This window comes from Neofelis nebulosa, chromosome 13, assembly GCF_028018385.1.
Source record: "Neofelis nebulosa isolate mNeoNeb1 chromosome 13, mNeoNeb1.pri, whole genome shotgun sequence".
Classification (NCBI taxonomy): Eukaryota; Metazoa; Chordata; class Mammalia; order Carnivora; family Felidae; genus Neofelis; species Neofelis nebulosa.
In genome coordinates this window covers 24,061,043-24,204,563 of record NC_080794.1, presented here as the reverse complement: position 1 = coordinate 24,204,563, position 143,521 = coordinate 24,061,043, and the positions used below count along the sequence as shown (strand labels likewise).

Below are 143,521 nucleotides of genomic sequence, written 5' to 3'. Positions count from 1 at the left end.
ATTGTCATCCTCATTCTTCTTCAATGCCTGCACAACTACTGCTAAATATTTCTGCACAGGAAAGAGAGGAATCTGTGCAATGTGACTTAGAGGACACTGTAACTTCTTTTAAGGTAGTTCTTTTTTTTAAATTTTTTTTAACGTTCATTCATCTTTAGAGACAGAGAGAGATACAGCATTAGCAGGGAAGGGGCAGAGAGAGAAGGAGACATAAGCTCTGAGCTATCAGCACAAGGCCCAACACAGGGCTCGAACTCACAGATGGCGAGATCATGATTTGAACCCGTCAGACACAAAACTCACTGAGCCGCCCATATGCACCCCCCCAAGGTAGTTCTGAAGCCACAGCAGGCCTGGCAAGGGAGCCAGAACTACAATCTCATGTAATGCACCTACTAAATGATTGGACAGGTACTCATTTCATTTACTTTCTTTTTCAAATTATATTTTTTTTGTTGTTTCTTAGATTTCAAAAGGTTAATACAAATAGTTAATTAGTCTCAGGGACCAAATATTACCCAGTGTGCATTTTGGCAGGCACACGTTTCAATCCCCTTCACGTGTTGCAAAAACTACCCAACCAACCACCTTCCCTCTAGTACTATCAAACTGTTCTAATACTAGGGTCTGTTACTTGATAGTCTATTGCTCTCCTCTCGCTTTCTCTCTCTTTCTCTTTCTGTCTCGCTCTCTTCTCACTCTCTCTTATTTCCGGTGATTCTTTGCTTCTAACCCATAAATAATTACATTATTGCAAAGTACTTCTATATTTCTGACAAAATTCATTATCAAAATTGTTAAATTCATCAAACTATTACAAGTTGAAACGTTACACTCTTCACTGGGCTGCATAATATATATCCTACAGGCTCACCCAGGAATAAAACAAACCCTTATGGCACCCATAAAAGACCTATATGGATGCTCAGTGGGAAGAAGGTGCAAGCTACCAGGGACATTCGGCCAGCCTGGCCTTACACCCCTGCAGATACTCATCAACTCCTGCCCACCCTAGGGCTGGAACAGCACGCCAGCTGGCCTTTCCCTCCCATCTGCCCCACCTGGCTCAAATCCAACCCGGAAACCTCATCTTGCCCAGAGAACATCACCAGCCCAAGCCCACTACCTTAGCTGCGTCCTGTGAATGGCCAGAGATCTGGGGATGAGGGCTTCGAGGGAGAGAACAGGTCCAAGACCCAAGGAACACAGGTCTGTGGCAGACTCTGAGTCTGGGGTGTGCATGCACTTACCGCCCCTCCTGGGTCCAAGTATCCATCCATCCAGCCCCCAAACTCCAGCCCACAGTCCCCAACACCCAACCTCCGACACCTGGGTGTAGCGCACTACCCTCCATGCAGGTGCTAGGGGTGTGTCAGGGAACATGCAAAACAGGGATGGGGATAGAAGCCCGTGCAGTGGGATTTGGCCCAGGGATGACAGCGGAGTGGGGAGTGGCCCCCTGTGACATATGGTGGGGTGTGTGATCCAGACCAGACGGCTGGGCAGGCCTGGGAGGGGCCGAGAAAGCAGTGACTGGGGTGTGCTTGGCCCCAGGAGCACTGCACCCTGGGAAGTAAGACAGTGAGGAAGGGGCGCAGGCGGGCACCAAAGCAGAGGTGAAAGAGGACAAAGGTAAAAGGCAAAAGCCTACAGCACGCTTTGTTCCCTCAAGGGCTCCCATCCAAGTACTAACAAAGCCCAAAACTGCTTAGGTTCTGATAACAATAGAGATCTGGCACATTCAGGGAAGTATGGCATAAGACACAAGAGGCTGCCACTGGGTGCCGCAAGAGCCTTCTCCACGCCCCTGAAACCCAGTACGTGCAGCTCTTCACCCGTGCACCTGCCTGCCTGCCTCCCTGCCACTGTGCTGGCCAGCCTGCCTCCCACCGACTTCCTCTGCTGGCACCAAGTGGGTGGCAGAGGCCGCGCAACAGGCCCCTGGCAACCCGGGGTGGCGAAAGCCCTGGCTGTCTCTGAAACTGGTACTCTTGCAGGCTGCTGCGGCTTGGTCCCACGTCCACTCCGCCTTCATCCCATAACTCACCGCACTGCATGGCACTGCACCTCACAGCAACTCAGCAAACCACACCACCCCACTCCACCACACCCCACACAACCCCACACCACACCAAAGCACAGCACACCACACCATGCCCCGCTGCTCATGTGAAATGTGTGGGAGCGAGCAGGAGCGTCCTCCCGGGCAGGCCTTAGGGACCCCCGGATTCTCAGGGCCTCCTCTCCACCCTAAGGAAGCCCCCCACCTGGCCTATCCCTCCCTTCAGCCCCATCTGGCTTAAACGCAAACTGGAGGCCCAAGCATCCCCAGAGAATATCACCAGCCAAAGCCCGCTGCCCTAGATGGGCCTTGTGAATTGCCAGGGGCTCTGGGGATGAGGGCTCCGAGAGAGGGAAGAGGTCCAGGAATCATGCAGCCCAGGCCTGTGGGATAGTTGGAGTCTGTGTCCCTCACGCCCCTTCTTTGTCCTCAGATCCATGCACCCCAGCCCCCACTGTCCAGCCCCCAGCCCCTGGACCCTGGACCCAGGAACCTGGACTTTGGAAACAAGTCCCACCTGCACTCCGAGCGGTGTAGGTGGTATGTCAGGAAAGGTGCAAAGCTAGGGTGTGGATTCAAGCCCGTGCAGTGGGATTTGGCGTGGTTTTGCGAGTGGGGGGCAGGGAGCGGGCCCCTTGTGAGGTGAGCTGGGGTGTGCAAGGCAGGCCAGGCCACTGGGCTGAACAGGGAGGGGCTGAGGGAGCCCTGGTTGGTTTGAGATTGGCCCCAGGAGCGCAGCTCCCTGGTCAGGGAGGGAGGGGACCTGGGCTGGAGCCAAAGGAGAGGTGAAGGAGGTCAAAAGCAAAAAGCAAAGCCTACAGCACCCAGTATTCCCAGATGGTCTCACATCAAAGTACTAACCAGGCCCGAAAGTCCTTAGCTTCCGAGACAAAACGAACAGGCGCATTCAGGATACTATTTCCCTAAAGGCTATCCGATTCCGCTTGGCGCCTGAAGAGAATGGCCCTTGACTCCCAAGCCCAGCGCGTGTCCCACAACACCCGTGAAGCTGTCTGCCAGCCTTCCTGTCAGCTGGACGGACTGCCTCCTGCCGCGTTCCTCCGTGGGCACCGAGAACCAGGAGTGGGTGAGAGGGCAGGAGGCGCAGCGAGACGCCAGACTCGGACTCCGCCACACGCCTGGGCTCCCTGGGTCCTGGACCTCTCCCCTCCTTCGAGCCCTCATCCCCAGGGCCCCTGGCATTTCGCGAGGCGCAGCTAGGGCAGCGGGCTCGGGCTGGTGATGTTCTCTGGGGGCGCTGGGGCCCCCGGGGTGGCTGGGCGCCAGGTGGGGCAGAGGGCAGGGAAAGGCCGGGTGGCTGGCTGCGCTCGCCCTGGGGCTGGGGAGGAGGCGCTGAGACCCCGGCGGGGCGGGCCCAGAAGGCAAGGCCGGCCGGATGCCCCACGCTCGCTTCCACCCTCTTGCCAGGGAGCAGCCCGACGTGGTGCGGTGCGTGCGGTGCGGTGCCGTGCGGTACTGTGCGGGATGGAAGCGGAGGCGGGCGTGGGGGCAGGCCGGGAGGAGCCTGCAAGAGTCCCGGGATGGGAGAACGCCGGGGTTTGCGCCACAGCGCGTTGCCAGGGTCCTCTTGCGCAGCCTCCGCCACCCGCCCGGGCCGCGGCGGAGGGCGGCGGCAGGCAGGCAGGGGCGTGCATGGGTGAAGCGCGGCACCCGCTGGGCTTGGGACGCGTGGAGCAGGCTCTTGAGGCGCCCGGCAGCAGCCGCCGGCGTCTCTGGCGTCTACGGCCATTCCACCCTGAACGCGCCCGATCTCGTCTGATCTCGTAAGCTAAGCAGGGTCGGGCCTGGTTAGTACTTGGATGGGAGACCGCCTGGGAATACCGGGTGCTGTAGGCTTTTTTGCCTTTGGCCTTTGGCCTCCTTGACCTCTCCTTGGGCGCGCGCCGCCCCTCCCCCCTCCGTCCCTGTATCCCTCTCTCCCCTGGGAGCGCGGCCCCTGAGGCCAAACACACCCCAGCCACTGCTCCCTCAGCTCCTCGCGCAACAGCAAAGCGGCCTGGCCTGTCCCGGCCCCGCCCCGCCCCACCCCGCCCCCCGAGCTTGCACACCCCACGGCACTTCACAAGGGGCACGCTCCCCGCTCCCGGCACCCGGCCAGATCCCACTGCACCCGCTGGAAGCCACGCCCCAGCTTCGCACCATTCCTGACACACCACCCACACCGGCACCCGGCACCGGCACCCGCACGGAGGGCGGGGGGTGGGGGGGGGGTGGGGGGTGCGGTGAGGGCGGGACCCGGGGCTGGCGCAGGGGACTGGAGGGTGGGGGCTGGGTGGGTGGATAGGAGAAGCCAGGAGCGAGCGGGCGGACCGGGCAGCGAGACCCCAGACCTTGTCTCCGCCACAAGCCTGGGCTCCCTGGGTCCTGGACCTCTCCCCTCCCTCGAGCCCTCATCCCCAGGGCCCCTGGCATTTCGCGAGGCGCAGCTAGGGCAGCGGCCTCGGGCTGGTGATGTTCTCTGGGGGCGCTGGGGCCCCCGGGGTGGCTGGGCGCCAGGTGGGGCAGAGGGCAGGGAAAGGCCGGGTGGCTGGCTGCGCTCGCCCTGGGGCTGGGGAGGAGGCGCTGAGACCCCGGCGGGGCGGGCCCAGAAGGCAAGGCCGGCCGGATGCCCCACGCTCGCTTCCACCCTCTTGCCAGGGAGCAGCCGGACGTGGTGCGGTGGGGTGTGGTGCGGTGCCGTGCGGTACTGTGCGGGATGCAAGCGGAGGCGGGCGTGGGGCCAGGCAGGGAGCAGCCTGCAAGAGTCCCGGGATGGGAGAACGCCTGGGCTTGCGCCACAGCGCGTTGCCAGAGTCCTCTTGCTCGGCCTCCGCCACCCGCCCGGTGCCTGAGGCGGCAGGCAGGCAGGTGCGTGCATGGGTGAAGCGCGGCACCCGCTGGGCTTGGGACGCGTGGAGCAGTCTCTTGAGGCGCCCGGCAGCGGCCGCCGGCGTCTATGGCCATTCCACCCTGAACGCGCCCCGTCTCGTCTGATCTCGGAAGCTAAGCAGGGTCGTGCCGGGTTAGTACTTGGATGGGAGACCGCCCGGGAATACCGGGTGCTGTAGGCTTTCTTGCCTTTGGCCTTTGGCCTCCTTGACCTCTCCTTGGGCGCGCGCCGCCCCTCCCCCCTCCCCCCTCCGTCCCTGTATCCCTCTCTCCCCTGGGAGCGCGGCTCCCGGGGCCAAACACACCCCAGCCACTGCTCCCTCAGCCCCTCGCACAACAGCAAAGCGGCCTGGCCTGGCCCGGCCCCGCCACGCCCCCCGAGCTTGCACACCCCACGGCACTTCACAAGGGGCACGCTCCCCGCTCCCCGCACCCGGCCAGATCCCACTGCACCCGCTGGAAGCCACGCCCCAGTTTCGCACCATTCTTGACACACCACCCACACCGACACCCGGCACCCGCACGGAGGGCGGGGGGTGGGGGGTGCGGTGAGGGCGGGACCCGGGGCTGGCGCAGGGGACCGGAGGGTGGGGGCTGGGTGGGTGGATAGGAGAAGCCAGGATCGAGCGGGCGGCTGGGGCAGCGAGACCCCAGACTCGGACTCCGCCACACGCCTGTGCTCCCTGGGTCCTGGACCTCTCCCCTCCCTCGAGCCCTCATCCCCAGTGCCCCTGGCATTTCGCGAGGCGCAGCTAGGGCAGCGGGCTCGGGCTGGTGATGTTCTCTGGGGGCGCTGGGGCCCCCGGGGTGGCTGGGCGCCAGGTGGGGCAGAGGGCTCTGGCTGGTGATGTTCTCTGGGGGCGCTGGGGCCCCCGGGGTGGCTGGGCGCCAGGTGGGGCAGAGGGCAGGGAAAGGCCGGGTGGCTGGCTGCGCTCGCCCTGGGGCTGGGGAGGAGGCGCTGAGACCCCGGCGGGGCGGGCCGGGAAGGCACGGCCGGCCGGATTTCCCACGCTCGCTTCCACCCTCTTGCCAGGGAGCAGCCCGACGTGGTGCGGTGCGGTGCGGTGCCGTGCGGTACTGTGCGGGATGCAAGCGGAGGCGCGCGTGGGGCCAGGCCGGGAGGAGCCTGCAAGAGTCCCGGGATGGGAGAACGCCTGGGCTTGCGCCACAGCGCGTTGCCAGAGTCCTCTTGCGCGGCCTCCGCCACCCGCCCGGTGCCTGAGGCGGCAGGCAGGCAGTTGCGTGCATGGGTGAAGCGCGGCACCCGCTGGGCTTGGGACGCGTGGAGCAGTCTCTTGAGGCGCCTGGCGGCGGCCGCCGGCGTCTATGGCCATTCCACCCTGAACGCGCCCCATCTCGTCTGATCTCGGAAGCTAAGCAGGGTCGTGCCTGGTTAGTACTTGGATGGGAGACCGCCTGGGAATACCGGGTGCTGTAGTCTCTCTTGCCTTTGGCCTTTGGCCTCCTTGACCTCTCCTTGGGCGCGCCCCGCCCCTCCCCCCTCCCGCCTCCGTCCCTGTATCCCTCTCTCCCCTGGGAGCGCGGCTCCCGGGGCCAAACACACCCCAGCCACTGCTCCCTCAGCCCCTCGCGCAACAGCAAAGCGGCCTGGCCTGGCCCGGCCCCGCCCCGCCCCGCCCCGCCCCCCCGAGCTTGCACACCCCACGGCACTGCACAAGGGGCACGCTCCCCGCTCCCCGCACCCGGCCAGAACCCACTGCACCGGCTGGAAGCCACGCCCCAGGTTCGTACCATTCCTGACACACCACCCACACAGGCACCCGGCACCCGGCACCCGCACGGAGGGCGGGGGGTGGGGGGTGCGGTGAGGGCGGGACCCGGGGCTGGCGCAGGGGACTGGAGGGTGGGGGCTGGGTGGGTGGATAGGAGAAGCCAGGAGCGAGTGGGCGGGTGGGGCAGCAAGACCCCAGACTTGGACTCCGCCACACCCCTGGGCTCCCTGGGTCCTGGACCTCTCCCCTCCCTCGAGCCCTCATCCCCAGTGCCCCTGGCATTTCGCGAGGCGCAGCTAGGGCAGCGGGCTCGGGCTGGTGATGTTCTTTGGGGGCGCTGGGGCCCCCTGGGTGGCTGGGCACCAGGTGGGGCAGACGGGAGGGAAAGGTCTTCTCCCACGCACGCGCCGGCCTGCCTACCTGCCTGCCTGCCTGCCTGCCAGCCTGCCTTCCAGCCTGCCTGCCTGCCTGTCGCCTCCCTCCGCCGCGGGCCCCGGGGTGGGTGGCGGAGGCCCCTCAAGAGGACCCTGGCAACGCGCTGTGACGCAAGCTCCGGCGTTCTCTGATCCCGGGACTCTTGCAGGCTGCTCCCGGCTTGGCCCCACGCCCGCCTCCGCTTCCATCCTGCACCGCACCGCAAAGCACCGCACCGCACCACACCACCCTGGGCTGCTCACTGGGAAGAGGGTGGAAGCGTGCATGGGGTGTCTGGTCGGCCGTGCCTACTGGCCTGCCCAGTCGGGTGCTCAGAGCGTCCTCTCCAGCCCTAGAGCGAGCGCAGCCAGCTGCCCGGCCTTTCCCTCCTGCCTGCCCACCTGGTTCAAACCCACCCCGGAGCCCCAACGCCCCCAGAGAACATCATCAGGGGTGATGTGGGTGCTGTTTAAGGGAAGGTGCAGAGCTGGGGTGTGGATTCTAGCGGGTGCAGTTGGATTTGGCCTGGTGTGGGGAGCGGGGAGTTGGCCCCTTGACAGGTGCCCTGGTGTGTGCAAGGCAGGCCAGGCAGCTGGGCTAAACTGGGAGGGGCTGAGGGAGCCCTGGCTGGGTTGATTTTGGCCCCAGGAGCGCCTCTCCTGCTCAGGGAGGGAGGGGGTGTGGGCTGGCACCAGGAAGAGTTCAAGGATGTCAAAGGCAAAAAGGAAAAGCCTACAGCACCCTGTAATGCCAGAGGGTCTCCCATCCAAGTACTAACCAGGCCCGACCCTGCATAGCTTCCAACACAAGAGGAGATCCGGCTTTTTCAGGATAGTTTGTCCCCAAAAGCTACCCGCTGCCGCTGGGCGCCTATGGAGGCTGGTCCTCGTCTTCCAAACCCAGCGGGTGCCTCCTTCACCCGTGAACCTGCCTTCCAGCCTGCCTGTCTTCTTGACTGCCTGCCTCCTGCTGCCATCCTCCTAGGGCCCCGGGTCGGTGGTGAGGGCCGCGCAACAGGCCCCTGGCACCCCGGAGTGGCGCAAGCCCTGGCGCTCTCTGATCCCGGTACTCTTGCAGGCTGCTCCGGCTTGCTCCCACGCCAACCTCCCCCTCCATCCCACAGGTCACGGCACCGCATGCCACCGCACATCGCAGCATCTCTGCACACCACAGCACACCACACCACCCCTCACCACACCACACCACACCACACCACACCACACCACACCACACAGCACCACACCACAGCAAACCACACCAAAGAAAAGCACACCACACCAAGTCCCGCTGCTCACTGCAAAATGGGTGGGAGCGAGCAGCAGCAACCGCCAGGCCAGGCCTTAGTGGCCCCCCAGATTCTTAGCACCTCCTCCCCACCCTCGGGCAGCCCCCCCACCTGGCCATTCCCTCCCGTCTGCCGCCACCTGGCTCAAACGCAAACCGGAGCCCCCAGAGTCCCCAGACAACATCACCACACAACGCCCGCTCCCCTAGCTGGGTCTTGTGAATTGCCAGGGGCTCAGGGGTTGAGGGCTCCGAGGGAGGGAAGAGGCCCAGGACCCAGGCAGCCCAGGCCTGTGGCATAGTCGGAGTGTGGTGTCTCTGTGTCCCTCCCGCCCCTTCTTTGTCCTCGCATCCACGCACCCCAGCCCCCACCCTGCAGCCCCAGGCCCCAGCCCCCACCCTCCAGGCCCCAGGCCCCAGCCCCCGGATCCCTGACCCCGGAACCGGTCCCGCCTGCCCTCAGTGCGGGTGTAGGTGGTGTGTCAGGGAAGGTGCAAAGCTGGGCTGTGGCTTCAAGCCCATGCAGTGGGATTTGGCGGGATGCGGGGAGAGGGGAGCGTGCCCCTTGCCAAGTGCGGTGGGGTGTCTGGGCCCCTGGGGGGGTGGGGCGGGTCAGGGCGGAGCCAGGCCCTGCCAGGCCGCTTTGGTGGCCCGGGAGGGGCTGAGGGAGCAGTGGCTGGGGTGTGTTTGGCCCCAGGAGCCCAGCTCCCTGGGGAGAGAAGGACACGGGGGGGGGGGGGGGGGGGCAGATGGGCGCCAAAAGAGAGGTCAAGGAGGCCAAAGGCCAAAGGCCAAAAAGCCTACAGCACCCGGTGTTCCCAGGCGGTCTCCCATCCAAGTGCTAACCAGGCCCGACCCTGCTTAGCTGCGGAGAGAAGACTGGGTCGGGCGCGTTCAGGGTGGTATGGCCGAAGACGCCAGCGGCTGCCGCTGGGCGCTTCAAGAGATTGCTCCACGCGTCCCAAGCCCAGCGGGTGCCGCGCTTCTCCCACGCACGCGCCGGCCTGCCTACCTGCCTGCCTGCCTGCCTGCCAGCCTGCCTGCCAGCCTTCCTGCCTGCCTGCCTGCTGCCTCCCTCCGCCGCGGGCCCCGGGGCGGGTGGCGGGGGCCGCGCAAGAGGACCCTGGCAACGCGCTGTGGCGCAAGCCCCGGCGTTCTCCGATCCCGGGACTCTTGCAGGCTGCTCCCGGCTTGGCCCCACGCCCGCCTCCGCTTCCATCCCGTACTGCACCGCACCGCACCTCGCAGCCCCGCACCACACCGCACTGCACCACACCACGTTGGGCTGCTCACTGGGAAGAGGGTGGAAGCAAGCGTGGGGCATCAGGCCGGTCGTGCCTTCCGGGTCCGCCCCGCCGAGTTCTCAGCGCCTCCTCCCCAGCCCTAGGGCGAGCGCAGCCAGCCATGGGGGCCGTTCCCTCCCGTCTGCCCCACCTGGTGCAAACCCACCCCGGGGCCCCCAGAGCCCCCAGAGAACATCACCACTGTTCTTCATCACCACTGGTGCTTCACTGGTTCATTAATTTGCCATCTAACGAATTCTAGTGTGAACAGTTCACAACCGGTTACTAAGTTTTCATTGGAAAGTAAGGTTCTAAACGTTAAAATTCTGCTAAGTGTACTTAAGATGGATGGAAATAAGGAAAGCAGCTCGGTATGTTGGACAATAGGAGGTATGTAAGAAAGATTCAAAGAACGGAAATCTCTATTTCGTGGAGGGTAAAGGAAAGTAACTTGTGCTGTCTTAGATGGGTTGTTTGGAGAGAAATGACTTGGGACAATATCTGAAGGAAAGGAATGTTGTTGTAGTTTCATGAAGGGAAATCGTTGGAAAGGAATTTTATGGGTGGTAAGGATGGACTAAGGTTGCCATGGATGGATTTTACATCTACACTGGTATAAGATAATAATCCTGCTTTCCTCTCTTTTGGAAAGACCATGGTTTCTTGGATTGTTGATCTGGTCTTGATAAGATATGTACACAACATTTTGTTCTTTTGTTGGTTTTTTCCTTTCTCTTTTGTCTGCCAGGAAAACCAAATCTTTAGGTACGGTCTTTGTCAAGCCTTTGATTACTTAAAGTGAAAACTTCTCAACGGTAAAGGAACTAGGTTTTGCTAACAACTATATAATTTTCCATACTTGCCTTTGGAGTCTCTTCTTGCCATGTGGGTTAAATCAATAGTTTAAAGTTTAACATTTGTAATAATCTGGAATCCTATTTACAATGTGCTCCATCACTTCCTAAAGCTTGAACAAACTTTCCCAAGATTTCAATGGTAAATGAAGTCTTTTGGCCAAGTAGGCCTTTTTATGTGGCAGGAATGCTAAGTTACTTGGAGAAGCATTGTCAAGCAATGGTAACCTTAGATACTGTTGCTTGGGTTAATGCTGTAACTGCTCAAAGGTATATGCAGTTCCTAAAGTTTTAATTTGTTCTGCTCTAAGGTCCTCCCTTGATATTCTTTGTATCAAAGTGTTATGTGCCACAGAAATAACCCAATTCTCTTGTCAATTGCGTCAACCTGAAGTCTCATCAGATCTTTAACAATGTCCATTTCTGAGATTTTATCACTTGGAATTGTTCTTATTCTCTCACAGAACATATTTCATCTTCTAGGAGATTCACAAAAAAAGGACTTTTACGACAAATGCAGGTATTTTAGATCTTTCAGGTTCCTACTAAAAAAGGTAAGAAGTCAAATAATTGTCAATTAGCTACTGGTTACAAAATATTCAAATTTAATGTTTGGAATGTTTATTTTTGAGAGACAGAGAGAGAGAGACAGAGAGAGACAGAGAGAGAGAGAGGAGAGAAAGAGTCTGGAAGGGGCAGAGAGAGACTGAGGGAGAGAGAATGTGAAGCAGGCTCCAGGCTCTGAGCTTTCAGCACAGAACACGACATGGGGCTGGAACTCAGGAACCCTGAGATGGTGACCTGAGCCAACGTTGGAAGCTTAACCCACTGAGCCACCCAGGCACCCCAGGAAATTCTATATTATCTGCCATCTCCTTCTCGACTTTGTTCCCCACATCACTATGGAGACGAGGGTGAAGTTGGGGCACCAGGAAACTGAGTAGATAAGTTTCTGGAGATTAGGCTGTTGATAACATTGCCTTTTTCTTGTAATTTACTAAGATATTGAGTGGGGTAGGGGCAGAAAGAGGGAGACAGAGGAACCAAAGCAGGCTTTGTGAGGGAAAAAATCTATAATAAGATGGCCAACAGGACTGATGAGGAATTCCAGTCCTAGTCAGAAGACTACTCTCCTGGATTTCCTTCCCACCCTGCTTGCCACAGTCACCAAATTACTACTAATGAGGGTGCGGAAGTAACAGACTAAACTGTCCCATCTGTTTATGCTCTGGGCTCAGATCTCTGGAGAAGATCTGTGGGCCCAGCGGTGGAAAATAAACCTCCTTCCTTCCAAGATCTCTGAGTGCTGTGTGGTTCTTCTGCTGGGTGATCCAGACCAGTTTCCCTAACATGAGGTTCCCTGACCGGGAAAGCCAACCATGCTAGCCCATTGTTGCCACCAGTTTGGGAAAATGGCCAGGCGGTGACAGAACGAGGAATCGCAAGGGAGAAGGCATGAACTGCCTGAATTTTGGCAGTCTCCTGGTTGGTCACTTAGGGATGGCCCCGCTCCACCATTCCCGCCGGACCCGAGGAGACTTGGCAATGGAGGATCTGGACACCACGTCGGATATAGGTAAGGCTAGGGACCCAATTCTGTCCTGTCCTGCCCACACATAGTGGTAGAAGGGGGACCTGATCACTCCCCAGAGGCTTCAGAGGTCTCTCGGTTTTGGGGCTCCAATTCCATCCAGCCCACCCATAGTGGTGGAAGGGGGACCTGATCACTCCCCAGAAACCTCAGTGGTCTCATCTGTAGACATTCTGTGGGAGGGAATGTCATAACCTCTGGTGTGTATGTGACTGTGAGTGTGCGACTCGGTCTGGCCTGCCTGCTGAGTTCCAGTCTGTGGCTCAATAGGCGGGCACGCTTAAGGTCCCCAGAAGCCCACGGAGTCTGAGTGGGCCCGTCTGCGATTCCATGGTGAATGGCATACAACCTATGGTGGCATCAGAATAGTTTCCAATCCGAAATCACAAAGCCGAGACTGCCACGGCTAAGCGTCACCTAAGTTCCTTCAGAACGTGGCCAGACAGGCATCTGACTGGTCTCCTCATTAGAGAGAGCACTCCTATCCCTCTGTTTGTCTTTGTGACTCCGCCTCACAGGAACATTATGGGGTTGGGACAGAGCAAACCCACAGTTCTTGAAACTAAGAGTGAGACTTTTGAGCAGGGTTTTCGGGAGACTGTGGAATTAAGATTACCCCCGGTAAGTTAAGGACCCTATGTGAGTTAGAATGGCCCACTTTTGGTGTAGTATGGCTCTCACAGGGAACCTTGGATGTCCCGACCGTCTGCTGCAACTGGCATGTTGTCACCAGTGACCCAGGTTACCCTGATCAGTTCCCGTATAGGTCCCGACCTCTACAATTCTTGTTGGTGAACCAGAGGAAGAACCACACTTGCCCCCACCGTACGAACCTCCCGGTTCCCGATACTCTGCCACCTTTGGCCTCCCCACAACGTCAGGGCTTGCCAGATTCTCTCTCCCCGGGAACCAGTGGGCAGAATGCGCCCTCTGCCAGGTGCACGTGTTCTCTGGGTGCCGGTCCACTGCCACCGGTACCGAGAGGCTCTCCTCTAGGGGGATTTGAGCAGTGGGGGAGAAGCCCATGAATATGCCCAGTCCAAGGGGAATCCCCAGGGGATTATTATGAGAGACTATGCGAGGCTTACACCCCGCTTGACCCTGAGGAAACGAGGGCCACAACCAAAGGATTAGGAAGGTTCAGCCCCCAAAGGGGGGGGGGGTGGCAAAACCTCCTTAGCCAAAGAACAACGTGCCTGCTGCAAGGAGAAAGGACATTAAAGTAGAAATATATTCAGATTGAGGGGAACCAGGCTCGCTTCTTCTTGGCCCCAAAGAGCCCACGGTCAAAATAAAAGTAGGAGGCCAAACTATGACTTCTATGTGAATTCAGGAGCCACAGTACACCATGAAGCGGCCTTCCCGAATTCAGGACTGCCTTCCCCAGTGTATGGGCTGAGGACAATCCCCCACCCCAGACTTGCCCACAGCCGGGCCCCCGTCATTGTAGCCAAGAAATCAGGCATTCTGGTTGAATGCCAATCACCCTGGCAAACCCCACTCTTGCCAGTCAGGAAGCCGAGAGGAGGGTACTGACGAGTTCAAGTCTTGCACTCGGTGGTCCCTAACCCGTACACACTCCTCAGCCTGTTCCCTGTCTCTGCCAGCTGGTTTACCTGCCTAGACTGAAAGGATGCCTTCTTTTGCCTCTGTTTGGCCCCCCGAGCCAACCCTTGTTTATCTTCAAGTGGACCGAACCAGACACAGGGCATCAGATGCAACTGACTTAGATGCGCCTCCCACAGGGGATTTAAAATAGCCTGCACTCTTTGGGGAGGTAGTGGCCAGGAGCCTCATCAGCTTCCCACGGGAGGCCACATGCTGCACCCTTCTTCAGTGTGTGGAGGATTTCCTCTTTGCCAACAATACCCAAGAGAATTGTTCAGAGGACACAAGGGCCCTCCTCCACCTCCTGTCAGACTCGGGATATCACGGAAAACTCAGGTTCTCATGGAAAAAGAGCACTAGGGCAGGAAAAAGAAGAAGAAGGAGAAGGAGAAGGAGAAGGAGAAGGAGAAGGAGGAGGAGGAGGAGGAGGAGGAGGAGGAGGAGGAGGAGAAGAAGAAGAAGAAGAAGAAGAAGAAGGTAATCACTTCCCTACCCTAGCCCCAAACTAAGAGGGGGCTATGAGAGTTCCTGGGAGCTTCAGGATTCTACCAAATCTGGATTCCCAGATTCTCAGCAATAGCAAGACCCCTCTATAATCTCTTGGTAGGGCCAGATCGAGAGTTCCCTGGCTGGACAGAGGCCAAAGCTGCCTTCCCAGACATAAACGCTGTCTGGGGGCAGGCATCAGCCCTTGGCCTGCCGAATATAGAAAACCCTTTTAAACTGACTTTCAGAAGAGATAAAAGTGGTACAACCACTTTCTTCTTTGCCCCCTGTCCCTTGCTCCTGCATTTTCCTACATCAACAGCTACAGCCAATGGTGTGGATGCCTCTCCGCCCACAGGCACACCATGTGATGGATGACTGAGAGCTTGATTCATTCTGTGAAGTCGTATCTCATTACCTGCTTGGGTCAGAGAGATGTATGTTTCAGAAGTCCCAAGGAGGAGGCTGAGACTGTGCCCTAAGGTGACTCTTTATTTATTTATTTATTTATTTATTTATTTATTTATTTATTTTTTAATATATGAAATTTACTGTCAAATTGGTTTCCATACAACACCCAGTGCTCATCCCAAAAGGTGCCCTCCTCAATACCCATCACCCACCCTGCCCTCCCTCCCACCCCCCATCAACCCTCAGTTTGTTCTCAGTTTTTAACAGTCTCTTATGCTTTGGCTCTCTCCCACTCTAACCTCTTTTTTTTTTTTTCCCTTCCCCTCCCCCATGGGTTTCTGTTACGTTTCTCAGGATCCACATAAGAGTGAAACCATATGGTATCTGTCTTTCTCTGTATGGCTTATTTCACTTAGCTTCACACTCTCCAGTTCCATCCACGTTGCTACAAAAGGCCATATTTCATTTTTTCTGATTGCCACGTAGTATTCCATTGTGTATATAAACCACAATTTCTTTATCCATTCATCAGTTGATGGACATTTAGGCTCTTTCCATCATTTGGCTATTGTTGAGAGTGCTGCTATAAACATTGGGGTACAAGTGCCCCTATGCATCAGTACTCCTGTATCCCTTGGATAAATTCCTAGCAGTGCTATTGCTGGGTCATAGGGTAGGTCTATTTTTAATTTTCTGAGGAACCTCCACACTGCTTTCCAGAGCGGCTGCACCAATTTGCATTCCCACCAACAGTGCAAGAGGGTTCCCGTCTCTCCACATCCTCTCCAGCATCTATAGTCTCCTGATTTCTTCATTTTGGCCACTCTGACTGGCGTGAGGTGATATCTGAGTGTGGTTTTGATTTGTATTTCCCTGATGAGGAGCGACGTTGAACATCTTTTCATGTGCCTGTTGGCCATCCGGATGTCTTCTTTAGAGAAGTGTCTATTCATGTTTTCTGCCCATTTCTTCACTGGGTTATTTGTTTTTCGGGTGTGGAGTTTGATGAGCTCTTTATAGATTTTGGATACTAGCCCTTTGTCCGATGTGTCATTTGCAAATATCTTTTCCCATTCCGTTGGTTGCCTTTTAGTTTTGTTGGTTGTTTCCTTTGCTGTGCAGAAGCTTTTTATCTTCATAAGGTCCCAGTAATTCATTTTTGCTTTGAATTCCCTTGCCTTTGGGGATGTGCCGAGTAAAAGATTGCTACGGCTGAGGTCAGAGAGGTCTTTTCCTGCTTTCTCCTCTAAGGTTTTGATGGTTTCCTGTCTCACATTCAGGTCCTTTATCCATTTTGAGTTTATTTTTGTGAATGGTGTGAGAAAGTGGTCTAGTTTCAACCTTCTGCATGTTGCTGTCCAGTTCTCCCAGCACCATTTGTTAAAGAGACTGTCTTTTTTCCATTGGATGTTCTTTCCTGCTTTGTCAAAAATGAGTTGGCCATACGTTTGTGGGTCTAGTTCTGGGGTTTCTATTCGATTCCATTGGTCTATGTGTCTGTTTTTATGCCAATACCATGCTGTCTTGATGATGACAGCTTTGTAGTAGAGGCTAAAGTCTGGGATTGTGATGCCTCCTGCTTTGGTCTTCTTCTTCAAAATTACTTTGGCTATTCGGGGCCTTTTGTGGTTCCATATGAATTTTAGGATTGCTTGTTCTAGTTTCAAGAAGAATGCTGGTGCAATTTTGATTGGGATTGCATTGAATGTGTAGATAGCTTTGGGTAGTATTGACATTTTGACAATATTTATTCTTCCAATCCATGAGCAGGGAATGTCTTTCCATTTCTTTATATCTTCTTCAATTACCTGCATAAGCTTTCTATAGTTTTCAGCATACAGATCTTTTACATCTTTGGTTAGATTTATTCCTAGGTATTTTATGCTTCTTGGTGCAATTGTGAATGGGATCAGTTTCTTTATTTGTCTTTCTGTTGCTTCATTGTTAGTGTATAAGAATGCAACTGATTTCTGTACATTGATTTTGTATCCTGCAACTTTGCTGAATTCATGTATCAGTTCTAGCAGACTTTTGGTGGAGTCTATCGGATTTTCCATGTATAATATCATGTCATCTGCAAAAAGCGAAAGCTTGACTTCATCTTTGCCAATTTTGATGCCTTTGATTTCCTTTTGTTGTCTGATTGCTGATGCTAGAACTTCCAGCACTATATTAAACAACAGCGGTGAGAGTGGGCATCCCTGTCGTGTTCCTGATCTCAGGGAAAAAGCTCTCAGTTTTTCCCCATTGAGGATGATGTTAGCTGTGGGCTTTTCATAAATGGCTTTGATGATCTTTAAGTATGTTCCTTCCATCCCGACTTTCTCAAGGGTTTTTATTAAGAAAGGGTGCTGGATTTTGTCAAAGGCCTTTTCTGCATCGATTGACAGGATCATATGGTTCTTCTCTTTTTTTTTGTTAATGTGATGTATCACGTTGATCGATTTGCGAATGTTGAACCAGCCCTGCATCCCAGGAATGAATCCCACTTGATCATGGTGAATAATTCTTTTTATATGCTGTTGAATTCGATTTGCTAGTATCTTATTGAGAATTTTTGCATCCATATTCATCAGGGATATTGGCCTGTAGTTCTCTTTTTTTACTGGGTCTCTGTCTGGTTTAGGAATCAAAGTAATACTGGCTTCATACAATGAGTCTGGAAGTTTTCCTTCCCTTTCTATTTCTTGGAATAGCTTGAGAAGGATAGGTATTATCTCTGCTTTAAACGTCTGGTAGAACTCCCCTGGGAAGCCATCTGGTCCTGGACTCTTATTTGTTGGGAGATTTTTGATAACCGATTCAATTTCTTCACTGGTTATGGGTCTGTTCAAGCTTTCTATTTCCTCCTGATTGAGTTTTGGAAGAGTGTGGGTGTTTAGGAATTTGTCCATTTCTTCAAGGTTGTCCAATTTGTTGGCATATAATTTTTCATAGTATTCCCTGATAATTGTTTGTATCTCTGAGGGATTGGTTGTAATAATTCCATTTTCATTCATGATTTTATCTATTTGGGTCATCTCCCTTTTCTTTTTGAGAAGCCTGGCTAGAGGTTTGTCAATTTTGTTTATTTTTTCAAAAAACCAACTCTTGGTTTCGTTGATCTGCTCTACAGTTTTTTTAGTTTCTATATTGTTTATTTCTGCTCTGATCTTTATGATTTCTCTTCTGCTGGGTTTAGGCTGCCTTTGCTGTTCTGCTTCTATTTCCTTTAGGTGTGCTGTTAGATTTTGTATTTGGGATTTTTCTTGTTTCTTGAGATAGGCCTGGATTGCGATGTATTTTCCTCTCAGGACTGCCTTCGCTGCGTCCCAAAGAGTTTGGATTGTTGTATTTTCATTTTCGTTTGTTTCCATATATTTGTTAATTTCTTCTCGAATTGCCTGGTTGACCCACTCATTCGTTAGTAGGGTGTTCTTTAACCTCCATGCTTTTGGAGGTTTTCCAGACTTTTTCCTGTGGTTGATTTCAAGCTTCATAGCATTGTGGTCTGAAAGTATGCATGGTATAATTTCAATTCTTGTAAACTTATGAAGGGCTGTTTTGTGACCCAGTATATGATCTATCTTGGAGAATGTTCCATGTGCACTCGAGAAGAAAGTATATTCTGTTGCTTTGGGATGCAGAGTTCTAAATATATCTGTCAAGTCCATCTGATCCAATGTATCATTCAGGGCCCTTGTTTCTTTATTGACCATGTGTCTAGATGATCTATCCATTTCTGTAAGTGGTGTGTTAAAGTCCCCTGCAATGACCACATTCTTATCAATAAGGTTGCTTATGTTTATGAGTAACTGTTTTATATATCTGGGGGCTCCGGTATTTGGCGCATAGACATTTATAATTGTTAGCTCTTCCTGATGGATAGACCCTGTAATTATTATATAATGCCCTTCTTCATCTCTTGTTACAGCCTTTAATTTAAAGTCTAGTTTGTCTGATATAAGTATGGCTACTCCAGCTTTCTTTTGGCTTCCAGTAGCATGATAAATAGTTCTCCATCCCCTCACTCTCAATCTAAAGGTGTCCTCAGATCTCAAATGAGTCTCTTGTAGACAGCAAATAGATGGGTCTTGTTTTTTTATCCATTCTGATACCCTATGTCTTTTGGTTGGCGCATTTAATCCATTTACATTCAGTGTTATTATAGAAAGATACGGGTTTAGAGTCATTGTGATGTCTGTATGTTTTATGCTTGTAGTGATGTCTCTGGTACTTTGTCTCACAGGATCCCCCTTAGGATCTCTTGTAGGGCTGGTTTCATGGTGACAAATTCCTTCAGTTTTTGTTTGTTTGGGAAGACCTTTATCTCTCCTTCTATTCTAAATGACAGACTTGCTGGATAAAGGATTCTCGGCTGCATATTTTTTCTGTTTAGCACACTGAAGATATCGTGCCAAGCCTTTCTGGCCTGCCAAGTTTCAAAGGAGAGATCAGTCACGAGTCTTATAGGTCTCCCTTTATATGTGAGGGCACGTTTATCCCTTGCTGCTTTCAGAATTTTCTCTTTATCCTTGTATTTTGCCAGTTTCACTATGATATGTCGTGCAGAAGATCGATTCAAGTTACGTCTGAAGGGAGTTCTCTGTGCCTCTTGGATTTCAATGCCTTTTTCCTTCCCCAGTTCAGGGAAGTTCTCAGCTATAATTTCTTCAAGTACCCCTTCAGCACCTTTCCCTCTCTCTTCCTCCTCTGGGATACCAATTATGCGTATATTATTTCTTTTTAGTGTATCACTTAGTTCTCTAATTTTCCCCTCATACTCCTGGATTTTTTTATCTCTCTTTCTTTCAGCTTCCTCTTTCTCCATAACTTTATCTTCTAGTTCACCTATTCTCTCCTCTGCCTCTTCAATCCGAGCCGTGGTGGTTTCCATTTTGTTTTGCATTTTGTTTAAAGCGTTTTTCAGCTCCTCGTGACTGTTCCTTAGTCCCTTGATCTCTGTAGCAAGAGATTCTCTGCTGTCCTGTATACTGTTTTCAAGCCCAGCGATTAATTTTATGACTATTATTCTAAATTCACTTTCTGTTATATTATTTAAGTCCTTTTTGATCAGTTCATTAGCTGTTGTTATTTCCTGGAGATTCTTCTGAGGGGAATTCTTCCGTTTGGTCATTTTGGATAGTCCCTGGAGCGGTGAGGACTTGCAGGGCACTTCCCCCGTGCTGTGGTGTGTAACTGGAGTTGGTGGGCGGGGCCGCAGTCCGACCTGATGTCTGCCCCCAGCCCACCGCTGGGGCCACAGTCAGACTGGTGAGTGCCTTCTCTTCCCCTCTCCTAGGGGCGGGATTCACTGTGGGGTGGCGTGGCCCGTCTGGGCTACTTGCACACTGCCAGGCTTGTGGTGCTGGGGATCTGGCGTATTAGCTGGGGTGGGTAGGCAAGGTGCACGGGGGCGGGAGGGGCAGGCTTAGCTCGCTTCTCCTTAGGTGATCCACTTCAGGAGGGGCCCTGTGGCAGCGGGAGGGAGTCAGATCTGCTGCCGGAGGTTTGGCTCCGCAGAAGCACAGAGTTGGGTGTTTGCGCGGAGCGAGCAAGTTCCCTGGCAGGAACTGGTTCTCTTTGGGATTTTGGCTGGGGGATGGGCGGGGGAGATGGCGCTGGCGAGCGCCTTTGTTCCCCGCCCAGCTGAGCTCTGCCGTCCGTCCGGGGGCTCAGCAGCTCTCCCTCCCTTTGTCCTCCAGCCTTCCCGCTTTCTGAGCAGAGCTGTTAACTTATGACCTCCCAGACGCTAAGTCGCGCTTGCTGTCAGAACACAGTCCGTCCGGCCCCTCCGCTTTTGCCAGCCCGACTCGGGGGCTCTGCTTGGCTGGCGAGCCGCCCCTCCGCCCCGGCTCCCTCCCGCCAGTCCGTGGAGCGCGCACCGCCTCGCCGCCCTTCCTACCCTCTTCCGCGGGCCTCTCGTCTGTGCTTGGCTCCGGAGACTCCGTTCTGCTAATCCTCTGGCGGTTTTCTGGGTTTTAGGCAGGTGTAGGTGGAATCTAAGTGATTAGCAGGACGCGCGGTGAGCCCAGCGTCCTCTTACGCCGCCATCTTCCGGAACTCACCCTAAGGTGACTCTTGATGACACAGTGGATTTATGCTTTGGTGTTCATTTAAGAGAGCTTTGTTGTGACTCAGCCTGGGAGAGGTGGCAGGTCTCAGCCCTGGGTGAAAAAAAAAGAAAAACAAAGGAAGGCCGCAGAGGCCCAGGGACTCTCACCGATTGCTGCCAATGTCTGCAGAGCCAGAACTGGGCTCATCCTGGGGGAGGAGGAGAGTTGATAGACAGTTGTGTAGTAGGTTGGTGGGGGGGCTTGCTGCTCTCAGATTCTAGGTGATGAGGTCGATGTACCACTGGGCATCCTTGAGGGCCCCTTGCCAGCAGGTTTTGGCTGGCTACAGACTGTTTCAGTGTAGAATCTCTTTGTGCATGAGAAGAAACTCTCATGCTTCTCCAACTCTCGGCTAGCACAGTACCGGGGACTCCTCTGTGAGAATCCACTGGTCACTCTTAAAACAGTGCAGATGCAGAACCCTGCAACTTTCCTACTTTCTGAGGAAGGGAAACCAGTTCATGACTGTTCTGAAGTGGCCAAGAAAATATTTGCAAGCTGCTCAGATCTGCGTGAGCAGGCTGGACAGAACCCAGACCTCACCTGGTTCAGTGATGGTAGAAGTTTCATCACAGAGGGCAGGGCGTTCAAAAGGCAGGGTACGCAGTGACATGCCTTAATCTGAGCCCTCACCATTCGCAAGGACAAGAGACTCAACCAACTCCCAGTACACCTTTGCTACTGTACACACACCAAGAGAAAGCAACCTACAAAGGAAAGGGCCTTGCTGAGGCAGGGAAGAAAGCTCCTCGAGGCTGTCTGGCTTCCCAAAGGAGTTACAGTTCTACATTGCAAAGGACACCAGAATGGAGACAACATTACAGCACAAGGAAATCGTCTGGCCGACAGAGCCGCTAAGAAAGCAGCTAATAAGGAGGTGCTGGACATGATGATTGGGGATGGACTCGAGGTAATGGTCACAGCCGTGTTCATCCTGCTGGAATGCAGACTGGGAATGAGTTCAGGAATCCCCAGCTCCGGATGGCCCCAGGTATTATGGACCCTGGCATCCAGATGGAGGCGCCAACACTGCCACAGGAGGAGCACCCACCCGTGGTGCTTGAAGCTGACTTGATGAGGGTGATCCGAATAACTCCCACCTGCCCCCCAAGGTGCTCTACATGCTCAAGAATGTCCGGGTGCTGGGCCGCATCGAGAAGCTGCTCTTCCTGGAGCTCTGCTGACACGTGTTCTTCCAGCAGCTCAGCCAGGGTGACTACGTCTACTGTCCAGGCCAGACGGATGCCAGTATCTACGTGGTGCAGGATGGGCTTCTGGAGCCCTTTCGGTCGGGGCCTGATGGGAAGGAATGTGTGTGAAGGAAATGGTCCCGGGGACAGCATCAACAGCCTCCTGAGCATCTTGGACGTCATCACCAGCCACCAGCACCCCCAGGGCACTATGTCTGCCCAGGTGGCCTGAGACTTCAACGTGCTGCCACCGCCGGTGGAGGCTTTCTCTGCCATGTCCACCAAGTACCCCGAGAGCTTGGTGCAGGTGGGGCAGATCATCCTGGTGAGGTTACAGTGGGAAACCTTTCTGGCACTTCACAACCATCTGGGTCTGACCAATGAGCTCTTCAGCCACGGGATCCAGCCCCTGCGCCTCTTCCCTGGCCCTGGCCTCCTGGACCGAACCGACCCTGTGCATGGCTCCAAGCAGGTGGTCAGTGCCTCAGCTATCGAGGAGCCAAGGGAGAATCATGGCCAGCATGACCTCACTGGAGCCCTACTACCTGAACTTGCAGGGGAGCCAGTGACCACTCCCTCCTCAACAGCCATGTCTTTCCCCATCATGCCAAAGCTGGCAACATCATCACCCGCCAAGGTGACCAGGATGTAAGACTGCACTTTGTGCTGTGGGGCTGCCTGCACGTCTACACCTCCTCTCACCAGGGGACTTGCCTGGTGTCAAAGACTACAGAAGGCCCTCTCAATAGACAGTAGACAGGGCCACTTACGGGTATCACTCCATGGGGCCACCCCTCCAGAGTCAAGAGGGCCAATCCTGAGGAGCCCCCGACTTGGAAGACTGACCCAAGTCCGACGAACCCACTCAGAGTGACCTTTCGGAGAATCCTACATTCTTAGGATCTTCAGCCCTGCTCCAGCCACACCCCGGAAGCTGGCTGGTCTGTGCATGGCAGAAGCTCAAAGAATCGCCAGTCTGATAACATCAGTAGACTGTGTTACTCCTTGCCATCGGGTTGGCAGAGGTTGCCCCAGAAAGCTGGGGAAATAGAGAGATGTTCCCATCTGCACTCACTTTCCTCTTATGGATAGGACATTTTGTTGGTATTGATTTCCTTGAATCTGGGCCCCATTTGTAAGTATGGGGTACACTGAATGGAAGACTCTGGGAGATTTAAAAGGTTACTCTTTGGGTATGCTAGTTTGCCTGCCAGTAAGGAGGTGGCCAATGCCACTTTAGGAAGTGTTTACACTGACGTATGTGCCTCAAGCTTCGGAAAAAAGAGATTAAATGATTTTCAGGATAAAAGTTGATGCTTAGAATAATGCTCAGCCTTAAGGCCTAGGCTAAATGATCTGTGTTACTACCCATCTGCCGAGGGTCAGGAATAGCCACGGGGAAAGGACTGGCATAGGAGTCACAGGCGCTTCTGTGGGACTAACCAGTGGCCGACTCCTTAGCGTCATTACAGAGAAAACTAAGATCCGTGGCAGGAGTTGCCCTCTAAAACAGATGGGCACTTGGCCTCCTCACTGCCGATAAAGGGGACACCTGCATCTTCCTTGGGGAAAAAAAATGCTGTTATTTTGTAAATCAGTCAGGAATAGTCACAACCAAAGTCAGGGAACTAAGAAATGGAACCAGCCCGTAAAAAATGAAGATGATGCCCTCTAATAGAGACTAGGTCTGTCTAAAGGGGCATCCAAAGGTGTAATGTTAGGGAACAATCTCTGAGAAGAGGGCCAACAGGACTGATAAGGGAATTCTAGTCCTAGTCTGAAGACTACCCTCCCGGGATTTCCTTCCTACCCTGCTTGCCACAGGCACCAAATTACTACTCGTGAGAGGTGCTGAAGTAACCGAGGACGATACATTGTCCCCTCTATTGATGCTCTGGCCTCAGATCTCTGGAGAATGATCTCCTCTGGGCCCACCGGTGTAAAATAAACCTTCCTTCCAAGATCTCTGAGTGCCGCTTTCTTCTTCTGCCAGGTGATCCAGACCAGTTTCCCTAACAAGACAATTGGCTCTCATCATCATAGTTCTTAATCCAGGAAATGAATGAGGGAGAAGCCCACACATACAGGTAGAGTAGCCAGAGTGTATAGGGAGAAAAAAAGAGAGAGGGTTAGAGTCCCTATATTAGGGATGGCCTGTGTAAAATACACTGCACTATTTCAGGGCATTGATTGACTGCCAATGACTGGAAGCTGGCCTTGCTGCCTTGGTTGGGAATACTGCCCTGTAGCCGACGGTCATTCCAAAGACACCACAATAGCAGTATCAAAGCCCTATGTGCCTTAGAAGACACTGTCACTTCCTCCAAGGTAGCTCTCAACACACTGGAGGCATGGCAAGAGTGTCATAACTAAGTTCTCATGTAATTCACCTAGTCAATGAGTGCAGAGGTCCTCATTTAATTTTCTTCCTTGTTCACAGTGTCTTTTCTTGTTTTGTTTCTAAATTCCAGTTAGTTTATATGAAGAATTATATTACTTTCCGGTCTACTATTCCATAGATCACTCTGCGCTCATTATGACAAGGACACTGCTTCCACCGCATCACCGATTTCACCACCCCCCAGTGCTATCCACCACCCCTCTGATACTATGAGATTGTTCTCTAATCTTAAGAGTCTGTTTCTTGATTGTCTGTTCTTTCACTCTCTCTCTCTCTCTTTTTCCATTTGCTTGTTTGTTACTTCAACATATGAGGAAAATTATTGCATGGTGTTTGCCTTTTTCTGATTCACTTATTTCACTTAACATCATACTCTGTACCTCCATCCGTCTCCTATATAGATACAGATATATAGATAGGTAGATATATATATATATATATATATATATATATATATATATGTGTGTGTGTGTGCGTGTATGTATATATATATGGGTATGTATATAAGGGGATATATATTGATATATGGATAAATATATATGTATATATATTGATATATGGATATAGTTTTATAGATATCTATTTACATATATTGACATGAACATATACAGATGGATATACATTCATGTATATAGATAGATATAGACACAGATACAGATACATATCCATACACACACACACATACACACACAACCCAAAAGAAGGAATGGATCCTTTCCATTTGCAAGGACATGTTTGAAGTAGATAGTATGATGCTAACTGACATAACTGTCAGAGAAAGACAAATACCATGCAATAATTTCACTCCTATATGGAATTGAAGAAACAAAAAGCAAAGGAAAAAAGTTAAGGGATGAAGCAAAACTCTATTAGGACTTGCTGCCACGGACTTTTGAGAAATTCACTATGGAAAACCGTCTCTCCCCACAACAGGAACAATACATTTGTATTTTACAGACATTGGAAAATTTGGGCAACACTATTGTCAATCAGAAAGCACTCCTTACATTATTAATGATTACCCAGCAACACTGCCCTTGGTTCCCCACACAAGGAACTTGTGGTCTTAACAATTGGGAACAAGTAGGGAAAACATTTAAAGCTGGGCATTCTGAGGGGGTAACATTCCCCCTGAGGTCATCCTCGCTTGGTCCACTGTTGACACTGCCCCTCTCCCCTTGAGTTCAGAGGATGTCTATACAGATGTCAAATTAGCCCGAATAGAGGAAAGAACTGAGCTTTTGGACAGTCAGCCTGTGCCTTTGGTGCCTTTACAGACAAGAGATACTCTCCCTCCCTCCAAAGGGTGGGAGGATGTGGAGCCTCTAAAAACCTCACCGACCAGTTCTGACAAAGTCCTCGCCCCCATGCAAAAGAGAACACACGAAGGAACCCCATAAGGCTGGTCAATTCCAGCTGTTTCCGTCGTCAAGCAACATGGGCAATAGGTCCGTGAAGGCCTGCTCTTTCTGATAGGAAAAGAATGGCAACAATCGGTTCAGCTGCATGTCCATCACAGCCCTTTTACCACGGGCACTTTTAAAAAATACTCATGCTACTTACTCCACGTGGCCCGGACTGGGGCTCTCTCATGAGCCTCATTTTGACTCCAGCCCAGTGTGCCGTCTGTGCCCACGAGGTTCAGGCAGCTTGTGTGGTTCCTGCCCTACAGACCTTTGATGCTGCTATTGCCGTGTCTTTCGAATGACTGTCTGCCACAGAACAGTCTAGCCAACCAAGGCAGCAAGCCCAGCTTCCACTCATTGTCAGAAACAATGCAGTGAAATGGTGTGGTGTATTTTACACAGGCGGTTTCTACTCCTACATGCCACGTCGGGGAGAGAGTCTGAACAGCACTGAAGAAGATCCAAGACAAGGCCCTGATCAGCAGGGTGCACGGCGGGCAGAGGGGCATGGGTAGCAGTCAGGGGATGCGCACTCCAGGGCCAAGTCCACCGCCTCACGACAGACGGGCAGGCCAGTGACAGGAAGTGTCCCGCGGGAGCACCAGCAGCTTCCCTGGGCAAATGCCGAGCTGGTGGTGTTTCCAGTCGTGGGGTTTAATTCATCTTTTAAAGATCTCTGGGTTTTTAATTCCTACGTGAGCTCTCTATTGTTAACGGTTGGCAATGATTTTCAAAATCTGAAACGTGCACGGGCACCTGGGTGGCTCATTTGGTGAAGCATCAGACTCCTGGTTTCACTCAAGTCATGATCTCGTGGCTCGCGAGTTTAAGCACCACGTCAGGCTCTGCACTGACAGTGTGGAGCCTCCTTGGAAATCTCTCTCTCCCTCTGTCTGCCGCTTCCCAGTTTATTATAAATAAATAAATAAATGCATGAATACACACATGCATACGTACATAAATGAATAAATAAACAAATAAACCAATAAAATCACACAAAACTTTAAATGTGCATGGACTCCTGGTGGCTCAGTTGTGCGAGCTATTGACTTGTGATATAGGGGTTGTATGTTTGAGCAGCACACTGTGTTTACGGATGACTTCAAAAAGATAAAATCTTTATGAACATTTTTAACATGCACGTGAAGTAAAACATTGCAAAAGAGCCAACAATCTGCAGCCTCTGCGGGAGGGTACTGCGTCTCTAACACACCCCGCATGCACACATCAGTGTATAACTGATGCCTGGCAGGGGTTTTAACGAGGGACAGGAAAACCAGCAGGGCCTGCAAGGATAATCTGGCAGCATCCACCAAAATTTTACATTCCACCTTCCGTGACCCGGCAGTTCCTTTTCTAGGAATTTACGCTTCTTAATAATCACTAATGTCTATGACACAAGAGAACAAGGTTTTTAACTTCAAAAACTGCATAGCGCCTGGATCCCATGGTCCAGAGAAGAAGGAAGTAGCTTGGGAGACTTGGGCCCTTCACGGGACTGGGGTTGAGCTGGCATCCGAAGGACGACAATCCCCCTAAACCCATGGAAGGGACAGGAGTGCTCTCACAAGTTCAGGTAAAAAGGCTGTGTGTGTAATGTGGGCCTGTCTCCCCGGGTCCTGTTCTGGGGACGCAGCAGGCGTCCCACACGACGGGGCCCCAAGCGGTGAGGACGTGCTGCCACAGGCTGACCTTTCTGTGACTCGTGTCTCTCGGTCATGCCCTGGAAATTGAAGTCCACGACACTCTTGTCCATGTGGTTTGCCTTCAGGCTGTACTTGATGCCAAAGTCACTCGAGTAATTTGAGGGGACAGGACAGGGGTCGGGGACAAAGACCGACGATGGACTGGTCTCTTGTCAATCACTCACGACAGCAACATTCCGGAATTAGGAGTCACCAGGACATGACGCACACGTATGAAAACACCACCCACGGTCACACACCAGTGAGCCGGCCTCGGCCTACAACTTGTGCACTGGGCAGCGAGGACCCCAAGCCTGTGACGGGCACCTGCTCCTGGGGCAGAAAAGAGCCGCGTTCCCACTCGGGAAAGTAACCCTTTGGAAGCTACACACTTACCATCCCTTTCCAAAGGGACAGGAAATGTCCACACCTGGCCACAGCACCCGCGCCCTGGCTCATCTGATGACAAGCAAGAGGAGGAAGTAACCGGCTTGCTCAAGACACATCAGGTCCTCTGAGAGGGTGACACTCTTTCATTGGTAAAAAAGGTTCTACGACATGGGCACAACTGAAAGGTCAGCCAATGACATATTAGAGCACCCGTGTCCAGTAAAAGTGAACCATCATTAATTGAAAGGCTTGGGTTTACATTGTTGGGGGGAAAGATAGCTCTTCACTGACCAGGCCCCAGAGCCGACTGTCCAGGGAACACTGCTCAGAAAAACAGCTTCCGTGGCGGTGACACAGGACCCACACACCCGGAGAGCACAGTCTTCCCCAGAGGAGACACCGCACTCCCCAGGAAACCAATTCCGGGGACACTGGCCTCTCCCCCCGCTCGACTGACCTCAGGCCTTACCTTTCTGAGAGGTGTGTTTCTCAGTTTTCCCCTGGTATTCAAAGCCCACATCAGAGTGCAATTACCACAAGAAGGGAAACACGTTTTTAGAGGTCTCCAAAACAGGTCATCTGATCCCAGAATGCATGTGAACGGTGTGAAACCGCAAACCGTATTGTTTTTGACCTCTACCTTCCTAAGCCATGGGCAGGACTACCTCACACCCAAAGCTCTGGGGATGGAAACTTTCGGCCAGGAAACATTCTGCAACGCCCAGTAGGCAGTGCAGGTGGACTGGTAGCCACCCGCAGGCCCTGCACGGCAAGTTGTGCTCGTGGACTTCAGCCCCCCAATGCCAACCCTCGGTGACCCCCTCCTGCCACAAGCACACCTGCTTTTCCATGAGCTCTTCCAAGAACAATTCTATCCTCAGTAACGACAACGGGCATGGTGGGGGGGCATCTGCGCACACGGCCCTAGGATACCGTGTGGATTCTGCGCAGGGATTTCTGTCACCCCATTTTACAAGCAAGTAACGCAGAATCGCAGCTGGCATGTAGTAAAGCCTGAATGCAGACAGAGGGTTAACTCCTAAACCCAACTACTGTGATGTAAAACAGGGTATACACGGCCCTCAGTCAGAGACTGAGAGACTGAGGCCCAGAGGCGCCAGGACACGGGGCCTTAGCCCTGGAAACAGGCACGTGTGCGGCACTCTGCCATGTCTGTCCTGAACACCACCGGGTCACAGTGATACCCATGCAGGGAGCCAGGCTAGAAATGGTCCCCACGGGCACGATCTTAGGCAGTGGAAAGCTGTCTGTCCCTGGCCTATCTGATCTGTAGATACCAATGTGGGGGATTTCTACAGGAAACAGTGTTCTTCTTCTCACTTCTTAACCTGACACATCATCTGAGTCAGGGACTGGGGCGGGGGGCTTCTAGAAGCTCTGCAACTGGACGGCCACCCCACAGGCCTGAGTCGAGGTGCTATCTCGAGAGGCCCAGTGCATACCCTGCTCTAGAGGGAGGGACTCCATCACCTGCACTCTGGTTCCCATGACACCTCACTCACCTGGTCAACTCTGTCCACCTGGACACCAAACTTGCCTCCAATGCCCCTGATGGACTGGACCTGGGACGAGTGCTTGGAGAGCTTCGACTGATACTCGTGGCCGACAGCTGACTGAAACAGGTCACAGAGCAAAGGTGTCAGCTGCCGGGCATAGCAGCTGTATCACACACCCCCGGGCATGGTCCTCGGGGAACAGGCCCCACCTTTGTCCACACCAGGGCTCCTCCTGGGAACAGGCTCTGTGTGCAAGCTGGTGGAGGAGGCATCCCTGAAGCCACCCAAGACCCTACTAGGTGGGGATTGTGATCTGAGGGGCGTGGGGAAAGGGCCACGAGGCCGGGACCCTCCACAGCCGAGTCTGACACCTGGCACCCACAGATGGCGATACAATCACTAGCTCTGTAAAGCGAGGAACTTGCCCACCGTGTGGCGTAGGAATGAGGACCAGAGATTTACGGCGACAGGTGGAGACAGACTCACGCTCTTGGTGACACCATGCACTCCACCACTCTACACAGAAACTGCAATTGCAACGCCTGCTCTATCCACATACAGGGTCTGCCACGCAGGAAAGTCTAGGCTTCCCGCCACTCTGGCCTCGGCGAAGTCGGCCACCCATAGCCTCCGTGCCACACCGGGCACCACAGCACTTTGTGAACAAAGCTTCTGGAATGCAGCCTGCACCAAGCATTTATATACAAGCCCGTTTCTGAGATCTGCCCACCAAGTTCAGTAAATGCCAGATGTCCCACATCCTCCAAAGCTGAAAATATGGACTACCGAGGTCCCAGGGAGCCCCCGGCCCTGCCTGGCCTCCCAGCACCAGGCTCTGTCCCCAGTGTGGACGGCCCAGACGTGTGACCCAGTGCCGGCATCTGAACCTTCCCTCTTACTGCCTGGGACACGGTGCATAGACACCCCTCCACCTGGTCTCTTCAGGGCCATACAAGATACCTGGGTCAGGAGGAGCTGGGGTGAAGAGGAAATCAGGAGGCCCTTCTCAGCACAGTTCAAGGAAGAGAGCGGCGAGGTTTATTCCAAACTTTGGAGCCACGCCACTCTCTCCCCTCCATGGCTCTGCTCTGATGTCCATCCTGCCTGGAGACCTGAGGCACACTGGACTCCCACAGCCTCCAAGCTTCCACTCAAAAGTGCTGACAAAGCTCCCCTGGAGGACAGCCTGTGGAAGGGACTCCCCAGCACAAAACTTAGCAGAAAGAAGTTGTAAGAGAGCTTTTCTAAGAGTACTGCCAGAGATGCAGAGTGGCAATTTTTCCAAGTTTTTTCTTTAATCAAAACAGGTTGATCCAACTGAGAAAATCATGCCTATAACTAGGCATCAGCACCAGGGAGGGCGTGGTCTGGAAGCCTAGTTTCATGGTCCAGGCAGGGGGTTGGCCCAAGGCCAGGAAGGAGCCCAGGAGCGAGAGCAGGAATGAGGTCCACCTCACTGGCTCACCCGCAGACAAGGGCAGGATGCCAGACAACACTGCAGACTGGGGCCTAGCGGTTGCCACACCTGCCCAGGCCACAGTCGTGCAAACACGTGCCTGCCTGAGCAGAGTTTTCCTCTCCAAGACTCCATCACATTCTCCTCAAATCTTAACACAGGGATCTCAGGGCTCTTTCCAACTCAGAGAGGACAGGTTACAAAGAACTTCAGAGTTACGTGTTTTTGAGTTTGATTTTTTTATCTTTATTTTTTATTTTGAGTTAGACAAAGGCACAGTATTTCAGGGAGTGCAGAGATATTGAGAGAGAGAGAATCCCTAGGAGGCTCTGCACTGACAGGAGACAGCCCGATGCAGTGCTCAAACCCAGGAACCGTGAGATCATGACCTGAGCCGAAACCGGGAGTCAGACACATAATAGACTGAGCCACCTAGATTTCTGACAAGTTGGTCCAATCTGGAAGAGCTGGAAGCCAAGCTTGCCTACAGGTGCAGGGAGGCACGGAGAGAGGGGCTGTGAGCCCATGGCAGCACCCCACCAAATTCATCTGTAAGGGCAGTCTCCCCACTATACCAGGTGTAGACACCTGGCCATTTCCGTCAGCTGTCTGGGTACCATCACCGCAGCGGCTGGTAACTCATGAGATATCGCTGAGCGCCTGCACGGTGCCAGGCCAGGCACGAGGTAAGGAGGACAGGTCCCAGCCCCAGAGAGCCTCCACGGAAATACAGTAATGTCCAGGGTGAGTGAAGGACCACAGGCAGAAGACACGGGGGAAAGGCAGCTGCAGACAGGCTGGCGGGAAGGAAGGCTCCTCAGGGAAGCTTCGGGGCCCAGTAAGGACAGAGCTCAAGGTGTTGAGAGGACAACAGAAGCAGAGAAGCCAGCAGTGACAGCTTTGCTGTTACTGCCATCAAGCTTCTCCTTGATAGATTCATTGTTTGCCCCAATGTGTCATTTTGCCAACCCAGAGCTAGAGCCCCAACAGACCATGAATTTCTCTCCGTTTCAAATCCCTACAACCCAATGGGCACAGGCTTTGTTTCAGGAAGGAAAGGCCTCTACCTGTTTCACTGTCCCAAGCACACGGGGGTGATGGGTTATCTGTACTGCAAAAGGCAACCAGGCAACTTTGTAGAATCCAAAGATGATTCCACTCTCCACTCTGCCTGTCTAGATATCTCCAGGAATGACAGTCACACCAGGAAACGTCCCTGTCTGTTTCCTGTAGCTCACTCTTTGTCCAACCCCAGCGTAGGCAAATTCCAGACCTGGTGTGCGGTGCCCCTAGGACGCCCCAAATATCTGCTCTGTGTGAACACAGTTCAGTGTGGCTCACTGTGACCCAGTGGTGCAGTTCTGCACTTGGCTCAACACAGAGTCCGATCTGAGCAGCATCTGGAATTACAAGGGACAGGTTAGAATTATAGACCAGAAATTCCATATCAGCTGATGGCTTCCCTTCTATGCACAACAGAGGCAGACATCTCTTGGGTCCGAATAAGAGACACTGCTCAAACTGGGAAATTCACATCCACAGGGAGGTCTGCAGAATGTATATAGGTACCTCGCTGGAGAAACATGTAACACCACCCCGCTACACCTGAGTCTCTTGCATGGGGCGTGGAATAGACCGGACGAGCTCCGGGTGTCTCAGGACAGAGGATGCAAAGTGCCACCAAAGGCTGATATGTGCAGTCAACCATGCTGAGCCCTATAGCTGGATGGCAGAGGAGGCTCGCCCACTGTCCTCAGTGAGTGCTCTCTCCCGGACTCACGGGAAGTGACTACACAGAGGGCCAGGTCATCAATGCCTGAAGGACAGCAAAGCACCTGCTGGCTGAAGCCTCACCCCCGCACTGAAGGACAGCCCTAGATCTGGTTCTGGCACCAGCTGGCTGAAGGCTCGCCAGCGCCAAGAAGCAGAGTCTCTGATCTGGTTCTGGTCTACAGACTGGCACAGATTAGGCTCGTGGTGAACCGGGGGCAGCAGTGACACCAACACCCACACTCAAGATGCTTCTGGGCTTCTGTCCTCCACCCAGAGCCCCCCCACCGCCCCCAAGTAAGGCCTTCTGCCACATTGCCCACACCCCGGCACACATGAGAATCCTAAAAGAGCTTCTAAAACGCAGGAACACTTCATGAGAAAGGTCAGTCAACAGAGGAGGATCTCACCTTCAGCGCATGGACTCAAAGCTCTTCTGCAAGAAGTCTGAGCCCCTACTTCACCAACTCTGTGCCCGCAGTGAACCGGCATATGCTGCCAACACCGACCTTGTCCATCCAGTCCTGCCACATGCCGAACTTCCTGCCGTAACTATGAGAGGCTTTTGTTCCTCTTTCAGGCTCTTTTCCTTGAGGGTCTGGTGTTCTTAAAACTCATTCTCTCTCAACTTGTGTATGCTTGAAGGGAAGGAGGGGAAGGGAAAGGAAGGGAAGGGAAGGGAAGGGAAGGGAAAGAACTAGGAATTGTGGGAGGGCGTTGGTGCCTTCTAAGATGACAAGTGAGGTCACCTGGTGGGATCTCTACACCCCTAGGCCCCAATCTTCCACACCCCCAGTCCCTGCCTTTGCCAGTCTCCCCTTAGTCTGCCAGGCCCATCTTGTCAGTAGGGCTCAGAGTCAAGTTTACAGGGAAAACAGAAACTAATGTGCTCCGGGCCAGTGAGTCATCCCAAATCCAACAGTAGGTGTACAAAACTTGGAATTTTTTATATTCATATGGTGAAAAGGTTCTCTTTCATCAGGTAGCGGGATTAGGAGAAGCACTTTGCAAGCCTCAGCTCATAGCAGAGGTGGAAAGCAAGTCAACAATCCCACATCGCAGAGACTCTGAGGACGCTAGTCAAAGACAGTGAGGTAAAATGTTTAGACAGCATCTCTTTACTTGAAGTACTACTGGGTTTACATATTCTTACATACTCGAAGGTGACATAAGAGACTATCAGAATTTATCATCTAAAGCCCCTTTCTACATTTAACACCGGGAATAGTGAAGCAGATCACAAGCTGTAGTCAAAATATGGCAGGTCAGGAAGCCTTTAGAGCTGTCACAATCAAGGGACCACAAAATGGTACAAAGGCCACTCCACAGGGCTGTCCAGGGGTCACCACGTCCACACATCTGGATGACAATCCCAGAGTATATCGAAAAAGCAAACCGGCCCTGGCCACTGCCCAGTGTCCTTGGGATTTGTGATGGGGGTAGAACCAGCTCCAACACCTGGAATGGCCACAGGGTGCCCACAACTGTCCCAGGGGTTCTCCCAACATCCAGCATGTTTCAAAGCCACGGGAACAGAAACGACGATGAGAGCAATGGTGACTTCACCGGCTCGGGAGTCGGCTCTCAGGGCCTCGACATCCTCACGTGGCTTCTGTGGAAGGTGTGGGCTCAGCAAGTCAGGGAGGAACCTACACTTGTGTCTAAAATACCCACACGACAGACTTCACCCTCTTTTGGGAATGATTTCCTGGCTCTGCCTCAGCCAAGAACAGCTTCATTTTCCTGAAAGATATTGGGGCCAAGGAAGTCGAGCACCGCAGGTGACCAAACAGATCAGAGGGATGGTCCCTCACAGTAGGGACGGGAAGGTCCAATCGGAAGCCGGTGAAGCCTAAAGAAAACTCTGAGCACAGTTTCAAGATTCCTTTTACCTACACTTCCTGACTAGGAAACACCACCGGGAGAAGTGGCAGCGTAAGGCCATGCCGCGTCAGGTGCAGGGCCCGCTCTCCCACGGGACAATCCCTCGGCTCTCCTATTTGGGGCTTTTCATGAGAATATGGGACTTAGAAAACAGCTCCCTAGTATATCCCACGCAAAGTGACAGAGCAGGAAAATTAGAGTCGTGGAGGGGAGTTTAAGGTCGAAAGTATTCAAAGACATGGTGTGTGGCAGGAACACCCACTAGCAGAGAGCATAGGTGACCAAGTCCCCTGATGAAATCTCTGCTCTTGAAGACAAGATGCTAGAATCATCAATACAGGAACTGTTTGTGATGGGAGATTCTAAGCCCCCACGTACCTACGCGAACACATGTATAGAAGCACAGGGTCACGTTTTGTGGGAACATCAGCTCCCAAGACAGACCAACTCGTGCCAGTGTGGGTTCACAGGAAAGCTGTGTCCCCCTGGTCTGTGTCTCTGCCTTTCAAAAGACCAATTTCACACCAGCATTAAGATAGTCTCTTCCTTGGTGTGCTCATGGTGCCCAGAAACTTTCACGGTCTTGGCCCCCATCTCTGCTCCTTTCCACTTACATCATTCAGAAAAGTGTAGTCAATGAGGAGTGAAGCCCACACAGGGGATTGTAAGAAACACAAAACCCAAATGAAAACAAGAGGAAAATCACCTTTGGGAAAAGGGAGACAGAAGGACACTGGTGACTCATAGCACAAAATAGGGTCAGTCTCCCATGGATCTCATCAGCAACCCCTCTTCCTGGGGAATGGGCATGGTGTGGCCTTCCTAAGATTCCACATCTGAAAGAGCAGGGCCCGGGGTCAGGGACACCTGGGAGAACAGCTCTCAGAGGCCACAACAAGCTCTCTGGCCACAGTGTGACAGCTCTAAGCTTGGGGATGCTGGGCAGCTGGGCCACCAAATGCACACCCACAGCCCCGTGGGTTTAAAAATTAACACAAATAAAAATGAAAATAAGATGTTGGAGACTAAGACAACGTTAGCCCTCTATTTTTGCAATGTGACGATGCCTTACTCACTGCTTTAATTACAAGTGAAAATTTTTTTTATTTTTGTTAACTTTATTTTGAGACAGAACACATGTGTGAGTGGGGGAGGGGAGAGAGAGAATCCCAAGCAGGGTCTGTGCTGTCAGCCCAGGGCTCGAGGCGGGCCTCAAACCCATAAACCATGAGATCGTGACCTGAGCCGAGGTCAAGAGTCAGAAGCTCAACCAACTGAGCCACCCAGGCTACCCTAATTAAAAAATTTTAAATTAATGGACATTATTTTATTCTCCTGAAAAAGTTTACAAATAGCTTTTACTTAATATTCTGAGAGCATCCTGGCCTGAAAACCAGAGCCATGGCCCTGAAGCACGGAGTCTAGGCTGTGGGCTTCTCCTCAGCACCAGTAGTGAAAGGTCTGTTCGCCTCCTCTAAGGATGGCTGGCCGGACGCACTGAAAACAATCCAAGCAAGCGGGACGGCAGCCAGTGATTGCGCAGGAGAGGCTGACCTACCCTCTAACTGCTGGATGTGCTCTGGTGTGTGTGCCCCGAAAACCTGTGGGCGGCCACCATGCCCATGCTCACAGCGGATGGAGGCCTTGGAAGCGGCAGAGTGGGACACAGGCCTCCCTGCATCTGGCCCTCACCACAGCCCAGCCTGGCTGGCATCCTGGCGTCCAGGCCTGATGCTGCTTCCTCTCATGTGTGGGCAGGATGGTTTGCTCCTGCATCACTGTCTCCCACGCACGTCCTGGTGCCTTTCCAGAGTGGTTCCTGTCTCAGGGGTCCCTGAAAGTGCCTTCTACCAAAGCAGAGAACACTCACACCCACCAGGCACGTGCACGCTCGTGGCTAGAAGAGGCCCACTCGAGTGAGAAGATCAACCGGCAGTAATCCTGATGCACGCCAGAGGTCCTCTTGACAATTTTCCATCTTCTGCTTTCTGCATGGACAGTCTAGGGCCTGTCGTGTGACCCGAGAGTTCTCTTCCCCGTGGGAGGGTTGGGCCCGTTCTCCCCACCCTGATGCCTCCGGAGTAGGAACAGGCAGAGCAAGCCTTCTCCAGAAACAGGTGGACTGGGGAGGTGGTCCCATCTATGTCCAAATCTCTGGAACCTGTGCATGTGACTTTATTTGGAAAAGCAGTCTTTGTAAGTGCAGCTACGTGGAGGACCTGGAGACCACTCTGGACTCCCTGGGGAGGGGGCTGGGGAGTACACGGATGAATGTTCTTAAAAGAGTCAGGTAAGATACACCAAGAAGGGACAGGGCACGGGGCCCAGGAAGCACCGAAGCTGGGCAGGATGGAGCCTCCCTGCTCCCGCTGAAATCTGCCCACACACCGACCGGGTGGTGTGGACACAGAGCTGGCCTCAAGTCAGGACGGGGAAAGGTGCCGCAGAAGACAAGGAGGAGAATCAGAAGAATCCATGCCACTTCTTCCCACCGAGGACTCAAGCGACAGGGGGGTAAGAGAAAGCAGAACGTCAGAGATGTTGAGAAACACCATCAAGTGAAGCCACATTATCAGGAAGGTGGCAACAACCCCTCTCGGGCATGCACCTGCTGCCCCTCTGCAGAGGCCATGGGGACAGACCCCCTCCCGGTACCGCGGAGCACCCACCTGGGAGGTGGCAGGACTCGGCCAGCAAAAGGCGAGGAGGACAGTGTGAAGTCACAATTGCATTCAGAACACTCAACATGACACACAAGAAAGGACCTTAAGGGCAGCAGTGATGAGGGTAGAGTGGCCTCAAGGAGGAGTGTGGAGGGGTAGGAGAGTCAAGGGTATTCGGTGGGACCTGGCGTGTCTGTGGAAAGGCCTGCAAGCCCCGGAACATTCAGTATGGGGCGAGCACAGCCAAGGATGGCTAACGCGTGTTCTCAGAGAGGCCACACCCCTCGACATCTGCTCGGTGCTTGGTCTGTTTCTCAATTGACATTTCTTTTTTCAGCATCATTGGATTCACCAAATCAAGTTTTAATAAACCATGTGCAACCTAATATACCTATGGGGAATTGGTCTGTTTCCAGAAACTCTCAGATACCTAACGCTTGCCCAGCTTTGGTGGGTAAAAAACAGAATCTTAGATGTAAAACGCAGGGAAGCACTTTGTTGTTCCAAACCTCACACTTAACATTAAGGACTAGGAAGTGCAGAAACTAAAGATCAGCCAGCAAAGGTTCTCAACAGGAAGACATAGAATGACCTAACTATACCCTGACAGAAAGGAGAAGGGAAGTCTTACTCCACAGAAAGAAACTATGTGTCCTTCACAGTTAATAAACGATCGGCCCTGGTGGGAGAGACAGTACAGGAAGAGGAAATCCCAGCGATTGTCAACTGTGCCCTCCACACAAGGCCCACGGGTCAGGGCGTCCATCCCTTGAGCCAATGGCCATAAGCTCTCTGTGGCGGGGAGGGAAGGAACCATCCCAGAGTCGCCTGAGCTATGAGGGATCTTGTGCCACAGCCTCCTGAAGTGGCCTCGTGAGGGCTGCTTCGGAATCTGTGTCTTCTCCTGTCTCTGCCCCTCCCATGCTCATGCTCTGTCTCTCTGTCTCTCAATAATAAATAAACATAAAAAACGTAAGGAAAATCTACAAATGGGGAATGAGGTCCACTCTTTAAACTTGTTTACAAACAAATGTAAAAAGTTGATTTCCATAAGAACACTAAAACCTTTATTAGAGTTGCACTACATTATTTCCAGGGTCTCGCGTCTTCCTCCTGGGTGCACACCCAGCACCCTGCCCCGCGGTGGGAGCCCAGTGCTTCCTGATTGGTCTTCTGAGATTTGTGGTGCCAGGGAGCCCAGGGTGGGCGTGGGGCAGGGGTGGGGGGAGGACAGGCCCAGGTCCCCCCCCGCCCAGGCTTGCCGCGGCCTCAGCTCCCAGGTTCTGCGGGTCACTCCAGGCAAGCTGCCCAGGCCCCCAGGACTAGGCTCTGATAGAGCCAACGCACTGAGGACACCCACGATGCCTAGCTGTAGTAGGTGGAAGAGCACACTAATATTCAAGCAGATAAGCAGAAGTTAGGAGTCATCATAGATCATTGAAGTCTGAGCGCGCCACAGCCTTGTTACATACGAAGTCGGCCATTCTCCACCATTGCTCACATTCCAGTCAAAGAGCCTCCCGTGGCGCCGTCGCCGAGGGGCTGGGGCAGGTCAGCATGTCACGGACCGACGACCAGCTGCATCTTCTTTGGCTGCATAGCGGACAGAGAGGAAGTGACCCAGAAGTCTGCAGGGAGAGTCTCTGCTGACCCAGCAGCTAAGTCACAAATGTCCTTGGGTCTACACTGTTTTCTCCAAGAAGGTGCCTTCCTAAAGTTTTGTCATCCTCCAGAAATCAAGACTGATTGGAAATTAAAAAACAAAAGTGTATACTAAAGTTACCAGCCCTTTAAAATGACCTCGCTCTGCAATTTTGTTTACAGGTATTTACCCACATTCCTGACAGCCATCGGGCCCCCTGCCCAGAAGGCAGTCCCAGGGGGTAAAGGGAGACAGGGCCACACTTGTGCCAGGACCCTGACCGGGCACAAGTCAGCAGAGTCCTGGGCTGCCTGGGCCTGCTCCACTGTCTATGTGAAATCACCTTCCTGCCATAGAAGATACTTCCTTTTCGCTTTCCAAATAGTCTTTAATCTGAAGACTGTGCCACACGCTGGGACAGTCCCACAGCACCCTTTCCCTTGCCCTGTTCTCCTCACATTCATGTGTTCGTTCTTATGGCAATATGACAGTCTTAAGTAGTGGTGTGGGAGTAAATCAGTTCTGGTTTTGTAGAAGGAGAATGCAACGTTTTGTGTCTTTTCAAATAAATAACTGAAACATTCCTCCAGAGCACAGGGCCCTGGGTTGCAGTGAGATATCCGGCTACCCCCAAAACACAACTTACAGGCTCTATTCCCAGGCTGCAGGCAACGTGTTAGGATGTCAAAAATATTTCTGAAGACTATCAGTGTCAAATACCAAAAATGAAAGAAACCAAACTCCTCATATCTGTGAAACTATTGGTTTCTCAATAGTTAATTGGTTTGTGTATTTATTTTTTATAGTTTTTTTTCATTTTTGAAAGAGACAGAAACAGCAAGAGTGGAGCAGGGGCAGAGAGAGAGGGGGAGAGAGAATCCTAAGCAAACTCCCCACTGTCAGCACTGCGTCCAATGCGAGGCTCAAATTCACCAAGTGTGAGAACATGACCTGTGCCAAAACCAAGACTCAGATGCTTCACTAACTGAGCCACCCAGTTGCCCCTGTTTTTAGAGTTTGAGAGAGAGAGGGAGAGAGGGAGAGAGAGAGAGAGAGAGAGAGAGAGAGACAAAGAGAGACAGAGAGAGAGAACAAGTGTGTATGAGGAGAAAGGGGCAGAGAGAAAGGAGGAAGACGACCCAAAGCAGGCTCCACGCAGAAAGCAGCCAACCCACACTTTTTGTTACCTCTGAACTTACAAAAATACACATTTCGGGGAGCACTGGGGTGGGAGAACCAGAAGGCACTACCACGAATCTTAGTGTTTTCATTACAGAAAGTATAAGGATGCGAACGAAAACACATCAGCAACATCTAAGGGACAGAATTTTTCCCAGCATGGTTCCAGGAGCAAAAGGTCTACTTTCAGTATCAAATTGCATACAGCCAGGTGGCAACTATCCAAGTTAGTGTAAAACACTTTTATACACTTCAAACATAGGGACATTCAAATCAGACCACTATTAAACAGTTTCTACAAATTTCCATTCCCAGGAACCAAAAGCCTGAGGGTTCCTACGGAATTGTGAGCAGTAACAGAAATAACGGCATTTCACCTGAACTACAACTGACAGCGTGACGGTCATGATCCTTATTATGAGTTCTGGGAAGGAGACTACATTGAGGCAGACAGAAAGAGAAACCAACGGACAAGTCCGGGGACTGAAGGGGAAACAGCCTCTAGCGGGAAGGTGCCCTGTGGGCCCAGTGTGGACGTGAGGCACCCCACTCCAGACCTCGTAGGCACTCGGGGCACCGAAGAGTGGCCACATGCGTTGCCTGCTGTCCAGTATCGCAGAGCCCACTGAGTTCTTCCCCGCCTCAAGGCCCCGTACCGTCATCCCACCATCTCCAATGTCCCCACTTGGCCCACCTCCTGCTCCACCCTGCTAGACTGCAAACCACCTCTTCTGTTGAAGAGGGCTCACTTTTATTTTTCAGTTGTCGGATCACTGGGATGTGGTCTCAACCTGCCTCCTTCATCCACTTAATTCAGCTCTGGGACACGCTCAACCCACATGCAACCTGCTCTGCAGTGGAAAGTCCCAGTGAGATATGCCCGCACCACTCCTGTGGGCCCCCATCCCGGGCATCACAGTGCCTCAGCTGCTTGGTAGGAAACAAAACCCACTGCTGTTACTCGTTGTCAGAATCAAGACCAGTTCAAAATAAGAGGTACTGAATAGATTGCAAAGGTCAGAGTCTATTTAGGAGAAACTCAAAAACTACAGGGGAAGGAAAAAGGAGGGCAACCTAGTGAGTACTCCAGAGAGACCACCAGATGAATGACAGTTTCTGAATGCTGCTGACCATGTCCTCACAGGGGCTGCAGTTACACATAATGAGATGGAGCTTCTGTGATCATAGTATCTCGTGGATATTTAGATGCAGACACTCTTAAAAGCCACGAGACTGCAGTGCTCCCACTGTTCCCATTTACAAGTGATTAAAAGGAAGCACAGGAATGCTACTACGTAGCTTCCCCAGAGCCCCAAACTCATCTGTGCAGGAGCCAGGCTCAGAGTCAAGTGCTCTGGGGTCACGCCCTCCCTGCACAACTTCTCAAGGTGGACTGGGAATCCTCGGGGGTCCTTTCCAGATTTCATACATGCTCTACGTCCTCCAGGAACCATACTTTAATACGGGCCTCAGGTTCACTGTGGAGGAGATATAACCTATTTGCAGCGATATAGAACACTGAACAAACAACCACTGCTTCAAAAGCAGGTACAGCTGAGAACTGCTCAGCAAGATGACAAATAACACAATGCTTATTTTTTAAAATTTACTGTGTTTATCAGTTTGTCCACCCAATTTGCTGAGTCCCAGGGCACCCTGGGAAGGGTTTTCAACCTCCAATTCAGCGGCTGTGGGGAAGCAGAGTGATGAAATGGGAGGCGGGGGGTGTCAACAGCCACGTGAGGTCTCCCGAAAGGGGGAGGGGTCTGCAGGTCGAGTGACTGCGGATCTAGAGGAACGATGCCAGTAAGACCTCCCGCATGCGAGAGCCACGCAAGGGACACCAACCTGTTCAGGCGGTCTTGTCACTAGCGTGGCCGGGGTGGACCTTTTATTTCTTGCCTAGCAAGCAGCACACTGAAGACTGATGACCTTCTTTTTGGGGGCATCGTACAGCGAGTCCTGGTTACTGCTAATGCTGCTGAGGTTGCTCAAGGGGCCATCCTGAGAGCCTATCGATCTGGGTGACGCACGGAGAGCATCTTCCACGTGTGCTCGGCACAGGACACACCGCCCCACGCGAGTGAGAAGCACAGGCCGGCAGCTGCTGGGGAGGGCTGCCCCCAGGGAGCTGACACTCTCTCCCTCCCAAGCAGATCTGGACTCTAAGTGCCCTGGGTCGAGAACGCTCGGCAGCCCTTACAGGCCATGACCCGGGAGCACAGAGCACACGCACAACCAGAGCCAGCCCAGGACACGGTGCCAGTAACAGAGCGGCTGCACCACAGTGGTTCGTATGTGCTGGGTTTGTTACCAGAACGGACCGTGAGCACGGCGTGGGACGAGCTCAGATGGCACGCACTCCACACCTGAGGGCACAACACCACCTACCCACCAGGCCTCGGTAGGGGAGAGCCCAGGGAGGACAGATTCCACCATACATACAGATGGGGAGGCAGCCGCCAGGCCCTGGAATAACGTTCCGTTCTGCAGCTACTTCTACCAAACTCCAAATGTTCAAAAAATGTAGGAGAGGAAGGACACAGTGGGCAAAGACCGAATCAAACACCCCACGTTTGACTTGAAGACAGCGAGGCCTTTTCAACCGCCTCTCGCTTCATGCACATCTCGTCGTAACATGGTGTTCATTACTTGTGAAATGATGACATCCTTCCGCGCGTTGTCTAGATCTTCCTCCACCTTGGCCACGAGAGTGGAGAGGGCAGCTAGGCACTCCTTCATCTGGCTCTGCACCTTTGAAAGCCAGAAAGGGAAGCAACATGTGATGGCCCCCACTGCTGGTCTTCATGTGTTTTTTTTTTAAAAAAAACAAGGGGTAAAAAGGAAACCCCCTCCATTCAAATCATGTGATGATGTCTGGAGCCGACCTCTTTGCATGTGGCCCCTGATTCTTCTTCGAAGAAACTATACCACTCCAGTGCCACACATAACTGCTCTCTCACCTGAAACCAAAGGGATTGAGTTTGTACGCAGAGGTGTTTCATTAATCCTTACTGTAAAGCCACCCTAAGGTCCCCTTCGCTTTAAATAACATGACAGAATGCTGGTAAGGTCTTTCACGGATGCTCATGTTCACAAACTTGCTTGTTAACAGCTTTCAATTTGACATTGGAGACAAATCTTCCCCGAAATAAATTACATTATGCAATTTGTACCAGCAAATCGATACACACAACATTTCTACCAACCACTGCTTTTTAACCAAACAGACCCGTCTTCTTACAAGAATTCAAGAAGCTTAAAAGGAAACTCCAGTCACACAAACACGCAATGTATGCCTGATAACACACAGCATGTGCACAAGTCGAGAACCGCCGTGGCTAGGCACACTGTTTCATCCTCCGTTTTGTCGTTCTCCATAATGGAGTTCAAGACCTTAAGCACCTCCGCCTCACTGGACACGCCGGGCTGAGTCTTCGCCTGTCGCCATATGACTGTTTTCCGAAGCGATCTCTAGTGCCTGGAGACGAGGAATTCCAAATGTTCCAGCAGCAGCTGGCGGGAGAGGCAAAAGGAAAAGCGTGTTTCAAGAACACCTTCAATTCCGGGCCTCAAGTTCACCAAATGCGAAACCGAGTCTGAATCCCTTCAGTTCAGTCCCCAGTTAGGGAGCTGCCCCCACGAATGTGTTAAGAGAGGCTTACTTCTCCACACAGATCAAACGAGGTCTGAGAACAATGGGTCCCAGCCAACTCCATGGGGACATGTGGACAAGAGGAGTGAATGGTGTCGTGTGTTTAAAGACACTGGCAGTGCACCTACTGACCCTGGTGTTGTTTCTCTCCGCCTTCAGTTCGATGACCTCTTCCTGTGTCTGCAAGAGCTGCTCCTACAGCTGGTGAGCTCCGCAGTGAGTGCTGTACACTCCAGGGGTCGGAGAGGGGACAAAAGTGGAGAGTCACAGGGGGTCATGAGCCAGAGCACACCAGGCCTCCGTGGCTGTCCAGAGTCCACTCACCCCAGTCCACTCACCCACCAACCTCAAGTAGCAACACACACAAGTCCCCTCCTCACCACCCACAGGAATCCGGGGATTTTCGGAGGGACCGACACTCAAGGGGACAGACATTTTCAGGTGCCTGGCAGGTCTGTGACTCAGGAACCCTGCTGACTCGGGAGCAACAGGCCGAGAAGGCTGCTGCCCATCCCCAGCCTCTGGCCTCGTCTGGCAAGCAGGCTTGTGGAGCGGCAGCGGGGAAAGGCTGATGGTACTCAAAGGCTGCCGTCGTAGCCTGAACACCTGGCTCGATAAAAGTCAACCATACCAAACGGGCTTTTCAAAAATGATGGTAGGACTCGACGAAAGGGAGAGTTTACGGCTTATTTCCTTAGTCAAGCAGGAAATATTATGGAGGAAGGGTTTCTGAGGAGAGTGATGCCAGGGCCCACCACCCCGCGTGGGGTTTCTCTCCCGCCAATACCCAGCACCCACCCAGGACATGGTGTACAAGTGGGCTCCAAGGAGGTGGACGCACACTCTCCAGTCAGTCGAGCACAGAGCCCGGTGCAGGGCTCAGTCCGTGAACCAGGACATCATGACCTGAGCTGAAACCAAGAGTCAGACGCTTAACCCCCTGAGCCACCCAGGTGCCCCAGAGCTTTTGGCTCTGTAGGACAAATGAGGGGATAAGGTTCACTTATCAACTGACATTCCAAATAGCGAGAGTGGTTGATTCGTCAATTCTAGAAAATCATTGTACAAACAGGTGACATTCTTCAAGTTCCTTCATGAATTAACCCTTTCCTAATCAACGGGAACTTTACCACAGAACTACCCACATTCCTAGCAATCTGACTTGACAAGGTGAACCCATAGAAGCCTATCTGATCCTTGATGTAGGACTGTGCAGGCCCATTTCTATGTGGGGATTTTTTTTTTTTCCAATAAATACATCGGAAACTTTTCTGGAGATGTGTGACATTTGGAAAGACTGGCAGATGAGCTGAGCAGCTTCGAAATATCAAAAATAGTAAGTAAAAGGTAGGGCACGAGAGCATGAAATATAGGCAGATACTAGGCGATTATAGCATTTCCTACCCGAAAGCATACACAAATCTACTCTAACAAGGTAATACTCACAAAAATGTGCTCATGTAAACAGACCATACCTACATGGTGCCATTTGCAGTCAAGAGAAAGGCAAACAAATGTGGAGACACAGGATTAAGTCCTAACCGCCCAACGTGAGCTTTAGCGGATGCTGTCCTCTGGGGGAAGTGTGCACCACCTCCTGTTGCTATTGAGGTCCCCTCAAGTGTTGCACGAATCTGCTGATCAGCAACCGGGAAGCAGTTCCTTTCTCGGGTAACTCAGGCACCACAGTAAAAGTGATTTCTCAGGGTTCCTGTGTATTTTTCAGTGTGTTAAGCGTTCAAGGGAGCATGCAGCCAGGCCTCCTGGGACCCATGTGTGTCACCACCACCTAAGCGGTCATCAGGAGGTACGTCGTGTGCGAGACTTGTGTGCACTTGGACAGCCTATCCTCACACGGGCATAAGGGCAGTAAGATCTGACATACAACGAATAACGTGTTGTTCCATAACCTGGCTTTCAAAAAATGACATTACCTTGTAGCATGCCTCTCTCTGTCCCTGCCCAGAGAAAATGCCTCTCAGCCTACTACCACAGGCAGGTTTTGTAATGTAACAATGTGTTCAGACTGTATTAGGAATACGGCTGTAAAACTGCAGGCTAGAAAAGCTTTGTAACCATTCATTCACCCGTGTATCTCCTAGGCCATGACGAAGCAATCGTACTGATTACACCAGACCATCATGAAGTTTCACCCTTCATTGGTAATGCATGAATTGTTACATTCGTATATACACAGGAATCTTTCCAATTCCTCTCATTTCTGATGCATAGTGCTAATGATACACGTAACAGCGTAGTATGTCACCTAAGCCAGCACTGATGTGGATTCTGATAGACAATTCATTCTAGAAACAAATGGAGAATAAACTTAGGGATCAATACAGTGCCGAGCTGTGCACCTATTTTCCCTGTAACTTAAAACTGTTTCTCTAGCTTACTTGACTCGAAGAATATAGTATATAACACACACAAGATACAAGTGCTAATGCACTGTTTGTGTTTCTACTAAGGTTTCTGGACAACAGGAGAGTTTGAACAGTTAAGTTTTCTGGCGACGCAAAAGTTATACATGGTATTTCAATTGTGGGCAGGGTGGAACCCCGAACACCAAGTTGTTCTACGGTCAGCTGTACTCATCCGTGGGGAAGAACGAAGCAAGCAAGACCATTGTCAACAACAGAAAAGAGTAAAATAGAAATAGATTTTCTGTTTTAATTTTTTAATGTCATTCTTTATTTCTTAGAGACAGAGACAGAAAGCAGCAGGGGAGGGGCAGCGAGAGAGGGAGACAAGGAATTCAAAGTAGACTCCAGGCTCTGGACTGTCAGCACAGAGCCCGATTCGGGGGTTACCTCTCCAAAACAAAGATCATGACCCGAGCTGAAGTCGGTCACTTAACCAACTGAGCCACCCAGGAGCAGAATATGAGCAGTTTGGAGGGTCCTTGTACACAGGGCAAACATGTTTCCCCAAACCACTTAGTTACCAAGGTGCTCAGCAACACCAAGCACTAAGGGTCAGCAGGCAGGACACAAGTTCAGGAAGAAAGGCCGGCTTCTCAGAGAGCGTGGCATATTGTACATGGATGGGGCAGGAAGCCAGCATCTCTGCACAGCAGGAGGCACCCCCCCCCCCCACAGACAAGATGCTGCCAGGCAATTGTGGCAGGAGCAGGGAAGACTGCAGTACTTGGCCCCTCCCTGAGTCCACCCGAGTGAAGACAGGGTATAGATCTCCAGGGACCTCACAGATGGCCTCTGAGACAGGCAAGGTCCATGCCACAGGACTCACAGACCAGCAGGGAGACGGAAGAGCAGGAAAGAGGCAAAGCCATCTCCCTGGCTTCTGACCACCGGACCAGGGAGCAAGCTGCTCTGTTCCCAGGAGGAGGCACAGGTGTGGGGAGGAGGGTGGTGGCCCGTGCGGAACTCAAAGAGCCCACAGTCCGCCCAGATGGAGCTTCACTACGAGGTGCTTGGAAAGGCGTCCGGGAGACATAGTGGGGTGCATGAAGGAGAACACAGGGCAGCCGAACCTCCCAAGGAAAACCGCCTCCCTGAGTCTGACCCACACCGACCCATGGGACAAAACGGCCATCCTGCAGCCACACTGTGCACACGTTCCCCCTATTCCACCGAACCACACACTCCCATGCCCTTCTATTGCTCTCCGTAAAACCACATACGTCTCTGGGCGAGGTACCTGCAGCACATACTCAGTGTTCAGCACCTAGTACAGTGCCTGCCACGCACTCCAGGAACAGGTGAATACTTTAGTGTACGCCTTGTACCTACACATGTAAAATTACACACGTTGCTTTTAAATATTACGTAGTTCTGTATAGGATATAAAGACGCACCCTGTCCTGTGCTTTATGTGATGGGTGATGGAGGGGCTTGTACCTGTTGCCTAAAGCACGAATCTTAGAGCTCAACCCACACGTTAGAAGGAGCCACTCTACCCAATGACGTCTACACTGCATCCATTCTTGTCTCCTCCCCCAGCCCACTATCCACACATTACCAGCACCAGCTTTTAAAAACTTCAACAACATGATGCCAGTCCTTCCCCCTGAGGACACAATGACCCCAGGCCCTTATCTGAAAACCCAACTCCTCACGGGGTAGGTTCTGTCCCAACACCAGCTGCCTGGTGCCTCACCTGGCTCCGCTTCCGCTTCCATCGCTCACAACAAAGCCAAGCTCCTCCTTGACCCCGGCCTTTGGCCTCGGAGTCAGACTGCTGGGAGAGTGCTCGGTCAGCCTCAGCTCCCGAGCCACCTCTCCGGAAAAGGCCGTTCCGGAACCACAGTGCGCAAGTAAGCGACATTTCCTCCTGACCCCTCCACTCGTCCACATACGCTCTTCTCAGATGTGCCTCCACCACTGTCTCCGAGGAGCACAGCAGCCAGAGCCTGGCGACCACAATGGTGCAGAGTCACAAAAGGGCTCAACAAGGGTGGGTGTTTGTGTCTCTGCAGATGACTCGGGTGCACCAACACAGAAGCCCTTTTTGTGGGGGCTACGCCGTACACATACAGACATCACAATGACTCTAAACCCGTATCTTTCTGTAATAACACTCAATGTAAATGGACCAAATGCGCAAACCAAAAGACATAGGGTATCAGAATGGATAAAAAAATAAGACCCATCTATTTGCTGTCTACAAGAGACTCAATTTAGCCCTGAGGACACCTTTAGATTGAGAGTGAGGGGATGGAGAACTATTTATCATGCTACTGGAAGCCAAAAGAAAGCTGGAGTAGCCATACTTATATCAGACAAACTAGACTTTCAAGCAAAGGCTGTAACTAGAGATGAAGAAGGGCATTTTATCATAATTACAGGGCCTATCCGTCAGGAAGAGCTAACAATTATAAATGTCTATGCGCCGAATACAGGAGCCCCCAAATATATAAAACCATTCCTCATAAACATGAGCAACCTTATTGATAAGAATGTGGTCATTGCAGGGGACTTTAACACTCCACTTACAGAAATGGATAGATCATCTAGACACACGGTCAATAAAGAAACAAGGGCCCTGAATGATACATTGGATCAGATGGACTGGACACATATATTTAGAACTCTGCATCCCAAAGCAACAGAATATACTTTCTTCTCGAGTGCACATGGAACCTTCTCCAAGATAGGTCATATCCTGGTCACAAAACAGCCCTTCGTAAGTATACAAGAATTGAAATTATACCATGCATACTTTCACCACAAGGCTATGAAGCTTGAAATGAACCACAGGAAAAAGCCTGGAAAACCTCCCAAAGCATGGAGGTTAAAGAACACCCTACTAAAGAATGAGTGGGTCAACCAGGCAATTAGAGAAGAAATTTAAAAATACATGGAAACAAACGAAAATGAAAATGCAACAATGCAGCGAAGGCAGTCCTGAGAGGAAAATACATTGCAATCCAGGCCTATCTCCAGAAACAAGAAAAATCCCAAATACAAAATCTAACAGCACACCTAAAGGAAATAGAAGCAGAACAGCAAAGGCAGCCTAAACGCAGCAGAAGAGGAGACATAAGAAAGATCAGAGCAGAAATAAACAATATAGAATCTAAAAAAAACCCATAGAGCACATCAACGAAACCAAGAGTTGGTTTTTTGAAAAGATAAACAAAATTGACAAGCCTCTAGCCAGGCTTCTCAAAAAGAAAAGGGAGATGACCCAAATAGATAAAATCATGAATGAAAACGGAATTATTACAACCAATCCCTCAGGATACAAACAATTCTCAGGGAATACTATGAAAAATTATATGCCAACAAATTGGACAACCTGGAAGAAATGGACAAATTCCTAAACACGCACACTCTTCCAAAACTCAATCAGGAGGAAATAGAAAGCTTGAACAGACCCATCACCAGCGAAGAAATTGAATCGGTTATCAAAAATCTCCCAACAAATAAGAGTCCAGGACCAGATGGCTTCCCAGGGGAGTTCCACCAGACGTGTAAAGCAGAGATAATACCTATCCTTCTCAAGCTATTCCAAGAAATAGAAAGGGAAGGAAAACTTCCAGATTCATTCTATGAAGCCAGTATTACTTTGATTCCTAAACCAGGCAGAGACCCAGTAAAAAAGGAGAACTACAGGCCAATATCCCTGATGAATATGGATGCAAAAATTCTCAATAAGATACTAGCAAATCGAATTCAACAGCATATAAAAAGAATTACCCACCACGATCAAGTGGGATTCATTCCTGGGATGCAGGGCTGGTTCAACATTCACAAATCAATCAACGTGATACATCACAGTAAGAAAAGAAAAGATAAGAACCATCTGAGTCTGTCAATCGATGCAGAAAAGGCCTTTGACAAAATTCAGCACCCTTTCTGAATAAAAACCCTTGAGAAAGTCGGGATAGAAGGAACATATTTAAAGATCATAAAAGCCATTTATGAAAAGCCCACCCCTAACATCATCCTCAATGGGGAAAAACTGAGAGCTTTTTCCCTGAGATCAGGAACGCGACGGGGATGCCCACTCTCACCGCTGTTGTTTAACCTAGTGTTGGAAGTTCTAGCATCAGCCATCAGACAACAAAAGGAAATCAAAGGCATCCCCATTGGCAAAGATGAAGTCAAGCTTTCACTTTTTGCAGATGACATGACACTATACCTGGAAAATCTGATAGACTCCCCCAAAAGTCTGCTAGGACTCATACATGAATTCAGCAAAGTGGCAGGATACAAAATCAATGTACAGAAATCCGTTGCATTCTTATACACTAACAATGAAGCAACAGAAAGACAAATAAAGAAACTGATCCCATTCACAATTGCACCAAGAAGCATAAAATACCTAGGAATAACTCTAACCAAAGATGGAAAAGATCTGTATGCTGAAAACTATAGAAAGCTTATGAAGGTAATTGAAGAAGATATGAAGAAATGGAAAGACATTCCGTGCTCATGGATTGGAAGAATTAATATTGTCAAAATGTCAATACTACCCAAAGCTATCTACACATTCAATGCAATCCCAATCAAAATTGCACCAGCATTCTTCTCGAAACTAGAACAAGCAATCCTAAAATTCATATGGAACCACAAAAGGCCCCGAATGGCCAAAGTAATTTTGAAGAAGAAGACCAAAGCAGGAGGCATCACAATCCCAGACTTTAGCCTCGACTACAAAGCTGTCATCATGAAGACAGCATGGTGTGCGCACAAAAACAGACACATAGACCCATGGAATAGAATAGAAACCCCAGAACTAGACCCACAAACGTATGGCCAACTCATCTTTGACAAAGCAGGAAAGAACATCCAATGGAAAAAAGACAGTCTCTTTAACAAATGGTGCTGGGAGAACTGGACAGCAACATGCAGAAGGTTGAAACTAGACCACTTTCTCACACCATTCACAAAAATAAATTCAAAATGGATAAAGGACCTGAATGTGAGACAGGAAACCATCCAAACCCTAGAGGAGAAAGCAGGAAAAGACCTCTCTGACCTCAGCCATAGCTATCTCTTACTCGACACATCCCCAAAGGCAAGGGAATTCAAAGCAAAAATGAATTACTGGGACCTTATGAAGATAAAAAGCTTCTGCACAGCAAAGGAAACAACCAACAAAACTAAAAGGCAACCAACGGAATGGGAAAAGATATTTCCCAATGACATATCTGACAAAGGGCTAGTATCCAAAATCTATAAAGCGCTCACCAAACTCCACACCCAAAAAACAAATCACCCAGTGAAGAAATGGGCAGAAAACATGAATAGACACTTCTCTAAAGAAGACATCCGGATGGCCAACAGGCACATGTAAAGATGCTCAACGTCGCTCCCCATCAGGGAAATACAAATCAAAACCACACTCAGATATCACCTCACGCCAGTCAGAGTGGCCAAAATGAACAAATCAAGAGACTATAGATGCTGGAGAGGATGTGCAGAAACGGGAACCCTCTTGCACTGTTGGTGGGAATGCAAATTGGTACAGCCACTCTGGAAAACAGTGTGGAGGTTCCTCAAAATATTAAAAATACACCTACCCTATCACCCAGCAATAGCACTGCTAGGAATTTGCCCAAGGGATACAGGAGTACTGATGCATAGGGGCACTTGTACCCCAATATTTATAGCAGCACTCTCAACAATAGCCAAATGATGGAAAGAGCGTAAATGTCCCTCAACTGATGAATGGATAAAGAAATTGTGGTTTATATCCACAATGGAGTACTACGTGGCAATGAGAAAGAATGAAATATGGCCCTTTGTAACAACATGGATGGAACTGGAGAGTGTGATGCTAAGTGAAATAAGCCATACAGAGAAGACAGATACCATATGGTTTCACTCTTAGGTGGATCCTGAGAAACTTAACAGAAACCTCTAGGGGAGAGGAAGAAAAAAAAAAAAAGGAGGTTAGAGTGGGAGAGAGCAAAAGCATAAGAGACTCTTCAAAACTGAGAACAAACGGGGTTGATGGGGGGTGGGAGGGAGGGGAGGGTGGGTGATGGGTATTGAGGAGGGCACCTTTTGGGATGAGCACTGGGTGTTGTATGGAAACCAATTTGACAATAAATTTCATATATTGAAAAAAAAATAAATAAACATAAAATATTCAACAACATGATGCCAGTCCTTCCCCCTGAGGACACAATGACCCCAGGCCCTTATCTGAAAACCCAACTCCTCACGGGGTAGGTTCTGTCCCAACACCAGCTGCCTGGTGCCTCACCCGGCTCCGCTTCCGCTTCCATAGCTCACAACAAAGCCAAGCTCCTCCTTGACCCCGGCCTTCGGCCTCGGAGTCAGACTGCTGGGAGAGTGCTCGGTCAGCCTCAGCTCCCGAGCCACCTCTCCGGAAAAGGCCGTTCCGGAACCACAGTGCGCAAGTAAGCAACATTTCCTCCTAACCCCTTCACTCGTCCAGATACACTCTTCTCAGATGGGCCTCCACCACCGTCTCCGAGGAGCACAGCAGCCAGAGCCTGGTGACCACAATGGTGCAGAGTCACAAAAGGGCTCAACAAGCGTGGGTGGTTGTGTCTCTGCAGATGACTCGGGTGCACCAACACAGAAGCCCTTTTTGTGGGGGCTACCCTGTACACTTGAGGCAAACCCCACCCCCAGCCTACTTCAGATTCCGGGTCTCCCTCTGTCTGCCCCTCCCCTGGCCACACTCTCTGTCTCTCTAAATAGTCAATAAACATTACGAAAAGTAGAAAACAAACAACACTGATCAAACACTCCCAGATAAGTGTCACTTAAGCAATCCACTTCGTCTAGTTGCCCTGTCATAGCCAGCCCGTCACCACAAAGCCTGCCCTGGGCAGGCACCTGACGGGGGAGGAGGGCGGCCATGGCAGTGGGGGATAGGGAGCTGGGAGGCTGACACCATCACCACTCCATGGACGCTGGCTGAGCGTGCGCAAACTGGATGGTCATTTTAGAAGAACGACGGGTACTAGGCAAGGACTACTGGGTTTCGTTTTCTCCTGTAACAAATGCTGATGACCAAAATGTTTACTATGACTTCTCAGTCTTCCCTGGCTTACTCTTATACATGTGAGTAGCCTGTTAATCAACACATCATGAACTAGGAAAGATGAATTCAATTTGAAGCATGTTTGAAGGCATCAAGGAGACCCTGAGGCAGTCACAACTGGAAGGACTGAGACCCCAACAAAAGGGAAGCCCGCTGAGCCAACTCTAATGTTCAGAGTCCTCTCTCTCCCTCAAGACATGTGAGGATTCTGAATTTCCTCAGGGATTGCAGGCAATATACCAACGAGCTGCAAAGGAAACCTAACAGAAAGGCAAGCAGAAAGTCGCAGCGAACCGAGCTCTGGACAGCACAGGGAGGCACAGAAAATGAGCCCGGCACTCGGCAAGCACGCCTGAGAAGCTGACTCTTCCATCATCTCATTGTGCTGTGGAGAAAATAACTGGGCTTTGGGACCTAGCATCAAGGACGGGTCCTCAGAAATACTCCAGCCTCCAAATGGAGATCCTGGAGGTCTACACGGGGGTGGGGGACAGTGTTAGCCCAGCTCACACTGCACCTTACAAAGACTGAGCCCCAGTCTCAACTCACTCACCCCTGAGTGGGCCCAATAACCGCCGCACTCGGGGTGTGTGGGATGAAATGCTGAAGGAATAAAAGCACACGAAGAGCCTCTATGCTTCTCCATACAGTCCAGCACAAAAATAAAAACAAAGAAGAAATGAAAAGACAAGATAAGACAAGACAAAAAAAAAGACAGAAAAGAAAAGAAAAGAAAAGAAAAAAATGAAAAGGAAACGAAATGAAGGGAAACGAAAGGAAAGGAAAGGAAAGGAAAGGAAAGGAAAGGAAAGGAAAGGAAAGGAAAGGAAAGGAAAGGAAAGGAAAGGCAAGGCAAAGCAAGGCAAGGAAATGAAAGGAAGGCCTGGGTGGCTCAGTTGGGGAAGCATCCCACTTGGTTCATGTCATGATCTGACGCTTTATGGTTTGAGTCCCACGTCGGGCTCTGTGGTGACAGTGAAGAGCCTGGAGCCTGCTTTGGATTATGTGTCTCCCACTTTGTCTCCCCCTCCCCTGCTCAAGTTTTGTCTCTACCTCTCTCTCCCTCTCTCAAAAGTAAATTATATTAACAAAAAAAATTCTTTTAATAAGAAAAGGAAAGAAACAAACAAGAAAACAAAAAAAGAGAGGCACCTGGATAGCTCAGCCTACTCGTTTAAGTGACCAACACTTGGGTTCGGCTCACGTTTGTGAGTTTGAGCCCTGTGTTGGGCTCTCTACTGACAGAAAAGAGCCTCTCCTCAACAGTGTCTCTCTCTCCCCCGTCCTCTACCCCCACCGCTGCTCTCACTTTCTTTCTCCCTCAAAATAAATAGATAAACATAAAAAAAAAAAAGTTTTACATCATATCGACCCAAAGAAGAAAGAAGAGAAACAGACCAAGAGGAGACACATAGACTGGAGTGATTGGATGCAAAAGTCAACTGTCCAAAAACCATTCTTGACAAATGGGAAATTTTCAGAGACTCAAAACAGATTCTCAAACTGCAAATTATCAGAGCTAAAATTAAGATCTCCAGGTGCCTGAGTGGCTCAGTGACTCACTCCAGGTGCCTGAGTGGCTCCAGGTGCCTGAGTGGCTCAGTGGCTCAGCATCTGACTTTAGCTCGGGTCATGATCTCGTGATTCGGGAGTTTGAGCCCTGCGTTGGGCTCCGTATTGACAGTGCAGAGCCTATAGCCTGCTTTGGCATCTATGTCTCCCTCTCTCTCTATTCTTCCCTTACTCCCACTGTCTAGCTCTCCAACATAATTAAAAGACTAAAAAATCTTGTCAATGGCATTAAGAACTCAGTCCGTGGGCTTCACATCAGACTAGACACAGGTGAATAGCCTCAGTGAACTGAAAGATGGGTAGGTAAAAATATATCTAGACCATACACAGAGGAAACGTCAAGAAAATACACAAGCCCAAAAGACACAGAAGATATGGTACAAAGGTCCAATAGGAACCCACAAAGTAGAGGAAACACAGAATGGGTAGTACCACTTCACTACAAAGACAAGAATCAAAACTGATAAAAGAACCATGAGAGTGACTCCACAAGGAACACCTCAGGCAAAAAGATGTTAACAGTCATGAGAGGACAAAGAGACCGCCTTCCATGGGACAACAACAACAACACTACCAGCTGACTCTTCAAGAAAAGCAAATGAAGCCAGATGATGGATTGGCATGTATGAAAGGTGAACTAAAATAGCCACCAACCTGGAAGTCTTTACCTAACAGAAACATTCTTCACAGTGAAGGCAAAGTAAAGATGTTTTTCAGGCAAAACAGAAGCAAAAACAAAAATAAAAACTGAACAACAAACAAAAACAACACACACACACACACACTCACACACACAAACCATGACTACACATCAACTACAGACACAAACTAAAATCAATATTAAAGCAGCTTGTTGCAGAAAAGAAATGTAGTCTCTGAAAGAAATATAAAAAAACAAGGCTTGCAGAACAACGTGACAACAGAAAGGGTAACTATGAGAACAAACCTTAACAAGTATTAAGTGCACGAAAGAATGACAACAAGGGGAAAATCCATCTAAAACGTAAAAATATTAGCCAACGAAAGGTGAAGAGGAGTTCACTGTGGTTCAAGTGTCAAAGAAAAGAGCAGGGGCGCCTGGGTAGCTCAGTCAGTTGAGTGTCCGACTTTGACTCAGGTCAAGATCTCACGGTTTGTGAGAAGGAGACCCGCATCAGACTGTGTGCTGATGACTCAGAGCCTGGAGCCTGCTTCAGATTCTGGGTCTCCCTTTCTGCTCTGCCCCTCACCCGATTATATTATGTCTCCCTCAAAAAACAAATAAATCTTAAAACAAAGAAAAGATAAAAGGAGAGAGCAGTGTCAGGGAAGCAGTACAAGTCCTGAATCAGGCAGGGGTCAGTTTAAAATGCACTTGCCTCTAGAAATAGATATATTCCAATTACCTAACAACTCAGTGTACAGATAAAAACTCCCTCCTACTTCTAAAGGAAGGCTAGAGACCAAAAGAACACAGAACAGCTGGGACAAAGAAGAAACTAATAATACGGTACGTGTAAACTAACATATCAGTCATTACATGTGCACAAATACTGCAAGCAAAAGGTTGACTCTCAAATGCGTTAGAAGGAAACTAAGCCTACGCTGGTCACAAAGGTACACCTTAAAACGTAAGATCACAGACAGGTGGAAGTAAAAGATCCCCAGGCAAACCCTACCGAACAGAAAACTGATGTGGCCGCTAGGACCCTCCAATAAAGTAACCTCTATAGCAAAAAGCTCTACTAGAGACAAAGAGGAACATTTCGCGATGGAAGTTCCATCTACCAAGAGAACAAGACTTCTAAACTTTCATATAATAACGCAATCTCAAAATACAGAAAAGTTGACAAACATAGAAAAGGAAAAAGAGCCACATCCATAAGCACGATGGGAGACTTGACGATACATCTCTCAGTATCTGACAGAACTGACGACAACAGAAAACTCAAGGCAGTGTGACGGGGCTGTCCAATATGGGGTCACGTGCTTTACTGCAAGTACTTGAACCGCGCGCGGCTCCTCAAAGTGTGACGTGTGCAAAGTATAAAATGCACACCACATTTTAAAGACAACGTGATAAAAGAGAATGCAAAATCATTCATAATTTTTTCTCACGCCGGCTATACACTGAAATGATATTTTGGATATGCCTGTTAGTTATATTATTAAACTCATTCTCGCCTATTCCTTACTTGGTTTCAAGTGGTTACTAAAATCTGAATTCTGTCATTAACAAACTTCATCTAACCTATAAATAGAGACTACTGCATTCCCCCAATACACATTATTTTCACGTGCCCGAGGAACAGTTCATGAAAACGAACATATGCCAGGCCATTAGGAAAGTCAGCTCATCTCAGAGGACTGAAATACTGCAGGGCATATTGACGGATTGCATTAGATTCACAGTTCAATTCCCCCAACAATTTATCACGCCCAAAATGATGGGATGAAGACAGGGAGACTTCCGGTAATGACCAGTCATGGGCGGCTGAGAGAGCACCGTCACCCCTGCCACCACAGGAGGACAGGGAGAAGCAGGCTGTCGATGAACCAGGAAGCTGACTCTCACCTGACTCGGAATCTGCAGATGCCTTGATCTTGAGAACTTCCCAGTCTCCTCAACTATAGGAAAGAAGTTTCTGTTTCTTATTAGGCAGCCAGTCTATGGTATTTTGTTACAACCACCCCAAAACACTGAGACAGATACCTTCATGGAATTAAGCTAGAAATCTGCACAAAGAGAACGAGAAAATCCCCCGAAACATCAAGATGTGTTATGCTCCTAAACATTGTGATGAATTAAGAAAAAGATGCCACAATGAAAGTTAGGAAATAGTTTCACATAAAGATAATAAACATTTGGCTTATCAAAACTTGTGAGATCAGGAAAGGTGTGCTTAAAGGGAGACTCATAGCTTTAGAATACATATATCATAGGATAGCTCAGTTGCTTGGTGACCAACTCTTGATTTTGGCTCAGGGTATGATCCCACGGCCACAAGATCGATCCCCAGCCTGGCTCCACACGGAGTGAGGAGCCTGCTCGAGACTCTCTCTCTTTCTCTCTCTCTCTCTCTCTCTGTCTCTCTCTCTCTCTCTCTCTCTCTCTCTCTCTCTCCCTCTGACCCTCTGCCCTGCTCATGCTCTCCTTCTGAAATGAATCAACACACTAATAAGCAAGTAAATACAATACACATACTGGAAAGGAACAAAGGCTAAAAATCAAATGAAGGATTTAGTTCAAGAACTACCAGATGGGACAGCAAACAATCACCAAGTAGATGGAAAACAAAAGGGCAGAAATCAGTGCTGCAGGAAACAAATAGTAAATGACAGAAATCAAAAAAGCCCAAGTTGGTTCTATGAAAAAGAAACAAAGCACAAAGTACCAATATCAAGAAGTTCTAAAGCAACTATCACACCAGATGCTGCAGATAGGAGGGATATTAGAAACCAGTTGACACTTACTCCTTGGAAAGTTTGGGAGGTCAGAGCAAACTCCTAGAAAACAAAATGCCTTATCTAAATAGACACAAGAAGATATGGGAAATCAGAAAAATCCTATTTCCCCTTAAGAAAGGAATCTGCAATGAAAACCCTTCTCACAAGGAAAACCTTACACCAGCTGTTGGCCTAGCACTTCTTCCCAAAAGAAAAGAACACACACAAAAACTTTTCTGGGAAAGCACAAGATGTGCTTCTTCCTACGTTGGTTTAGGAGGCCAGCACGACCTTAAACCCAAACCCCAGCAAGGACGGCACAAGAGGGTGCAAGGGAACACCCACCTCTCTCTTGAATACACATGCAAGAATGTAAAGCACACTATTTACAAATGGAATCCAGTGCAAAGAGAATGCATAGACATCAGGTTTGGATTAATCTAGAAGGCAAAAGTTGTTTTAAGTTAAACCACAACATTACACAAATCACTTGTCCCCAAAGATGCACAAAACACATTTCAGAAAATTTAGTATTATTCTTTCTTTGATGATTGTTAAAATATCAGAGCAAACTAAAAACAGAGGAGAATTTTCATGTTTTGACACAACTATCTACGAGTAATGCCACGGCAAGTGTCATATGTACTGGTAAAATACTGAACTCTTTGGGACACCTGCGTGGCTTCTAGTCGGTGAAGCGTCTGACTCTTGATTTCAGCTCAGGCCATGATCTCACGGTTCATGATTTCAAGCCTGGCATCAGACTCTGTGCTGACAGTGTGGGGTCTGCTTGGGATCCACTCTCTTTCCCGCCTCGCACTCCCCTTCCCATGCATGCTCTCTAAATCAATAAAGAAAGAAACAAACTTTAAAAAATATTAAGTATACAGAAAATTATGAAACCCTTCTCTCTCGTATCTGGAAGGAGACAAGGACACCTACTCTCACCACTTCCCTTCAACACAGTACTGGAGGCCCTAGCCAATCCAAGGCAAGAAACATACAAATGGTTATACTATTGGATAGAAACCAAAGAAACTTACCACAAGGCAACACAGAGAACGTACGGCAGACATACACAAGAATGTGAAAAGCTCTGCCATTCACAGATGTATTCCACACACATAGAAAGAACTCATTCAAATCAACAGAAAACAAAACACACAACCTAATCACAAAGTGGCTTCCAAAAGGCAATTATTTCTCAAAAGAAACATGTAAGTGGCCAAGACACACACAGGGGCGGGTCCCACGATTACACCATACCTCCCAGCACCTGAGCCCCAGCAACCAGGTAACACACGAGAAGAGGCAATACCAGGCATCGGCCAGCCCCGAGCTCCCGCACGCTGTTGCTCGTGGGGAACAGACACGTGCCGCCACTCATGCCCTGCTCCTCCAAGGCAACCCAATATGATGCATGTGGATCTGCAGGCAGCCTCTGCACAAACCGGAGCAGCCACAGCAGAAACAATAAACCGTGCTGTGCTCACACACTGGGCCTTCGACAGCAGGGGAGGACCAGCACAGCCACACAAGGAAAGCAGGTGCATTGCGCACACACAGCGCTCAAGGGTTGGCTCAACATGAAGCGAAGAACAAGCCAAAGCAATCGCCGGTGAAAGTCAAGACCGTGGTTGCCTTTGGGGGACGTTCGGTGGGAGTCAGTAGGAACTAGGAAGCACGGTAAGGTTCCATTTCTTCATCCAGGTGGTGGTTCCAAGAATGTGTTCGCTGAGTGAAAAATATGGAAGATCAGCTGAAAGTAGTGGCCTAGGATGTTCCAAACGTCCACCGCGTGCCACACAACTAGGCCGCTCTGTGCGGGCAGCTAACCCCCAAGAGAAGCAAGGAAGCCCCACCCATCTGAGTGCAGAGTCAGGAAGGGGCATCCAGACACCCGAGGAGCTACTGCCACACCCTACTCGCCTCCAGCTGTTCCTCTGGGGGAGTCCACATCGCCTTCCTAAACATCATTGGCCACAAGACACTGAATGCAGAAGCAGCTGGAAGAATAAACATCTTGCACTAAGCCAATGCCAATGCCAATGCCACGCTTCTACACAGTGTTGTTCTGAAAATGTACGTATTTTTTGCACGAAAGGTATGAGTACATTAATCTGCCCTAATTTATTGTCTTTAAGTGAATTCATCACATCTGAGATGCTCGGATTTGGTTTGGTTTCCTTAATGTTTGTTTTTGAGAGAGAGACACAGGGCATGTGAGGGGAGGGGCAGAGGGAGAGGGACACAGAGAGTCTGAGACAAGTCCAGGCTGGCAGCTGGCAGCACAGAGCCCCGCATGGGGCTCTAAACTATTAACTGTGAGATCACCACCTGAGCCAGAGTCGGACCCTTAACACAGAGAGCCACCCAGGCGCCCGCTTCAATTCTCGGTTTAACCTCACCACAGTAGAGATCCAGAGACACAACCCCCACACACGAAGGCTCTCTGGGGCCCTCAATAATCCCCTGATGTCCAAGTGTCCCGACACCACCGAGTCTGAGAAACACTGACCCAGGGAACAAAGGACACTCTCCCCTTCTTCTCGTCAACTTCCCAATTTCGATAGGGTTTCGCCAGCTCACCAGACTCTCTAAGGCCTGGCCCACAGGGCACAAGGGCCTAAGGCGGCCTCTGTTCGTGGCAGCCGCCTCGGGGGACAGAACGTGTGCAGCCTGTGCGGGGTCAGGGGACGGACAAGGCAGGAAGGTCTCCGACAGCCTCTGCGAGGGCGGGCGGCACACTCCTTACACGACAGCTGCGGTTGAGGCAGGCACCCGGAGAACCTCCCAGAAGCCACTACCTGCAGTGAGAAGGGCCCTTACTGCCTGCCAAGCGGTTAAGCCAGCACTGCCACGGGAGGCGCCCCCACACACACCCCGCCGCCACAGAGCGGCCACCACGACTGACTCACGTGAGCCTGCGGGCCTCCACACAGACAGGACGGCCTTCCTCCCGAGGGTGGCCAATTGCTGTCCCCCAAGTGAGCAGAACCAGGGCGCCCCGAGCCACCCGGCCTCTCACGGCTGGCACTGTGGCCTCTGCGGGAGTCCGAGCGGCGCTGGGTCCACCAGAACTCACCTGCCTCAAACAGGAAGGTCTTCGGAGAAACAGGGACCCCAGGGCGACATCCTTGTAGGTGGAAGACTTCTAGCAAGGGAGAAGCCGGATGCTCAGAAGAGCACATCCCTCGCCCTCCACAGCACCTGCGGGCTCCTACCGCCTTCAAGAACCCGCCGGCCTCCTGCCCACCTCTCCGCCTGGCAAATGCACTGTGGCGCCAGCACCAAGAACCATGTGTAAGAACCATGTGTGGGCTAGGACCAAGGGAAACCTACTGCAGTGTTTCTCCAGAAAGGGGTGAAAAGTTCCTGGCACTGGCTTTTGTTGCCCTGTCCTTTGAAGCCAGTAGTGACACCTAGTTAACCGATTCTGACTTGCGGCCAACCCTCAGGTATTTGGAGAATGGCTCTGCTGCACCAGTCCTTGAGTGGGCTGGGTCCAGCACGTAGCAAGCAGATCCTGAAGAATATTGCCAATGGATGAAGTGTCTGCTCTGCAGGGTGAAGGCATCTGTATCCTCCAGTGGTTGGAGTTCTGCTGACGAACCGATGAAGATTGGGGGCGATGGTGGGGGTGATCCAGAGCCCAAGACCAAGAAAGATCTCCTGAAGACATCTTTCATACAAAAAAGGTGATTTTATTAAACGATGGGGACAGAAACCACATGCAAGAAAATCTGCACCGGGGTCCTGACGGGTAACTCATTATTACACACCATCAGGTTGGCAGGGTGTCAAGGATAGGGTTAGGGTTAGGGGGAAGCAAGTTTTCAGCGCCTTGAGGGACTAGGTGTGGCTAGGGAAATGGCCTTCATTACCACATAATAAAACCCAAGTCATGACACCCATTCAATGTATATGGGCGGGTGCATAAGCTTGGAGGAATACTGCCAGCATATGCCTTTGGGCAGTTGAAATAAAAGAAGTTGACTGGAATGTTTTCAAGGTTGGGATAATGTTAGGCTTAGGTTGTGTTTTGCCCCTAGCAAAGGGTCATCACCATCACCTAGCAGCTAAGCTCCTAGAGGGATGTCACTCTATCCGTTTCAGGGATTGTCAGTGGGCTATAATCAGTAAGGGAATTTAATTTTCATTTGCCTTAGCATCACACATTACCATGACAAGCGCTTAAGGCCCTTTTCTCTGTACTTGGGTGGTCAAGACTGTCCAAGGAATAACAATCATATCCCACCCATGGTGGGAGGAGGGGCTAGCTTGTGCTTTACCCCTCAGCCTGCCTTATGCTCCCTCATCATATCCTCCCTGAAAAATGTCAAATTTGAAACCTTGAAGATGGATGAAGGTGGAAGGTCTCAACTTCTGTAGCTTCTTTGTGCTGAGTAGGGACATAGAGTCATCCCTACCTATATGGATCCTTATTGGTCTCTTGGGCAACGTACAGAGGAGTTACAAAAGGCAGTGGCGGCTGGATCCAAGGTGGGCCTTCTTGAGTAGAAAGGCTCATCATTTGGCTTCAATCAAGTGTAGTGATGGAGTCGGCAACAGGCAGGGAGCGTGGGACATCAGGCCGGTGGAGCCTTCCGGGCCCTCCCAGCCGGGTTCTATGGGACTCCTCGGCAGCCTTAGGGCGAGCGAATCCAGCCACCAGGCCCTTCCATCCCGACCGCCCCACCTGGTGGAATCCCGCAGCGGAGAGCCCAGCGCCCGCGGGGAACATCTCCAGCCCGAGCCCGCTGCCCTAGCTGGGCGTCGGGAAATGCCAGGGGCCCTGGGGCTGAGGGCTCCTGGGAGGGAAGAGGTCCAGGACCCAGGGAGCCCAGACCTATGGCGGAGTCGGAGTCTGGGGTCTCGCTGCCCCGGCCGCCTGCCCACACTCTCCTGGGTTCTCTTATCCACCCACCCAGCCCCCACCCTCCAGCCCTCAGGTGCCAGCCCCCCGTCCCGCCCTCACCGTTGCCCCCCTCCGTGCGGGTGCGGGTGTCGGTGGTGTGTCAGGAAAGTTGCAAAGCTGTGGGTGGGTTCCAGCCGATGCAGTGGGATTTGGCCGGGTGCGGGGAGCGGGGAGCGTGCCCCTTGTGAAGTGGCCTGGGGTGTGTGGGCCTGGGATCCAGGTGGGGCAGGGAGGGGCTGAACCGGGCCTGTTGGCTTTCTTGGCTCTGGAGGGGCCTAAGGAGCAGTGCCTGGGGTGTGTTTGGCCCCAGGCGCCGCCCTCCCTGGAGAGAGAGGGACACAGGCAGGGAGGGGGGACATGCGGCAGGAGCCAAAGGAGAGGTGAAGGAAGCCAAAGGCAAAAGCCAATGGCACATGGTAATCCCAGGCGCTCTCCCATCCAAGTTCTAACCAGGCCGACACCGCTCAGCTTCTGAGAGAAGACTGGGGTCGGTCACTTTCATGCTGGTATGGCCATAGACGCCAGTGGCTGGCGCTGGGTGCCTCAAGAGCCTGCTCCATGCCACCCAAGCCCAGCGGTTGCCGAGCTTCCCCATGCACCTTGCATCCTGCCTGCCTGCCTGCCTCCGCCCTCCGCCTCGGGTGCCTGGAGGGAGGCGGAGGCCGCACAAGAAGACCCTGGCAATGAGCTGTGGCGCAAGCCCCGTCGTTCTCCCATCCTGGGACTCTTGCAGGATGCTCCCGGCCTGGCCCCAAGCCCGCCACCTCTTCCATCCCGCACCGCACCGCACCGCACCGCCCCTCGCAGCCCCGCACCACACCGCACCGCACCACACCAAGATGGGCTGCTCAGTGGGAAGAGGGTGGAAGCTAGCGTGGGGCATCAGGCCGGTCGAGCCTTCCAGGCCCGCCCAGCCGGGTTCTAAGGGCCTCCTCCGCAGCCTTAGGGCCAGCGCATCCAGCCACCCGGCCTTTCCCTCCCGACTGCTCCACCTGGTGCAATCCCACAGGGGAGTGCCCAGCGCCCCCGGGGAACATCACCAGCCCCAGCCCGCTGCCCTAGCTGGGCGTCTTGAAACACCAGGGGGCTGGGGATGAGGGCTCCAGGGAGGGAAGAGGTCCAGGACCCAGGGAACCCAGGCCTGTGGCGGAGTCGGAGTCTTCGGTGTCGCTACCCTGGCCGCCTGCCCGCAGTCTCCTGGGTTCTCTTATCCACCCACCCAGCCCCCACCCTCCAGCCCTCAGGTGCCAGCCCCCGGTCCCGCCCTCAGCGCTGCCCCCCTCCGTGTGGGTGCAGGTGTGGGTTGTGTGTGAGGAAAGTTGCAAGGCTGTGGGTGGGTTCCAGCCAGTGCAGTGTGATTTGGCTGGGTGCGGGGAGCGGGGAGCGTGCCCCTTGTGAAGTGGCCTGGGGTGTGTGGGCCCGGGGACGGGGCGGGGCCGGACCAGGCATGGCGGCTTTCTTGGCCCGGGTGGGGGCTAAGGAGCAGTGGCTGGGTGTGTCTGGCCCCAGGCGCAACCCTCCCTGGGGAGAGAGGGACACAGGCAGGGAGGGGGGAGATGAGGCAGGAGCCAAAGGAGAGGTGAAGGAAGCCAAAGGCAAAAGACAATGGCACATGGTAATCCCAGGCGCTCTCCCATCCAAGTTCTAACCAGGCCGACACCGCTCAGCTTCTGAGAGAAGACTGGGGTCGGTCACATTCATGCTGGTATGGCCATAGACGCCAGCGGCTGGCGCTGGGTGCCTCAAGAGCCTGCTCCATGCCACCCAAGCCCAGCGGTTGCCGCGCTTCCCCATGCACCTGGCATCCTGCCTGCCAGCCTGCCTGCCTGCCTGCCTGCCTGCCTCCGCCCTCCGCCACGGGTCCCGGGAGGGAGGCGGAGGGGGCGCAAAAGGACCCTGGCAAGGCGCTGTGGCCCAAGCCCCGTCGTTCTCCACTGCAGGGACTCTTGCAGGATGCTGCAGGCTTGGCCCCACACCGGCCACCTCTTCCATCCCGCACCGCACCGCACCGCCCCTCGCAGCCCCACACCACACCGCACCGCACCACACCACGATGGGCTGCTCAGTGGGAAGAGGGTGGAAACGAGCGTGGGGCATCGGGCCGGTCACCACACCACGATGGGCTGCTCAGTGGGAAGAGGGTGGAAGTGAGCGTGGGGCATTGGGCCGGTCGAGCCTTCTGGGCCCGCCCAGCCGGGTTCTAAGGGCCTCCTCCGCAGCCTTAGGGCCAGCGCATCCAGCCACCCGGCCTTTCCCTCCCGACTGCTCCACCTGATGCAATCCCACAGCGGAGTGCCCAGCGCCCCCGGGGAACATCACCAGCCAGAGCCCGCTGCCCTAGCTGGGCGTCTGGAAATGACAGGGGTCTGGGGATGAGGGCTCCCTGGAGGGAAGAGGTCCAGGACCCAGGGAGCCCAGGCCTGTGGCGGAGTCGGTGTCTGGGGTGTCGTTGCCCCGGCCGCCGGCCACCTGCCCGCGGTCTCCTGGGTTCTCGCATCCACCCACCCAGCCCCCACCCTCCAGCCCTCAGGTGCCAGCCCCGGTCCCTCAGTCGGGCTGCTCACTGGCAAGAGGGTGGAAGCGAGCGTGGGGCATCCGGCCGGCCGTGCCTTCCCGGCCAGCCCTGCTGGGTTCTCATCGCCTCCTCCTTAGCCCTTGGGCGAGCGAAGCCAGCCACCAGGCCTTTCCCTCCTGTCTGCCCCACCTGTTGCAAACCCACCCCGCAGCCCCCAGCGCCCCCAGAGGACATCACCAGCCCCAGTCCGCTGCCCTATCTGGGCCTCGTGAAATGCCAGGGGCCCTGGGGATGAGGGCTCGAGGAGGGAAGAGGCCTATTTCCCAGGCAGCCCAGGCCTGTGGCACAGTCGGAGTGTGGTATCTCTGTGTCCCTCCCGCCCCTTTTTTGTCCCCACATCCATGCACCCCAGCTCCAAGCCTCCATCATGGCCCACCCCCCACCCTCCAGCTCCTAACTCCAGGACCCCGGACTCCGGACCCCGGACTCCGGAACCCGGCTCTGCCTGCAGTCTGTGCTGGTGGATGTAGTATTTCAGGGAATGTACAAAGCTGGGGTGTGGCTTCAAACCCATGCAGTGGGATTGGGCCTGGTGTGGGGAGTCGTGAATGGGGAGCGGCCCCTTGTGACATGCAGTGGGGTGTGCAAGGCAGGCCAGGCCATTGGGCTGAACTGGGAAGTGCTGAGGGAGCACTGGCTGGCTTGAGTTTGGCCCCAGGAGCGCCTCTCCTGGTCAGGGAGGGAGGGGGGTGGGCTGGCACCATAGAAGAGGTCAAGTAGGTCAAAGGAAAAAGGGAAAATCCTACAGCACCCGGTGTTCCCAGACGGTCTCCCATCCAAGTACTAACGAGGCCCGACCCTACATAGCTTCCAACACAAGAGGAGATCCGGCGTGTTCTGGTTAGTTTGTCCCCAAATGCTACCTGCTGCAGTTGGGCTCCAAAAGATCCCTGTCCTCGCCTCCCAAGCCCCGGGCATATCCCATTCACCCGTGAACCTGCCTGCCACCTTGCCTGCCTTCTTGACTGGCTGCCTCCCGCTGCCGACCTCCGAGGGCCCCGGGTCGGTGGCGAGGGCCACGCAACAGGCCCCGGGCACCCCGGAGTGGCACAAGCCCTGGTGTTCTCTGATCCCGGTACTCTTGCAGGCTGCTCCGGCTTGCTCCCACGCCAACCTCCCCCTCCATCCCACAGGTCACGGCACCGCATGGCACCGCACATCGCAGCATCTCTGCACACCACACCACACCACCACTTACCACACCACACCACACCACACCAAACCACACCACAGCACAGCACACCATTCCAGGTCCCGCTGCTCACTGCGAAATGGGTGGGAGCGAACAGCAGCATCCGACAGGCCAGGCCTTAGGGGCCCCCTGGATTCTTAGCGCCTCCTCCCCACCCTCGGGCAGCCCCCCACCTGGCCATTCCCTCCCATCTGCGCCAACTGGCTCAAACGCAAACCGGAGCCCCCAGCGTCCCCAGAGAACATCACCAACCAAAGCCCGCTGCCCTAGCTGGGCCTTGTGAATTGCCAGGGGCTCTGGGGATGAGGGCTCCGAGGGAGGGAAGAGGTCCAGACCCAGGCAGCCCTGGCCTGTGGCATAGTTGTAGTGTGGGGTCTCTCTGTCCCTACCGCCCCTCCTTTGTCCTTGTATCCAGGCACTCCAGCCCACACTCTCCACCGCAGCCCCTAGCTACCACTCTCCAGCCCCACGCTCCCATCCCCCAGCCTCCAGCCCTAGTCCCCAGCCACCGGTCCCGGCCGCACTTTCCCTCTGTGCAGGTGTGGGTGGCGTGTTTCTGTGACTGACTGATTTCTCTCAGCTTACCCCCTTCCTGTTCCATCCACATTGCTGCCAATGACACGATTGCGTTCTTTCTCATTGCACATAGGGCCCATTAACTCCCAGTGAGCATACGTGAAGGTTGTTTTCAACCCCCACCGACAACTAATTTCTGATGTCAACGAAAACGTGTTGTGCTCCTCAAAACCTGGGGCATTGAAGTCTCTTGTTTGTGCAGTGACTATTACTGTGCTCTTTGCCCCCGCCACAGACTGCCTCAGCATCCTGCTTTCGGAGACTCTCAGGGATATTGCATGCCCAGTCGTTTCGCCAGCAGGTGAAGCCAAAGAAACGACTCAAAAAAAACTACACAGAATCAGAACCCAGTCCTACACACTTGGGCATCAGCTCGTATGGGGACTCTGCCCTCCAGATCAACAATGTTTTACCTACGGACAGGAAAAGCTGCAAAGATGGCAAGTGCTCCCACCCCCCTACAGTGTGTGATGACAGATGTAGGGTTTCTTTTGGTACATTCAGGCTCCTAGGTGTAGCTAAAATATGTTCCATTTCTCTATAACCCACAGATTTTCCATAGTCATAGGACACCAAGCTTCCCTGGGGAATCGTGCTCCCACTCTCCTCCCATGCTACCTGAAAGCAATCATTGGCTGATTTACCAAAGGATCCATTGACCTCCTGTCACTTATCACTCGGGGCTCAAAAGGCTGCAGTTGGCATGGTAAGAGTCATGACGAGGGAGCATGAGCCAGGCTGAGGCTAAAGCGCAAGTTAGAACCCCCCTTGCCACCCCACGGTGGGTCTGAGGGATATCCCCTGGGCACCACTGCTACTCAAGAACAAAGGAAAGGGGCTTAAGCCCTTGCCGTGCTAATGTGGGAAACTCAGGCACAGGAAAAATTAAATTCCCTTAATGCCTATAGGCCATCGACAACTCCTTGAAACCAGCACAATGACCTCCCTCTAAGAGCTCAGCTGCCTAGATGATGGCTCTTTGCTGGGGGCAAAAGAGAACTGTAGCTTAACATTACCCCAACCTCCAGGACCCTGTAAGTCCACTTCCTTTGTCTCAGTTTCGCCGAGATATATGCGGGCAATCATCCTCCAAGCTTATGGCCCCTGATCTACATTTAAAGGATCTCATGACTCATGTTTTATTAAGGGGTCATAAATAGTGTTTCCCTAGTAACAGTTAGCCCCTGAAGGTGCTGGAAACCTTGCTTCCACAATTCCTTAGAGACTTATTCCATCCCTGACCTCCTGCCAACCTGAGGGAATATAACGATGAGTTAGTTGTAGGACCCCAGCACAGCTCCTCCAGGCATTAAGAAAACCACCTTTTTGCACCAAAGACGTCTTCCAGAATTCTGTGTTGGTCATCAGCTGTGGACCAGTCCACCATCATTCCCAAACATCATCATTTTGGCATCCCAATGTGGGGCTTCGAATCTTCTCACCTTGACTCTGTGCTTCAGTGTCAATTTGGTGAGTATGTTTTCTCTTTCCTCATTTACTCTCATTTCAGGGGATTTTTGAGAAGTAGGGTCTTATGGGAACACTTTTGTGGGGATTGCTCTGGCTGCAATCTTCTAGGCTGTGGCGACTCTACGGGGAGGAGAAAGCCTGCCTTTTGGTTGGAAGTTAGGACCTTGGGCAGAATGGCAGTGAGATGCAGAAACTTGACGCCCTCTCTTTATTCCTTTCCGTGTCTACAGTTGTCTGTCTTGGGCAGTGGACAGCCACCTAAGTGACTACCATGTCTGCCAATCTTAAGACTCCCGTGTGTGAGGATTCCTCCTCATTGGTCGAATGTGACCCCCTCCATATCTCTGGGCTAGCCTCTTCTGCATGCCAGATCTCCACTGAGAGCTGACCGAAACCAGTACCTGACTGAATTAAAACCCAACAGGGCGCCATTTCCTAGGGAGGTTCGCTGTGAAGACTACGCGGGTCGAAATGCCACTTATATCATGATGGATTTCTCTTCTGTTTTCCCTCAATGTCCTCTACTAACTACTACTTAAAATTGGGTCATTTCCCCTTGTCAAACTCTTCTAGTATTTTCCATGGGTTGAAAATGGCAGTTCCTTCTCTGCCTTCTCAGCAAGGGAGACGCAGGTCTGTAAGTCAGGCACCCATCTGTTGTCTAGAATGCAATGGGGAAGCCGGTAGGGGTGGGCAGGCTAGCATCCCTCCTTCAGGAGCCCTTCCCCACCTGGTTGGCAGTCATAGTGATTTCGTTCAAGGGATACCTCGGGTCGCTTTGACATCTCGGGAACCCCTGACACATCCTGTGTGGGGGATGCTACTGGGGAGTCGGGATGGATTCTAGGGGTAATGGACCTTCTCTCTCTCTCTCTCCTTTTCTCTCTAGGTGGAACGTGGGAGTTCCTCTTTGGTCCGCAAGGATTCTCCCTTAGGATGCCTTTTGAACCCACTGGAAACAATTGGGTTTGAAAAATGTGGAAAGGACTGATCCTGTAACACTGCATGGCCTTACTAAACAGGGCAAATGGACGGCTGTTAGCCTAGGTTCAGCCCGTCAGGGCTAACCAGGCCCAGGGGCCTCTTGCAGGATGTGTTTGGTCAGTAACCAGGCCGGTGAGCTCCCCGTGGATATGTTGATGACAAATGTCTAAACAGGCCTCCTCCTGAGAAAACTCAGTCACTGAAGGAAACACAGGCCATCCCTGAAAAGGGAACGCTGACTCTTCCTCTCTGTTCCTCTGCCTGATAGATGTGAGAGCCTCTCCCTCATTCTTTTCGTGGGTTAAGGGCTACAACTGGAGGCAACTGTGCTCAGGCTACCTCAGGATGGAGACTTTAAGGAAAATTCCCAAGCAGCTGCCGAGCAGGGACTGGGGCGGGGGGCTTCTGGAAGCTCTGCACCTGGACGGCCACCCCTCAGGCCTGAGTCAAGGTGCTATCTCGAGAGGCCCAGTGCATACCCTGCTCTAGAGGGAGGGGCTCCATCACCTGCACTCTGGTTCCCATGACGCCTCACTCACCTGGTCAACTCTGCCCACCTGGACACCAAACTTGCCTCCAATGCCCCTGATGGACTGGACCTGGGACGAGTGCTTGGAGAGCTTCGACTGATACTCATGGCCGACAGCTGATTGAAACAGGTCACAGAGCAAAGGTGTCAGCTGCCGGGCATAGCAGCTGTATCAGACACCCCCGGGCATGGTCCTCGGGGAACAGGCCCCACCTTTGTCCACACCAGGGCTCCTCCTGGGAACAGGCTCTGTGTGCAAGCTGGTGGAGGAGGGATCCCCGAAGCCACCCAAGACCCTACCAGGTGGGGCTTGTGATCTGAGGGGCATGGGGAAAGGGCCACGAGGCCGGGACCATCCACAGCCGAGTCTGACACCTGGCACCCACAGATGGCGATACAATCACTAGCCTGTAAAGCGAGGCACTTGCCTACCGTGTGGCGTAGGAATGAGGACCAGAGATTTGCGGCGAGAGGCGGAGACAGACTCACGCTCTTGGTGACACCATGTACTCCACCACACTACCCAGAAACTGCAATTGCAACGCCTGCTCTATCCACATACATGGTCTGCCACGCAGGAAAGTCTAGGCTTCCCGCCACTCTGGCCTCGGCAGGGTCGGCCACCCATAGCCTCCATGCCACACCGGGCACCACAGCACTTTGTAAACAAAGCTTCTGGAATGCAGCCCCCACCAAGCATTTATATATAAGCCCGTTTCTGCGATCTGCCCACCAAATTCAGTAAATGCCAGATGTCCCACATCCTCCAAAGCTGAAAATATGGACTACCTAGCTCCCCGGCAGCCCCCGGCCCTGCCTGGCCTCCCAGCACCAGGCTCTGTCCCCAGTGTGGACGGCCCAGACGTGTGACCCAGTGCGGGCATCTGAACCTTCCCTCTTACTGCCTGGGACACGGCACATACACACCCCTCCACCTGGTCTCTCCAGGGCCGTACAAGATATCTGGGTCAGGAGAGGCCGGGGTGAAGAGGCAATCAGGAGGCCCTTCTCAGCACAGTTGAAGGGAGAGAGCGGCGAGGTTTATTCCAAACTTCGGAGCCATGCCACTCTATCCCCTCCACGGCTCTGCTCTGATGTCCATCCTGCCTGGAGACCTGAGGCACCCTGGACTCCCACAGCCTCCAGGCTTCTACTCAAAAGTGCTGACAAAGCTCCCCTGGAGGACAGCCTGCGGAAGGGACTCCCCAGCACAAAACTTAGCAGAAAGAAGTTGTAAGAGAGCTTTTCTAAGAGTACTGCCAGAGATGCAGAGTGGCAATTTTTCCAAGTTTTTTCTTTAATCAAAACAGGTTGATCCAACTGAGAAAATCATGCCTATAACTAGGCATCAGCACCAGGGAGGGCGTGGTCTGGAAGCCTAGTTTCATGGTCCAGGCAGGGGGTTGGCCCAAGGCCAGGAAGGAGCCCAGGAGCGAGAGCAGGAATGAGGTCCGCCTCACTGGCTCACCCGCAGACAAGGGCAGGATACCAGACAGCAGTGCACACTGGGGACTGACGGCTGCCACACCTACCCAGGCCACACTCATGCAAACACGTGCCTGCCTGAGCAGAGTTTTCCTCTCCAAGACTCCATCACATTCTCCTCAAATCTTAACACAGGGATCTCAGGACTCTTTCCAACTCAGAGAGGACAGGTTACAAAGAACTTCAGAGGTACGTATTTTTGAGTCTCATTTTTTCATCTTTATTTTTTTGTGTGTGTGAGACAAAGACAGAGCATTTCAGGGAGGGCAGAGATATTGAGAGAGAGAGAATCCCTAGGAGGCTCTGCACTGACAGGAGACAGCCCGATGCAGTGCTCAAACCCAGGAACCGTGAGATCATGACCTGAGCCGAAACCGGGAGTCAGACACATAATAGACTGAGCCACCTAGATTTCTGACAAGTTGGTCCAATCTGGAAGAGCTGGAAGCCAAGCTTGCCTACAGGTGCAGGGAGGCACGGAGAGAGGGGCTGTGAGCCCATGGCAGCACCCCACCAAATTCATCTGTAAGGGCAGTCTCCCCACTATACCAGGTGTAGACACCTGGGCATTTCCGTCAGCTGTCTGGGTACCATCACCGCAGCGGCTGGTAACTCATGAGATATCGCTGAGCGCCTGCACGGTGCTAGGCCAGGCCCGACAGGACAGGCCCCAGCCGCAGAGAGCCTCCACGGAAATACAGTAATGTCCAGGGTGAGTGAAGGACCACAGGCAGAAGACACGGGGGAAAGGCAGCAGCAGACAGGCTGGCGGGAAGGAGGGCTCCTCAGGGAAGCTTCGGGGCCTAGTAAGGCCAGAGCTCAAGGTGTTGAGAGGACAACAGAAGCAGAGAAGCCAGCAGTGACAGCTTTGTTGTTACTGCCATCAAGCTTCTCCTTGATAGATTCATTGTTTGCCCCAATGTGTCATTTTGCCAACCCAAAGCTAGAGACCCAGACAGACCATGAATTTCTCTCCGTTTCAAATCCCTACAACCCCATGGGCACAGGCTTTGTTTCAGGAAGGAAAGGCCTCTACCTGTTTCTCTCACTGTCCCAAGCACGCGGGGGTGACGGGTTGTCTGTACTGCAAAAGGCAACCAGGCAACTTTGTAGAATCCAAAGATGATTCCACTCCCCACTCTGCATGTCTAGATATCTCCGGGAATGATAGTCACACCAGGAAACGTCCCTGCCTGTTTCCTGTAGCTCACTCTTTGTCCAACCCCAGCGTAGGCAAATTCCAGACCTGGTGTGCGGTGCCCCTAGGACGCCCCAAATATCTGCTCTGTGTGAACACAGTTCAGCGTGGCTCACTGTGACCCAGTGGTGCAGTTCTGCACTTGGCTCAACACTGAGTCCGATCTGAGCAGCATCTGGAATTACAAGGGACAGGTTAGAATTATAGACCAGAAATTCCATATCAGCTGATGGCTTCCCTTCTATGCACAACAGAGGCAGACATCTCTTGGGTCCGAATAAGAGACACTGCTCAAACTGGGAAATTCACATCTACAGGGAGGTCTGCAGAATGTATACAGGTACCTCACTGGAGAAACATGTAACACCACCCCGCTACACCTGAGTCTCTTGCAAGGGGCGTGGAATAGAGCAGAAGAGCTCCGGGTGTCTCAGGACAGAGGATGCAAAGTGCCACCAAAGGCTGATGTGTGCAGTCAACCATGCTGAGCTGGATGGCAGAGGAGGCTCGCCCACTGTCCTCAGTGAGTGCTCTCTCCCGGACTCACAGGAAGTGACTACACAGAGGGCCAGGTCGTCAATGCCTGAAGGACAGCAAAGCACCTGCTGGCTGAAGCCTCGCCCGCACACTGAAGGACAGCCTCAGGTCTGGTTCTGGCACCAGCTGGCTGAAGTCTCGCCTACGCCGTGAAGGAGAGTCTCTGATCTGGTTCTGGTCTACACACTGGCCCAGATTAGGCTCGTGGTGAACTGGGGGCAGCAGTGACACCAACACCCACACTCAAGATGCTTCTGGGCTTCCGTCCTCCACCCAGAGCCCCCCCCCCCCACCCCCCAGTAAGGCCTTCTGCCACATTGCCCACACCCCGGCACACATGAGAATCCTAAAAGAGCTTCTAAAATGCAGGAACACCTCATGAGAAAGGTCAGTCAACAGAGGAGGATCTCACCTTCAGCGCATGGACTCAAAGCTCTTCTGCAAGAAGTCTGAGCCCCTACTTCGCCAACTCTGTGCCCGAAGTGAAACGGCACATGCTGCCAACACTGACCTTGTCCATCCAGTCCTGCCACGTGCCGAACTTCCTGCCATAACCATGAGAGGCTTTTGTTCCTCTTTCAAGCTCTTTTCCTTGAGGGTCTGGTGTTCTTAAACCTCATTCTCTCTCAACTTGTGTATGCTTGAAGGGAAGGAGGGGAAGGGAAGGGAAGGGAAGGGAAAGAACTGGGAATTGTGGGAGGGCGTCGGTGCCTTGTAAGGTGACACGTGAGGTCACCTGGTGGGATCTCTACACCACTAGGCCCCATTCCTCCACACCCCCAGTCCCTGCCTTTGCCAGTCTCCCCTTAGTCTGCCAGGCGCATCTTGTCAGTAGGGCTCAGAGTCAAGTTTACAGGGAAAACAGAAACTAATGTGCTCCGGGCCAGTGAGTCATCCCAAATCCAACAGTAGGTGTACGAAACTTGGAATTTTCTATATTCATATGGTGAAAAGGTTCTCTTTCATCAGGTAGCGGGATTAGGAGAAGCACTTTCCAAGCCTCAGCTCATAGCAGAGGGGGAAAGCAAGTCAACAATCCCACATCCCAGAGACTCTGAGGACGCTAGTCAAAGACAGTGAGGCAAAATGTTTAGACAGCATCTCTTTACTTGAAGTACTACTGGGTTTACATATTCTTACATACTCGAAGGTGACCTAAGAGACTATCAGAATTTATCATCTAAAGCCCCTTTCTACATTTAACACCGGGAATAGTGAAGCAGATCCCAAGCTGTGGTCAAAATATGGCAAGTCAAGAAGCCTTTAGAGCTGTCACAATCAGGGGACCACAAAATAGTACAAAGGCCACTCCACAGGGCTGTCCAGGGGTCACCACGTCCACACATCTGGATGACAATCCCAGAGTATACCGAAAAAGCAAACCGGCCCTGGCCACTGCCCAGTGTCCTTGGGATTTGCGATGGGGGTAGAACCGGCTCCAACACCTGGAACGGCCACAGGGTGCCCACGACTGTCCCAGGGGTTCTCCCAACATCCAGCATGTTTCAAAGCCACGGGAACAGAAACGACGATGAGAGCAATGGTGACTCCACCGGCTCGGGAGTCGGCTCCCAGGGCCTCGACATCCTCACGTGGCTTCTGTGGAAGGTGTGGGCTCAGCAAGTCAGGGAGGAACCTACACTTGTGTCTAAAATACCCACACGACAGACTTCACCCTCTTTTGGGAATGATTTCCTGGCTCTGCCTCAGCCAAGAACAGCTTCATTTTCCTGAAAGATATTGGGGCCAAGGAAGTCGAGCACCGCAGGTGACCAAACAGATCAGAGGGATGGTCCCTCACAGTAGGGACGGGAAGGTCCAATCGGAAGCCGGTGAAGCCTAAAGAAAGCTCTGAGCACAGTTTCAAGGTTCCTTTTACCTGCACTTCCTGACTAGGAAACACCACCGGGAGAAGTGGCAGTGTAAGGCCATGCCGAGTCAGGTGCAGGGCCCGCTCTCCCACGGGACAATCCCTCGGCTCTCCTATTTGGGGCCTCTCATGAGAATATGGGACTTAGAAAACAGCTCCCCAGTATATCCCACGCGCAGTGACAGAGCAGGAAAAGTAGAGTCGTGGAGGGGAGTTTAAGGTCAGAAGTATTCCAAGACATGGTGTGTGGCAGGAACGCCCACTAGCAGAGAGCATAGGTGACCAAGTCCCCTGATGAAATCTCTGCTCTTGAAGACAAGATGCTAGAATCATCAATACAGGAACTGTTTGTGATGGGAGATTCTAAGCCACCACGTACCTACGCGAACACATGTATAGAAGCACAGGGTCACGTGTTGTGGGAACATCAGCTCCCAAGACAGACCAAATCGTGCCAGTGTGGGTTCACAGGAAAGCTGTGTCCCCCTGGTCTGTGTCTCTGCCTTTCAAAAGACCAATTTCACACCAGCATTAAGATAGTCTCTTCCTTGGTGTGCTCATGGTGCCCAGAAACTTTCACGGTCTTGGCCCCCATCTCTGCTCCTTTCCACTTATATCATTCAGAAAGGTGTAGTCAATGAGGAGTGAAGCCCACACAGGGGATTGTAAGAAACACAGACAACCCAAATGAAAACAAGAGGAAAATCACCTTTGGGGAAAAGGGAGACAGAAGGACACTGGTGACTCATAGCACAAAATAGGGTCAGTTTCCCATGGATCTCATCAGCACCCCCTCTTCCTTGGGAATGGGCAAGGTGTGGCCTTCCTAAGATTCCACATCTGAAAGAGCAGGGCCCCGGGTTGGGGATGCCTGGGAGAACGGCTCTCAGAGGCCACCAACAAGCTCTCTGGCCACAGTGTGACAGCTCTAAGCTTGAGGGGCTGGGCAGCTGGGCCACCAAGTGCACACCCACAGCCCCGTGGGTTTAAAAATTAACATGAATAAAAAAGAAAATAAGATGTTGGAGACCAAGACAACCTTAGCCCTCTATTTTTGCAATGTGACGATGCCTTACTCACTGCTTTAATTACAAGTGAAATTTTTTTTTGTTTTTGTTAACTTTATTTTGAGACAGAGCACATGCATGAGTGGGGGAGGGAAGAGAGAGAATCCCAAGCAGGGTCTGTGCTGTCAGCCCAGGGCTCGATGCGGGCCTCAAACCCACAAACCATGAGATCGTGACCTGAGCCGAGGACAAGAGTCAGACGCTCAACCAACTGAGCCACCCAGGCTACCTTAATTAAACAATTTTCAATTAATGGACATTATTTTATTCTCCTGAAAATGTTTACAAATAGCTTTTACTTAATATTCCGAGAGCATCCTGGCCTGAAAACCAGAGCCATGGCCCTGAAGCACGGAGGCCAGGCTGTGGGCCTCCCCTCAGCACCAGTGGAGAAAGGTTCTGTTCGCCTCCTCTTAGGATGGCTGGCCGGATGCACTGAAAACAATCCAAGCAAGCGGGACGGCAGCCACCGGTTGCGCAGGAGAGGCTGACCTACTCTCTAACTGCTGGATGTGCTCTGGTGTGTGTGCCCCGAAACCCTGTAGGCAGCCACCATGCCCATGGCTCACAGCGGACGGAGGCCTTGGAGGCGGCACAGTGGGACACAGGCCTCCCTGCACCTGGCCCTCACCACAGCCCAGCCTGGCTGGCATCCTGGCGTCCAGGCCTGATGCTGCTTCCTCTCACGTGTGGGCAGGATGGTTTCCTCTTGCATCACTGTCTCCCACGCACGTCCTAGTGCCTTTCCAGAGTGGTTCCTGTCTCACGGGTCCCTGAAAGTGCCTTCTACCAAAGCAGAGAACACACACCCCCACCAGGCCCACGCACGCTCGTGGCTAGGAGAGGTCCAGCACACTCGAGTGAGAAGATCAACCGGCAGTAATCCTGATGCACACCAGAGGTCCTCTTGACAATTTTCCATCTTCTGCTTTCTGCCTGGACAGTCTAGGGCCTGTCGTGTGACCCGAGAGTCTTCTTCCCCGTGGGAGGGTTGGGCCCGTCCTCCCCACCCTGATGCCTCCGCGGTAGGACTAGGCAGAGCAGGCCTTCTCCAGAAACAGGTGGACTGGGGAGGTGGTCCCATCTATGTCCAAATCTCTGGAACCTGTGCATGTGACTTTATTTGGAAAAGCAGGCTTTGTAAGTGCAGCTACGTGGAGGACCTGGAGACCACCCTGGACTCCCTGGGGAGGGGGCTGGGGAGTACACGGAGGAATGTTCTTAAAAGAGGAGTCAGGTAAGACCACCGAGAAGGGACAGAGCATGGGGCCCAGCAAGCACCGAAGCCGGGCAGGATGGAGCCTCCCTGCTCCCGCTGAAATCTGCCCATGCACCCGGTGGTGTGGACACAGCGCTGGCCTCAAGTCAGGACGGGGAAAGGTGCCGCAGGAAGACAAGGAGGAGAATCAGAAGAATCCACGCCACTTCTTCCCACCGAGGACTCAAGCGACAGGGGGGTAAGAGAAAGCAGAACGTCAGAGATGTTGAGAAACACCATCAAGTGAAGCCACATCATCAGGAAGGAGGCAACAACCCCTCTTGGGCATGCGCCTGCTGCCCCTCTGCAGAGGCCATGGGGACAGACCCCTCCCGGTACCACGGAGCACCCACCTGGGAGGTGGCAGGACTCGACCAGCAAAAGGCGAGGAGGAAAGTGTGAAGTCACAACTGCATTCAGAACACTCGACGTGACCCACAAGAAAGGACCTTAGGGGCAGCAGTGATGAGTGTACAGTGGCCTCAAGGAGGAGTGTGTAGCGGGAGGAGAGTCAAGGGTATTCGGTGGGACCTGGCGGGTCTGTGGAAAGGCCTGCAAGCCCCGGAACATTCAGTATGGGGGAACACAGCCAAGGATGGCTAACGCGTGCTCTCAGAGAGGCCACACCCCTCGGACATCTGCTTGGTGCTTGGTCTGTTTCTCAACTGACATTTCTTTTTTAAGCATCATTGGATTCACCAAATCAAGTTTTAATAAACCGTGTGCAAACGAATATACCTATGGGGAATTGGTCTCTTTGCAGAAACTCTCAGATGCCTAACGCTTACCCAGCTTTGGTGGGGAAAAAAACAATCTTAGATGTAAAACGCAGGGAAGCACTTTGTTGTTCCAAACCTCACACTTAACACTAAGGACTAGGAAGTGCAGAAACTAACGATCAGCCAGCAAAGGTTCTCAACAGGAAGACACAGAATGACCTAAATATGCCCTGACAGAAAGGAGAAGGGAAGTCTTACTCCACAGAAAGAAACTATGTGTCCTTCACAGTTAGTAAACGATCAGCCCTGGCGGCAGAGACAGTACAGGAAGAGGAAATCCCAGCGATTGTCAGCTGTGCGCTCCACACAAGGCCCACGGGTCAGGGCGACCATCCCTTGACCCAATGGCCATAAGCTCTCTGTGGCGGGGAGGGAAGGAACCATCCCAGAGTCGCCTGAGCTATGAGGGATCTTGTGCCACAGCCTCCCGAGGTGGCCTCATGAGGGCTGCTTCGGAATCTGTGTCTTCTCCTGTCTCTGCCCCTCGCATGCTCATGCTCTGTCTCTCTGTCTCTCAATAATAAATAAACATAAAAAACGTAAGGAAAATCTACAAATGGGGAATGAGGTCCACTCTTTAAACTTGTTCACAAACAAATGTAAAAAGTTGATTTCCGTAAGAACAGTAAGACCTTTATTAGAGTTGCACTACATTATTTCCAGGGTCTCGCGTCTTCCTCCTGGGTGCACACCCAGCACTCTGCCCCGCGGTGGGAGCCCAGTGCTTCCTGATTGGTCTTCTGAGAGTTGTGGTGCCAGGGAGCTCAGGGTGGGCGTGGGGCAGGGGTGGGGGGAGGACTGGCCCAGGTCCCCCCCCCGCCCAGGCTTGCCGCGGCCTCAGCTCCCAGGTTCTGCGGGTCACTCCAGGCAAGCTGCCCAGGCCCCCAGGACTAGGCTCTGATAGAGCCAATGCACTGAGGACACCCACGATGCCTAGCTGTAGTAGGTGGAAGAGCACACTAATATTCAAGCAGATAAGCAGAAGTTAGGAGTCATCATAGATCATTGAAGTCTGAGCGCGCCACAGCCTTGTTACATACGAAGTCTGCCATTCTCCACCATTGTTCACATTCCAGTCAAAGAGCCTCCCGTGGCGCCGTCGCCGAGGGGCTGGGGCAGGTCAGCATGTCACGGACCGACGACCAGCTGCATCTTCTTTGGCTGCATAGAGGACAGACAGGAAGTGGCCCAGAAGTCTGCAGGGAGAATCTCTGCTGACCCAGCAGCTAAGTCACAAATGTCCTTGGGTCTACACTGTTTTCTCCAAGAAGGTGCCTTCCTAAAGTTTTGTCATCCTCCAGAAATCAAGACTGATTGGAAATTAAAAAACAAAAGTGTATACTAAAGTTACCAGCCCTTTAAAATGACCTCGCTCTGCAATTTTGTTTACAGGTATTTACCCACATTCCTGACAGCCATCGGGCCCCCTGCCCAGAAGGCAGTCCCAGGGGGTAAAGGGAGACAGGGCCACCACACTTGTGCCAGGACCCTGACCGGGCACAAGTCAACAGAGTCCTGGGCTGCCTGGGCCTGCTCCACTGTCTATGTGAAATCACTTCCTGCCATAGAAGAGACCACCTTTTCGCTTTCCAAATAGTCTTTAAGCTGCAGACTGTGCCACACGCTGGGACAGTCCCACAGCACCCTTTCCCTTGCCCTGTTCTCCTCACAAGCATGTGTTCATTCTTATGGCAATCACGACAGTCTTAAGTAGTGGTGTGGGAGTAAATCAGTCCTGGTTTTGTAGAAGGAGAATGCAACGTTTTGTGTCTTTTCAAATAAATAACTGAAACATTCCTCCAGAGCACAGGGCCCTGGATTGCAGTGAGATATCCGGCTACCCCCAAAACACAACTTACAGGCTCTATTCCCAGGCTGCAGCCAACGTGTTATGTCAAAAACATTTCTGAAGACTATCCGTGTCAAATAGCAAAAATGAAAGAAACCAAACTCCTCATCTCTGTGAAACTATTGGTTTCTCAATAGCTAATTGGTTTGTTTATTTTATTATAGTTCTTTTTTCATTTTTGAAAGAGACAGAAACAGCAAGAGTGGAGCAGGGGCAGAGAGAGATGGGGAGAGAGAATCCTAAGCAAACTCCCCACTGTCAGCACTGCGCCCAACGCAAGGCTCAAATTCACCAAGTGTGAGAACACGGCCTGTGCCGAAACCAAGACTCACATGCCTCACTGACTGAGCCACCCAGTCGCCCCTGTTTTTAGAGTTTGAGAGACAGAGAGAGAGAACAAGTGTGTATGAGGAGAAAGGGGCAGAGAGAAAGGAGGAAGACGACCCAAAGCAGGCTCCACGCAGAAAGCAGCCAACCCACACTTTTTGTTACCTCTGAACTTACAAAAATACACATTTCGGGGAGCACTGGGGTGGGAGAAACAGAAGGCACTACCACAAATATTAGTGTTTTCATTACAGAAAATATAAGGATGTGAAAGAAAACACATCAGCAACATCTAAGGACAGAATTTTCCCAGCATGGTTCCAGGAGCAAAAGGTCTACTTTCAGTATCAAATTGCATACAGCCAGGTAGCAACTATCCAAGTTAGTGTAAAACACTTTTATACACTTCAAACATAGGGACATTCAAATCAGACCACTGTTAAACAGTTTCTACAAATTTCCATTCCCAGGGAACCAAAAGCCTGAGGGTTCCTACGGAATTGTGAGCAATAACAGAAATAACGGCAATTCAGCTGAAGTACAACTGAGTGTGCCAGTCAGGATCATTGTTATGAGTTCTGAGAAGGAGACTACATTGAGGCAGACGGAAAGAAACCAACGGACATGTCCGGGGGCTGAAGCGGAAATGGCCTCTACGGGGAGGGGCTCTGTGGGCCCAGTGTGGACTTGAGGCACCCCACTCCAGACCTCGCAGGCTCTCAGGGCATTGAAGAGTGGCCACACGCCTTGCCTAATGTCCGGTGTATCACAGAGCCCACTGACTTCAGCCCTGGCTCAAGGCCCCGTCCCGTCGTCCCACCATCCCCAATGTGCCCCCTTGGCCCACCTCCTGCTCCACCCCGCTAGCCTGCAAACCACCTCTTCTGTTGAAAAGAGCTCACTTTTATTTATCAGTTGTCAGATCACTGGGATATGGTTTCAACCTGCCTCCTTCACCCACTTAACTCAGCTCTGGGACACGGTCAACCCACGTGTGACATGATCTGCAGTGGAAAGTCCCAGAGAGATATGCCCGCACCACTCCTCTGGGCCCCCATCCCGGGCATCACAGCGCCTCAGCTGCTTGGTAGCAAATGAAACCCACTGCTGTTACTCGTTGTCAGAATCGAGACCAGTTGAAAATAAGATGTACTGATTAGACTGCAAAGGTCAGAGTCTATTTAAGAGAAACTCAAACATTACAGGGGAAGGAAACACAGGGGCAGCCTAGTGAGTGCGCCAGAGAGGTCACCAGCATGAAGGACAGGTTCTGAATGCTGGTGACCAGGTCCTCACAGGGGCTGCAGTTACACATAATGTGATGCAGCTTCTGTGTTGCAAGTATCTCGTGGATATTTAGATGCAGACACTCCTGAAAGCCATGTGACGGAAGTGCTCCCACTGTTCCGAGTTACAGGTGAGAAAACGGAAGCACAGGAATGCTAATATGGACTTTCCCCAGAGCCCCAAACCCAACTGTGCAGGAGCCAGGCTCAGACTCAAGTGCTCTGGGGCCACACCCTCACGTGAGCCACAACATATCCTCCCTGCACAACTTCTCAAGGTACACTGGGAATCCATGCGAGACCCTTCAAGATTTCATACGTGCTCTACGTCCTCCAGGACCCACAGTTTCAGAGGAGCCTCAGGTTCAGCGTGGAGGACATAATACTGCTTGGCAGCTATAGACTATATTGAGCAAACAAACAGCTACTGCTTTCAAAACAGGTACAGCTGAAAAGTGCTCAGCAAGGTGACAAGAAACACAATGCTTATTTTTTAAAGTTTTTGGTGTTTTTCAGCTTGTCTGCCCAATTTTCTGAGTCCCAGGGCACCTTGGGAGGGTTTTCAATTCAGTGGCTCCAATTCAGTGGCTGTGGGGAAGCAGAGTGATGAAATGGGAGGTGGGGGGTGTCAACGGCCACGGGAGGTCTCCCGACACGGGGAGGGGTCTGCAGGCAGAGACACCACGGATCTAGAGGAATGAGGCCAGTAAGACCACCCACACGCTGCAAACACGCAGGGGACACCAACCTGGTCATGCAGGCTCGTCGCTGGCGTGGCTGGGGTGGACCTTTTCTTTTATGGCGAGCAACCAGCGGGTGGATTTTGTGATGCCCTTCTTCTTGGGGGCATTGTTCAGTGAGTCCTCATTATTGCTAGTGTTGCTGAGGTGGCTCAAGGGGCCATCCTGAGAGGCTGTGGATCTGGGGGACGCACAGGAGAGCATCTTCCACGCGTGCTCGTCGCACGACACACCGCCCCACGTGATTAGAAGCACAATCCCCCAGCTTCTAGGGAGGGCTGCGCCCTGGGAGCTGACACTGTCTCCCTCCCAAGTATATCTGGAGTCCAAGCACCTTGGGTGGAGAACGCTCAGCACCCCTCCCTGGCCGTGACCCGGGAGCACGGAGGACATGCACACCTGAGCCACCCCAGGACGTGGTGCGAGTAACCGAGAGGCTGCTGAAGCTGCCTGGTGGGGGTGGGGGGAAGAGAGCATGGCTCCTGACAACCCCACAGGGCACAGTGCAGCCCAGGAGAGGAGCCCTAGGGAGCATGTCACCCAGGATCCACCGGGAGGAAAAGGCAGGTCTCAGGACTGCTGGTGTGTAGGATCTGAGCAAACGAGGTTGCCCTACAGCCACCAGCATCACAAGACTCTGGTCTTTCCCACCTGCCTTTTGCCCTGCTGGCCACACCCAGGGCACCCAGGCAGGTATCCCAAGAACACCGTGCACGTAAACTCAGTTCATTGGCCTTTCTTTGGAATCGCTGTTCCGACCCTTTCTCCCCCATGGAGAGATCAAAGGGTTCTCAGAGCTGAAAACCAGCCCACAGGCATATCTCCTACGATGCCTGTGCCCCTTACTTTGTGGCGTCCCTGATGTCCTCGTGGCTGGCCTTGGGCAGTGCCCCTTGCTGCAGCCTGTCCAAGCTCAGGGACCTCTGGGAAGAAGGAGCTGATGGTTCACATCGTGTCCTTGCCACACTATCTTGTGACTCTTCCTCCAAAGGCAGCAACTGTGGGGTGGAGAGGAGAGTGACATCAGTTCACCGTGCACCCAGACAGAGGAGCACACAACCCTGAAATGACAGCCAGCAACTCATTTGAAAAGCTATGAGCTGTGCTTTGTGCAGCGTCCAAAACGACTTCCTAGGATCGGCCTAACGCAAGGGAAAGGGTGGTTTCGCGTCCGGGCAGTGGGCCCACTGAGACCCCCAGCCCATCTGCACCGAGGGGTGTACCCTCCCCAGGACCTCGCACCACCAGGAGCCCGGCCACAGAAGGTAGAGGCGGAGACCCAGACCATGTCACCATACACCACGGCCAGCTGAGAAGGAAGGTGCTTGTTTCCTGACGCCATTCAGGGCAAACCCTGGTGAGCACGGAGCCCTCCCATGCACGATTGTGCAAAGCTCTTTGTTTGGGGGAAATGGAGCGAGCTTGTGGCCTAATCCACTGTCACTTCTGGTAGCGATGCAAGGCTGGAATCTACAGGGACGTGTGTAAAATGACAAGGCACCCAACCCCCTGACCCCACACTCGGGTCTGACTTCTGCTTCTCGGGGACATTTCGGTTGAGGTTACAAACTGACGGACTCATCGGCAACTTACAGACAGTCTGCTCGACACGGTGGAGACACAGTGTCCCTTGGCTGCCGTCACGACAAATGAACCCCTTCTGACTCCATTTTTCCTTCTGTCACAGGTTGTGGGTCTGTGGCTATGTGGCTGTGGGCCCTGGAAAGGACCGTGGGGCCACGGACCCGCCAGCGTTATGACCCTTGGCAGGTCCTGGTGGTGAGGCAGGGCCGGATCTCATGAGACACACGTGTAGGACTGGCGAGACAGGCACAGCCAACTGGGTTTGTACCAGGACCTCCGAAGCTGCATGGGGCTCGGGACACCCATGGCGGTCAGCACCAAGTGGAGCTGAGCTCAGGGAAGACACAAGCATAACCAACAATTACAGACACCTGCCTCCTCTCCTGATTTCCATGACAATCATCAGACAACGAAAGGCTACCTTAACAGGCTACAAATTATCCACAGAAAACCAAACAGGGTTAGACTTGCTTCACGCAAGTAGATTTCATACCCAGGTGGAAGCAAGGATATGGAGAAAACAAACACCGAAAGGGAACAAGACAGGGAGCCACACTAGCGACCAGGCTATGAGGTGAGCAGAGACGGAGGGTTCCGGGAGCACACCCTCCCCTGTGTCGCAGCGCAGTCCACACACAGGCCCCCGCCCAGCACTGGGTCCTGCCAGACTTGTGCCTATGGGCCATTTCAGTCTCAACCAGAACGGGAGACTCCCGCAAGGCTGGGAAGTGCAATGCCCGTGCTGGCCCTGTCCGGATGGACCTGACTCCCACTGCACATACACCTAGACTTCATCCCCCAAAACCTCCAAAGAGCCCTCCAAGTAGCCATCAGTGAGCTGGGGGAGCAGGCCGTCCTGCCTGGGTGTTCATCACACGACCCTCTGTTCCTTGAGAAAGGCTTGCCACAGAGGAAAAGGCAGCACGAGCCAGCAGAACGCAGGGCGTGCCCTGTGCCCCGTCGCCGATGTGAGCTCCTGATCTCTGAGGACCGTGCACCGATGGGCAGTGTGTGGGCACCCCAAGCGCCATGATTTTTTCGCTGTCCTCACTTACCAGGAGGGCAAGGCAGGAGAAAAAGACGGTGATTAATACACCCCGGTCACAAAACAACCAGTGACCGAACTGGCACTTGAACGCGAGAATTCAACTGAACGGACACACCATCTCTGCAGTGGAGGGGCTCCCCCAGCTGCCGCCCAGCTCTGTATCAGAGGCACGGCCCTGTCAGCACATGGCTGGGAAGGTCTGGGATGGGGGTACGATCCAGGAAGCAAGGCATCCCAGTTATGAGGCGGACTCTCTGGTCGAGGGTTCCGACCCGAGGCACGGCGCTTCCCCTGAGAATGGGCACACCCACATCATTGTCCCCTGGACACAGGAGGTGTCCTGTCCCAGTGAGGGGCACTGTAAATGGGAGAAGGGCGCCCGAGCAAAGGTGGGGTATGTGGCAGAGTGGTTTCTTGGCCAGTGTTTGCCCTGCAAAGTGTCCTCATGCACAGGACCCCGGCTCTCGGGCTCTGGTTGCACATCTGGAAATGGGCTAACCACACAAGCTGTGGCTCGCGGGGATGTCTGTGAGGGCCAGGTAACAGGATCCTAAACCACTGCACACACCAGGTGGCGAACCCGAAGAGCTCATTGAATGCTACTGGCTACGGCTGTCAAAGCGGTTATCCCGAAATCGAAAGTCTATGGCTCTGCTTCAGTAATTTCTCTTCCTAGAAACTTCTATGTCTCATGGAACTAAGTACGCAGCGCAGCGAGCAAGACACAAACGAGAGACAACGGCGAGCTCTGGTGGCCGTCGCAGGTACCGTGGAAACCGGCCGCCACGCTCGAGTCCCCAGTGGCTCCTGTACTTCCCCGCACACGCCAGCCGCTCGTCCTTACCCAGCTGTGGTGCTCACTGTGAAGAGACGGGCACTCTCCCCCACACCACAGACAAACACGGCTAGGTTGCACTACGAAACCCTTTCGCTTCCTCCGATGCTTCCTTACATCACTAGGCTGACAGAGGCATGCAAAGGAAGAGAAATCAGATTTACTGCACACTAGGAAGTTAAAATTTCCAAGACAAAACGAGCAAACATATTTTAAAGAGAACAACAGGATGGATATAATTGAGAGAAGATTTAGAAACAACCACGACTGGAAGCAGAACTTTGTGCCACCACACATGTAAACGTGTGTTTACCAGAGACGCTACCAATTATCACTCAGGGACGTAAAACTCCATTACAACATACACAACTCATTAAAACATGGCATCCTGCCGAACAAAGACATCTAACAGGTGCCTATTCTAAACTTTCCTGTAACCGTTCTCCTTGTTGAAAACCAAGTTACACCTTTACAGTATCACCCTAGGGGATGCCGAAGTTCCCGCAACACCTTGTATAACTCCAAACAAACCCACTCTGTTAATGCCCTGCTGGACGTGAATGTGAAATCCTGACCTAGAATTTGAGTGACAACCTCTCACAAATCACTGTGCTGGTTACAGGAGGGTGCCCTGGGCAGGTACGTGATAAAAACGGTCTTAGGGGCAGGTGACAGCTTCACTTGTAGGAGTCCTGAGTTTCAGTGTAGAAGGCAGTACTTGTGCTCAGTAAGCCCATGAGATTTGGAGTCCTGAACACGAGCGTCGGCTCCGCAAAGCGTGCTGTCTGTATCGAGCTTCCGTTCAGCTATGCTCAGTGCCTTATGTCTTTTGAAGAAACACTTCGTTTACAAATTATTACCTAGATCAAACCCGTATCCACCTGTACTATACAGTGATACGCTAACGACAATTTATCACTATTGGGGCAAAACCCCACTATCTAATGACAAATGAAGATGCAGGAGAAACAACACGAGCCAGCCACGACTGACCACAGACGCTCCAGGGCAAAACAGCAAACTGACAAAACACAAACCACAGAACTTTTACCCTGTGTCTCCTTCCAGCTAGCACTGCGTCTCTGCTCCCAACCAGAGTTCAAGTCCTCCAGAAAGCTGCCCCTACTGTGTCTACACAGACTCTGGAACTCTGGCGAGTGGGCTTTAGCGCAAGGGCTCCTGGACCAGACCACCGTGCTCCTCGGCCTCCACCTTGCCTGGCCCCACCCAGCACGACCAGGCCACCGCTCTCCCTTTCCCTGAGCACCTGGCTCACTGAGCTCCTTCCACCTTGTCGTGACCGCTTGGTCTCTGCCAGTTCTGTGTCTCTCTCTCCACTGCCACACTGGGCAGTGCCCAGAGACCCACCCTTGGACTCTGGGGCTATCCACAGGTGCCCACCTAGGGACTTGTCAATCATCTGTCAAACAGAAATAGATTACTAACACACATATCGCCTTTACTTCCCTTTCGCTGCTGGTCTCTTCTCACTACACTGTGCACACATAGGGGTGCAGGCCTATCCTCTGACTTTTTATCTATTTATTGCTTTCTTTGTTTTATTTCAAGTGGGGGACGAGCAGAGAGAGGGAGAGAGAGAGAATCCCAAGCAGGCTCTAGGCGCGGTCAGCACAGAGCCCCATGCGGGACTGCGGGGCTCCGGGGCTCGATCTCACAAACCCAGAGATCGTGACATGAGCAGAAATCAGCAGTCGGACGCTTGACCGACTGAGCCACCCGGCGCCCCTCATCTGGGTTTTTCAGTCATGCTGCACCCTATCTCTGGGACGATGTCTGCACCAAACTTGTTCCATGACTACAGGTGCTCAAAACTTACACAAATATATAAAAATATACGCAGCCGAAGAGACAAAGGACAAAAGTACTTAGACTCCAAAGGTGAATTCTTTGTTGTTTAAGGATGAATACACGTGTTCATTTAACCTTCATTAGCGTTTCAAACCCTTACTAATTTGCATTGTGCTGTACTTAACACTAGGTCCTATCTTAATCCACATTGCTACTTGATACAAAGAAAGAACAAAAGCTCTCAAAAGTAAATTCTAAGGCAGCAAAAGAAGAATGGGGGAAGCGGCAAGGAGAAAGCAGCCTATCAGTCCTTTAGTTCCAGAAGAGCCTCACAGACAGGAAAAGGCAGGTGACATTGGAGCTGGCAGGTGGGTCCCACGAGAGCCCCCAGAGGATGGAGATCCTTGCCTTGGAAGGCTCATGTCGCAGACGGGCCACACGGCCTTTCCGGCGGCGCTGCAACACCGCGCTGCTGCTGCTGCTGCTGCTGCTGCTGGCATCCGTGGGGCTGTCCGCCAGACGGAACCTGGAAGCTGGGATGCTGCCGACATGCGTCCGCCTGAAATACGGAGGGAAACAATCAACAAACACGCACACACACACCGAGGTTGTTATCTAAAGAAAAGGGGACTTTGTCAGCCAGGCCAAAACCCGTCAATTAGGAAAATGAGGTCACAGAAAAAGGTCTCCAAGGAAGGCATCCTTGCCCCTGGCTCCAGTGCAAGCCCGCTAGCCGGGTCCTGTGGAGACAGGGTCTCCCGGGCCCAGCAGGTGCAACGCATCCCCGCGGCCCAGACGTCCCCGAGGTGGAGCAGCGCCTGCCCCCAGTCAAGCTGTCATCCAGCGTGTCTGCACCACCTCCTGCCCAACTGACCGGGAAGCACTCCTATACGTCCCTCTGGCCTTCACCTGCCATCGGACCACGTGTGCCAAGGCCCTCGCTGTGATGCCAGGTGACCCCAGGTTTTCCTCCACCAGCCACTATCGGGCGCCCCAGGGGCATCCGCGGCAGGATCATTGGGAACCACACCTCGCAGCTCCCGTACACAGGAGGCAAAAGCGTCTCTGGCCTCTGTGCAGTTAGACTAACAGACAAATGTCCCCCTTGGCCACAGAAGTCTCCAGAAAAGTTCCATGGAGCCCCGAGCCCCTAGGGTGGAGTCACTTAATTGGGCTGTCAGCTGCTCCCCTCAGCAAAGGCTCTGGGCACGAAGCGGTCAGCAGCTGTGAAGGAGCACCCGCCAGCCCACGTGCCCGGCCTCAGCCACGGGTTCACCCTCCACACTTGAACCCTGCACGGGAGTCCAGTGGCTCCTTGATCTCTGGAAAAGAAGAGAAGCTGACTTCCGTTTCACAAATCCCAGTGCGGCCTGAGTGGGCCTGCCTTTGGAGCAGGAGCCTGCACCTAAGGGGGCCCAGTCAGCTACTCGAGGCACTGTCACACCAGAATGACTCTCACCTGGTACCTATTTCCTACAAAGAAGCAAGCAAACCTTTTAATACCTTGCTGACAATTACTGTCTGCAGGACGCAGCTCACAAGCCGGCTGACCCGCTCCCTCACAGGCGACTCACCAATGTCCCAACAGACTTAAAGCGATTACATGTCATTCTCCAGTCTTTTCAAAAAGCTAAGAAACTGGGAGCACTGCGCTAACCCCACCAATGTGAAGGTGACCTTCACAACCATGGCCACGTGTCCACTCCCATGGTGACCCCACTGGTGTTACCGAAGGGACCACAGCTTCCGGGGACGCTGGGTCCGAACCTGACACGCTGGACCCCTCCTATCCCCACACCATCACTGCCACACTCGGTGGAGGGAGGCCGCAAATAAACCCACCCAAACACGAACAGAACTTTCCCTAACTTCCACGCCTCCTCCCATGGCTGTGAGCTCTGTCATGCCTCCCGGTCTCCTGAGATTCCAAACCTAACCTCTGCAATGAGGTTTCACTTCTCCCTCTTGCCAACTACGAAGCTACCGGCTCCCTGAGCTACATCCAGTCACTCTGCCCATTCGGCCAAAGGATTCCTCTGGAAGATACACAGCAGGTGCTAACATATGTGTTTGTGAGGTGGTTCATGTTAGGCACGGTGAAGGGCAGTGTCCCCCCCAGCCCCGCCCCATCATCAGTTAGGTGGTACCTGGAAAATGGATCGCATCAGACTACAACACGCTCAGGGTTATTGTGTGTAACTCTGATCCGGTTCGGGTCATACCATAGCACACCCACGGTTCTACATTGGAACCATGAGCTGGTTCAGGTCATACTGGTGACAGAGGGAAGCCGCCCCCAGCCGCATCTCAAACACATCTGTGAACCAGGAAATGTCATACCCGTGGTGAAGCGAAGAGCCTCTCAGTCTTGCCCGCTTTAATTCAGCCCTCAGTGCTTCCATGCTCTGTAGAAGCCGATCCTGCAAAGCAGCAAATGACAACGACACTCACTGCAAGCAAGGTTAACGATTCTTTGCCTCAAGAGTCCGTTCAACACGGAGCACAAACTGGTAGTGGCCAGAGGAGAGGAGAGTAGGGGCGGTGGGCAAAAGAGGTGATGCTGATTAGGAGGCATAAGCATCCAGATATCAAATAAGGCCATCTCGGGGATGAAAAGCACCGTACAGGGAATACGGTCCGTGATACCCTAAGGACTCTGTATGGTGACACACGGTGACCACAGTGATGGTGGTGAGCACAGAGTTACGCGTGCAATTGGTGAAACGGTATGCTGTCTACTTGAAACTGATACAACACTGTAGGTTCATTACACGATGGGGAAATTTAGCAGTTACAAACCCCAAGACCATTGTCTCCAAGAGTCCTCCAGTAAACACCCGGATCACCAAGTGAACGTCCTAAACCCTACTGAACAGTTAGGTCTCAGGCCTAGCAAGGTTACAGAGGAGAAACACCGAGCCACTAACACTTCTTCCTAATTATGTAGAGAGGAGCAGGACTTTCTGGGCAGTGGGGGAATAGCCCTTCTGTGCAATAGGCACGTGCTCCTTCGTGGACCCTCCGCAGCCCAGACTCACGTCTGCACACGCAGCACCAGGGAGCAAAACCGAAGAGGACCTTCGGTCACACAACAACGCCCTAGGCAGTGCCATCCCAGGCAGCAGACACCGCCGCACGTGGCTAACTGAGCGCCCAAAATGGGGCTGGTCCCGACCACAGGGGATGGAACTGTGAGACGCCCCGTCGGTTGCAAGGACTGAATGTGGAAAAACATTGTAGAGTAGCTCCTTCATGTCTATACTATTTACATGATACAGTAACACGTTGCCTGCATCGGGCTACATGAAAACTAACATCACCCGTCTGTTTGACCATTTCGAATGCAGCCGCGAGAATCCTTGGGATGACACCCGTGTCACCTGTTACCTTCCTGCTGGGCAACGCTGCACTCAACGAAAGGTTTGCGTGAACATTTTAGCTTTCGAGCGGACCCCCGAAGGGACTCAGAAATCTGAACCCCATAGGCTGCACAGCTCCAACTCCGCCACATGCGTGCCATTCAGACTTGCCAGCGTGGGGCCCCTCGAAAGCACAGTGGTGGCTCGCCTTGGAGGAAGTGTCAGCCCCAGAGGTCACCTGCTCCTTTCCAGTCTCAAGGGATCACTGAATGATTGAGAGATGGAAATACCTTCTCACGTTGCGTTTCTTGTAACTGTTTTTTCAGATTGCCCACTTCTCCTAACGGAGACTTCTGAGAAAGGTACAGTCCTTTAGTGTTGATTCTTTCAAACGTTCCACATGCTAGAGCACACCTACGTTTCTCTTTACAATAACGCAGCACCACAGAAAAGGCATGGAGTGGATGGCCATACCAACGAACAGGGTCACATGACCACAGAGTGAAATGCTGTCTGTGAAACTGCAGTAACAGCCTTTACTCATGCTTTGTCCATGTACAATTTCTTCACGGATCACTGTCTGACTGTAAGTATGACAAGTTTCTAAGTTTACTTGCAGCAGGTACACTGGTTCGTACTAGCTTTTAGGGTCTGTGATGCCTCAGTCACTTGGGAAACCTGACCTAAGTTTCGTACATAGAATTCCAATCTCACATACAACTATTCTACCTAAAGGCTGGCCCCAGTGATCAAGGTAGAACCTCACGTGGGGTATAATAACGCACCTCATAATGGGTTTTACCCAAAACAAGTGTGTCGTGTAATTAGCATTGCTCACTGGTGTCTCCAAGTGCCCATCTTAGGGAAGATTCTGGGCTCATCTACAGGGACACAGGTGTCACCAGAACCGGTAGTATCAGGTCCGCACCCAACTGTCACCACCAGAGCTTCTCTCACAGAGATCCTATGATACTGCTTCCCTCCCGTTACACCTCAAGTGTATCCGTTATGATGGTGTAAGAGTCCAGGCTTAGACTCTTTCCAACTCAGATGAAAAGAGGGAAGGCAGGAGATGGAACAGGAGAAACTCTGTTTTCAGCTGCTTAAATGCTTGACAGAACTGCGCACTCCTACCGGTCCGTCTGGACAAAAGAGGTACAAATTAGCTCCCCAGACAAGAACCAGGCTGAAGGTTCCAGCACAGGGGTGGCCAACGAGGGCCTGCTGACCACATCCAGCCACTGCCGGGTCCTATCAACAAAGGGTTATCGACACACGGCCCCTCCCCTTAGTTATATACTGCTTATGGCTGTTTCTGGGCCCATCTTTGATTAGCATGAAGCTAGCTTACTCCTTACCTCTCAGTTAGTAAAAGCCTAACATACTCTCGGGCCCTCCCCAGACCATACTCCTCTTCTAGACAGTAAGACTCACCTTCCCGCACACATACGTCGGGCAGGGACAGGACACTGGGAACTTAACGCAGACAGTGGGTAACAGCCTGCAGTTTTCCGCGTGAAAGAATCATTTCTACTTTCTACAGTGGCTGTTAGCCTCTCTTCCACGCTGCTCCTCAGGATCACAACGTGAGCGTCTCCTCTGTGAGGACGGGGAGGCACTCAGCCGCTGTCTCTCATGTCCTACCTTATCTTCCACAGCAGCCATTCTCTCCTTAAGATGACGCTGAAGACGCTCATCAGATTCGGAAAGGAGCTGGTCAATAGTGCCCGACAGACATTTATTAGTCTCTTCATTCACTTTTTCTCTCTGCCTTACCTGAAAGAGAAGACGCAGGCTTGAAGCAAAAGTGCGAACATTGGCTCAGACGTGCGAATGACCAGCGGTGCGACCCACACGCACGCCATCCTCGGCTGCCCCTTCCCACGGCACTCTTGGGCGTGCTTGTGCCTCACTGCCAGCACCGACCTCCCGGGACACAGAAACGCAGGAACCTGCTTCCCGGGGTCATCACTTAGCAGGTGCCTTTGTTTCTGGGAAACAAAACACGCATGGGCCTTCACGAATGTCCTCATTATTAGCTCTCAGATGGGCTCAGGAGGCAGATGTACATGCAGGAAAGAGCATATTCTTAAGGGGATCAGCTTATCTACACACGGTAGGAGGAATATTCCGGGGCGGAAACAGAAGCTCCGATCTGGCCTCAGGGGGAAAGAAATGAATCCATTGACAAAACCGAAAGATAAAACAAAATCCACTTTGGGAAAGATTCAGTGGTGAGAAAGACTTTCACCTGTTTTTCGTGAAATTCCCACATCTCCTGAACGTTTTGTAATGGAACTTGTATTAGAAATTCATAACAAATTACCTCAAGTAATTTCCGAACGTAACCGCAAAGTTCACGGGTCTGTGTTATATACAACTCTCATCAATCGTCTGGTTTAAAAACTTGTTTCTGCCGCATCTCCTGAATTAACCCAAAACAGAAGCGCCGAGGATAGGCCGGCAGGATTCAGGGGCTCCTGCCGGGCGGAGGGCCGTGGGGTACGGACTACACATGTGCCCTGCAGTCGGGGGGCCCAGGGAGGAGGAAGAGCCCACAGGACACACCCGCAGGCTAGGCAATGGACAGTCCCTCCATGCTCGGGCTTCCTCATCTCTAAGCCACACCTGCTGGCACCTCTTTCCTTGGGAGCAGGCAACAGAAAGCACGACCACCACACCTAACACGCAGCAACGGCCATCACTTGGCCACCCCACAAGAAGGGATCAGCACCCAAGTATTTTTCAAGCAAAATAGCTTAAAAATTTCCTTGGAATTGTCTCAGTTATACTAGATTCCTTATCTCAACACCTGTCCTTCCAAACTACCATACAGTGCTAAAGGCAATGAAGTGCTTCTCTAAGTAGGTGAGGTCGAATTCTTGGCCCAAGAGGCTAGTGTCTGGTTGTGCTCGCTTGTGTGCATGTGTCATGGCAGGCTGGGGTCGGCCAACACGAGCCGTCACGCTGGCATCAGAAGCTTCACTCCGCGGAAACTCATGTTTTAGTCTCTGACCCTGAAGGCCAAGCACACGAGTTTCTGGTGTAAGTTACGGGAGAGTGCTTTGAGTTTTCTGGTGAAAACAAAACCTGATGGCCTTGGATGGACGTCCCAAGTTGGGGAGGCTGCTGCCTGGTCTGTCTCCTGGGTTTTTCACGTTGACGTCCGACCAGCTACCCAAGGAAAAGTCTCAGGGGATTCAAGGGACAGGGGCCTCCCTTTCGTCAAGTCACGATTATGCTATTCCTCTTCTTAGGAACATCTACCCTGACCTGTGCCTTTACATCTCAACTAGAAATTCAGGATGTGGGGACCAAGGTCAGGCCCATGACCTGATTTCAGGACCTCAGTGTCATGTCCTAAGGAAGGAGGCCCCTCCTCTAGGCTGCCCTACCCCAGGCCAGTACCTCCGCTTTGGCCAAGGGACACCCACGAGGTCCCGCGTCAACCGTGAGTAGCTGCTAATGAGCTGCTGGGCACAGTAGGCTGTGTGGGTGCCTCCACCCCTAAGCGGCACTGCCTCCGGGGCCCCAGCATCCAGAGAACATTGTCCACATGCTAGGAGTGTTAACTAGCATCCAACTCGCACAAGAGTCCACTGTACCCCTGATGGGATCGAGAAGGGGCCTGGCGTCCACAAGGGGAAAAGTAGGAAACAAGGGACCACTCCATACCACCACACCCCAAGCCTGTGCCTCATCCTCAACCACTGCCAGGTGCGCGGCTGCTCCGCTCGGACACGTACCCGCTGCAGTTCTTGTTTCTTTTCCTCCAGCTGGGCCTCCATCTGGCGCAGCCTTTCCTCGATGTTGCCACGCCTCTGCTCGGCCTGTGGGCGACAGCGGGGTCAGAAGAGCTGGCGGCCCCACACCACACGCTGTGCCTACGCACGACATGCTGTGAGCGGCCTTCCGCCTGCTCACAGTCCCTACCGGCCTCATGCGTGCCAGTTGGAAGCAGTGGGCTTCCATGCTGGTGACCGGGGGTAGGCAACGGTCTCGTCCCCACCCCGGTCCCGGATCCTTGGACGGTGCCTCGTCCCCCGGGAGACACCCCTGGCCACTCAGCACGGACAGGAAGAAGCAGCAAGTGGAAAGAGCAAACAGGCGTGCTGCCTTCCTAAGCTGGGAAGTCACTTCCAACAATTTAGCTTCCTCAGCAGCAGAGTGTCCAAAGACAAACGGTCGGGCTACACGGCTGACCAGGGACAGGAGAGAGGACAGGCGAGAAAACAAACGGAGACTTGACATGCAGATCACAAAGGAGGAGAGACTCTGTTGGAGCCTGGGCCTGTGGGTGCCCAATACCGCCTGCCTGAATTGATGGCAGCCTTGAGGGTCAGCATCCCGTGACGACCCCACCCCCTTCCCACTGGGACCCTCACTGCACTGGAACCGGTGACACAGAAGCACCGACAGGCTCCCTGCTACAGGTTCCCTCAGCCCAGGTTCCGGAAGGACGGACTGGCTGCCCAGTCATGTGCTCCCTCGTCCTGTGCGCATCACTCGATCCCAGCACCGACCACATCATGTTTGGAAACTACCTCTTCAACTCTTCAACTGCTGCCTTCTTCCGTGGGTGGTGAAGACTGTGAGAGCTGGGAGGGCAGGGACTGTGTCTGGCACGTTCCTCGACTCTATTTGTTGAACCTCCGAGTGAATTCCTTAAAGATTTATTTCCTACAGGGGTGTCTGGGTGGCTCAGTCAGTCGGGTTCTGACTCTTGGCTTCAGTTCAGGTCATGAAGTCAAGGTTTGGGAGTTCGAGCCCTGTGTCAGGCTCTGTGCTGATAGCATGGAGCCTACTTGGCATTCTATCTCCTTCTTTCTGCCCCTCCCCTGCTCATGTATGCGCCCAAGCTCGCTCTCTCTTTCTCAAAATAAATGAACATTTAAGGATTTTTTAAATAAAAAACAATTGTGTTTAAAAGAGGATAGGATTCTCTCATTTCTCGGAAAAATTCTATTATTTTATTTTATTTTTTTTTGGTAAGTTCTACACCCAACAGGGAGCTCAAATTCATAACCCTGAGATCAAGAGTCCCAAGCTCCACTGACTCAGCCAGTCAGGTGCCCTTGTCCTTCTCTTATCCAAGGCTACTATCTTGAGCTTTGAGTCTCTGACTTAACTCTGAAAAGCAGTGAGTCTTAGATGCAGCCGCCGGCAAACAGCACACATCGGACAAAACCGGAGGGACCAAAACTGGAAATGATGACTGCTGTTTGAAAAGCATTCCAATCTCAGACATAGTAACACTGAAAACAGATCTCAGCTGGTTCGCGGAATTTGGCACGCCGACGTTACCGGTGAGAAATGAGATACAAGAACGGACCGCCATGAAAATGACATTCCCACCATGGGACCCAGAAGGAAAGGCGGGCCCCACCTTGCAGAGGGTGGCCACCCTCTGGGCCAGCTCGGCTTCCTCCTCGGGCAGCATCTTGGCCTTCCTCGGGGTCTGCTGCAGCTTCCGCTCCGCCACCTCCAGGCGCTCTTGCAACTGGCGGTTTTGATCTCCAATCTAGGAAATGAAGGCAAAGCATCAAAGTGTAGCAAGTCTTCTCTCCGTTTCCATTTTTAATAAAGTGAAACAAAAGCTAAATGCAGAGATCTACTGTTCGTTCTGACTGAAGCCAACAGTTTGGGAGGTGCTTCAGAGTAAACCTTCCTTTCTGCAAGGAGTCACCCACTGCCTTGGTCCTCGTTTCACTACGCAAAACATGTCTTGCCAAACTCTTTGCTCTTCTTCAGTATCTTCAAAGAAGTCTTTCAAAAGACAAAGTTCCCACACATTAAAGAAAACCCATCTTCTGGAGGAGCTTGCTCGTTCTTCCTGACAAGTTAAGGAGAGAAGGATTCGGTCCTAAGCCTTCGTGAACATATTTATACTGTGGTCTGAGGGCTCGCTCCATAGGGCATTCAGAGGTGGGCACATCAGCCAGCACAGAGCTTCTGAGAGCATGCCTGATGCCAGTTGAGTTCTTTTTGGAAGTGTACCATTATTCAACAAAAGCACTCTCCCTCTTGACCAAAAACGTGGAAAACTTCAACGTGGAAAACTTAGACACGAGAGTTTTTGTTAAAGGACTTTTAGGGAAGCCGAGGTGGCTCAGTCGGTTAAGCGGCCAGTTCGGCTCAGGTCATGATCTCATAGCTCATGGGGTCAACCCCGCCTCGTGCTCTGTGCTGACAGCTCAGAGCCTGGAGCCTGCTTGGGATTCTGTGTCTCCCTCTCTCCCTCTCTGGCCCTCCACTGCTCATGCTCTTTCTGTCTCTCTCTCTCTCTCTCTCTCTCTCTGGCTCCCTCTCTCAAAAATAAATAAGCATTAAAAATATATAAAGTCATTTTAAAAATCATGTATAAGGTGAGGTTTTTGCCAGGTTAACATTTGTTCCCACAGACTCCTTCCATCTTCTGTGTGCATATAGCTTTCTGTGTATATACAGACTGTGTATCATGCTTTAAAACCCTCAAAAATAAATCACATGCTGTACACATAGTATTTCGAGGTCTGCCTTTTACACTCATGATTTGGAACATCTTACGTGCTCTCAAACAGCATTCCTCAATGTCATTTTCATGGCTTCCTAGTCTTTCACTTTGATTATCATTTTGGGTCGACTGACACATTTGACAAACACACCAGGCAAACTCACTATGTTTCCAAGAAGCTGGATGCGGTTTTCCTGTTCAATGCCGGATGACCTGAGACAACCAAGGAAGAGCCGTGCGGCTTCCCAAAACACAGGGTCTCACATCCTCACTCCAGACTGTGCTTCTGCACCTGCCATTCCACCCCACCCCCCGATCTCAGGTACTAACCAAAATGGCCAGCTGCCTACACATTCCCGGCCACTCCCTGTTCCTTTGGAAACAGTGCTAACAGGCAACAGAGTAATGTGCATGTAAGACAAGACAAAGAAGGAATCAAGGAGGGTAGCCCCATAACATGCTTCCATAAAATTCGAAAGAATTAAACCCTGGACGTTGAAGTAACCCCACTGGTCAACACAAGATTCTAAGATCCTAAAACCCTGACATTGACAGTTGGTCCTTAACCTGACTTGTAATTAATAAAAGTGGAACGTAGTACAACGAAACCAACGACCTGTCGATGCAGAGAGTCCTTCTTTGTGATCTCGTTTTCAAGTTTATCCTTGAGGTCGGGCAGAGAGGTGGCTTCCTGCTGTGCCCTGAGGCAACGCTTCTCAAGGGTAGTGATCCTCTCTTGCATGTCTTCCTTCTGGGCCATGGTCTACAGCAGGTATTTCAGAGGGAAAACAGGGAAGGAATTAGCTTACGACACATTAACACACTCCAGACACAAAAACCGGGCGAAATCCTCATTTCCCAAACAAACAGAAAAGTAGCATCCTCGGGGCACCTGGGTGGCTCAGCCGGTGACGCTTTGTGAGTTGGCGCCCCGTGTCAGGCTCTGTGCCGACAGTGCGGAGGCTGCTCGGGATTCTGGCCAGGTACCCAGGCTTATTCTTTCCCATGTGTTCAAAGACAAACGGATAATAAAATCTCCCGGAAGTCACAACCTCGGTTGCCTCCGGACACCGTTGAGCTTTCCACAGAACAGCGACTTGCCTCTGGAGGCACACACCATGAGACACCATCCTTTCTCCGGGGAAAAGGTGGGGGAAATCTCATCCAATTCCCACAAAGATGGAGCAGCAGTGTTAACAAAAGGAAGCCAAACTCCACCTTGCATATAACTAGAAGTCATCTTCTATAGCCTAACCCTGTAACAACATTGTATCCCATGGTATCTGACACTGCAAATGGAACCAGACCGTCCTGCCCTGCCTTTCTTGTCCACCACCCGAGAGATTCCTCTTCCAGCCCTCTGTGTTTACTAAGCAATTTATGTCAGCAGTCTCAAGAGTGAAAGTGATGAGTCCTAAGAAATGATTTTCTAAACTCTCTGCATATTGAACTCTGCTGCGGGGTCTCCCCCCACCTTTGCCAAACAACAACTTCACTGAACGGGTTATATAATTTCTGCAAATACTTTTGTTTTAAATTCTTACATGACCTCACCCACGCTAAGGTACTAAACAGACTGCTCGTGTACGTACACACTCGAGGGTCTGACAGGGTCTTCCCAAGGTGGCATTGCTGGGCTGGGATTGGGGTGTGTGGGGACTGTCCGCAAAGGGCAGCTCACAGTGACAGGAGGAGGCACAGAGAAACCATCCTAAGCTTACTGGTTTCTGTGACAAGTATCAGATTCCCATCGATGACCACACGTGCAGAAGCGTCCCCACTCCTCCATGACCTTACACCGGGACCAGCGGGCTGCCCCTCGCTCACTCTGACCGCCACGACCAGGAGCACGGAACCCCTGGCAGGAGGGCAGGGCGGCAGAGGCGGCCGTGACGGCCCCTCGGTAGAGCCGCCCTCACACGGTCGTGCCCTCGGCAGCGACCTGGCAGCACCACGCTGGTTCCCACGTGCCGAGTGTGTTCCCAAAACGGACCGAGAGCATGGCATGGGCCAAGCTCAGGTGGCCCACACTCCACACCCGAGGGCACTCCGCCACCTGCCCGCCAGGCCTCGGCAGGGGAGAACCCAGGGAGGACAGATTCCACCGCGCAGACGGGGAGGCAGCCCGCCCAGGCCCCGGAGTCACATCCCGTTCTGCTGCTACTTCTACCAAAATCCAAACGTTCAAAACCCGTGGGAGATGAAGGACACATTGGGCAATGACCGAACCAAACACCCCACGTTTGGCTAGACGACGGTGTGGCCATTTCATCCGACACTCACTTCATGGACATCTCTTTGTAATATGGTGTTCATTGCTTGAGAAAGGATGAGGTCTTTCCTTGAGATGTCTAGCTCCTCTTCCAGCTTGGCCACGAGAGTGCACAGGGTAGCCAGGAGCTCTTTCATCTGGCTCTGCACCTTTGAAAGCCAGAAAGGGAAGCAACATGTGACGGCCCCCACTGCTAGTCTTCATATGTTGTTTTTAAAACAATGGATAAAAAGGAAACCCCCTCCAATCAAATCCTGTCATGAGGTCTGCAGCTGAACTCTGCGTGTGGCCTCTAATTCTTCTACGAAACTACACCTCTCCAGTGCCACACGTAACTGCTCTCTCACCTGGAAACAAAGGGATTGAGCTTGTACACAGAGGTGTTTTCACTAGGCCTTACTGTACAGTTACCCTAAGATCCCCTTTGCCTCAAATAACATGACAGAATGCTGGTAAGTTTTTTCACGGATGCTCCTGTTCACAAACTTGCTTGTTAACAGCTTTCAATTTAACATTGGAGACAAATCTTCCCTGAAATAAATTACATTATGTAATTTGTACTAGCCAATCGATACACACATTTCCACCAACTACTGCTTTTTAACCATACAGACCTGTCTTCTTACAAGAATTCAAGAAGATGAAAAGGAAACTCAAGTCACACAAACACACAAAGTGTGCCTATAACACACAGCATGTGCACAAATTGAGAACCGCCATGGCAAGGCACACCATTTCATCCTCCGTTTTGTCGTTGTCCAATATGGAGTTCAGGACCTTGAGCACCTCCACCTCACTGGACACGCCGGCCTGAGTCTTCGCCTGTCGCCTCACCAATGTTCTCCTGAGAGATCTCTCGTGTCTGCAGATTAGGAACTCCAAGTGTTCCAGGAGCACCTAGCGGGAGAGGCAAAAGGAAAAGCGTGTTTCAAGAACAACTTCAATTCCGGGCCTCAAGTTCACCAAATGCAAAACCAAGTCTGAATCCCTTCAATTCAGTGCCCAGGTAGGGAGCCATCCCCTCGAATGTGTTAAAATAGCCTCACTCCTCCTCACGGATCAAACAAGGTTTGAGAACAATAGGTCCCAGCCAAATCCATGGGGACATGTAGACAAGGGGAGTGAATGGTGTCCTGTGTTGAAAGACCCTGGCAGTGCACCTACTGACCCTGGTGTTGTTTCTCTCCGCCTTCAGGTTGGCGATCTCCTCCTCTCTCTGCACGAGCTGCTCCCTGCAGGTGTGGAGCTCTGCAGCGAGAGCTGCACACTCCTGGGGTCGGAGAGGGGACAAAAGTGGAGAGACACAGGGGGTCTTTACCAGAGCACACCAGGCCTCCGTGGCCCTCCAGAGTCCCAGCACCCACTACCCTCAAGTAGCATCACACACACCAGTCCCCTCCTCACCACCCACAGGAGTCCCGGGGATTTTCGGAGGGACAGACACTCAAGGGGACAGACGTTTTCAGGTGCCTGGCAGGTCTAGGACTCAGGAGCTCTGCTGACTCGGGAGCAACAGGCCAAGAAGCCTGCTGCCCATCCCCAGCCTCTGGCCTCGTCTGGCAAGCAGGCTTGTGGAGCGGCAGCGGGGAAAGGCTGACGGTACTCAAAAGCTGCTGTCTTAGCCTGGGCCCCTGTCTCAGTCAAGTCAACCATACCAAATGGGCTTTTCAAAAATGATGGTAGGACTCTTGTCGATAGGGAGAATTTAAGACTTATTTCTTTAGTCAAGCAGGAAATATTATGGATGAAGGGTCTCTGAGGAGAGTGATGCCAGGGCCCACCACCCCACATGGGGTTTCTCTCCCGCCAATACCGAGCGCCCGCCCAGGACATGGCGTACAGATGGGCTCCAAGGAGGTGGACGCACACTCTCCAGTCAGTCGAGCGCAGAGCCTGGTGCAAGGCTCAATCCGTGAACCACGACATCATGACCTGAGCTAAACCAAGAGTCAGACGTTTAACGCCCGGAGACACCCAGGCGCCCCAGAGCTTTTGTCTCTGTAGGACAAATGAGGGGATAAAGGTTCGCTTAAAAACTGACATTCCAAATAAAGAGAGTGGTTTATTTCAGCCATTCTAGAAAATCCAAGGACAAACTGGTGACATACTTCAAGTTCCTTCATAAATTAACCCTTTCCAAATCAACGGGAATGTTACCACAGAACTGAACACGTTCCTTGCAATCTGATTTGACAAGGTGAACCCACAGACGCCTATCTGATCCTTGATGTAGGACTGTGCAGGCCCATTTTTATGTGGCGATTTTTGTTCCAATAAATACATTGGAAACTTTTCTGGAGATGTGTGACATTTGGAAAGACTGGCAGATGAGCTGAGCAGCTACGAAATATCAAAGATAGTAAGTAAAAGGGAGGCCACGGGTGCATGAAATAAACGCAGATACTAGGCTATTATAGCATTTCCTATCCGAAAACATACACAAACCTACTCTAACAAGATAAAACGTATCATTTTGCACACAGAAACTGACCGTACCTACCTGGTGCCATCTGCAGTCAAGAGAAAGGCAAACAAATGTGGAGACACAGGATTAAGTCCTAACTGCATAACACGAGCTGTAGCAGACGCTGTCCTCTGGGGGAAGTGTGCACCACTTCCTGTTGCTATTGAGGTCAACTCAAGTGTTGCACGAATCTGCTATCAGCTCTTGGTAAGCACTTCCTTTCTCCAGTAAATCAAGCACCAGAAGAAAAGTGATTTCTCAGGGTTCCTGCGTCATTTTCACCCTGTTAAGGGCAATGCCACGAACCTTATTTACACCTTGGGACCCGTTTGAAGTGTCCCCAGGGATGCTGGACGTGCTCCCGCGATGTAGAGAAGGCTCATGGTATGACAAGAAAAGGCTGAATGGCCTGACATGTACTGAGGTCCACAGCTGCAGCTGCCAGCCGGCCTGCGTGAGGACCATGGAGGCACAAGGAAAGGGGAATTCTCGAAGCTCTCGCTGCGGCTACCCCAGCACATGCAAAAACCTGGTGCTATGTGTGAGACATCTTTGTGTCTCGTGTGGAAGATGTGGCATTTCTGTGGATGTAGGACTGCTGTGAGATGGGCACACCTGCAGACTCAACTCAAACTGCAAGACAAGTGAAGACCTGATTATCATGACGTAAGGCAGAAGGAAGGGAAGGATCGAAAACTGGCACATTTCAATGCAGGCACAGGATATCTTGGTGAATTTAGAAAGGGGTTTGGCTTTTCAAATGGTCATGATGATAGGAGAAGCAGCTTCTACCACGAAGAGGAAGCACACGGTTTCCCAGACGCCCCAGAGAAGATTGCAGAGAAGCAGGAACCACCATCCACCGCATGTCAACCACTCCAAGACAAAAAGGGAAAACCCAAGAAAATCAGTTGAGGAGACCATGGCTGCTTGCACAGGTTTTTCACGCAGAAGGAGATGCCCTGTCGGGGGGAAAATGCCACAAACGACATTTATTCACGAGAAAGACAAGTGAGCACCAAGATGTTGGGTAGGAAGGGGTGAAGCAGCTACCGACTGAGCGGACACAGGCGGGGGTGTGATCAGGGCGGCTGGCCCTGTGTAGGAAGCTCACCCCAGGGTCCTGAAGGCAACAAGTGCCAGTGGCCAGTGGTCTGGCTGCACAACCAGAGCCCTTGCCCTGGACCAGTTCCATCCCGGCTCTGTCCCTCAACTCAGGAAGTACGCTGAAAGCAAGGGACTGTCCTCTAAAGTTCTTTGGCATTGGACAATGTCCTGGCCACCCAGAACCCCACGGGTCACCACCAAACGTGTCTTGGCGGCTCACTCGCTCCGGAGCGCAGCGGGTCTAAGTCAGCCTGCAGACCAGGGGCCACGAGGACCTGTGAGGCTCATGACACAGGCACTTGACAAGAAGGACAGTCAATGCTACCAAAGAGAACCGCCACAGAGGGAACGTTATGAAAGTCTGGAAGATGCCAAGGGACGTTACAAAAAACTCTGGGAAAACCATCAAGCCCTGCCATAGCCAGCCCGTCACCACAAAGCCTGCCCTGGGCAGGCACCTGACAGGGGAGGAGGGCGGCCATGGCGGTGGGGATAGGGAGCTGGGAGGCTGACACCATCACCACTCCATGGACGCTGGCTGAGCGTGCGCAAACCGGATGGTCATTTTAGAAGAATGACGGGTACTAGGCAAGGACTACTGGGTTTTGTTTTCTCTTGTAACAAATGCTGATGACCAAAATGTTTACTATGACTTCTCAGTCTTCCCTGGCTTGCTCTTATACATGTGAGTAGCCTGCTAATCAACACATCATGAACTAGGAAAAATGAATTCAATTTGAAGCATGTTTGAAGGCATCAAGGAGACCCTGAGGCAGTCACAACTGGAAGGACTGAGACCCCAACAAAAGGGAAGCCCGCTGAGCCAACTCTAATGTTCAGAGTCCTCTTTCTCCCTCAAGACATGTGAGGATTCTGAATTTCCTCAGGGATTGCAGGCAATATACCAACGAGCTGCAAAGGAAACCTAACAGAAAGGCAAGCAGAAAGTCGCAGCTAACCGAGCTCTGGACAGCACAGGGAGGCACAGAAAATGAGCCCGGCACTCGGCAAGCACTGCCTGAGAAGCTGACCCTTCCATCATCTCATTGTGCTGTGGAGGAAATAACTGGGCTTTGGGACCTAGCATCAAGGACGGGTCCTTGGAAATACTCCAGGCCTCCAAATGGAGACCCTGGAGGTCTACACGGGGGTGGGGGACAGCGTGAGCCCAGCTCACACTGCACCTTACAAAGACTGAGCCCCAGTCTCAACTCACTCACGCCTGAGTGGGACCAATAACCGCCACACTCGGGGTGTGTGGGATGAAATGCTGAAGGAATAAAAGCACATGAAGAGCCTCTATGCTTCTCCATACAGTCCAGCACAAAAATAAAAACAAAGAAGAAATGAAAAGACAAGATAAGGCAAGACCAAAAAATACAGAAAAGAACAGAAAAGAAAAAAAATGAAAAAAGAAAAGAAAAAGGAAGAAAAGAAAAGAAAGGAAAAGAAAAGAAAAAAGAAGAAAAGAAAAGAAAAGAAAAGAAAAAAATGGAAAGGAAAGGAAAGGCAAGGAAATGAAAGGAAAGGAAAGGAAAGGAGATGATAGGAAAGGCAAGGCAAGGCAAGACAAGGCAAGCCAAGGCAAGGCAAGGCAAGGCAAGGAAAGGCAAGGAAAGGAAGGGAAAGGCAAGGCAAAGCAAGGCAAAGCAAGGCAAGGAAATGAAAGGAATGCCTGGGTGGCTCAGTCGGGGAAGCATCCCACTTTGGTTCATGTCATGATCTGACGCTTTATGGTTTGAGTCCCGCGTCAGGCTCTGTGGTGATAGTCAAGAGCCTGGACCATGCTTTGGATTCCGTGTCTCCCACTTTGTCTCCCCCTCCCCTGCTCAAGTTTTGTGTCTACCTCTCTCTCCCTCTCAAAAGTAAATTATATTAACAAAAAAAATTCTTTTAATAAGAAAAGGAAAGAAACAAACAAGCAAACAAAAAAAGAGACACACCTGGATAGCTCAGTCTACTCGTTTAAGTGACCAACACTTGGTTTCGGCTCACGTTTGTGAGTTTGAGCCCTGGGTTGGGTTCTCTACTGACAGAAAAGAGCGTCTGCTCAACAGTGTCTCTCTCTCCCCCATCCTCTACCCCCACCCCTGCTCTCACTTTCTTTCTCCCTCAAAATAAATAGATAAACATTAAAAAAAAAAAGGTTTTACATCATATCGACCCAAAGAAGAAAGAAGAGAAACAGACCAAGAGGAGACACATAGACTGGAGTGATTGGATGCAAAAGTCAACTGTCCAAAAACCATTCTTGACAAATGGGAAATTTTCAGAGACTCAAAACAGATTCTCAAACTGCAAATTATCGGAGCTAAAATTACGATCTCCAGGTGCCTGAGTGGCTTAGTTGGTTAAGCATCTGACTTTAGCTCAGGTCATGATCTCATGATTCGGGAGTTTGAGCCCCGCGTTGGGCTCTGTGCTGACAGTGCAGAGCCTAGAGCCTGCTTCGGCATCTATGTCTCCCTCTCTCTCTGTTCTTCCCTTGCTCCCACTCTATCTAGCTCTCCAACATAATTAAAAGACTAAAAAATCTTGTTAATGGCATTAAGAACTCAGTCCGTGGGCTTCACATCAGACTAGACACAGGTGAATAGCCTCAGTGAACTGAAAGATAGGTAGGTAAAAATATATCTAGACCATACACAGAGAAAACGTCAAGAAAATACACAAGCCCAAAAGACACAGAAGATATGGTACAAAGGTCCAATAGGAGCCCACAAAGTAGAGGAAACACAGAATGGGTAGTACCACTTCACTACAAAGATAAGAATCAAAACTGATAAAAGAACCAAGAGAGTGACTCCACAAGGAACACCTCAGGCAAAAAGATGTTAACAGTCTTGAGAGGACAAAGAGACCGCCTTCCATGGGACAACAACAACACTACCAGCTGACTCTTCAAGAAAAGCAAATGAAGCCAGATGATGGATTGGCATGTATGAAAGGTGAACTAAAATAGCCACCAACCTGGAAGTCTTTACCTAACAGAAACATTCTTCACAGTGAAGGCAAAGTAAAGATGTTTTTCAGGCAAAACAGAAGCAAAAACAAAAATAAAAACTGAACAACAAACAAAAACAACACACACACACATACACACACACACACGCACACACAAAAACCATGACTACACATCAACTACAGACACAAACTAAAATCAATATTAAAGCAGCTTGTTGCAGAAAAGAAATGTAGTCTCTGAAAGAAATATGAAAAAACAAGGCTTGCAGAACAACATCACAACAGAAAGGGTAACTATGAGAACAAAACTTAACAAGCATTAAGTGCACGAAACAATGACAACAATGCCAAATCCATCTAAAACGTAAAAATATCACCCAACAAAAGGTGAAGAGGAGTTCAGTCTGGTTCAAGTGTCAAAGAAAAGAGCAGGGGCGCCTGGGTAGCTCAGTCAGTTGAGTGTCCGACTTTGGCTCAGGTCAAGATCTCACGGTGTGTGAGTTGGAGACCCGTGTCAGACTCTGTGCTGATGACTCAGAGCCTGGAACCCGCTTCACATTCTGTGTCTTCCTTTCTGCTCTGCCCCTCACCCGATTGTATTATGTCTCTCTCAAAAAACAAATAAATCTTAAAAAAAAAGAAAAGATAAAAGGAGAGAGCAGTGTCAGGGAAGCAGTACAAGTCCTGAATCAGGCAGGGGTCAGTTTAAAATGCACCTGAAATAGATATACATTCCAGAAATAGAAATAGATACATTCTATTTCTGAAATAGATAGAAATAGATACACTCCAATTAACCTAACAGATCAATGTACAATTAAAAACTCCTTCCTGCTTCTAAACGAAGGCTAGAGACCAAAGGAAGACAGAACAGCTGGGACAAAGAAGAAACTAATAATACGGTACGTGTAAACTAACATATCAGTCATTACATGTGCACAAATACTGCAAGCAAAAGGTTGACTCTCAAATGCGTTAGAAGGAAACTTACCATACCCTGGTCACAAAGGTATACCTTAAAACGTAAGATCACAGACAGGTGGAAGTAAAAGATCCCCAGACAAACTCTACCGAACAGAAAACTGATGTGGCCACCAGGACCCTCCAATAAAGTAACCTCTACAGCAAAAAGCTCTACTAGAGACAAAGAGGAACATTTCGCGATGGAAGTTCCATCTACCAAGAGAACAAAACTTCTAAACTTGCATAGACCTAATAACGCCATCTCAAAATACAGAAAAATTGACAAACATAGAAAAGGAAAAAGAGCCACATCCATAAGCACGATGGGAGACTTGACGATACATCTCTCAGTATCTGACAGAACTGACGACAACAGAAAACTCAAGGCAGTGTGACGGGGCTGTCCAATATGGGGTCACGTGCTTTATTGCAAGTACTTGAACCGCGGCTCCTCAAAGTGCGACGTGTGCAAAGTATAAAATGCACACCACATTTTAAAGACAACGTGAAAAAAGAGAATTCAAAATCATATATAATTTTTTCTCACACCGGCTATACACTGAAATGATATTTTGGATATACCTGTTAGTTATATTATTAAACTCATTCTCGCCTATTCCTTACTTGGTTTCAAGTGGTTACTAAAATCTGAATTCTGTCATTAACAAACTTCATCTAACCTATAAATAGAGACTACTGCATTCCCCCAATACACATTATTTTCACGTGCCCAAGGAACAGTTCATGAAAACGAATATATGCCAGGCCATTAGGAAAGTCAGCTCATCACAAAGGACTGAAATACTGCAGGGCATATTGACGGATACCATTAGATTCACTGTTCATTTCCCGCAACAATTCATCACGCCCAAAGTGATGGGAGAAAGACAGGGAGACTTCCGGTGATGACCAGTCATGGGCGGCTGAGAGAGCACCGTCACCCCTGCCACCACAGGAGGACAGGGAGAAGCAGGCTGTCGATGAACCAGGAAGCTGACTCTCCCCTGACTCGGAATCTGCAGATGCCTTGATCTTGAGAACTTCCCAGTCTCCTCAACTGTAGGAAAGAAGTTTCTGTTTCTTATTAGGCAGCCAGTCTATGGTATTTTGTTACAACCACCCCAAAACACTGAGACAGATACCTTCATGGAATTAAGCTAGAAATCCGCACAAAGAGAACGAGAAAATCCCCCGAAACATCAAGATGTGTTATGCTCCTAAACATTGTGATGAATTAAGAAAAAGATGCCACAATGAAAGTTAGGAAATAGTTTCACATAAAAGATAATAAACATTTGGCTTATCAAAACTTGTGAGATCAGGAAAGGTGTGCTTAAAGGGAGACTCATAGCTTTAGAATACATATATCATAGGATAGCTCAGTTGCTTGGTGACCAACTCTTGATTTTGGCTCAGGGTATGATCCCACGGCCACAAGATCGATCCCCAGCCTGGCTCCACACGGAGTGAGGAGCCTGCTCGAGACTCTTTCTCTTTCTCTGTCTCTCTCTCTCTCTCCCTCTGACCCTCTGCCCTGCTCATGCTCTCCTTCTGAAATGAATCAACACACTAATAAGCAAGTAAATACAATACACATACTGGAAAGGAACAAAGGCTAAAAATCAAATGAAGGATTTAGTTCAAGAACTACCAGATGGGACAGCAAACAATCACCAAGTAGATGGAAAACAAAAGGGCAGAAATCAGTGCTGCAGGAAACAAATAGTAAATGACAGAAATCAAAAAAGCCCAAGTTGGTTCTATGAAAAAGAAACAAAGCACAAAGTACCAATATCAAGAAGTTCTAAAGCAAATATCACACCAGATGCTGCAGATAGGGGGGTTTTAGAAACCAGTTGAAACTTATTCCTTGGAAAGTCTGGGAGGTCTGAGCAAACTCCTAGAAAACAAAATGCCTTATCTAAATAGACACAAGAAGATATGGGAAATCAGAAAATTCCTATTTCCACTTAAGAAAGGAATCTGCAATGAAAACCCTTCTCACAAGGAAAACCCTACACCAGCTGTTGGCCTAGCACTTCTTCCCAAAAGAAAAGAACACATACAAAAACTCTTCTGGGAAAGCACAAGGAGTGCTTCTTCCTACGTTGTTTTAGGAGGCCAGCACGACCTTAAACCCAAACCCCAGCAAGGACGGCACAAGAGGGTGCAAGGGAACACCCACCTCTCTCTTGAATACACATGCAAGAATCTAAAGCACACTTTTTACAAATGGAATCCAGTGCAAAGAGAATGCATAGACATCAGGTTTGGATTAATCTAGAAGGGCAAAAGTTGTTTTCAGTTAAACCACAACATTACACAAATCACTTGTCCCCAAAGATGCACAAAACACATTTCAGAAAATTTAGTATTATTATTTCTTTGATGATTGTTAAAAAATCAGAGCAAACTAAAAACAGAGGAGAATTTTCATGTTTTGATACAACTATCTACCAGTAATTCCACGGTAAGTGTCACATGTAGTGGTAAAATACTGAACTCTTTGGGACACCTGCGTGGCTTCTAGTCGGTGAAGCGTCTGACTCTTGATTTCAGCTCAGGCCATGATCTCACGGTTCATGAGTTCAAGCCTGGCATCAGACTCTGCTGACAGTGCGGAGTCTGCTTGGGATCCACTCGCTTTCCCCCCTCCAACTCCCCTTCCCATGCATGCTCTCTAAATCAATAAAGAAAGAAAGAAACTTTAAAAAATATTAAGTATACAAAAAATTATGAAACCCTTCTCTCTCGTATCTGGGAGGAGACAAGGACACCTACTCTCACCACTTCCCTTCAACACAGTACTGGAGGCCCTAGCCAATCCAAGGCAAGAAACATACAAATGGTTATACTATTGGATAGAAACCAAAGAAACTTACCACAAGGCAACACAGAGAACGTAAGGCAGACGTACACAAGAATGTGAAAAGCTGTGCCATTCACAGATGTATTTCACACACATAGAAAGAACTCATTCTAATCAACAAAAACCAAAACACACAACCTAATCACAAAGTGGCTTCCAAAAGGCAATTATTTCTCAAAAGAAACATGTAAGTGGCCAAGACACACACAGGGGCGTGTCCCACGAACACACCATACCTCCCAGCACCTGAGCCCCAGCAACCAGCTAACACACGAGAAGAGGCAATACCAGGCATCGGCCAGCCCTGAGCTCCCGCACGCTGTTGCTCGTGGGGAACAGACACGTGCCACCACTCACGCCCTGCTCCTCCAAGGCAACCCAATACGATGCATGTGGATCTGCAGGCAGCCTCTGCACAAACCGGAGCAGCCACAGCAGAAACAATAAACCGTGCTGTGCTCACACACTGGGCCTTCGACAGCAGGGGAGGACCAGCACAGCCACACAAGGAAAGCAGGTGCATTGCGCACACACAGCGCTCAAGGGTTGGCTCAACATGAAGCGAAGAACAGGCCAAGGCAATCGCTGGTGAAAGTCAAGACCGTGGTTACCTTTGGGGGACGTTCGGTGGGAGTCAGTAGGAGGTAGGAAGCACGGTAAGGTTCCATTTCTTCATCCAGGTGGTGGTTCCAAGAATGTGTTCGCTGAGTGAAAAATATGGAAGATCAGCTGAAAGTAGTGGCCTAGGATGTTCCAAACGTCCACCGCGTGCCACACAACTAGGCCGCTCTGTGCGGGCAGCTAACCCCCAAGAGAAGCAAGGAAGCCCCACCCATCTGAGTGCAGAGTCAGGAAAGGGCATCCAGAAGCCAGAGGAGCTACCGCCACACCCTAGTCGCCTCCAGCTGTTCATCTGGGGGAGTCCACATCGCCTTCCTAAACATCATTGGCCACAAGACACTGAATGCAGAAGCAGCTGGAACAATAAAGATCTTGCACTAAGCAAATGCCACGCTTCTACACAGTGTTGTCCTGAAAATGTACGTATGTTTTGCACGAAAGGTATGAGTACGTTAATCTGTCCTAATTTATTGTCTTTAAGTGAGTTCATCACATCTGAGATGCTGGGATTTGGTTTGGTTTCCTTAATGTTTGTTTTTGAGAGAGAGAGACGCAGGGCATGTGAAGGGGAGGGGCAGAGGGAGAGGGACACAGAGAATCTGAGACAAGTCCAGGCTGGCAGCTGGCAGCACAGAGCCCCACATGGGGCTCTAAACCATCAACTGTGAGATCACCACCTGAGCCAGAGTCGGACCCTTAACACAGAGAGCCACCCAGGTGCCCGCTTCAATTCTCGGTTTAATCTCACCACAGTAGAGATCCAGAGACACAACCCCCACACTCGAAGGCTCTCTGGGGCCCTCAATAATCCCCTGATGTCCAAGTGTCCCGACACCACCGAGTCTGAGAAACACTGACCAGGGAACAAAGGACACTGTCCCCTTCTTCTCATCAACTTCCCAATTTCTATAGGGTTTCCCCAGCTCACCAGACTCTCTAGGGCCTGGCCCATAGGACGCAAGGGCCTAAGGCGGCCTCTGTTCGTGGCAGCCGCCTCGGGGGACAGAACGTGTGCAGCCTGTGTGGGGTCAGGGGACGGACAAGGCGGGAAGGTCTCCGACAGCCTCTGCGAGGGCGGGCGGCACACTCCTTACAGGACAGCCGCGGCTGAGGCAGGCACCCGGAGAACCTCCCAGAAGCCACTACCTGCAGTGAGAAGGGCCCTTACTGCCTGCCGAGCGGTTAAGCCAGCACTGCCACGGGAGGCACCCCCCACACCATCCCGCCGCCACAGAGCGGCCACCACGACTGACTCACGGGAGCCTGCGGGCGTCCACACGGACAGGCCGGCCTTCCTCCCGAGGGTGGCCAAATGCTGTCCCCCAAGTGAGCAGAACCAGGGCGCCTCGAGCCACCCGGCCTCTCACGGCTGGCACTGTGGCCTCTGCGGAGTCCGAGCGGCACTGGGTCCACCAGAACTCACCTGCCTCGATCGGGACGGTCTTCGGAGAAACAGGGGCCCCAGGGCGACATCTTCGTAGGTGGAAGACTTCTAGCAAGGGAGAACCCGGATGCTCAGAAGGGCACCTCCCTCGCCCTCCACAGCGCATGCGGGCTCCTATCGCCCTCAAGAGCCCGCCGGCCTCCCGCCCACCTCTCCGCCTGGCAAATGCGCTGTGGCGCCAGCACCAACGGAAACTACTGCGTCAGGGAGGAAACACTACCCGGTGGGACGCTGCACCGGCAGAGACTCCTCATCACGCACCCGCCGGAACGCACTCGGGTACAACGTCAGAGGCGAACCCGATCTCAGCTGCGGACCTTGGGCGATGGACACACATCAGCACAGGTTTGGGGCTGTGACAAAGGCATCGCCCTGGCGGGGGTTGCGGATACCTGCTCAGGGGAGAGGCTGTGCCTCAGTAAGAGCAGGAATGTGTGTGAAATCTCTGGAGGATCCTCTCACGTTTGCGAAAACTGCTCTAGAAAACTAGCCAAGAAGCCAAAACCACCCCCAAAAATATGCATGGGCGGGTCTCCGTGCAATCATAACCCAAGTCTGTGCTCTTTCCAAGCCCCTCCCCCACCCCGCTCCTCAGCCACCGACAGGGGCTCGGGAGCCTGTAAGAGCCCCGATGCCGCTGATGGGCCACGTTTGGGCCAGCTTCGGGACACCCTGGGCTACATTGGAGCCTCGCTGCTCCTGATTGTCCATGTTTCCCAAAGCGCGAGACCCCCCACCCCTTGTCGCTTTTGGAGGACACACTGTGTCCCAGCAAAGCAGCAGTGCTGACTGCCCACCCACAGGCACACTCTGATCTGTGTCAGGTGGCATCTCAGTGTGGTTTTGATTTGTAGTCCCCTGATGAGGAGTGACTTTGAGCATCTTTTCTTTTTTCTTGTATTCAATATAATTTATTGTCAAATTGGTTTCCATTCAACACCCAGTGCTCATCCCCACAGGTGCCCTCCTCGATGGCCATCACCCACTTTCCCCTCTCCCCCACCTCCCATCAACCCTCAGTTTGTTCTCAGTATTTCAGAGCCCCTTAGGGTATGCCTCCTTCCCTCTCTGCAACTTGTTTCCCCCTTTCCCCTCCCCTCTGTGAAGTTTCTCAGGATCCACATATGAATGAAAACATATGGTATCTGTCTTTCTCTGCCTGACTTATTTCACTTGGCAGAACACCCTGCAGTTCCTTCCACGTTGCTACAAATGGCCAGATTTCATCTTTTCTCATTGCAAGTAGTATTCCATTGTATATAGAAACCTCATCTTCTTGATCCATTTGTCCATTGACGGGCATTTAGGCTCTTTCCATCATGTGGCTATTGTTGCAAATGCTGCTATAAACACTGGGGTACGAGTCCCCTGTGCATCAGCACTCCTGAATCCCCTGAATTCTAGCAGTGCTATTGCTGCGTCATCGGGTGGATCTTTTTTTAATGTGGTGAGGAACCTCCACACTGTTCCCAGAGTGGCTGCACCAGTTTTTCTTCCCACCAACAATGCCAGAGGGTTCCTGTTTCTCCCCATCCACTTCAGCATCTATAGTGTCCTGATTTGTTCATTTCCGCCACTCTGACCACCGTGTGGTTTTGATTTGTATTTCTCTGATCATGAGTGATGTTGAGTATCTTGTCATGTCTCTTGGCCATCTGGATGTCTTCTTTAGAAAAGTACCTATTCATGTCTTGTGCCCATTTCATCACCCGATTATTTGTTTTCAGGTGTGGAGTTTGGTGAGTTCTTTATAGGTGTTTGGATACTAGCCCTGTGTCTGATACGTCATTTGCAAATATCTTTTCCCATTTCATCTGTTGTCTTTTTGTTTTGTTGCTTGTTTCCTTTGCAGTGCAGAAGGTTTTTATCTTGATGAGGTCCCTACAGCTCATTTTTGCTTTTAATTCCCTTGCCGTTGGAGACGTGTCATGTAAGAAATTGCCACAGCTGAGGTCGGAGAGGTTTTCTCCTGCTTTCTCTTCTCAGCTTTTGATGGTTTCCTGTCTCACATTCAGGTCCTTTATCCATTTTGAGTTTACTTTTGTGTACACTGTAAGAAAGTGGTCTAGTTTCATTCTTCTGCATGTTGCTGTCCAGTTCTCCCAGCACCAGTGGTTAAAGAGTCTGTGTTTTTTTTTTCCATTGGATACTCTTTCGTGCTTTGTGGAGGATTAGTGGGCCATACATTTGTGGGTCTGAATCTGGGTTCTCTATTCTGTTCCATTGGCCTATGTGTCTGTTTGTGTGCCCATACCATACTGTCTTGATGATTACAGGTTTGTAGCAGAGGCTAAAATCTGGGACTCTGATGCCTCCTGCTTTCGTTTCCTTCTTCAATATTACTTTGAATATTTGGGGTCTTTTGTGGTTCCATACACGTTAGCATTATTTGTTCTAGCTTTGGAAAGAATGGTGGCACGATTTTGATGGGGATTGCATTGAATGTGTAGATTGCTTTGGATGGTATTGACATTTTTACAATATTCATTCTTCGAATCCAGGAACATGGAATGTTTTCCCATTTCTTTGTGTCTTCTTCAATTTCCTTCATAACCCTTGTATCGTTTTCAGCACACAGAACTTTTATATCTTTGGATTGGTTCATTAGTATGTTGAGGTTATTGATAGGTATTTTATGGTCCTGGTGCAACTGTGAACATGATCAGTTTCTTTAGTTCTCTTTCTGTTTTGTTTTATTGGTATATTAAAATGCGATGGGTTTCTGTACATTGATATTGTGTTCTGCGACTTTGCTGAATTGATGTATCAGTTCGAGAAGACTTTTTGTGGATTCTGTCAGGTTTTCCAGGTAGAGTATCATGTGGTCTGTGCCGAGTGAACGTTTGACTTCATCTTTGCCATTTTGATGACATGTATTTCATTTTGTTGTCTGATTGCTGCTTCTAGGAATTGCAAAGCTATGTTCAACAACAGTGGTGAGAATGGACATCCCTGTCATGTTCCTGATCACAGGGGGAAAGTTTTCAGTTTATCCCCAGGAGAATTATATTAGCTGCGGACTTGTATCATACATCGCTTCTATGATGTTTACATATGTTCCTTCTATTCTGACTTTCTTGAGGGTTTTTATTAAGAAAGGATGCTGTGTTTTGTCAAATGCTTTTTCTGCCGGTATTGACAGGATCATGTGGTTCTTACCTGTGATTTTCTTAATGTGATGTATCGTATTGATTGATTTCCAAATATTGAACCAGCCCTATAGCCCAGATAGGAATCCTACTTGATCATGGTGAAAAATTCTTTTAATATGCTGTGCGTTTGTTTTGCCAGTATCTTGTTGAAAATTTTTGTAGTCTTATTCATTAGGCATATTATCCTATAGTCGTTTTGTTTTTGTTTTGTTTTTTTTTTTGCTGGGTCTCTGTCTGGTTTGGCAATCAAAGTAAAGCTGGCTTTGTAGAATGTGTCTGGAAGTTTTCCTTCCATTTCTATTCTGTGGAACAGCCTGAGATGGATAGATATTAACTGCTTTAGATGTCTGATGGAATTCCCCAAGGAAGCATGTGGTCCAGAAAATGAGATAAATCTTAGGATGCAATGACTAGGACAACTCCCAGACAAGCTGATGGTCTCAGGAATAAGATATGGATAGATATGAAACACATATGGGTACGGCAAAGGGAAGCCTCCGTCAGCTACCGTGGGAACCCAAAGGCAAGATGCCTGTGTTATTACCTTAGAAATGAGGGAAAGCTTCTGGAGTTCACTGTTTTCCCTTGCCATCCTATCAGTGGATAGTGAAGACAGTCATTCCAAGGTAACAGGCTTGTGCTGTAAGCTAAGCTCAGATGTTTGGAACAGGGCTTGGATGCAGTAGTTCATGAATGGTCTCTTTCTGTGCTAAGCAGGTCCTCGACAATATTGCCCATGGTGAACCAACTGTTCTTCAGAGTGAAAGCATCTTTAATGGCCAGGGAGGGAAACAAGTTGGCTAGCCATCATTTCTTCTACCAGCCACCCAAACACCAAGTACTCTCAGGAAGGCAATCCTTCCTTTGGGATCCAGAAACTGATTGCTCTTGGTTAGCACAGACCAGATTCAGAGTTAGGAGAGGCTGGCCCTCACTATGCAGGGGACAGACTCAGTGCATTACATGAGACTCACGACATGGTTATTGGGTCACGGCCTGGGAGGGGTGCTGAGCGTTCTCGACCCAGGGCGCTTGGACTCCAGATATACTTGGGAGAGAGAGAGTGTCAGCTCCCAGGGCTCAGCCCTCCCTAGAAGCTGGGGGATTGTGCTTCTCCCTCACGTGGGGCGGTGTGTCGTGTAACGAGCATGCCTGGAAGATGCTCTCCTGTGGGTCACCCAGATCAACAGGCTCTCAGGATGGCCCCTTGAGCAACCTCAGCAGCATTAGCAGTAGCCAGGACTCGCTGCACAATGCCCCCCAAAAGAAGGTCATCAGTCTTCAGTGTGCTGCTTGCTAGGCAAGAAACAAAAGGTCCACCCCGGCCACGCTAGTGACAAGACCGCCTGAACAGGTTGGTGTCCCTTGCGTGGCTCTCGCATGCGGGAGGTCTTACTGGCATCGTTCCTCTAGATCCGCAGTCACTCGACCTGCAGACCCCTCCCCCTTTCGGGAGACCTCACGTGGCTGTTGACACCCCCCGCCTCCCATTTCATCACTCTGCTTCCCCACAGCCGCTGAATTGGAGGTTGAAAACCCTCCCAGGGTGCTCTGGGACTCAGCAAATTGGGCGGACAAGCTGATAACCACAATAAACTTTAAAAAATAAGCATTGTGTTATTTGTCATGTGGCTGAGCAGTTCTCAGCGTACCTGGTTTTGAAGCAGTGGTTGTTTGTTCAATGTTCTATATAGCTGCAAATAGGTTATATCTCCTCCACAGTGAACCTGAGGCCCGTATTCAACTATGGTCCCTAGAGGACGTAGAGCATGTATGAAATCTGGAAAGGACCCCCGAGGATTCCCAGTCCACCTTGAGAAGTTGTGCAGGGAGGGCGTGACCCCAGAGCACTTGACTCTGAGCCTGGCTCCTGCACAGATGAGTTTGGGGCTCTGGGGAAGCTACGTAGTAGCATTCCTGTGCTTCTTTTTAATCACTTGTAAATGGGAACAGTGGGAGCACTGCAGTCTCGTGGCTTTTAAGAGTGTCTGCATCTAAATATCCACGAGATACTATGATCACAGAAGCTCCATCTCATTATGTGTAACTGCAGCCCCTGTGAGGACATGGTCAGCAGCATTCAGAAACTGTCATTCATCTGGTGGTCTCTCTGGAGTACTCACTAGGTTGCCCTCCTTTTTCCTTCCCCTGTAGTTTTTGAGTTTCTCTTAAATAAATAGACTCTGACCTTTGCCATCTATTCAGTACCTCTTATTTTTAACTGGTCTTGATTCTGAGAACGAGTAACAGCAGTGGGTTTTGTTTCTTACCAAGCAGCTGAGGCGCTGTGATGCCCGGGATGGGATCCAGAGGAGTGGTGCGGGCATATCTCTCTGGGACTTTCCACTGCAGAGCAGGTCGCATGTGGGTTGAGCGTGTCTCAGAGCTGAGTTAAATGGATGAAGGAGGCAGGCTGAGACCACATCCCAGTGATCCGACAACTGAAAAATAAAAGTGAGCCCTCTTCAACAGAAGAGGTGGTTTGCAGTTTAGCGGGGTGAAGCAGGAGGCGGGCCAAGGGGTGACATTGGAGATGGGACAACGGGATGGGGCCTTGAGCCAGGGAAGAACTCAGTGGGCTCTGTGATACTGGACAGCAGGCAACGCATGTGGCCACTCTTCAGTGCCCTGAGTGCCTGCGAGGTCTGGAGTGGGGTGCCTCACGTCCACACTGGGCCCACAGGGCCCCTTACCGCTAGAGGCCGTTTCCCCTTCAGCCCCCGGACTTGTCCGTTAGTTTCTTTCTGTCTGCCTCAATGTAGTCTCCTTCTCAGAACTCATAATAAGGATCATGACCGGCACGCTGTCAGTTGTAGTTCAGGTGAAATGCCGTTATTTCTGTTACTGCTCACAATTCCGTAGGAACCCTCAGGCTTTTGGTTCCCTGGGAATGGAAATTTGTAGAAACTGTTTAACAGTGGTCTGATTTGAATGTCCCTATGTTTGAAGTGTATAAAAGTGTTTTACACTAACTTGGATAGTTGCCACCTGACTGTATGCAATTTGATACTGAAAGTAGACCTTTTGCTCCTGGGACCATGCTGGGAAAATTCTGTCCCTTAGATGTTGCTGATGTGTTTTCGTTCACATCCTTATACTTTCTGTAATGAAAACACTAAGATTCGTGGTAGCGCCTTCTGGTTCTCCCACCCCACCGCTCCCCGAAATGTGTATTTTTGTAAGTTCAGAGGTAACAAAAAGTGTGGGTTGGCTGCTTTCTGCGTGGAGCCTGCTTTGCGTCATCTTCCTCCTTTCTCTCTGCCCCTTTCTCCTCATACACAGTTGTTCTCTCTCTCTGTCTCTCAAACTCTAAAAACAGGGGCGACTGGGTGGCTCAGTCAGTGAAGCATCTGAGTCTTGGTTTCGGCACAGGCCGTGTTCTCACACTTGGTGAATTTGAGCTTCACATTGGACACAGTGCTGACAGTGGGGAGTTTGCTTAGGATTCTTTCTCCTCCTACCTCTCTGACCCTGTTCTACTCTTGCTGTTTCTGTCTCTTTCAAAAATGAAAAAAAAAACTATAAAAAATAAATAAACAAACCAATTAGCTATTGAGAAACCAATAGTTTCACAGAGATGAGGAGTTTGGTTTCTTTCATTTTTGGTGTTTGACACTGATAGTCTTCAGAAATATTTTTGACATCATAACACATGGACTGCAGCCTGGGAATAGAGCCTGTAAGTTGTATTTTTGGGGTAGCCTGATATCTCACTGCAATCCAGGGCCCTGTGCTCTGGGGGAATGTTTCAGTTATTTATTTGAAAAGACACAAAACGTTGTATTCTCCTTCTACATAACCAGGACTGATTTACTCCCACACCACTACTTAAGACTGTCGTGGTTGCCATAAGAATGAACACATGCTTGTGAGGAGAACAGGGCAAGGGAAAGGGTGCTGTGGGACTGTCCCAGCGTGTGGCACAGTCTACAGCTTAAAGACTATTTGGAAAGCGAAAAGGTAGTCTCTTCTATGGCAGGAAGGTGATTTCACATAGACAGTGGAGCAGGCCCAGTCAGCCCAGGACTCTGCTGACTTGTGCCCGGTCAGGGTCCTGGCACAAGTGTGGCCCTGTCTCCCTTTACCCCCTGGGACTGCCTTCTGGGCAGGGGGCCCGATGGCTGTCAGGAATGTGGGTAAATACCTGTAAACAAAATTGCAGAGCGAGGTCATTTTAAAGGGCTGGTAACTTTAGTATACACTTTTGTTTTTTAATTTCCAATCAGTCTTGATTTCTGGAGGATGACAAAACTTTAGGAAGGCACCTTCTTGGAGAAAACAGTGTAGACCCAAGGACATTTGTGACTTAGCTGCTGGGTCACAGAGACTCTCCCTGCAGACTTCTGGGCCACTTCCTCTCTGTCCTCTATGCAGCCAAAGAAGATGCAGCTGGTCGTCGGTCCGTGACATGCTGACCTGCCCCAGCCCCTCGGCGACGGCGCCACGGGAGGCTCTTTGACTGGAATGTGAACAATGGTGGAGAATGGCCGACTTCGTATGTAACAAGGCTGTGGCACGCTCAGACTTCAATGATCTATGATGACTCCTAACTTCTGCTTATCTGCTTGAATATTAGTGTGCTCTTCCACCTACTACAGCTAGGCATCGTGGGTGTCCTCAGTGCGTTGGCTCTATCAGAGCCTAGTCCTGGGGGCCTGGGCAGCTTGCCTGGAGTGACCCGCAGAACCTGGGAGCTGAGGCCGTGGCAAGCCTGGGCGGGGGGGGACCTGGGCCAGTCCTCCCCCCACCCCTGCCCCACGCCCACCCTGGGCTCCCTGGCACCACAAATCTCAGACGAGCAATCAGGAAGCACTGGGCTCCCACCGCGGGGCAGAGTGCTGGGTGTGCACCCAGGAAGAAGGCGCGAGACCCTGGAAATAATGTAGTGCAACTCTAATAAAGGTCTTAGTGTTCTTATGGAAATCAACTTTTTACATTTGTTTGTGAACAAGTTTAAAGAGTGGACCTCATTCTCCATTTGTAGATTTTCCTTACGTTTTTTATGTTTGTTTATTATTGAGAGACAGAGAGATAGAGCATGAGCATGGGAGGGGCAGAGACAGGAGAAGACACAGATTCCGAAGCAGCCCTCATGAGGCCACCTCAGGAGACTCTGGCACAAGATCCCTCATAGCTCAGGCGACTCTGGGATGGTTCCTTCCCTCCCCGCCACAGAGAGCTTATGGCCATTGGGTCAAGGGATGGACGCCCTGACCCGTGGCCTTGTGTGGAGGGCACAGTTGACAATCGCTGGGATTTCCTCTTCCGGTACTGTCTCTCCTGCCAGGGCCGATGGTTTACTAACTGTGAAGGATACATAGTTACTTTCTGTGGAGTAACACTTCCCTTCTCCTTTCTGTCAGGGCATAGTTAGGTCATTCTGTGTCTTCCTGTTGAGAACCTTTGCTGGTTGATCTTTAGTTTCTGCACTTCCTGGTCCTTAGTGTTAAGTGTGAGGTTTGGAACAACAAAGTGCTTCCCTGCGTTTTACATCTAAGATTCTGTTTTTTTCCCCACCAAAGCTGGGCAAGCCTTCGGCCTCTGAGAGTTTCTGGAAACAGACCAATTCCCCACAGGTACAATAGGTTACACATGGTTTATTAAAACTTGATTTGGTGAATCCAATGATGCTGAAAAAAGAAATGTCAGTTGAGAAACAGACCAAGCACCGAGCAGATGTCCGAGAGATGTGGCCTCTCTGAGAACACGCGTTAGCTATCCTTGGCTGTGCTCCCCCATACTGAATGTTCCGGGGCTTGCAGGCCTTTCCACAGACCCGCCAGGTCCCACCGAATACCCTTGACTCTCCTACCGCTACACACTCCTCCTTGAGGCCACTGTCCCCTCATCACTGCTGACCTTAAGGTCCTTTCTTGTGTGTCACGTCGAGTGTTCTGAATGTAATTGTGACTTCACACTGTCCTCCTCGCCTTTTGCTGGCCGAGTCCTGCCACCTCCCAGGTGGGTGCTCCGTGGTACCGGGAGGGGTCTGTCCCCATGGCCTCTGCAGAGGGGCAGCAGGCACATGCCCAAGAGGGGTTGTTGCCTCCTTCCTGATGATGTGGCTTCACTTGATGGTGTTTCTCAACATCTCTGACGTTCTGCTTTCTCTTACCCCCCTGTCGCTTGAGTCCTCGGTGGGAAGAAGTAGCATGGATTCTGCTGATTCTCCTCCTTGTCTTCCTGCGGCACCTTTCGCCGTCCTGACTTGAGGCCAGCGCTGTGTCCACACCAACCGGTGCGTGGGCAGATTTCAGCGGGAGCAGGGAGGCTCCATCCTGCCCGGCTTCGGTGCTTGCTGGCCCTCGTGCCCTGTCCCTTCTCAGTGGATCTTACCTGACTCCTCTTTTAAGAACATTCATCCGTGTACTCCCCAGCCCCCTCCCTAGGGAGTCCAGGGTGGTCTCCAGGTCCCCCACGTAGCTGCACTTACAAAGCCTGCTTTTCCAAATAAAGTCACGTGCACAGGTTCCAGAGATTTGGACATAGATGGGACCACCTCCCCAGTCCACCCATTTCTGGAGAAGGCCTGCTCTGCCTAGTCCTACCCCGGAGGCATCAGGGTGGGGAGAACGGGCCCAACCCTCCCACGGGGAAGAGGACTCTCGGGTCACACGACAGGCCCTAGACTGTCCAGGCAGAAAGCAGAAAATGGAAAATGGTCAAGAGGACCTCTGGTGTGCATCAGGATTACTGCCGGTTGATCTTTTCACTCCAGTGTGCTGGGCCTCTCCTAGCCACGAGCGTGCGTGTGCCTGGTGGGGGTGAGTGTTCTCTGCTTTGGTAGAAGGCACTTTCAGGGACCCCTGAGACAGGAACCACTCTGGAAAGGCACTAGGACGTGCGTGGGAGACAGTGATGCAAGAGGAAACCATCCTGCCCACACGTGAGAGGAAGCAGCATCAGGCCTGGACGCCAGGATGCCAGGCAGGCTGGGCTGTGCTGAGGGCCAGGTGCAGGGAGGCCTGTGTCCCACTGTGCTGCCTCCAAGGCCTCCGTCCGCTGAGCCATGGGCATGGTGGCCGCCCACAGGGTTTCGGGGCACACACACCAGAGCACATCCAGCAGTTAGAGGGTAGGTCAGCCTCTCCTGTGCAACCGGTGGCTGCTGTCCCGCTTGCTTGGAATGTTTTCAGTGCGTCCGGCCAGCCATCCTTAGAGGAGGCGAACAGAACCTTTCTCCACTGGTGCTGAGGGGAGGCCCACAGCCTAGTCTCTGTGCTTCAGGGCCATGGCTCTGGTTTTCAGGCCAGGATGCTCTCGGAAGCTTAAGTTAAAGCTATTTGTAAACATTTTCAGGAGAATAAAATAATGTCCATTAATTTAAAATTTTTTAATTAGGGTAGCCTGGGTGGCTCAGTTGGTTGAGCGTCTGACTCTTGACCTCGGCTCAGGTCACGATCTCATGGTTTGTGGGTTTGAGGCCCGCATCGAGCCCTGGGCTGACAGCACAGACCCTGCTTGGGATTCTCTCTCTCCATTCCCCCACTCACGCATGTGCTCTATCTCAAAATAAAGTTAACAAAAATAAAAAAATTTTTTCACTTGTAATTAAAGCAGTGAGTAAGGCATCGTCACATTGCAAAAACAGAGGGCTAACGTTGTCTTAGTCTCCAACATCTTATTTTCTTTTTTATTCATGTTAATTTTTAAACCCACGGGGCTGTGGGTGTGCATTTGGTGGCCCAGCTGCCCAGCCCCCCAAGCTTAGAGCTGTCACACTGTGGCCAGAGAACTTGTTGGGTAGCCTCTGAGACCGTTCTTCCAAGCGTCTGTGACCCCGGGCCCTGCTCTTTCATGTGGAATCTTAGGAAGGCCACACCATGTCCATTCCCCAGGAAGAGGGGTGCTGATGAGATCCACGGGAGACTGACCCTATTTTGTGCTATGAGTCACCACGTCCTTCTGTCTCCCTTTTCCCAAAGGTGATTTTCCTCTTGTTTCATTTGGGTTGTCTGTGTTTCTTACAATCCCCTGTGTGGGCTTCACTCCTCATTGTCTACACCTTTCTGAATGATATAAGTGGAAAGGAGCAGAGATGGGGGCCAAGACCGTGAAAGTTTCTGGGCACCATGAGCACATCAAGGAAGAGACTATCTTAATGCTGGTGTGAAATTGGTCTTTTGAAAGGCAGAGACACAGACCAGGGGGACACAGCTTTCCTGTGAACCCACACTGGCACGATTTGGTCTGTCTTGGGAGCTGATGTTCCCACAACACGTGACCCTGTGCTTCTATACATGTGTTCGCGTAGGTACGTGGGGGCTTAGAATCTCCCATCACAAACAGTTCCTGTATTGATGATTCTAGCATCTTGTCTTCAAGAGCAGAGATTTCATCAGGGGACTTGGTCACCTATGCTCTCTGCTAGTGGGCGTTCCTGCCACACACCATGTCTTGGAATACTTCTGACCTTAAACTCCCCTCCACGACTCTACTTTTCCTGCTCTGTCACTGCGCGTGGGATATACTGGGGAGCTGTTTTCTAAGTCCCATATTCTCATGAGAGGTCCCAAATAGGAGAGCCGAGGGATTGTCCCGTGGGAGAGCGGGCCCTGCACCTGACTCGGCATGGCCTTACACTGCCACTTCTCCCGGTGGTGTTTCCTAGTCAGGAAGTGTAGGTAAAAGGAACCTTGAAACTGTGCTCAGAGTTTTCTTTAGGCTTCACCGGCTTCCGATTGGACCTTCCCGTCCCTACTGTGAGGGACCATCCCTCTGATCTGTTTGGTCACCTGCGGTGCTCGACTTCCTTGGCCCCAATATCTTTCAGGAAAATGAAGCTGTTCTTGGCTGAGGCAGAGCCAGGAAATCATTCCCAAAAGAGGGTGAAGTCTGTCGTGTGGGTATTTTAGACACAAGTGTAGGTTCCTCCCTGACTTGCTGAGCCCACACCTTCCACAGAAGCCACATGAGGATGTCGAGGCCCTGGGAGCCGACTCCCGAGCCGGTGAAGTCACCATTGCTCTCATCGTCGTTTCTGTTCCCGTGGCTTTGAAACATGCTGGATGTTGGGAGAACCCCTGGGACAGTTGTGGGCACCCTGTGGCCGTTCCAGGTGTTGGAGCCGGTTCTACCCCCATCACCATTCCCAAGGACACTGGGCAGTGGCCAGGGCCGGTTTGCTTTTTCGGTATACTCTGGGATTGTCATCCAGATGTGTGGATGTGGTGACCCCTGGACAGCCCTGTGGAGTGGCCTTTGTACCATTTTGTGGTCCCCTGATTGTGACAGCTCTAAAGGCTTCTTGACTTGCCATATTTTGACCACAGCTTGGGATCTGCTTCACTATTCCCGGTGTTAATTGTAGAAAGGGGCTTTAGATGATAAATTCTGATAGTCTCTTAGGTCACCTTCGAGTATCTAAGAATATGTAAACCCAGTAGTACTTCAAGTAAAGAGATGCTGTCTAAACATTTTGCCTCACTGTCTTTGACTAGCGTCCTCAGAGTCTCTGGGATGTGGGATTGTTGACTTGCTTTCCCCCTCTGCTATGAGCTGAGGCTTGGAAAGTGCTTCTCCTAATCCCGCTACCTGATGAAAGAGAACCTTTTCACCATATGAATATAGAAAATTCCAAGTTTCGTACACCTACTGTTGGATTTGGGATGACTCACTGGCCCGGAGCACATTAGTTTCTGTTTTCCCTGTAAACTTGACTCTGAGCCCTACTGACAAGATGTGCCTGGCAGACTAAGGGGAGACTGGCAAAGGCAGGGACTGGGGGTGTGGAGGAATGGGGCCTAGTGGTGTAGAGATCCCACCAGGTGACCTCACGTGTCACCTTACAAGGCACCGGCGCCCTCCCACAATTCCCAGTTCTTTCTCTTCCCTTCCCTTCCCTTCCCTTCCCTTCCCTTCCCTTCCCTTCCCTTCCCTTCCCTTAACTTCCCTTCCCCTCCTTCCCTTCAAGCATACAGAAGTTGAGAGAGAATGAGTTTTAAGAACACCAGACCCTCAAGAAAAAGAGCTTGAAAGAGGAACAAAAGCCTCTCATGGTTATGGCAGGAAGTTTGGCACGTGGCAGGACTGGATGGACAAGGTCAGTGTTGGCAGCATGTGCCGTTTCACTTCGGGCACAGAGTTGGCGAAGTAGGGGCTCAGACTTCTTGCAGAAGAGCTTTGAGTCCATGCGCTGAAGGTGAGATCCTCCTCTGTTGACTGACCTTTCTCATGAGGTGTTCCTGCGTCTTAGAAGCTCTTTTAGGATTCTCATGTGTGCCGGGGTGTGGGCAATGTGGCAGAAGGCCTTACTGGGGGGTGGGGGGGGGGCTCTGGGTGGAGGACGGAAGCCCAGAAGCATCTTGAGTGTGGGTGTTGGTGTCACTGCTGCCCCCAGTTCACCACGAGCCTAATCTGGGCCAGTGTGTAGACCAGAACCAGATCAGAGACTCTCCTTCACGGCGTAGGCGAGACTTCAGCCAGCTGGTGCCAGAACCAGACCTGAGGCTGTCCTTCAGTGTGCGGGCAAGGCTTCAGCCAGCAGGTGCTTTGCTGTCCTTCAGGCATTGACGACCTGGCCCTCTGTGTAGTCACTTCCTGTGAGTCCGGGAGAGAGCACTCACTGAGGACAGTGGGCGAGCCTCCTCTGCCATCCAGCTATAGGGCTCAGCATGGTTGACTGCACACATCAGCGTTTGGTGGCACTTTGAATCCTCTGTCCTGAGACACCGGAGCTCTTCTGCTCTATTCCACGCCCCATGCAAGAGACTCATGTGTAGCGGGGTGGTGTTACATGTTTCTCCAGCGAGGTACCTATATACATTCTGCAGACCTCCCTGTGGATGTGAATTTCCCAGTTTGAGCAGTGTCTCTTATTCGGACCCAAGAGATGTCTGCCTCTGTTGTGCATAGAAGGGAAGCCATCAGCTGATATGGAATTTCTGGTCTATAATTCTAACCTGTCCCTTGTAATTCCAGATGCTGCTCGGATCGGACTCAGTGTTGAGCCAAGTGCAGAACTGCACCACTGGGTCACAGTGAGCCACGCTGAACTGTGTTCACACAGAGCAGATATTTGGGGCGTCCTAGGGGCACCGCACACCAGGTCTGGAATTTGCCTACGCTGGGGTTGGACAAAGAGTGAGCTACAGGAAACAGACAGGGACGTTTCCTGGTGTGACTGTCATTCCTGGAGATATCTAGACATGCAGAGTGGGGAGTGGAATCATCTTTGGATTCTACAAAGTTGCCTGGTTGCCTTTTGCAGTACAGACAACCCGTCACCCCCGCGTGCTTGGGACAGTGAGAGAAACAGGTAGAGGACTTTCCTTCCTGAAACAAAGCCTGTGCCCATGGGGTTGTAGGGATTTGAAACGGAGAGAAATTCATGGTCTGTCTGGGTCTCTAGCTTTGGGTTGGCAAAATGACACATTGGGGCAAACAATGAATCTATCAAGGAGAAGCTTGATGGCAGTAACAACAAAGCTGTCACTGCTGGCTTCTCTGCTTCTGTTGTCCTCTCAACACCTTGAGCTCTGGCCTTACTAGGCCCCGAAGCTTCCCTGAGGAGCCCTCCTTCCCGCCAGCCTGTCTGCTGCTGCCTTTCCCCCGTGTCTTCTGCCTGTGGTCCTTCACTCACCCTGGACATTACTGTATTTCCGTGGAGGCTCTCTGGGGCTGGGACCTGTCCTCCTTACCTCGTGCCTGGCCTGGCACCGTGCAGGCGCTCAGCGATATCTCATGAGTTACCAGCCGCTGCGGTGATGGTACCCAGACAGCTGACGGAAATGCCCAGGTGTCTACACCTGGTATAGTGGGGAGACTGCCCTTACAGATGAATTTGGTGGGGTGCTGCCATGGGCTCACAGCCCCTCTCTCCGTGCCTCCCTGCACCTGTAGGCAAGCTTGGCTTCCAGCTCTTCCAGATTGGACCAACTTGTCAGAAATCTAGGTGGCTCAGTCTATTATGTGTCTGACTCCCGGTTTCGGCTCAGGTCATGATCTCACGGTTCCTGGGTTTGAGCACTGCATCGGGCTGTCTCCTGTCAGTGCAGAGCCTCCTAGGGATTCTCTCTCTCTCAATATCTCTGCCCTCCCTGACATGCTCTGTCTTGGTCTCACACACACAAAAAAATAAAGATGAAAAAATGAGACTCAAAAATACGTACCTCTGAAGTTCTTTGTAACCTGTCCTCTCTGAGTTGGAAAGAGCCCTGAGATCCCTGTGTTAAGATTTGAGGAGAATGTGATGGAGTCTTGGAGAGGAAAACTCTGCTCAGGCAGGCACGTGTTTGCATGAGTGTGGCCTGGGTAGGTGTGGCAGCCGTCAGTCCCCAGTGTGCACTGCTGTCTGGTATCCTGCCCTTGTCTGCCGGTGAGCCAGTGAGGCGGACCTCATTCCTGCTCTCGCTCCTGGGCTCCTTCCTGGCCTTGGGCCAACCCCCTGCCTGGACCATGACACTAGGCTTCCAGACCACGCCCTCCCTGGTGCTGATGCCTAGTTATAGGCATGATTTTCTCAGTTGGATCAACCTGTTTTGATTAAAGAAAAAACTTGGAAAAATTGCCACTCTGCATCTCTGGCAGTACTCTTAGAAAAGCTCTCTTACAACTTCTTTCTGCTAAGTTTTGTGCTGGGGAGTCCCTTCCGCAGGCTGTCCTCCAGGGGAGCTTTGTCAGCACTTTTGAGTAGAAGCCTGGAGGCTGTGGGAGTCCAGGGTGCCTCAGGTCTCCAGGCAGGATGGAAATCATAGCAGAGCCGTGGAGGGGAGAGAGTGGCATGGCTCCGAAGTTTGGAAGAAACCTCGCCGCTCTCTCCCTTGAACTGTGCTGAGAAGGGCCTCCTGATTTCCTCTTCACCCCGGCCTCTCCTGACCCAGGTATCTTGTATGGCCCTGGAGAGACCAGGTGGAGGGGTGTGTATGTGCCGTGTCCCAGGCAGTAAGAGGGAAGGTTCAGATGCCCGCACTGGGTCACACGTCTGGGCCGTCCACACTGGGGACAGAGCCTGGTGCTGGGAGGCCAGGCAGGGCCGGGGGCTGCCTGGGAGCTCGGTAGTCCATATTTTCAGCTTTGGAGGATGTGGGACATCTGGCATTTACTGAATTTGGTGGGCAGATCTCAGAAACGGGCTTATATATAAATGCTCGGTGGGGGCTGTATTCCAGAAGCTTTGTTTACAAAGTGCTGTGGTGCCCGGTGTGGCATGGAGGCTATGGGTGGCCGACCCCGCCGAGGCCAGAGTGGTGGGAAGCCTAGACTTTCCTGCGTGGCAGACCATGTATGTGGATAGAGCAGGTGTTGCAATTGCAGTTTCTGGGTAGAGTGGTGGAGTGCATGGTGTCACCAAGAGCGTGAGTCTGTCTCCGCCTCTCGCCGCAAATCTCTGGTCCTCATTCCTACGCCACACGGTAGGCAAGTGCCTCGCTTTACAGAGCTAGTGATTGTATCGCCATCTGTGGGTGCCAGGTGTCAGACTCGGCTGTGGATGGTCCCGGCCTCGTGGCCCTTTCCCCACGCCCCTCAGATCACAAGCCCCACCTGGTAGGGTCTTGGGTGGCTTCGGGGATCCCTCCTCCACCAGCTTGCACACAGAGCCTGTTCCCAGGAGGAGCCCTGGTGTGGACAAAGGTGGGGCCTGTTCCCCGAGGACCATGCCCGGGGGTGTGTGATACAGCTGCTATGCCCGGCAGCTGACACCTTTGCTCTGTGACCTGTTTCAATCAGCTGTCGGCCACGAGTATCAGTCGAAGCTCTCCAAGCACTCGTCCCAGGTCCAGTCCATCAGGGGCATTGGAGGCAAGTTTGGTGTCCAGGTGGGCAGAGTTGACCAGGTGAGTGAGGCGTCATGGGAACCAGAGTGCAGGTGATGGAGCCCCTCCCTCTAGAGCAGGGTATGCACTGGGCCTCTCGAGATAGCACCTTGACTCAGGCCTGAGGGGTGGCCGTCCAGGTGCAGAGCTTCCAGAAGCCCCCCGCCCCAGTCCCTGCTCGGCAGCTGCTTGGGAATTTTCCTTAAAGTCTCCATCCTGAGGTAGCCTGAGCACAGTTGCCTCCAGTTGTAGCCCTTAACCCACGAAAAGAATGAGGGAGAGGCTCTCACATCTATCAGGCAGAGGAACAGAGAGGAAGAGTCAGCGCTCCCTTTTCAGGGATGGCCTGTGTTTCCTTCAGTGACTGAGTTTTCTCAGGAGGAGGCCTGTTTAGACATTTGTCATCAACATATCCACGGGGAGCTCACCGGCCTGGTTACTGACCAAACACATCCTGCAAGAGGCCCCTGGGCCTGGTTAGCCCTGACGGGCTGAACCTAGGCTAACAGCCGTCCATTTGCCCTGTTTAGTAAGGCCATGCAGTGTTACAGGATCAGTCCTTTCCACATTTTTCAAACCCAATTGTTTCCAGTGGGTTCAAAAGGCATCCTAAGGGAGAATCCTTGCGGACCAAAGAGGAACTCCCACGTTCCACCTAGAGAGAAAAGGAGAGAGAGAGAGAGAAGGTCCATTACCCCTAGAATCCATCCCGACTCCCCAGTAGCATCCCCCACACAGGATGTGTCAGGGGTTCCCGAGATGTCAAAGCGACCCGAGGTATCCCTTGAACGAAATCACTATGACTGCCAACCAGGTGGGGAAGGGCTCCTGAAGGAGGGATGCTAGCCTGCCCACCCCTACCGGCTTCCCCATTGCATTCTAGACAACAGATGGGTGCCTGACTTACAGACCTGCGTCTCCCTTGCTGAGAAGGCAGAGAAGGAACTGCCATTTTCAACCCATGGAAAATACTAGAAGAGTTTGACAAGGGGAAATGACCCAATTTTAAGTAGTAGTTAGTAGAGGACATTGAGGGAAAACAGAAGAGAAATCCATCATGATATAAGTGGCATTTCGACCCGCGTAGTCTTCACAGCGAACCTCCCTAGGAAATGGCGCCCTGTTGGGTTTTAATTCAGTCAGGTACTGGTTTCGGTCAGCTCTCAGTGGAGATCTGGCATGCAGAAGAGGCTAGCCCAGAGATATGGAGGGGGTCACATTCGACCAATGAGGAGGAATCCTCACACACGGGAGTCTTAAGATTGGCAGACATGGTAGTCACTTAGGTGGCTGTCCACTGCCCAAGACAGACAACTGTAGACACGGAAAGGAATAAAGAGAGGGTGTCAAGTTTCTGCATCTCACTGCCATTCTGCCCAAGGTCCTAACTTCCAACCAAAAGGCAGGCTTTCTCCTCCCCGTAGAGTCGCCACAGCCTAGAGGATTGCAGCCAGAGCAATCCCCACAAAAGTGTTCCCATAAGACCCTACTTCTCAAAAATCCCCTGAAATGAGAGTAAATGAGGAAAGAGAAAACATACTCACCAAATTGACACTGAAGCACAGAGTCAAGGTGAGAAGATTCGAAGCCCCACATTGGGATGCCAAAATGATGATGTTTGGGAATGATGGTGGACTGGTCCACAGCTGATGACCAACACAGAATTCTGGAAGACGTCTTTGGTGCAAAAAGGTGGTTTTCTTAATGCCTGGAGGAGCTGTGCTGGGGTCCTACAACTAACTCATCGTTATATTCCCTCAGGTTGGCAGGAGGTCAGGGATGGAATAAGTCTCTAAGGAATTGTGGAAGCAAGGTTTCCAGCACCTTCAGGGGCTAACTGTTACTAGGGAAACACTATTTATGACCCCTTAATAAAACATGAGTCATGAGATCCTTTAAATGTAGATCAGGGGCCATAAGCTTGGAGGATGATTGCCCGCATATATCTCGGCGAAACTGAGACAAAGGAAGTGGACTTACAGGGTCCTGGAGGTTGGGGTAATGTTAAGCTACAGTTCTCTTTTGCCCCCAGCAAAGAGCCATCATCTAGGCAGCTGAGCTCTTAGAGGGAGGTCATTGTGCTGGTTTCAAGGAGTTGTCGATGGCCTATAGGCATTAAGGGAATTTAATTTTTCCTGTGCCTGAGTTTCCCACATTAGCACGGCAAGGGCTTAAGCCCCTTTCCTTTGTTCTTGAGTAGCAGTGGTGCCCAGGGGATATCCCTCAGACCCACCGTGGGGTGGCAAGGGGGGTTCTAACTTGCGCTTTAGCCTCAGCCTGGCTCATGCTCCCTCGTCATGACTCTTACCATGCCAACTGCAGCCTTTTGAGCCCTGAGTGATAAGTGACAGGAGGTCAATGGATCCTTTGGTAAATCAGCCAATGATTGCTTTCAGGTAGCATGGGAGGAGAGTGGGAGCACGATTCCCCAGGGAAGCTTGGTGTCCTATGACTATGGAAAATCTGTGGGTTATAGAGAAATGGAACATATTTTAGCTACACCTAGGAGCCTGAATGTACCAAAAGAAACCCTACATCTGTCATCATACACTGTAGGGGGGTGGGAGCACTTGCCATCTTTGCAGCTTTTCCTGTCCGTAGGTAAAACATTGTTGATCTGGAGGGCAGAGTCCCCATACGAGCTGATGCCCAAGTGTGTAGGACTGGGTTCTGATTCTGTGTAGTTTTTTTTGAGTCGTTTCTTTGGCTTCACCTGCTGGCGAAACGACTGGGCATGCAATATCCCTGAGAGTCTCCGAAAGCAGGATGCTGAGGCAGTCTGTGGCGGGGGCAAAGAGCACAGTAATAGTCACTGCACAAACAAGAGACTTCAATGCCCCAGGTTTTGAGGAGCACAACACGTTTTCGTTGACATCAGAAATTAGTTGTCGGTGGGGGTTGAAAACAACCTTCACGTATGCTCACTGGGAGTTAATGGGCCCTATGTGCAATGAGAAAGAACGCAATCGTGTCATTGGCAGCAATGTGGATGGAACAGGAAGGGGGTAAGCTGAGAGAAATCAGTCAGTCACAGAAACACGCCACCCACACCTGCACAGAGGGAAAGTGCGGCCGGGACCGGTGGCTGGGGACTAGGGCTGGAGGCTGGGGGATGGGAGCGTGGGGCTGGAGAGTGGTAGCTAGGGGCTGCGGTGGAGAGTGTGGGCTGGAGTGCCTGGATACAAGGACAAAGGAGGGGCGGTAGGGACAGAGAGACCCCACACTACAACTATGCCACAGGCCAGGGCTGCCTGGGTCTGGACCTCTTCCCTCCCTCGGAGCCCTCATCCCCAGAGCCCCTGGCAATTCACAAGGCCCAGCTAGGGCAGCGGGCTTTGGTTGGTGATGTTCTCTGGGGACGCTGGGGGCTCCGGTTTGCGTTTGAGCCAGTTGGCGCAGATGGGAGGGAATGGCCAGGTGGGGGCTGCCCGAGGGTGGGGAGGAGGCGCTAAGAATCCAGGGGGCCCCTAAGGCCTGGCCTGTCGGATGCTGCTGTTCGCTCCCACCCATTTCGCAGTGAGCAGCGGGACCTGGAATAGTGTGCTGTGCTGTGGTGTGGTTTGGTGTGGTGTGGTGTGGTGTGGTAAGTGGTGGTGTGGTGTGGTGTGCAGAGATGCTGCGATGTGCGGTGCCATGCGGTGCCGTGACCTGTGGGATGGAGGGGGAGGTTGGCGTGGGAGCAAGCCGGAGCAGCCTGCAAGAGTACCGGGATCAGAGAACACCAGGGCTTGCGCCACTCCGGGGTGCCCGGGGCCTGTTGCGTGGCCCTCGCCACCGACCCGGGGCCCTCGGAGGTCGGCAGCGGGAGGCAGCCAGTCAAGAAGGCAGGCAAGGTGGCAGGCAGGTTCACGGGTGAATGGGATATGCCCGGGGCTTGGGAGGCGAGGCCAGGGATCTTTTGGAGCCCAACTGCAGCAGGTAGCATTTGGGGACAAACTAACCAGAACACGCCGGATCTCCTCTTGTGTTGGAAGCTATGTAGGGTCGGGCCTCGTTAGTACTTGGATGGGAGACCGTCTGGGAACACCGGGTGCTGTAGGATTTTCCCTTTTTCCTTTGACCTACTTGACCTCTTCTATGGTGCCAGCCCACCCCCCTCCCTCCCTGACCAGGAGAGGCGCTCCTGGGGCCAAACTCAAGCCAGCCAGTGCTCCCTCAGCACTTCCCAGTTCAGCCCAATGGCCTGGCCTGCCTTGCACACCCCACTGCATGTCACAAGGGGCCGCTCCCCATTCACGACTCCCCACACCAGGCCCAATCCCACTGCATGGGTTTGAAGCCACACCCCAGCTTTGTACATTCCCTGAAATACTACATACACCAGCACAGACTGCAGGCAGAGCCGGGTTCCGGAGTCCGGGGTCCGGAGTCCGGGGTCCTGGAGTTAGGAGCTGGAGGGTGGGGGGTGGGCCATGATGGAGGCTTGGAGCTGGGGTGCATGGATGTGGGGACAAAAAAGGGGCGGGAGGGACACAGAGATACCACACTCCGACTGTGCCACAGGCCTGGGCTGCCTGGGAAATAGGCCTCTTCCCTCCTCGAGCCCTCATCCCCAGGGCCCCTGGCATTTCACGAGGCCCAGATAGGGCAGCGGACTGGGGCTGGTGATGTCCTCTGGGGGCGCTGGGGGCTGCGGGGTGGGTTTGCAACAGGTGGGGCAGACAGGAGGGAAAGGCCTGGTGGCTGGCTTCGCTCGCCCAAGGGCTAAGGAGGAGGCGATGAGAACCCAGCAGGGCTGGCCGGGAAGGCACGGCCGGCCGGATGCCCCACGCTCGCTTCCACCCTCTTGCCAGTGAGCAGCCCGACTGAGGGACCGGGGCTGGCACCTGAGGGCTGGAGGGTGGGGGCTGGGTGGGTGGATGCGAGAACCCAGGAGACCGCGGGCAGGTGGCCCGGCGGCCGGGGCAACGACACCCCAGACACCGACTCCGCCACAGGCCTGGGCTCCCTGGGTCCTGGACTTCTTCCCTCCATGGAGCCCTCATCCCCAGGCCCCTGGCGTTTCAAGACGCCCAGCTAGGGCAGCGGGCTGGGGCTGGTGATGTTCCCCGGGGGCCTGGGCACTCCGCTGTGGGATTGCACCAGGTGGAGCAGTCGGGAGGGAAAGGCCGGGTGGCTGGATGCGCTGGCCCTAAGGCTGAGGACGAGGCCCTTAGATTCCGGCTGGGCGGGCCCAGAAGGCTCGACCGGCCCGATGCCCCACACTCACTTCCACCCTCTTCCCACTGAGCAGCCCATCGTGGCGTGGTGCGGTGCGGTGTGGTGCGGGGCTGCGAGGGGCGATGCGATGCGATGCGGGATGGAAGAGGTGGCGGGTGTGGGGCCAAGCCGGCAGCATCCTGCAAGAGTCCCGGCAGTGGAGAACGACGGGGCTTGGGCCACAGCGCGTTGCCAGGGTCCTCTTGCGCCCCCTCCGCCTCCCTCCCGGGACCCGCGGCGGAGGGCAGAGGCAGGCAGGCAGGCAGGCAGGCAGGCTGGCAGGCAGGATGCCAGGTGCATGGGGAAGCGCGGCAACCGCTGGGCTTGTGTGGCATGGAGCAGGCTCTTGAGGCACCCAGCGCCAGCCACTGGCGACTATGGCCATACCAGCATGAATGTGACCGACCCCAGTCTTCTCTCAGAAGCTGAGCGGTGTCGGCCTGGTTAGAACTTGGATGGGAGAGCGCCTGGGATTACCATGTGTCATTGGCTTTTGCCTTTGGCTTCCTTCACCTCTCCTTTGGCTCCTGCCGCATCTCCCCCCTCCCTGCCTGTGTCCCTCTCTCCCCAGGGAGGGCTGCGCCTGGGGCCAGACACACCCAGCCCCTGCTCCTTAGCCCCCACCGGGGCCAAGAAAGCCTCCAGGCCTGGCCCAGCCCCGCCCCGACCCCGGGCCCACACACCCCAGGGCACTTCACAAGGGGCACGCTCCCCGCTCCCAGCACCTGGCCAAATCCCACTGCACTGGCTGGAACCCACCCACAGCCTTGCAACTTTCCTCACACACAACCCATACCTGCACCCACACGGAGGGGGGCAGCGCTGAGGGCGGGACCGGGGGCTGGCACCTGAGGGCTGGAGGGTGGGGGCTGGGTGGGTGGATAAGAGAACCCAGGAGACTGCGGGCAGGCGGCCAGGGTAGCGACACCGAAGACTCAGACTCCGCCACAGGCCTGGGCTCCCTGGGTCCTGGACCTCTTCCCTCCAGGGAGCCCTCATCCCCAGCCCCCTGGCGTTTCAAGACGCCCAGCTAGGGCAGCGGGATGGGGCTGGTGATGTTCCCCGGGGGCGCTGGGCACTCCGCTGTGGGATTGCACCAGGTGGAGCAGTCGGGAGGGAAAGGCCGGGTAGCTGGATGCGCTGGCCCTAAGGCTGCGGAGGAGGCCCTTAGAACCCGGCTGGGCGGGCCCAGAAGGCTCGACCGGCCTGATGCCCCACGCTAGCTTCCACCCTCTTCCCACTGAGCAGCCCATCTTGGTGTGGTGCGGTGCGGAGTGGTGCGGGTTTGCGAGGGGCGGTGCGGTGCGGTGCGGGATGGAAGCGGTGGCGGGCTTGGGGCCAGGCCGGGAGCATCCTGCAAGAGTCCCGGAATGGGAGAAAGATGGGGCTTGCGCCACAGCGCATTGCCAGGGTCTTCTTGTGGGGCCTCCGCCTCCCTCCCGGCACCCGAGGCGGAGGGCGGAGGCAGGCAGGCAGGCAGGCAGGATGCCAGGTGCATGGGGAAGCGCGGCAACCGCTGGGCTTGGGTGGCGGGGAGCAGGCTCCTGAGGCACTCAGCGCCAGCCGCTGGCGTCTATGGCCATACCAGCATGAATGTGACCAAGCCCAGTCTTCTCTCAGAAGCTGAGCGGTGTCGGCCTGGTTAGAACTTGGATGGGAGAGCGCCTGGGATTACCATGTGCCATTGGCTTTTGCCTTTGGCTTCCTTCACCTCTCCTTTGGCTCCTGCCGCATCTCCCCCCTCCCTGCCTGTGTCCCTCTCTCCCCAGGGAGGGCGGCGCCTGGGGCCAAACACACCCCAGGCACTGCTCCGTAGGCCCCTCCAGAGCCAAGAAAGCCAACAGGCCCGGTTCGGCCCCTCCCTGCCCCACCTGGATCCCGGGCCCACACACCCCAGGCCACTTCACAAGGGGCACGCTCCCCGCTCCCCGCACCCGGCCAAATCCCACTGCATCGGCTGGAACCCACCCACAGCTTTGCAACTTTCCTGACACACCACCGACACCCGCACCCGCACGGAGCGGGGCAACGGTGAGGGCGGGACGGGGTGCTGGCACCTGAGGGCTGGAGGGTGGGGGCTGGGTGGGTGGATAAGAGAACCCAGGAGAGTGTGGGCAGGCGGCCGGGGCAGCGAGACCCCAGACTCCGACTCCGCCATAGGTCTGGGCTCCCTGGGTCCTGGACCTCTTCCCTCCCAGGAGCCCTCAGCCCCAGGGCCCCTGGAATTTCCCGACGCCCAGCTAGGGCAGCGGGCTAGGGCTGGAGATGTTCCCCGCGGGCGCTGGGCTCTCCGCTGCGGGATTGCACCAGGTGGGGCGGTCGGGATGGAAGGGCCTGGTGGCTGGATTCGCTCGCCCTAAGGCTGCCGAGGAGTCCCATAGAACCCGGCTGGGAGGGCCCGGAAGGCTCCACCGGCCTGATGTCCCACGCTCCCTGCCTGTTGCCGACTCCATCACTACACTTGATTGAAGCCAAATGATGAGCCTTTCTACTCAAGAAGGCCCACCTTGGATCCAGCCGCCACTGCCTTTTGTAACTCCTCTGTACGTTGCCCAAGAGACCAATAAGGATCCATATAGGTAGGGATGACTCTATGTCCCTACTCAGCACAAAGAAGCTACAGAAGTTGAGACCTTCCACCTTCATCCATCTTCAAGGTTTCAAATTTGACATTTTTCAGGGAGGATATGATGAGGGAGCATAAGGCAGGCTGAGGGGTAAAGCACAAGCTAGCCCCTCCTCCCACCATGGGTGGGATATGATTGTTATTCCTTGGACAGTCTTGACCACCCAAGTACAGAGAAAAGGGCCTTAAGCGCTTGTCATGGTAATGTGTGATGCTAAGGCAAATGAAAATTAAATTCCCTTACTGATTATAGCCCACTGACAATCCCTGAAACGGATAGAGTGACATCCCTCTAGGAGCTTAGCTGCTAGGTGATGGTGATGACCCTTTGCTAGGGGCAAAACACAACCTAAGCCTAACATTATCCCAACCTTGAAAACATTCCAGTCAACTTCTTTTATTTCAACTGCCCGAAGGCATATGCTGGCAGTATTCCTCCAAGCTTATGCACCCGCCCATATACATTGAATGGGTGTCATGACTTGGGTTTTATTATGTGGTAATGAAGGCCATTTCCCTAGCCACACCTAGTCCCTCAAGGCGCTGAAAACTTGCTTCCCCCTAACCCTAACCCTATCCTTGACACCCTGCCAACCTGATGGTGTGTAATAATGAGTTACCCGTCAGGACCCCGGTGCAGATTTTCTTGCATGTGGTTTCTGTCCCCATCGTTTAATAAAATCACCTTTTTTGTATGAAAGATGTCTTCAGGAGATCTTTCTTGGTCTTGGGCTCTGGACCACCCCCACCATCGCCCCCAATCTTCATCGGTTCGTCAGCAGAACTCCAACCACTGGAGGATACAGATGCCTTCACCCTGCAGAGCAGACACTTCATCCATTGGCAATATTCTTCAGGATCTGCTACGTGCTGGACCGAGCCCACTCAAGGACTGGTGCAGCAGAGCCATTCTCCAAATACCTGAGGGTTGGCCGCAAGTCAGAATCGGTTAACTAGGTGTCACTACTGGCTTCAAAGGACAGGGCAACAAAAGCCAGTGCCAGGAACTTTTCACCCCTTTCTGGAGAAACACTGCAGTAGGTTTCCCTTGGTCCTAGCCCACACATGGTTCTTACACATGGTTCTTGGTGCTGGCGCCACAGTGCATTTGCCAGGCGGAGAGGTGGGCAGGAGGCCGGCGGGTTCTTGAAGGCGGTAGGAGCCCGCAGGTGCTGTGGAGGGCGAGGGATGTGCTCTTCTGAGCATCCGGCTTCTCCCTTGCTAGAAGTCTTCCACCTACAAGGATGTCGCCCTGGGGTCCCTGTTTCTCCGAAGACCTTCCTGTTTGAGGCAGGTGAGTTCTGGTGGACCCAGCGCCGCTCGGACTCCCGCAGAGGCCACAGTGCCAGCCGTGAGAGGCCGGGTGGCTCGGGGCGCCCTGGTTCTGCTCACTTGGGGGACAGCAATTGGCCACCCTCGGGAGGAAGGCCGTCCTGTCTGTGTGGAGGCCCGCAGGCTCACGTGAGTCAGTCGTGGTGGCCGCTCTGTGGCGGCGGGGTGTGTGTGGGGGCGCCTCCCGTGGCAGTGCTGGCTTAACCGCTTGGCAGGCAGTAAGGGCCCTTCTCACTGCAGGTAGTGGCTTCTGGGAGGTTCTCCGGGTGCCTGCCTCAACCGCAGCTGTCGTGTAAGGAGTGTGCCGCCCGCCCTCGCAGAGGCTGTCGGAGACCTTCCTGCCTTGTCCGTCCCCTGACCCCGCACAGGCTGCACACGTTCTGTCCCCCGAGGCGGCTGCCACGAACAGAGGCCGCCTTAGGCCCTTGCGTCCTGTGGGCCAGGCCTTAGAGAGTCTGGTGAGCTGGCGAATCCCTATCGAAATTGGGAAGTTGACGAGAAGAAGGGGAGAGTGTCCTTTGTTCCCTGGGTCAGTGTTTCTCAGACTCGGTGGTGTCGGGACACTTGGATCAGGGGATTATTGAGGGCCCCAGAGAGCCTTCGTGTGTGGGGGTTGTGTCTCTGGATCTCTACTGTGGTGAGGTTAAACCGAGAATTGAAGCGGGCGCCTGGGTGGCTCTCTGTGTTAAGGGTCCGACTCTGGCTCAGGTGGTGATCTCACAGTTGATAGTTTAGAGCCCCATGCGGGGCTCTGTGCTGCCAGCTGCCAGCCTGGACTTGTCTCAGACTCTCTGTGTCCCTCTCCCTCTGCCCCTCCCCTCACATGCCCTGTGTCTCTCTCTCAAAAACAAACATTAAGGAAACCAAACCAAATCCGAGCATCTCAGATGTGATGAATTCACTTAAAGACAATAAATTAGGACAGATTAATGTACTCATACCTTTCGTGCAAAAAATACGTACATTTTCAGAACAACACTGTGTAGAAGCATGGCATTGGCATTGGCATTGGCTTAGTGCAAGATGTTTATTCTTCCAGCTGCTTCTGCATTCAGTGTCTTGTGGCCAATGATGTTTAGGAAGGCGATGTGGACTCCCCCAGAGGAACAGCTGGAGGCGATTAGGGTGTGGCGGTAGCCCCTCTGGCTTCTGGATGCCCTTTCCTGACTCCGCACTCAGATGGGTGGGGCTTCCTTGCTTCTCTTGGGGGTTAGCTGCCCGCACAGGGCGGCCTAGTTGTGTGACACGCGGTGGACGTTTGGAACATCCTAGGCCACTACTTTCAGCTGATCTTCCATATTTTTCACTCAGCGAACACATTCTTGGAACCACCACCTGGATGAAGAAATGGAACCTTACCGTGCTTCCTACCTCCTACTGACTCCCACCGAACGTCCCCCAAAGGCAACCACGGTCTTGACTTTCACCGGCGATTGCTTTGGCTTGTTCTTCGCCTCATGTTGAGCCAACCCTTGAGCGCTGTGTGTGCGCAATGCACCTGCTTTCCTTGTGTGGCTGTGCTGGTCCTCCCCTGCTGTCGAAGGCCCAGTGTGTGAGCACAGCACGGTTTATTGTTTCTGCTGTGGCTGCTCCGGTTTGTGCAGAGGCTGCCTGCAGATCCACATGCATCGTATTGGGTTGCCTTGGAGGAGCAGGGCGTGAGTGGCGGCACGTGTCTGTTCCCCACGAGCAACAGCGTGCGGGAGCTCGGGGCTGGCCGATGCCTGGTATTGCCTCTTCTCGTGTGTTACCTGGTTGCTGGGGCTCAGGTGCTGGGAGGTATGGTGTAATCGTGGGACCCGCCCCTATGTGTGTCTTGGCCACTTACATGTTTCTTTTGAGAAATAATTGCCTTTTGGAAGCCACTTTGTGATTAGGTTGTGTGTTTTGTTTTCTGTTGATTTGAATGAGTTCTTTCTATGTGTGTGGAATACATCTGTGAATGGCAGAGCTTTTCACATTCTTGTGTATGTCTGCCTTACGTTCTCTGTGTTGCCTTGTGGTAAGTTTCTTTGGTTTCTATCCAATAGTATAACCATTTGTATGTTTCTTGCCTTGGATTGGCTAGGGCCTCCAGTACTGTGTTGAAGGGAAGTGGTGAGAGTAGGTGTCCTTGTCTCCTTCCAGATACGAGAGAGAAGGGTTTCATAATTTTCTGTATACTTAATATTTTTTAAAGTTTGTTTCTTTCTTTATTGATTTAGAGAGCATGCATGGGAAGGGGAGTGCGAGGGGGGAAAGCGAGTGGATCCCAAGCAGACCCCACACTGTCAGCACAGAGTCTGATGCCAGGCTTGAACTCATGAACCGTGTGATCATGGCCTGAGCTGAAATCAAGAGTCAGACGCTTCACCGACTAGAAGCCACGCAGGTGTCCCAAAGAGTTCAGTATTTTACCAGTACATATGACACTTGCCGTGGCGTTACTCGTAGATAGTTGTGTCAAAACATGAAAATTCTCCTCTGTTTTTAGTTTGCTCTGATATTTTAACAATCATCAAAGAAAGAATAATACTAAATTTTCTGAAATGTGTTTTGTGCATCTTTGGGGACAAGTGATTTGTGTAATGTTGTGGTTTAACTTAAAACAACTTTTGCCTTCTAGATTAATCCAAACCTGATGTCTATGCATTCTCTTTGCACTGGATTCCATTTGTAAATAGTGTGCTTTAGATTCTTGCATGTGTATTCAAGAGAGAGGTGGGTGTTCCCTTGCACCCTCTTGTGCCGTCCTTGCTGGGGTTTGGGTTTACGGTCGTGCTGGCCTCCTAAACCAACGTAGGAAGAAGCACATCTTGTGCTTTCCCAGAAAAGTTTTTGTGTGTGTTCTTTTCTTTTGGGAAGAAGTGCTAGGCCAACAGCTGGTGTAAGGTTTTCCTTGTGAGAAGGGTTTTCATTGCAGATTCCTTTCTTAAGGGGAAATAGGATTTTTCTGATTTCCCATATCTTCTTGTGTCTATTAAGATAAGGCATTTTGTTTTCTAGGAGTTTGCTCTGACCTCCCAAACTTTCCAAGGAGTAAGTGTCAACTGGTTTCTAATATCCCTCCTATCTGCAGCATCTGGTGTGATAGTTGCTTTAGAACTTCTTGATATTGGTACTTTGTGCTTTGTTTCTTTTTCATAGAACCAACTTGGGCTTTTTTGATTTCTGTCATTTACTATTTGTTTCCTGCAGCACTGATTTCTGCCCTTTTGTTTTCCATCTACTTGGTGATTGTTTGCTGTCCCATCTGGTAGTTCTTGAACTAAATCCTTCATTTGATTTTTAGCCTTTGTTCCTTTCCAGTATGTGTATTGTATTTACTTGCTTATTAGTGTGTTGATTCATTTCAGAAGGAGAGCATGAGCAGGGCAGAGGGTCAGAGGGAGAGAGAGAGAGAGAGAGAGAGAGAGAGAGAGAGAGAGAGAGAGAGACAGAGAGAGAGAGAGAGAGAGAAAGAGAGAGAGTCTCGAGCAGGCTCCTCACTCCGTGTGGAGCCAGGCTGGGGATCGATCTTGTGGCCGTGGGATCATACCCTGAGCCAAAATCAAGAGTTGGTCACCAAGCAACTGAGCTATCCTATGATATATGTATTCTAAAGCTATGAGTCTCCCTTTAAGCACACCTTTCCTGATCTCACAAGTTTTGATAAGCCAAATGTTTATTATCTTTATGTGAAACTATTTCCTAACTTTCATTGTGGCATCTTTTTCTTAATTCATCACAATGTTTAGGAGCATAACACATCTTGATGTTTCGGGGGATTTTCTCGTTCTCTTTGTGCAGATTTCTAGCTTAATTCCATGAAGGTATCTGTCTCAGTGTTTTGGGGTGGTTGTAACAAAATACCATAGACTGGCTGCCTAATAAGAAACAGAAACTTCTTTCCTATAGTTGAGGAGACTGGGAAGTTCTCAAGATCAAGGCATCTGCAGATTCCGAGTCAGGTGAGAGTCAGCTTCCTGGTTCATCGACAGCCTGCTTCTCCCTGTCCTCCTGTGGTGGCAGGGGTGACGGTGCTCTCTCAGCCGCCCATGACTGGTCATTACCAGAAGTCTCCCTGTCTTCATCCCATCATTTTGGGCGTGATAAATTGTTGGGGGAATTGAACTGTGAATCTAATGCAATCTGTCAATATGCCCTGCAGTATTTCAGTCCTCTGAGATGAGCTGACTTTCCTAATGGCCTGGCATATGTTCGTTTTCATGAACTGTTCCTCGGGCACGTGAAAATAATGTGTATTGGGGGAATGCAGTAGTCTCTATTTATAGGTTAGATGAAGTTTGTTAATGACAGAATTCAGATTTTAGTAACCACTTGAAACCAAGTAAGGAATAGGCGAGAATGAGTTTAATAATATAACTAACAGGCATATCCAAAATATCATTTCAGTGTATAGCCGGCGTGAGAAAAAATTATGAATGATTTTGCATTCTCTTTTATCACGTTGTCTTTAAAATGTGGTGTGCATTTTATACTTTGCACACGTCACACTTTGAGGAGCCGCGCGCGGTTCAAGTACTTGCAGTAAAGCACGTGACCCCATATTGGACAGCCCCGTCACACTGCCTTGAGTTTTCTGTTGTCGTCAGTTCTGTCAGATACTGAGAGATGTATCGTCAAGTCTCCCATCGTGCTTATGGATGTGGCTCTTTTTCCTTTTCTATGTTTGTCAACTTTTCTGTATTTTGAGATTGCGTTATTATATGCAAGTTTAGAAGTCTTGTTCTCTTGGTAGATGGAACTTCCATCGCGAAATGTTCCTCTTTGTCTCTAGTAGAGCTTTTTGCTATAGAGGTTACTTTATTGGAGGGTCCTAGCGGCCACATCAGTTTTCTGTTCGGTAGGGTTTGCCTGGGGATCTTTTACTTCCACCTGTCTGTGATCTTACGTTTTAAGGTGTACCTTTGTGACCAGCGTAGGCTTAGTTTCCTTCTAACGCATTTGAGAGTCAACCTTTTGCTTG

At 51.8% G+C, this 143,521-nt stretch overlaps 1 protein-coding gene, 1 non-coding gene and 4 pseudogenes across 2 annotated transcripts; 3 read left to right on the top strand and 3 right to left on the bottom strand.

Annotated features, from left to right (window-relative positions):
• Positions 1 to 3,800: 3,800 nt before the first annotated feature.
• Positions 3,801 to 3,919, top strand: LOC131494172 (5S ribosomal RNA). The gene has a single exon (XR_009253237.1). It is a non-coding gene; the product is annotated as a 5S ribosomal RNA (ribosomal RNA).
• A 1,095-nt stretch (positions 3,920 to 5,014) lies between these two features.
• LOC131494175 (5S ribosomal RNA) lies at positions 5,015 to 5,133 on the top strand (annotated as a pseudogene).
• A 1,140-nt stretch (positions 5,134 to 6,273) lies between these two features.
• Positions 6,274 to 6,392, top strand: LOC131494174 (5S ribosomal RNA; annotated as a pseudogene).
• Positions 6,393 to 9,179: 2,787 nt separating this feature from the next.
• LOC131494176 (5S ribosomal RNA) lies at positions 9,180 to 9,298 on the bottom strand (annotated as a pseudogene).
• Positions 9,299 to 25,707: 16,409 nt separating this feature from the next.
• Positions 25,708 to 76,014, bottom strand: LOC131492413 (src substrate cortactin-like; annotated as a pseudogene).
• Positions 76,015 to 82,690: 6,676 nt separating this feature from the next.
• Positions 82,691 to 112,596, bottom strand: LOC131492412 (liprin-alpha-1-like). The gene is given in 14 exon segments (XM_058696038.1): positions 82,691 to 82,859; positions 83,525 to 83,676; positions 88,288 to 88,513; positions 90,295 to 90,374; positions 91,604 to 91,666; positions 92,958 to 93,089; positions 95,060 to 95,143; positions 96,700 to 96,827; positions 98,416 to 98,569; positions 100,090 to 100,425; positions 100,811 to 100,975; positions 101,247 to 101,348; positions 111,057 to 111,149; positions 112,490 to 112,596. Coding segments are annotated over 13 exon segments (1,848 nt in total). The 5' UTR covers positions 111,114 to 111,149; positions 112,490 to 112,596.
• Positions 112,597 to 143,521: the final 30,925 nt, after the last annotated feature.